Source organism: Equus asinus, chromosome 16 (genome assembly GCF_041296235.1).
Source record: "Equus asinus isolate D_3611 breed Donkey chromosome 16, EquAss-T2T_v2, whole genome shotgun sequence".
NCBI classification, from domain to species: Eukaryota; Metazoa; Chordata; class Mammalia; order Perissodactyla; family Equidae; genus Equus; species Equus asinus.
The window spans coordinates 34,708,174-34,811,380 of NC_091805.1; the positions used below are offsets into that span (position 1 = coordinate 34,708,174).

At 37.9% G+C, this 103,207-nt stretch overlaps 2 protein-coding genes and 1 long non-coding RNA gene across 12 annotated transcripts; 1 reads left to right on the top strand and 2 right to left on the bottom strand.

Moving 5' to 3' along the window:
• Positions 1 to 2,915: 2,915 nt before the first annotated feature.
• Positions 2,916 to 5,371, bottom strand: LOC139040391 (uncharacterized). Its single transcript, XR_011494864.1, has 3 exons — positions 4,842 to 5,371; positions 4,542 to 4,707; positions 2,916 to 3,375 (listed from the first exon to the last, which is right to left on the bottom strand). It is a non-coding gene; the product is annotated as an uncharacterized lncRNA (long non-coding RNA).
• Positions 5,372 to 6,033: 662 nt separating this feature from the next.
• On the bottom strand, positions 6,034 to 48,601 carry DBT (dihydrolipoamide branched chain transacylase E2). 5 transcript variants are annotated; one of them, XM_070486910.1, is made up of 12 exons: positions 48,444 to 48,522; positions 43,007 to 43,130; positions 39,934 to 40,009; positions 39,533 to 39,632; positions 31,096 to 31,277; positions 21,423 to 21,544; positions 18,269 to 18,485; positions 17,458 to 17,624; positions 13,001 to 13,078; positions 11,342 to 11,533; positions 10,871 to 10,942; positions 6,034 to 7,881 (listed from the first exon to the last, which is right to left on the bottom strand). In XM_070486910.1, the coding sequence occupies exons 4-12, from the start codon at positions 39,559 to 39,561 to the stop codon at positions 7,714 to 7,716; spliced, it is 1,227 nt and encodes a 408-aa protein (XP_070343011.1). In that variant the 5' UTR covers positions 39,562 to 39,632; positions 39,934 to 40,009; positions 43,007 to 43,130; positions 48,444 to 48,522; the 3' UTR covers positions 6,034 to 7,713. The 5 variants fall into 5 exon arrangements, with proteins under 5 accessions (XP_070343011.1, XP_070343012.1, XP_014706984.1 ...); XM_070486911.1 differs by lacking the exon at positions 48,444 to 48,522 and adding an exon at positions 44,379 to 44,468; XM_014851498.3 differs by lacking the exon at positions 39,533 to 39,632 and having other exon boundaries at positions 48,444 to 48,601.
• Positions 48,601 to 86,222, top strand: RTCA (RNA 3'-terminal phosphate cyclase). Of its 6 annotated transcripts, none has more exons than XM_014851500.3 (11): positions 48,601 to 48,746; positions 59,150 to 59,250; positions 61,096 to 61,239; positions 63,957 to 64,080; positions 66,803 to 66,861; positions 68,218 to 68,359; positions 68,629 to 68,753; positions 69,801 to 69,859; positions 81,741 to 81,835; positions 82,983 to 83,087; positions 85,844 to 86,222. In XM_014851500.3, exons 3-11 carry the CDS (start codon positions 61,121 to 61,123, stop codon positions 85,943 to 85,945), a joined length of 930 nt encoding a protein of 309 aa, XP_014706986.1. In that variant the 5' UTR covers positions 48,601 to 48,746; positions 59,150 to 59,250; positions 61,096 to 61,120; the 3' UTR covers positions 85,946 to 86,222. The 6 variants fall into 6 exon arrangements, with proteins under 6 accessions (XP_014706986.1, XP_014706988.1, XP_014706987.1 ...); XM_014851502.3 differs by having other exon boundaries at positions 48,620 to 48,746; positions 61,081 to 61,239; XM_014851501.3 differs by having other exon boundaries at positions 48,621 to 48,731.
• Positions 86,223 to 103,207: the final 16,985 nt, after the last annotated feature.

Consider the following 103,207-nt stretch of genomic DNA (forward strand, 5'->3'; position numbering starts at 1 on the left):
GGCTGCCAAGGAGGAGTGTGCAAGCTTAATCACTATGCCACCAGGCTAGCCCCTAAAAGTTTATTTTTTACCTGCAATACATCCAAACCAATCAGGGCTTGGGTGTGTGTTGGGGGAGGAGGCTTTGTGCCACCTAGTCATTTGGAGATATTGGTTCTTTCCGTCTTGTGTGGCCTCCATCTTCAACAGGCAGGCTTCAACTTTCTTGTGAAGAAGAAAGAGGGAGTGTGGAGGACCTCTTGGGAGGTTTTATGGGCCACATCTGGAAATGACCTACATCACTTCTACCTGTATTGTAATGACTAGAAATAAGTCATATGGCCCTACCTAACTGCAGGCTAGCCTGGAAAATCTTTAACTGTGTGGCCAGAAGAAAAAGGAAATGATTCTATGGACACAGCATTATTCTGACACATTTATCGACAATAAAAAATGTTTAAATTTGCAGAGGGTTCCGAATCAGTCTCCAATACCTCCAAACTGAAAATGAATCTTAACTAGCATGCCACGGGAGATTGTAGCCACGGGCCCTCCAGGGTCTGTTCAGTGACCCCATCTCTTATCAACAGAGTGATTAAGAATTGCCTTTCAGAAAATCTGCAAAGTCTCACAGCCAGGGCGTGCGCAAAAGAAGAAACCGTGACCTGAAACAACCTCGGAACCAAAGATGATCCTTCCCATGTAACCCAAGGACCGGGACACAACTGGAACTTGAAAGTCGGACTCTTATCAGAAATGAGGGGTCCCTCGTTCAGGAAGATCCAGTGTTAAAATTCCTTCCCCAGCTCATCAAAGATGTTTAGAACCCTGTCATAAATGTTTAAAACCTTACCATAAATTCTTGAACCCCCCAATCAAAACCAGTGTTTCCATGTGCCAGCCTGTTCTCCTTGACATCTTAAAATTTGCCTCAAACCCTGAATCAGGGAGACAGATCTGAGGGCACACACCCCCTGTCTCCCTGCAGACTGATCTCACAGAATAAAGCTGATCTCTTTTCCCAAAGGCTGATGCTGTAGTTATACTCATAATTATTTATGCTCATTGGGCAGAGAACCCCAATTTTGTGTGGTAACAAGGCCAGCTCTGGATAAGAGGAAGACATTGAAGGATCAAAATAAGGCAAAGGGATTAAACATGGGACAAGGATCAGGAGGAAAAGATGGAATTAATAATGGAGGGTAGAAAGTTGTTTTTTGCTCATGGAGAATGACGTCTTCTTCAGAAAGAGATACGAGGGAAAGAAAAAGTGTAAGAATATAGAGCTTTTAAGATGTAAGGAGAGAAATTAATGATCCTCAGGTTGAACCACCTTGTCTTCTCTGAAAATAGAAGATGAAGTCGTCTGCTTAGTATGACAGGCCTGGGGAGATGTTTGTGTAGGTGCTTAAAATTATCAGAAAAAACTTGGAACGGTTACTGTGAAGAATGGCTGGGGCATTTGCCATAGAAATTGGAAGGAATCTGTTTCAGACTAACCTGTGACCCCAATCTCTTTTAGAATGTGTCAGGTAAATTCAAATGCATAGCTTCTTTTCTCTTGATAAGTATCCCTATGGTAAACCATGGGGTGCTGTTAATCTTCTGTTTAACCATAGAAGTGGACTTTGAAAATTTAGACTTCTTTCTTCTGCCATAATTAATGTGCCAGTATAAGAGTCAAACATCAAAGCTATTGAATAGATTAGCACACGATAATTTTAAGAAAGATTAGATGAGTAGAAAACACTGAAGCTAAGAATTCACATTTTGACAACATCAGTTGAATTGTCAGCACTACACCATTTGAAGTTTGAGAGTGAAATTACTTCTCATTAACATTGAACTAAAACTAGGAAGAAAATGCAAATATTCTTTGTCAGAGAAATTGTAAAATCTTGGAATCATAACAAACAGCCGTGAAATTTAATATTCTCTTCTGTATTTGCCTCTCGCTTCCTACTCTACCTCCTCAGCTTCCTCCCTACCCATACTTTTAGAAAACTTTCTTAGCAAAGATTCATAACTCAATATGAGATGGAGTGGGAAGGCAACATCTCACTTTCTGTAGTTGACTTTTTTTTAATCTACCGTGAAACTCTACGAGATCCCCATTCTTGGTGCACGTGGTAGAAGGGGGCTGACTGAATGCCGGGATTGAAAGGCAACCATAAGATTCAAGCCGGGCCAGCCAGAGTATTGTGTTCTCCTCCCACAGCGATGGGCATCTGAACCAAGCCACACCAATCAAAACTCTCCTTGGGATTTTGACTGGAAACAGAACGTGAGTTCTGAGGAATGTAAGCCTCAGTGCTGGTAGGCATCTTTGTCACCATGTTGGGGGAGCTTGCCTGAGAATGAAGTCAACACAAAGGAGAAAAGATCCAAGAGTAAAGACAGACAGAGAGAAAAACAGAGACTGTCTTGATTGCATTAAGACCCTGGATCCAGCCATACCTGAAATTGATATCCATGAACATTTCAGGTATATCAACTGTGTTCTCTTTGTAGGATAACCCAGTAAGAATTAGGCTTTTGTCACTTAAAAAGGAAAGAGTTCTGACTGTCACACTTTAAAAGTACAGGTTCAGACTGAAGAGGAGAGAAATGTGAACAATGAAAGGCAACGGGTAGTTCCTGCATTTTTACCTCCCTCAAACTTTTGACTTTTTGGCAGTGGTAGTTATGACATTACCACAGAGGACAAGAGCAGAAAAGAAAACAATAAAAATCAAACTGAGCCTTCTCAATTGACGAGAAGGCTTAGAGGAGACCTAAAGAAGGATAAAGGAAAATCTGGCTTCTATGGGCATTTCACTTGCAAGTGTTTCAACCCATCTATTACTCTCTGTTGTTTTTTAGCTTGAGTCAGAAAAGTCGGTCAGAGCAGTTGTGTTGTTTAAGGGGTAATTCAATGTAGTAGTAAGTGGACTTACCTGGGTTGAGTCCCAGCTTGCACCGTAGAGGCTATGTGACATTAAGAAATTACTTTATGTCTTCTGGTCTTTTCTAATCTGACATGGAGAAAATATCTTCTATGGCAGAGACTGGCAATTGTCCCCTAATATCCATTCTCTCCTTCACCCATAGGAACAAAATATTTAGCTAAGCACATGGTCTCTCATTTCCCAGCCTCCCTTGCAATTAGGTGTGGCCATATGAGTGAGTTATAGTCAAAGGGATGTAAGAGGCAGTGTCCACAGCAGCTTCTGGGAATCTTCCTTAAGAGCCAGCTTCCTCCTTTTCCCTCCATCCTGCTGTGTGGAATGTGGATGTGATGGCTGAAGCAATGTCCTGGACGGTGAGGACAGGTTGTGACACCAAAGGGAGGGCAGAACAGAAAGTTGGAAGGAGCCTAGGTCCGCAGGACTGAATGGAGCACAGCCGCCACACCAGCTGAGGACAGTTACGTGAGAGAGAGAGAGAGAATTTTTTGTTGTTATTTACGCCACCATTGGTTTGGGTCCTTGTTAGGTGCAGCCAAACCTAATCCTAACTGATATACTTACTGTGAAGTATTGTCACAAGGATGAAGTGAAACACAGATCATTATTGAGCGCGGTGCCTGGTGCACGGTAGACAATAATATGGGTTTCCCCCTTCCTTTTTTGTACCTAAATAAGGCACAGCAGCCTCCTCATGATCTGCTGTCAGATTTGCTCTTCACTACCAACATTAGAGTGAAATTATAGGAAATTCGTTTTTCTAATAAAAATTGAGACCTGTAGAAAACTTTCTTCCATTTTCCCTTGTCCTTTGCAGCCCAGAAAACAACCAATTTAATGGAACACTTTATCTTAAATACAAATCTTGGGAAGTGTGGAGGGGTGTAAACTTTGGGAGAGACTATATTATACAACATTAACCATGGCGGATTGAGCAGGGGTATGATGCTGTGCTCAAGAGATTGACTGAAGACAGGTCTGCCTGTGTTTCCCGTCTCTGCCACCTACTGTGGGAACTAGGGCAAGTTATTATCCTCTCTAGAGGCTTTGCTTCCTCATCATTAAAATAAAAGAATAACACTATATAAGGTCGTTGTGAGGATTAAATAAAATAATCAATTAAGATGCTTAATTTAAAATGTGTAAAGGTAGCTAAACATCACAATACAACAACAATTATCATCATCGTGTTCAAATGTGCTGATTGTGAATATGGATGCAATTGCTTTCTTAAATTCTTTATGAAAGTGGCGGGGCATTAATCAATAAATCAATGTCAGGAAATTAGGTAGTTTCTACTTTTTAGCATATTAAATGCACCTGTAATGTGGGTAATATTTTCCCATATAAACAGTGTTGTAGAGTTTGGCTGTGTTCTTTCCCACTTAGTGTTAGATAAATCATTGCTTTGTTTAATCATATGTTATAATGGCATAAATGAATCATTTGTAACAAGCATTTTAAAAAGCAAAATGATGATCCAAGTTCTAGAAAATCTAAAATGAGTTTCAAAGCACTAAGCTTGTTGATTAATCATGGAATTCCATGTCCAAATTGACACACTGCACAGAGAAAGTATAACTGTTCTTTGTCAAAAATGGAAAACAAATGTCTTACCGAATATAAGAGTGTTGAGCAGATTGCTTTTCCTTCTCTAGATACTCTTCCTTGCAGCAAGCAAAGCCATTCAGTCAGCCCACAGATGCCAGAGCTGTCTGCTAGCCGTGGGAACTTCACATCACACCATCCTGGGATGTTGGCTGTGCTTCACGCTGCATTAGGACTTCATAAAAAAACAGAATCAAATCAAGGGCGTAGATTTCTTGCTAAGTCAACTGGCACATATGGAGCACCAGGCAACTGAGCTCAGGCTACTGAGGGAGTTCACAGTCCAGCAGCAGAGACAGACGTACTCACCTAGCTCCGTCGCTGCATGAGTCCTGCCCGAGGCGTGGGCCAAGCAGGAGAGAGAGAGAAACAAAAGCATTGATTCAAATGCACGGAGGTGCAGTCAGAGGAGGTCTAAAGAAAACAGCAACTTTTGTTCTGGATTTTCTTCTGGTGGAGTGCGGAGTGGAGGAGCAGGCCCAGCAAAGGCATGGAAGGAGGAAATAAACTGCATGCTGTTTTGAGGGACTGGATGTTACTGAACCTGAAGTGAGTTCGCTCACCCGTTGCGCAGCAAGCCAATTTCTGACACCGGGTGTGGTGGAAGAAAGTAGGAACTTTATTATTGCACAGCGTTGAGCAAGGAGAGAGGGCAGCTAACGCTGAAATCCCAAACTCCCCGAAAAGCTAAAAGGAAGGGTTTTTATTTGGGGTTTAGGTAGGGGAGAGGGAGCATATGGCCTTGCTGGTCGGAGCTTTCCCACCAGCCTGTCTTTGTCCTTGAGACACTTGCAGAGAGGAGGGAGCTCATGACCTTGCTGGTCAGCAGCTTTCCCACCAGCCCGTATCTCTTTGCGGGAGGAGACAGTCCAGGTGCTTGTCCTTGACGGTGTTTGTCTCCATGGAGGATAGTGGATTCTGGAGCCAGGAAGGTCCTACACAGCAGAAACAAATGCTTTGCTGAATTCTCAGTGGCTGAGACTAAAGAGAAGATGGTAATGGCGGGGGGTTGGGCTAGAAAAGACAGCTCAAGGGTTATTTTGGGGACGTAAAGAACATCTCGAGCCAATGATGTTGGACCTTCAGGGAAATATATCAGACACTCATTTCAGGACTCCTGATTGTCCTAGTTTTCACGTTCTTTAAGTGAGAGGGAAATTTTTGCTGATCACGTTGTTCTTCATTTAAAATGCTGCCAATGTCGTCAATAGGGAACTGGTCAAATTGTGGTACATCCATCTCCTGATCCACTCAGACAGACCAGCAACCTCTGCTACATGCTCTCATAGCAACCTGTTTTCTCCTACTGAGACGTGTCATTATATTTTTGTTTTTATGATTATTTAATATCTGTCTCCTCCACTAGACTGTAAGCCCAATGAAGGCAGGGACCACGAGGGCGGGCGCTGTGTGCCTAGTGCTTACCACCATGCTTGGTATACAGTAGATGTTTAATATTTAAATGTATAATAAATACACACAATAGAATATTACACAGCCATTTTAAAGTATGATAGTGTGGTATTGTTTATTGACATGTAAACTTACCCATAATATAATGTTAAATTAAAAACAACAAATTATAAAATAGTAGCTATAGTATGAGCTCATTTTTATAAAAAGAATAGCTATGTATACAGATACATTGATCAAAATATTCATAGTGGTAGGATTATAGAGGATTTTCTTTTCTTTGTAACTCTCCATATTATCTGAACTTTGAAAATCACATTCATTTGATCCATTATTTTCTCATTTAAATACTATTTCCATTTTGAAAACAATCAAGCAGACATTAAAACACTTTTTTTTCTGTCATTAAACTTCACTTGAACATACAGTTTTCAAACAGACAATATTAGAAACAACCTAATTTCCATATGCAAATCAAAATGTTGGAATATATTAATTTTGATACTATTTCTGATTAAAGTGGGCCTCTAACAAAATGATCACGCTGATACCTTCATTTCTGTATAAAATTTATTATTTTATTATAATGTCCATAATTACTGATTAGACTCCTGTCTCTCCTCCTATTTACATTCCAACTTAGGATGTGGAGAATGGAATAGACCTTAATTTTTTCTCCCCTCCTAGTTTTTAGCTTACAGTCTAAAAAGTTAAAAGGCAGTGGATTCCTGAATGTAAGTCAGTGGCTGCTACATTTAAAGTACCTTCCTTACATGAAGCAAGTTTGCAAAGATGAAGTTTTTTTCCCCATCAAGACACTAACATTCTAAAAGTATATCCATTTTAAACAAACACCTTTAATAGCCTTACTGGTTATAAAACTATAATTGGGCATTTTTAAGATCTGCTTATAATTTTCCCCTTTAAAAGATATTAATTTATATAAATAAGACATTTATAGATGATAATCTCTACAGAGCCACATACTCCTGGATATCTTAAAAGGTGAGCGTAATTGCACTTATTTTATACAACAATTAGCGTTATTGTGGGGAAATGGAAAATATTTTTATATATAAATTCCTTTTCCCAACTAAGTGTAATTGAAACGTTTCATTAAGAGTCAATTTAGGGGGCCAGCCCTGTGGCAGACTGGTTAAGTCCACATGCTCTGCTTTGGCGGCCTGGGGTTTGCAGGTTCAGATCCTGGGCACAGACCTACACACTGCTCATCAAGCCATGCTGTGGTGGCATCCCACATAGAAGAACTAGAATGACCTACAACTAGAGTATACAACTATGTACTGAGGCTTTGGTGAGAAAAAAAAAAAAGAAGAAGATCGGCAACAGATGTTAGCTTAGGGCCAATCTTCCTCACCAAAAAGAAAAATGAAAAAAAAGGAAAAAAAGAGTCAATTGAAAAGAAAGAAAGAAAAAAAGAGCAAATACTGTATATGGCTATCTGTCTTTTAGTGATATTAATTTGGTTGTTCTTGCCAGTTTCAATCCTTTGACACAAAGACCTCAGTACCATATTAAGAAGTCAAACTATGACCTATAAAATGTGACAGCCCCAGGAGACCTATCCCACTATTATTCATTTTCAGTAAAAAATCTAACAGATTAGTGATAAATATTGTGCCTTAAAACCTTAATTATACAATACAAATCATTTATAATACAAATTGTAATGGAGGACATGTGCTGGCACAGCTGGTTCCACATATTCTTTGGAAGCTCAAAAAGCTCAAAGATGTCTTATCAATCATCATTTCAGATCTAGTAGCATAAAAGCTGGGTTTTCTAAGTAAGATTTCCACAAATTAGAGAAGCGTGACATTGTAGCACCGTCAATAATTCTGTGATCGGCTGACCAGCTCACATTCATTATCCGTGCCTTATATACTTCTCCTTTCTCATTAAATCGGGGAAGGGCCTAGAAATAAGGAAAAGAACCAAGAGTCAACGTTCACTTGCTTAAAGCATAAGCTCTAGCAACAGCAATGGTGAAAGATTAGGCAAACGCCCCTCCCTGCAACAGAGAGGAGACGGGCACCCCAAATGAATTTTGAAAATGCCAGCTGCTACTTTTCCATCTCTGTGAGTACGTGCCTCAAGCTTTCAGAGTTCCTCCGAGGTGTTTCCTGCCCCCTATACAATTTCCACACGTACAGTAAATTTCACCTCAGATTTCAATTATTTAACAAATGATTATTGATCACCTACTATGTACCAACTATATTCTAGATTTTGGGGATAAAGCAGTGGACAAATAACAATCCTGGCCCTCTTGGAGCTAATATGTTAATGGACAGAGACAGACAATTAAGATCAATAAGTAAAGTGTATAGTGTGTTAGACAGTAAAAAGTGCAAATGAAAAAATGAAGCTGTTAGAAGGCGAAGTAGAGGAGAGGTGGCCTATTTTTGACAGAGTGGGCAGGGAAAGCCTCAGCAAGAAGGCTTCCTCACTGGAAACAAGCCAGATGGACACCGGGAGACAGAGACAGACGGCACATGTGACTGAAGTGCTGGAGGACCGGTAAAGGAGGCAGGGCGGCTGCTGTGGAGGGGCAGGGCTGTGGTGGGAGCTGAGGTCACAGATGGAGCTGGGTGAGGGTGGGGCCCTTTGTTAAGAGCAATAGTTCTCAGTCTGTCTTTGGTAAAGGACCTATTTTTTTAAAAAAATTCTAATCCATTGCAAGCTATTTTTAAAAAATATATTAAAAGTGAATTACTTAAAAAATGAAATTTAAAAAGATACACAAAATACAAGCCCTAACTTCTTCTTATTAGATTCAATAAACATAAAATCACTCTGTCAAACTGCCGTGAAAGTTGGTAAGCCCTACCATCCGCACAGCCCGGATACAACAGTCATGGCCTGACATGGGTCCCCGGTCACACTGAGAGCATCAGCGTAGGACCATGGAGGCCACTGCAGCCACTTTGCCTTTGAACTTGGTCCAGTCTGGAGACATAGACTTGAGAGTCATCAGTGTATAAATGGTATTTAAAGCCATGAGACTGGATCTAATAAAGAATAGGGCCAGAGCGAGTCCTGGGATACCCCAATGTTTAGAGATTGGGAGATGAGGAGGTGCAGGTAGGAGGAAAGCCCGAAAAGTGAGGTCTTCTACAAGTCAAAGTGAAGAGTGTTTTCCAAAGAGGTGGGATTGATCAACTGTCTGAAGTGCAGCTAATAGGTCAAGGAAGACAAGGACTGAGAACTGAGTGACGGGGAGGTTCTAGCGACTTAAACCATTTAGCAACAAGGAGTTTAAAATTTATAGTGAAAACAGAAAATAGCAAAGGAGAGATAACACAAAGGGAGAAAGGAATTAAATACCATTTGTCTTTACCCAACAAAGATTAGTTACATTAAGTCACTATGAAAATTTAAACTCTAAGAACTACGCTTCATGCCTTGAAGAAACCATGGGTAAAATGATTCTGTAAAAGCGCATCTATTGAACAGATATTTGTACACCAATGTTCATAGCAGCATTATTAATAATAGCCAAAAAATGGAAACAACCCAAATATTCATTATAGATGAGCAGATAAACATACGTGGTATGTACAGAGAGTTTCAGTTCAGAGTGATAAAAAAGTTCTGGAGCTGGATGGTGGTGACGGATGCAAACAACGTGAATGTACCCAATGCCTCTGAACTGCACACTTAAAAATGGTTAAAATGGTAAATTTATGTTATATATATTTTACCATGATCATAGACTTATACATACAATTCAGAAGAAAATAAATCTCTTTAGGGAAAAAGAAAAACAAAACTTCATCACACAGGCATGATGGTTTGGAAACTAGAAAGTCAGAATTTTGTGGGAATCGAATGTTGAACTCTGGTTCGGAGGAGAATGAGTGCTAGAGATGCCACCATTCAGAGACACTCCTGGTGGAAGGAACAGCATCCTGCTGTTTTGTTCTTCTCTCCTTATCTCCTCTGTGTGCCAGAAGGAGAAGCAGATCCCAGGAAGAGGGAGTCACTTAGCAGCTAAAGTGCGGTCTGCTGGAGAGTAAATCAATGGCCGAGTGAGAATGTCTGTGGAGGGTTTGGGATGAAAGTAAGAAACTTACAAAAGACATGTGGAAGCATTATAAATGAAGAGAAGAAGAAAGGTTCTTTTGCAAACGTGAAGACCCAAATCAAGGTTAATTTAACAATGGCGGTGTGGAAATGGTTCCAGGACCTTGTTGTTTGAACGCTGGTGATTCTCCACCCTAAGTTAGTAGAGATGCCCAAGCCTCATCCCCCCAAATTCTGATGCAGTTGGTATGTGGTGAGCTTGGACAGTTTTTTCAAGCAACCCAGATGATTCTAATGCACAGCCAGAGTTAAGAATCATTGCAACCCTTATTCCAAGTCACTGTCTCCTAAAACATGGCCACAAATCACCTGTGTTGGAACCACCTGGGTTCTTTGTTTACAAGGGAAGTTCTGGGGTCTCTGTTCCCAAGGCCAGGAAATCTACATTTTAAACTAACACTTCCAGTAATTCTTGAACAGAGTAAAGTGTGAGAAAAAAATGCTCTAAATGGGGTCTCACTGTGTTACAAATAATAATTTGGATTGGCTTACTATTATTCTTTGGTATTCTGAAATAAAGATATTTTGATAGAAGCAAATTGGCTATATTTATGATTATCCATAAAGACTCACACCTTCGCCTGGCATTATCCATAATGATTGATCCACACAGAAACAATCCAGATCAGCACCATTTACTACACATAGAGGGAGCCACTGGAATTGCAGACCTAGTTCTTGGTAAGAAATAATTGGCTTACCGACTCAAATGTCATACTCAAACCTACAAAGCAAGGGGAAAACTCAGAAATGGTTACTCTTTGTGTTTTCTCGCCCAATCTGCTTAAACTCTTTTTTCAATTATTTAATATACACACCTTAATTGATCCAACAGCCCCAATTGCTACTTCAGGCGGCAGTATTATTGGTTTGGCATAGGTACCACCAATCTAAAAAATAAAAAAGGAAGAGTAGAAAGATTAAGCTTCTGAGGGACAAATGAAATTTTATTTTATTTATTTAATTTTTTGAGGAAGATTAGCCCTAAGCTAACATCTGCCGCCAATCCTCCTCTTTTTTTTTTTTGCTAAGGAAGACTGGTCCTGAGCTAACATCCATACCCATCTCCCTCTACTTTATATGTGGGATGCCTGCCACAGCATGGCTTGACAAGTGGTGCCTAGGTCCACACCTGGGATCTGAACCGGCGAACCCCAGGCCCCCAAAGCCAAATGTATGAACTTAACCGCTGCATCACCAGGCTGGCCCCCAAAAGAAATTTTATATTTTTAAATATGAATAGAAATCTTAAGTTATGGTTTATGAATTTGAACATTACTATTACTCACTGATCCAATGTTGGACAGAGTAAACGTTCCTCCTGTGAGATCAGTGGTACCGAGCTGACCCAAAGAGCCCAATTTCTGGAGGCGGTTCAATTCACTGGCAATCTCAAATACGGAACAGATCTGAACGTTTTTCACATTAGGGACGAGCAACCCCTGCTCAGTATCCATTGCTATCCCAATGTTATGAGAAGCCTAAAAAAGACAAACAGTAGGCCTTTTCATAAGCTAATGGGAAAGAAAGGATCAACTGTCACTGTCTTACAAATAGAATTACCAAGAACTATTTCACCAGATTAGTGATGACTTAAATAATGTTTAAAGGATTTTTAAAAGATTTTTTTGAGAAATACAATTTTTTTTGTTGGTAAGAATATAGGGCAACAAGCTATTTCCATACATTGTTAGTGGAAATGTAAGCTGCTATACACTTTCTGGAGAACATTTAACAATAAACATCAATATTTATAAAAATTTGTGCTAAGGAGATAAATACAGAAGTATGTAGAGATACACAGGGATGTTGAATTCAGATTATAGGTTTGAGAAACTGCAAACAATCAAAACGTGTATCAATAGGTCATAGCTAAATAAATAACAAAGCTGTATTTATTGACATGTAATGATGTCCATAATATAGTAAATGAAAAAGAAAAAGGTTAAAAGAAAAATTTTTTATAACATTAAAAGTTAAATAAAATGTATAACTCCATTTTTTTTTTTGAGGAAGACTAGCCCTGAGCTAACATCTGCCACCAATCCTCTTCTTTTTGCTGAGGAAGACTGGCCCTGAGGTAACAGCTGTGCCCATCTTCCTCCACTTTATATGTGGGAAATCTACCACAGCATGGCTTGCCAAGCAGTGCTAGGTCTGCACCCAGGATCTGAACCGGCGAACCCGGGGCCGCCAAAGCAGAACGTGCGAACTTAACCATTGCGCCGTCGGGCCAGCCCCTCATATATTTTTTAAAAATAAAATGCTGAAAGGATGAACATCTCAACATAAACAGTGAGTTATCTTAGGGTCATGGGATTGAAGGTACACATCGTTATTTTCTTGTCTGAATTTTTTGCAACAAGTATATACTTAATCAGAAAAACATATTAATCATATGGGAAGATTTTAGATGCAGCCCCTCAGAATTAGAATATCTAAGCTCACTTTCTGCTTATATATTTCTAGTGAGAAATATAATTAAGGACCAGCATCTCCAAAAGAGTTTTCAGTCTTAACAAACTTTCACTCCAAGAAAAGAGTTCACTCAAATGGAATTCAAACTTTCATTACTCTTCTCATTTAGATTATTCTCGTTTTAAAAACTGCAGGACTTCCTTTTTGAGAGGAGCCATTCTTTTTGAGGGAAGGGTGTGTAGGATGGGTAACACATCCCGTTGCCTCACAGGCATACATTTTTATCATTTTAAGCAGAAAATCAAAAGGGCTTAAAAATGGCAATCTGCATATCCGAACAGTATCATCATTAACCAGTAAAACCAACAATAACGACAAATTATACTTCGGTTTAATGTTTTACTCCATACCTTTAATTCTAGCCTAAAAAAGATCACTATGTGAGGTACAACAGGAGCTTCTCTAACAGACAAGCACATTCGCACCATCTTCTATTTATAACAAGAACATTTTCACAAGATATAGCCAACCTTATATGTTATGTTTTGGCAGCTTTCATCCACAGAGGCATTAAGAATGGGGAACTGTAGTAATCCCAAGGAAGCAGCCTGTTTGACAGAAAGAGAATGCAACTTTAGCACGTCTCCCTCAGAGAGGAGACGGGACTCGAAGCAATAAGAAGAGGCGTAAAGGAGGGAGGGAGAGAACTCTTATTCACGCTGAGTTTAACTTCAAGTCTCCATGTACTTAGGCGCCTTACTCCCGCTGTCACCTCCAGGCAGTGTGGAACTAGGCCACCCTAATCAGTTAAGAATAAAAGATAAAGTAGTCAGATAGCTTGTAAACGTCAAGATTTTCAAAATAACTGGACAGACTGACCAAATTACCAAGAGAATGTCTAAATTCTACGTGACTTCCTCACTTACATGTAGCGTCATAAGATTTCCATGAGAAATAAACCTGTAGTTCAACAAGGCGGTAAGTAAGCTATTTCCCTGTGTGAAAAGAACAAGAGAGAAGGACTTCCAAGTGCGCTGACCATCAGAGGCCGGTGTTCTACCTGGCATCTTGGCCGAGTGAAGGGCAGAGCTGGCGTGAACATTTACTTGAGAGCCCGTCTCCCTGATGGATCACATCTGTCTTCCCGCTCGGCCACCTTCTCCCTTAATCTCTGCTTTTTCCCGTTTTTCTCTTACTAGTACCATTCCTCTTCTGTCCATACTCAGATTTCCCTAAATGTCCCCAAAATGTTCTTTATAGCTGTTTCTCTGCCCATCCAGGATCCAATCAAGGTTCACACATTGCATTCAGTTGTTATGCCTTATATTAAATCTAAGAAAATGGAAAAATAAAAATGCTTAAGATTGTTCTTAAAAAGAATTCCCTCTCCCACTGGCCTCATCTAGTCTAATTAAGAGTTCTTTTTCTTTTTCTTTTTTGATGAAGATTAGCCCTGAGCTAACTGCTGCCAATCCTCCTCTTTCTTCTGAGGAAGACTGGCCCTGAGCTAACATCCATGCCCATCTTTCTCTACTTTATATGTGGGATGCCTACCACAGCATGGCTTTTGCCAAGCGGTGCCATTTCTGCACCTGGGATCCGAACCAGCAAACCCCGGGCCACCGAAGTGGAACGTGTGCACTTAACTGCTGCACCATGGGGCCGGCCCCTTAAGAGGTCTTTATATGAATTGTGTTAAGTGTTATTTTGGTCTGTGGGTTAGTGGCCTTGACAGAAAAAAGAAGTCATATCCTTGAACTAGAGAGTTAGGAAAGTTTTATCAAGCATTTGATTTGATAACTGCAACTTTAATCTTCTTCATATAAAAATCCATAGCTAAGGTTAAAGTGTTACAAATAAAAACACTGTTTTGAGTATAATCCAAATTTTAAGAAAAACAAACAAAAAACAAGGTGTGTGTCCATCGATCACAGGTCATCTTTTTCCCTGTACTACACTTTGTAGTATTTTCCAAATGCTCTGAAACTTACATGGGCAGAAAAAAATGTTACTTTAAAACAAATAAAGCCTACTAAATTTTATTTTCAAAATAAACATCTGATATTTCATTCAGACTGGAACAATGAAGGAAAACAATAATAAGACAAATTCAATATATTAAGAGCTGGTCTATCTTCGCTTTAAACAGATGTCACCAGGTAGCAGTGAGGGAACCCAGTCTGAAACACAGAGATAGTGATCTCCTGCTCAAGGCTAACTTCTCCACCGGGGTCTTCCTCTTGTTCTTCCCCCAACGCCAGGGCCTTGCTCCAACAATTGTTCCCACTCACATATTTCTAACTTTCCACTTTCCAGCTCTTTCCCTCAGCCCACACATCTGCTCAATTTCTCCCTGAGGATGTGCAGGAGGACAGGGGGCAGGTGGAAGCTTCCTCAATCCCCCGCAAACCACCACCTTAACCAGGCCCTGTACCTGCGCCCTGTCTGCCTTTCACCAGATTTTTTTAGTGTCTCCTCTTCTGCAATTTCTATTCATTCCCCAACTAACTGCAACCAAGCTTCTACCTCAACAATACTTTATTCAATCAGTTCCGGCCAAGGCCACTCATGACCTCTTGATTACTAATCTAATAGCCTGTTTCCATCCCTTATCCTAGTCAACCTCTGTGACACAGGACCCTTATCTACTCCCCTCTTAAAGCTTTTTCCTTCTCTCTTGGTGTGAGAGGCTGAATCAACGGCCCCAATCTTTTGTGCCTCTCCGCATCCACGCTCTCAGCAAGCTGACTCTGCGCTTAGTCACGTGACTTGCTTTGGTCAATGAGTTAAGAACAAACTCATGCAGAAGAGCTTGGAAAAAGTACTTAAAATCTGCTTCCTCTCTTCATCCTTACCAGTACTATGAGATCACACATAGGTTGTATACTGGGGAGACAAGTGAGACAAGCAGAAGACAAATGGTCAGCCTTGCCAAGGCCATCCTACATCAGCAGGCCCCTAGTCAACATACTAGCTGTCTGTAGACATGAGCGAGCTCTGGCAAGATCAGCAGACTAGTCTTGTTTCACCTGTAGACTCAAGGTAAGTAATAAGTGGCTGCTCTTTCAAACCATTAAATTTGGGAGTGGTTTGTTGTATCGCAGTAGACATACTTCTAAGTGACTCTTTCCTGGTTCTCCTATGGTCAGACCACTGACCTCACTCACCCTCTTCCATGTCGTTGCCAACTCAGCTTCTACCTACCCCTTAAACATTGATGTAAAACTCTTAGCCTTCTTTTCTTCTCATTCAAACACAATTTGGGTGCTCTCCTCCACGTGTTTCAATTGCTATGTCTCTACAGCTGACTCTCTATAGCCGTAATATAGCCCAGATCTCTCATTTGTTGACGTCTATTACATCTCATGTTTACCATCCATCACCATATGCATGTGTCCCTTCATGCCTTTTGCCCTTCCTCAGCCTCTTTCCCCCTGGTAACCACCAGTCTATTCTCTGTATCTATGTGTTATTGTTTGTTGTTGTTTTTCTACCTTCCACATATGAGTGAAATTATATAGTATTTGGCTTTCTCCATCTGACTTATTTCAATTAGCATAATACTCTCAAGGTCCACCCATGTTGTCACAAATGGCAAGATTTCACCTTTATTATGGCTCAGTAATATTCCACTGTGTATATACCACATCTTCTTTACCCATTCATCTGTTGATGAGCACTGCAGCTGTTTTTAAATCTTGGCTAGTTTGAATAATGCTGCAATGAACATAGGGGTACATGTATCTTTTCAAATTAGTGTTTTCATATTCTTTGGATAAATGCCTAGAAGTGGAACAGCTGGATAATACGGTGGCTCTATTTTTAATTTTTTGAGGAATTTCCATCCTGTTTTCCTCAGTGGCTGTACCAAGTTACATTCCCACCAGCAGTGTAAGAAGGTTCCCTTTTCTCCACACCCTCTCCAACACTTTTTATTTGTTGTCTTGTTAATTATAGCCATTCCTTTCAGGTGTGAGGTGATATCTCATGGTGGTTTGACTTGCATTTCCGTAATAATCAGTAATGTTGAGCATCTTTTCATGTGCCTGTTGGTCATCTACATATCTTCTTTGGAAAAATATCTGTTCAGATCTTCTGCCCATTTTTTGATTGGCTTGTTGTTTTTTTGTTGTTGAGTTATATGAGTTCTTTATCTACTTAGGATATTAGTCCCCTATCAGAGGTATATGATTTGTAAATATCTTCTCCCAATTGGTAAGTTGTTTTTTTTTCTTTTGTTGAGGAAGATTAGCCCTGAGCTAACATCTGCTGCCAATCCTCTTCTTTTTGCTGAGGAAGACTGGCCCTGAGCTAACATCCATGCCCATCTTCCTCTACTTTCTATGTGGGACACCTACCACAGCATGGCTTTTACCAAGTGGTGCCGGCCCCTCTGAGCCATTTCCTTAAACGGAAAGTGGGGATAACAATATTTACATGTCAGGGTTATTCTGAGAATTAAAAGTGATCATGGATGCAGTATGCTTGGTACGGGGTCTGGCACACAGTAGCTGCTTCATAAATAGTGGTTAATGTGAGCTAGACGGTGGGCTGCTCAAGGTCAGCTGATGGTCTTATTCCATTTTACATTCGTTCTAAGGCCTCATACTAGAAATGATTCTCGGAAGCCTCAGTATGGTTGTTGAATAAATGAAAGTAAATACATGTTGGTGACACACAAGATCAATACCAAGTCTCACTTTTGTTGAAATAAGGACTTTGCTGGAGGGGTGCTTTCAGAATTACAGGCTTTACCTAACTGGCAGGAAAATCCTTACCCAGCTTAAAGAGAGAAGTAGATAAAAACATGACACAGAAATTTCAATTTTATAAATTCTTATAAAACAAAGAAAGAGTGTACTTACATATTTTTCTAACTATGTGATATGGTGAGAAGAAACATTTTTATTCAAACCCACAGCTAATACATTGCAGATTTACAAAGCAAAATTTAAGGGTCCTACTCAAGACTTGTCTGAAATCTCACCTTTAAGAAAAATGGCATGAAGGAGAGTTTAACTCCACGAGCAAAAGCAATGGGTTTTAGTTCTTCTCGCAGCTTAACCAGTTCAGTAAGATCAACCTCATCACAATACCCAAAGTGAGGAATCTTCAGGGCTGCAGACATAGTTTTGACCATCGTTTTGTGAAAGCCTGGAAAACATTTAATATATACATATTTTAAAATTCTTAAATCCTTTAATACTCTTTTTTACTAAAATAGAAGTTTCTCTAATGTTGTTTACTCTCAATTAAGCTCTTCCTCTTGGAGCTACCATCTTCATTACATAACTCGAAAGCCACTAATTTCACTGACTGCAGCACACCTCGTATCAAGTGTAATAATACGACAGGTAAGTGCCTTCAATGCTGTGATGCATGAAAACTTCAAAAGGATGCAACCCATGTATTTCCCTAACGGCTGTCTTGCAAAGTCACTCTTCTGGAAGCTAATCATGCTAAGAGTTTATAAATAACAAATGAGAAGTAGCTGTTTTGAAAGCCAACTAAAAATAATGAACATTTAAAATATCCTGAGTGTGTCTCCAAACAGAACAATTATCCATATTCAAGGTTATATTCCAAGAAACCTGCTAACATATTACTCTTCAGAAATTAACAGTATAAGCTGAAGCTTTCCCTGGAAAAACTGATATTTCATCATTAAAAAAATTATACACTGAACATCAACTTTCCCTTCAGTAAGAACTGAAAACACCATATTATATATGTGGCTCTATAGACGTAGCTTTCTCCAAATAAATTACACTGTTACCTTACAATACTGTTATTATTACCTTTTATGGGTTCTGTTCTGTCTTTGCCTGTGAAGACCAGAGGTTTTGATATTGGTATAGGTGTCGTCCTGTCTTTTGGTGTTGGTGGAGGTGGCATAATTTCAGCTTTTGGTGAAGGAGGTAATATAGCTCCTGTCTGCTTTTCCAAATAGTTGAGAATATCTTCTTTAAGTATTCTGCCATCTTTTCCTGAGCCAACAACTTCACTCAGCTTAATCTAAAAAATGACAAATTTTAATGCTAAAAATAAAACTTCCTAAAAATAAAAAAATTCATCATTAAGGTCTCTGAATGGAATTTAATGAATTGAAGGCAAAAAAGTACCTCTACCCAATAAACTAGTATAAGGAAATAATATTTTCATTATCTTAACAGAATGCTATGAACTATAGATACCCTTCATACTTAATCATTGGTTCCTTTTGTACATACTGTTCATTTGCTCCTGTGGTAACAATGCAAAAATCTTTTTTTTTTTTTTGTGCTGAGGAGGATTTGCCCTGAGCTAACATCTGTGCCAATCTTCCTCTATTTTTTAGTATGTGGGCCACCAGCACAGCATGGCTGCTAACCAAGTGGTGTCGGTCCATGCCTAGGAACGGAACCTGGGCCAACGAAGCAGAGCATGCTGAACTTGACCGCTAGGCCACTGGGGCCAGCCCTATTTTTCCTTTTTAAAAATTTACTTAAAAAATATGAAGAGGGCCGAGGGTGGTAGGGAGAAAATGAATTGCTTTCCCCTGAAAAAGGCAGTTTCACAAAGGCTGGAGAGGGATAGAGATTATATATATGTATATAATTTTATGGGTTAACAATACAGTATCTACATTGTAGATAACCCATAGCTACTTATGAAAACTTACATTTTTAAACAGTCAACTATTTTAAAATTTCTTGCATAATTCTTATTTGATTTTTTCTATTTTTGCAGACTACGTAAGAAGACAGAGAACTAAGAGTTTAAAGAAGAGTTAAACACTAACAAATGTAGACCGATGTTTCTGACCCTGGTTACCAGATAGTTAAGATAATCATCATATAAAAGCTCTCTCAAATAAGTTTTTTTCTGATGGTTCTTTTAGAAAGATCAGGACAAAACACTGAAATTAACTTTTCTAAGACATTGTATTTGGAATGTGAGTTCCTCAGCCCAAGGGTCAAATACATAAGTTTTATTATTGCTTTCTACAGAATAAACCATAGATGACATAGTTCCACTTTCCACTAGACACTCATGATAATTTTTGGAAACATATATGATCTGGCTTTATTTAATCATTTTCTATGTTTGGTTACAGAGATCAAATATTCTCACAAAATTTAATTCTACTTAAATAAAAAGACACAAAAGCTTGGATGATATCCTCACACACAGCGTGTACTAGTTAACTTCTCAGGGTTAATTATCTGCTTCCGTTGCATTAGTGCATCTCTAAGGATGACTTCAAAAGAATAAAGGACTTTATCACGTCAGACATTTAGTTTATAACAAATGAACTCTGAGAATTTAAACAAATAATTTTTAAGTAGTTACAAACAACTGTAAGTGGCATTGGTTTTTAATTTCAAACAAACTCAATTCCTAAATATGCAAACTGCAAAAAAAAAAAAGGTGATTTACAATAAGAGATCTACTGCTTAATTTCTAGTAATTATGCAAATAATCTAGTTATTATACACATCCTTAGGAAGTGGTAAAGGAAAGCCAAATCATGTATTTCTACAGGTAGTCCTTCTATAGAACTAAGAAAAAACATTGGTAAAATGCTTTATGGCTTTCAAAGCAATATATGAGATCATTATTTCATCTGATGCCTGTAACAATCTAGTGTTCCATATTAATATTTCTATTTTCTATTATGCTAAATTATCTTCATGTTTAAGCACATTTAATGGCTAATAAATTTTCATTAAGGGTTTATAACATAATTTACCTAAGCATGTCCCTGATGTTGAACACATATGTGCCATCCTGGCTATATAAAACACTTGCAAGAATGGATCCTAAACTATTTATTTCCTTGGGATAGTTCCTCAAAAACAGGATAACCAGCTGAAGGGATATGAACATTTTAATGACTCTTATTGCCTGTTTCCAAAATGTAAACTTTTGTTTTTCCCACTGTAAATTAACTACTTCTCTCAAAAACGGATAAACAAACAAAAAACCTGCTTTGTGAGGCACAGTGGAGAGAACTCAGGCTTTTGGACCAGACAGATTTGTGTTCAAATCCCCAGGTCCTCTACTTACTTGATTTTAGACAACTTAATCAACTTCTCTGCTCTTATTCATCTGCAAAATGGGGAGAATCCAAACTACTTTGCAGGGTTCCCGGGAGGATTTGAGATAATGTGTCTCCGGTGTCTGGTTCATAAGTGCTCAAATAATGGAGGCAATAATTGTTGAGGCAGTATATAATGATTACAAGAGCCGGTTTGTAGAGTCACAGAGACTCACTTCGGAATCCTGGCTCCATCACTGTGTCAGCAGTGTGACCTTGGACCAGTTACTTGAACTCTATAAATCTTAGAATAGCCTCCTTATTTCACAGAGTTTGATGAAATGAGATAATATGTTAACACTTATCACAGTGCTAAGAGGTACCTTTCCCTGGAGGGTAAGCAGCACTGATTGGCTGCTAAAAGGGAATACAAAAGGCTAGGCTCCTTGTTTCCAGTCAGTAAAATTTTATGCTTCTCCTCTCAACCTGGGATCCTTGAGGCCACATCCTTGCCTGGTTCATTTCCCTTCTCTTCCCTTCCCTATATGACCCCCCTCATTCCAAGTAAAGATGTTCACTCTCTCAATCAATCAGTCAATTACATATACCCAAATCAAGCTGTGCTTCTAGGGCACCTGATCTAAGACACTAGTATTCACAAGTGCTCGATAAATGGTAGTCCTGACAATTATTAGGCTCTAAGAAAGAATAATAAAACCACATTCCTCAATTAATATAAGCGATAAGGTCACAATATTCTTCTCATTTCTCATGAGTACTTTTATGCAACTCTCACTTTTCAGTAACAGACATTTTCATGTTCTCTTTAATCCCATCTTGAGCCATCTCATCATGGGACTGTTGGCTAATTTTTCATAGATGCAAACATATACTTTCTATGTGATCTCCTATTTAAATCTTAAGAAACTTACATTGTTTTCCATTGCAAGGCGGCGAACTGCAGGAGTTGCCAGAGTTTTCTGGCCCTTTATCTCTTGGTGTGTGTGTTCATCATGGGGCACAGCAGGAGTTTCAACAACATCTTCTTCTGAATCTGGTAACAAGGTAAAATTTTCTTATTTACTTTAAAATATTTTAAAAACAAATTTAGTGGCTTATAATATATAAACTCAACTTAAAGTTTGTAGTCAAAAAGTATAAGAGCTGGGCTACTTCAGAATGGGAAATCAAATGGGTAGAGTGTGTGTGTGTGTGTCTGGTAGGGGGTGGGTATTGGTACCCAGGACTGGTTAATGATTATTATTACCTGGTGTTCACTCCATTTCTATTAAGATCATGTAGCAATACAAGTCAAAAATGAGAACTTCTTCCATGAGTTTTAAAATATGTTGTATTTTAACCACTTTCTTATTAAATTTCTCATTTATATTTATAAATAGCATGAAATAAGAATCAAATGTGAGGTAATTTATATGAAAGAATCATGTAAAATCTGTGACTATCTTAAACGCTCTCCTAAGATAATGTAGCATTTAATATACAAAGAACTCATACAATTCAGCAACAAAAAACAATCTTATCAAAAAATGGGGAAAGGATATGAACAGACATTTTTCCAAAGATATACAGATGGCAAACAGGCACATGAAAAAATGTTCAACATCACTAATTATTAGGGAAATACCAATCAAAACTATAATGAGATATCACCTTACACCTGTCAGAATGGGTATAACTACCAAGTCAAAAAATAACAAATGTTGGAGAGAATGTGGAGAAAAGGGAACCCTCATGCACTGCTGGTGAGAATGCAAACAGGTGCAGCCACTCTGGAAAACAGTATGGAGATTTCTCAAAAAATTAAAAATAGAACTACCATATGATCCAGCTATCCCACTACTGAGTATTTATCCAAAGAACTTGAAATCAACAATTCAAACTTATGCACCCCTGTTCATTGCAGCATTATTCACAATAGCCAAGATGTGGAAGCAACCCAAGTGACCATCAACTGATGAATGGATAAAGAAGATGTGGTATACATATACAATGGAATACTACTCAGCCATAAAAAAGACAAAACCCTCCCATTTGCAACAACATGGATGGACCTTGAGGGTATCATGTTAAACAAAATAAGCCAGACAGAGAAAGACAAATACCACATGATTTCACTCATATGTGGAAGATAAACAAACACATGGATAAAGAGAACAGATAAGTGGTTACCAGAGGGGAAGAGGTTGAGGGGTGGGTGAAAGGGGTAAAGGGACACATATATATCATGATGGATAAAAATTAGACTATTGGTGATAAGCACAATGCAGTCTATACAGAAACTGATAAATAATAATGTACACCTGAAATTACACAACGTTATAAAGCAAAAAAAAAAAGAATGTAGCATTTAAATTTTTCTCTGCTCTAAATATGGCTTGAGGAATGCTGTGGAAGATTTTATTTTCATGGCTAATGCTAATTTGGTTTTGCTATTCTCTAACTCTAGAGTACTGATATAAGAAAAACTGTCTCAGGGTGTTAGCATGTATTTCTGCAACCAAAAAAAAGTTTTTGAGAGCATTTAATTGTCAAAGTCTGATGCTGGGAAATCAATGCTGCATAGCAGAATCTCTGTGGGAATTAGTGATAGACTAAACTTCTGAAAATCAGCAGGCAACTGAGTTTGCTTTGACATTCAATTCTAAGCAAATAAAAATTTTCCAGTGCTGCAACTATGGAAAGACAGTCTATTCATCTCTCCTTACTACTCTATGAACTGGCCCAGCAGCGCTCTCAAAGTTCCCCTAAGGATGGGGAAGGTAAGAAAAAAACTCATAATGAGCATGAAGGGTAGCAGAATATCCCACCCCAAAATATGACTGTAGGAGTCCAGGACACGCCATCCCAAAATATGCTCCTTTGGTATACTGATTATTTTGAGCCATAGACACTTGAAAAAACAGCAAATGCAGAGAGAAGCTTTCCGTGAACTCCCCCTTATCTGCCTAAAGACAGACTGTCCTAAAGGAACGCAATTGTCATACATCCTTTCCCCAGCAATTTCATCCACCAGGGAAGATCGACACTTATCACAGGAGAGGAGACTAGAAGTCGGCACCACACCTAGATAAACTGTCCCATCTCTTCTTCTAAAGGCCCACGCAGCTTTCCTAAAAGTCACTTACTCTTCTAAGAAGCCTACACTCCCTGCCCCCGCTTCCCTATTAAGATGATATTTAAGCCTGAATTTTAAAGCCACCTCTTTGAGTTACTCATTTTTCCCTGGGTGTCTCCCATGTATACATGAGGCATATATGTTAATAAACTTCTGTTTTTCTTCTGTTAATCGGTCTTCTTTTTACAGGGATCTCAGCTAAGAACTCACAGGGTAGAGGGAAAATTATTTTTACTCCCCCACAAGCACCTAATATATGTGAAATATGCACTACAAATGCAATATCTTAATTTTCACTCCAACTGTGTAAGATAGGTGTTATTATCCCCATTTTATAGATTAAAAAAAGTGAGAGATGAAAGATGAAGGGATTGGCCCAAAGTCACACAACTAATAAAGTGTGAAGAGCTGGGATTCAACCCCAGGGCTGACGCAGTCTGTGCTGTTTCCATTAGTCCACGAGCCTAGTAAGTTTTCTTTCTGGTCAAATAAGCTGGACTATAACTCCTATAGTTCAAGGCATAATCTTGTTGGACTTTGAGAATCCCTCTGTATTGTCCACCTCTGATAAAGTTACGGGAGAAAGTAGTAAGAAGATTAACATTAGGAACTTACTGTCCCAAGGGAAATCAAGGGGATTCAATTGTAGGAATCCCAAATACTAACTTGAATAATGCATAATTGCTGAAATAAGAGAAATGTATAAATGCTCAAATTTATCATATACAAAAGTTATTATATATTTCAAAAAGATCATGTAATTTACTGCTACTCACCTTTCTGGAAAACATTCTGATATAGCACCAAGTAGTACTGTCTTTTAGAATAACTTGTGTGTACATATAAGCGACAAAACAAACTTGTGAGAAGTCATTCATATTATATATCATTTGTAATAGTTACGTGGTTGTTGGAAGAAAGCTCTCTTAATCAAGTACTATAATATCACCTTACCACATAGCACTTTAAATCATTTTCTAAGTGTTTTTAGACATATTTTCTCCCTTGGTGATCACAACAATGTTTAAGAATGCAGGACTAGTTTCTCAATTTCACCAATGTAGAAACAGACACTAAGGGGCATGAAGTTAAGACTAACCTAACATTTTGTAACTCTCCCCAACGGATGTGATTTTCAAGGTTCTAGCACCATACTCTAGTATGTGGGATTTTATTTCTTCAGTAGTGGATTTAGAGTACACAGTTTTAAAAGCACTAATTAAGAACAAAAGAACTCTGTAAGCAAGCACTTTTTTCCGGTGAAGACTGTCAATTTAATGTTGCTGAAATTCCTCATGTGAAACAAATTTACCAAAACACATTATTTCAGCTTAACTAAATAAAAGAGTGATTTGAATTAGTAAAAATATTAAACTATGAAATTGCAATATTCTTAGATATTTCAAAAACTATTTCTAAGAACTACAGTAAGTAGTTAACGACATTAATTCACTCAACTAGGGGAAACTCTTTTGGGGAAAATGTTTTGAAACGCTAAAGCATTCAAGGGTGTTTGAAACAGTTTGTTTTCATAATAAGCTTTAAACTGTCTCCTCGCAAAACTGCTGAGGAAGACCTTTCTTCATAGCACAAATGTAAACTTTAGTTTAGTGCCTGTCCAAATGATCATAAATTGAGAATTAATGACACCCAAACCAAGGAGATTTCACTTCAAATTACTGAAACAGTTAATTCATCCAATTTAATTTACAATTAGCTGTACAAAATTAAGTTTATAGCTACCACTCATTGAGCACTTACTATGCCCGGGCATTGTACTATGAAATTTATATTATTGAGCATAATTTAATTAAATGACATGCCAAATTTTTGGAATGGTTTCATGTCAAAGAGCTTTTCTTTAACTCTGAAACACTGTATTAATCCTGGTAAACATTTTAATGTTATAAACTCTACAGGATACCTAACTTGCATTGTTATAGCCGAATTTTGTAAATTCGCACATGTATAGTGTTAGAAATTCAACCCCAGGGCTGTAGATTCAGAATTGTGCTGATACCCACTATCTCTGAATAGAATTTTCAGTGTAACAAAGTGGTGAGGAAGATGGGCTTTGGAATTAAATAGAGTTGGGGTCAAACTGTAGCTCCACCAAGGCTATGTGACCACAGATAGGCAAGTTATCAAACCTCTGTGAGTTTCAGTGTCACACGTGTCAACTGCAGATAACGATTTAATGAGATAATGTACACACAGCATTAGCACAGAGAAGGCATTCAATCAATGACAGACGTTGACGTTAAAGGGTAAATGCAATATAATAGCAGAATAATCCTAGTTTTACGAAGTATTGTGCTATAGCTTATGTCCCTCCTTCTCTTCCCTTAATACTTCCCCATGGTGGCAAGACTCCTCAATTAGGAGTAATTAGGTATAGTAACTCTCTACTTGTCTGGTGGTCAAAGATTCTAGCAACTTCATCTTGCACATAGCTTCAGGCCCAGAATACCTAAATTGGCTGCCACACAGCTTCAGCATTAAAACCATGCACTTGTTCCAGAAGAAAGGCATTTAGACTCTCAGTCAGATCCTATTTTCTCTTCTTAGCACATACTTGCTAACAAACTTGGTTATCTGTCTTCTCAGAAAGGTAGGAAGGAGAGTGATGGCCTGGCACAATGGCAATGCTAAGAGGTAGGCTGGAAAAAATCAGATGCAGAATTGTACTGTTTACAGTACAATGAACGTTTGTAAAATGTCTTTGCATGATCAAAAAAAGTTTTCAGTTATAATCAATATCTTCACTTTAAGAAGGAGTAAAATGTATAAAGTTTTTTTAAAAATAAAACTAACAATTCCCCTCAGATAAATGGTTTTGAAAACAGTTTTGGTACAAAAAGCTTTAGCTGTTTAGAAAAGCAAAAATCATCTCACTTTGTTAAATAAATAAAGGCTAGAGAAAGGCAGGCTAGCTATAAAGGGAACTCACAGCAATCCACTTAAAACCCTGAGTTTACAGCAGACAACGCACTGAGACATGGAACAGCTTTGATATAATCTTGACATCAAGTAACTGGATTTCAACTTGTATTTTTTAAAACAATACATGCCTTGTAAACGTCACGGATACAAGTTGGCCTAAGTGAGTCCAGTAAGCTCTTTTCAAGTAGAGGTCTGTCTACAGTCAAATCACTCACAGATAGGATGTGGAGGTCTCAAATAGTTTCCCTCATCAAAATTATCATGACACTCCAGCCTTGAAAAGCAGACTGTAACACCGTGTTACAAAAGACAGTGCCACAGAATATCATTTAAGCAAGCATTAGAAGACAGGATTTAAGTTCCACTACCACTATTAAGATGTCTAGTCTTGATCTCTTATACCCTTGATGGTTCTATGCTACAATTATTTTCCACCTATAAAATGGAAATAATGTATCTTATACTTCTAAAAGACTTTTTGTTAAGTAATTTTCTATTTATAGTATAATTGGTTTTACCAACACTAAAACAAGGAACAACATAAGCAAATTCAGTATTACTACAAAATCTTTCCCATTTCCAGAATTAAAAAGAGACATACATAAATTTCTCAGTAAATCAAATCTATAGTTCTATAGGATTGCTTATTTGATATATAGGTTTATGCTTCATGGTTTATTCTTATGGTAAAAAAATTAATAAAAATTACAAGAAAACATAAATATAAAAGCAAAAAGGCAAGCATGCAAAATAAAACTAGCATGCAAGATAATTGTTCAGAATACACTCTGAATGGCAAACAAAATAGAACAGCTAGCAAATGATCACTTCTCTATGAGAAATATTATCAGATAAATAAACTGCATATACATAAAATAGAAAATCTGATAAGCTTTGAAAGATGTATATACCCATAAATCATCACCACAATCAAGATAGTGAACATATCCATCAACCCCGAAAGTTTCGTTTTACCCCTTGGGAAGCCCTCCTTCCCACCCTTCCTTCTGCTCCCTCCCCTCTCACCTGGCAACCACCAATCAATTTTCTGTCATTATAGATTAGTTTGCATTTTCTAAGATTTTATATACTACATGGGATCCTATAGCATGTTCTCTTCTTTGTCTGGCTTCTTTCACTCAGCATAATTTTTTGAGATTCATCCATGTTGTACCAGGAGATTAATTTTTGTGAAAAAACTCTCTAGAAAAAGCATACCCTTCTCCTGAAGAAGTACTATCATTTTATAATTTGCTATATCAAGACTTATTGAGTTGGATCTCACTTGAGACGTCAAAATAAACCCTAAAAACAAAGCCAAACAATAAAAACCCCACAAATCCCAACTGGTTACTTGTTCATGGAAATAATTTGCTTTTTCGGATGACCTGGATTGGTGTCTAATCTGGTCTACAGCGCCTCATTGGATGTCCCAATTTAAATAATAGTGTTCAGCATCTTTGCTTTGTCTCAATTTGTGCCAAAAGCGTAACCCTCTTTCCTTTCTAGGTCGTAACTGAAGCCAAAAAATGTCATTGATCCATCAAAATCATCCTGTGTTTATTTCAGGTAATTTTTAAAGGGGAATTCCTTTTTGTTTTTAATATTTCTAAATAATGACTTTCAATAGAAATCTGGAATCAAGATGATAGGAGGTACTCCTACTACCCTAGATTATGGTCTCTTATCCATTCCACACTAAAAGGAGCAAAATCCCCTGAAGATATAGATAATTCCAGGTCGGAGACAGAAGTACAAGGTGAGTCCCAGAGCATCTTCTTGTGCCAAAAGCAAGAAAGCTTTTAAAAATTAATGGGGTCATGTTAAAAGCGCAGGAGCCACCTTGAAAGGGTCACTACTATTAATGATTTGAGCATCAAAAAGAATGATTACAATAGATTAAACACACTGAGTCAAATGAAATACACATAAAGAGAAAGTTGGAAAAATTAATCTCACCATTTGAAGCAGCTATTAAAGCAACCTTTTACTTGGAGAATTGGTAAAGGGAATGCGCCAAGTGTTTATTTTCTTTCCAGTAGGAACTGCATTCAAGAGAAACCAATAGCTGCAATTGAGGAGGGGAGAGCTCCACTTTACAGAATAATGCCGGCTAATAATGGTAAAGGAATGACAGAGTCCAAAAATTGTCATTCCACAACCACTAAAGCAATTGTTGATTTAGGCAAAGATTTTCAAATGATATTATAAACTGCTTATATGGTGCCAAAGTAACACCACAGAGATCACTTCCAGGTTGCAAAGGGGAAAACATAAGTGCACAATGGAGGGGCAAGGGCATCCCTCCCCTGATTCAGCGTTCAGACTTTGCATCACTACAGCCGGTCATCCAGGTGTTATACGTGTGTCCTGATGTGAAGCAGTATGAATTACATGACATTATCCATGACGTATTCTAGCCAAAAGAGCTAACTTGAATCCAGCCTTTTAAACTTACTTCCAGTTTACAGAAAATATAAGCACTAGAGGAGCAAGTTAAAATACCACCATGAAGATGCAACAGGACAAATCCAAAAGATGTGATATTCTGCAAAACAAATGGTGATGTCTCTTCAACAAGTCAGCGTCATGCAACAAAATGTGGGGGAGGGTGAGCTACGTTAAAAGAGACCAGGGGCAATGCACAGCCCTGTACTGGACCCTGGTTTGAACAAACCAGCTGAAACGTCAAGGACATTTTGGGGGCAACTGCAGAAATTTAAATAGGGTCTCTCAGATAAAATAAAAATGTATTGTGATGAAAAAATGTAAATCATTAACTAAAAAAAGGATTAGAAAGTACCAAGTACAATATATTATTTTGGTAAAAAATACCAAAATGCAAATACATGTGCCCAGAAAAATGTCTACAATGATAAACACTAATGTGTTAGGAGTGGTGGTTTCTGAGTAGTCACAATATGTTTTTATTATCTTATTTTTGGTTTTCTGCATTTTATAACTTTCTGCAATGCACATATTTTGCTTCTATAACAATAGAACTTAAATAATAGCAAGGCCATCTTCCAGCTTTTGGAGGCAACATGTCATAGTGGAAAATATTCTGGACAAGGACTTAAGACATCCGAATTCTAAATTTGGCTCTGTCAATACCATTGAGCAAACCATCCAAACTTTTTAGGTTAGGTTTAGTTTCTTCATCTGTTAAACTGGAATATCTCACCAGTAAGGATAAATAACATAATAGCTATGAAACATTTTTTTTTTCTGCTTTATCTCCCCAAACCCCGCCGTACACGGTTGTACATCTAGTTGCATGTCCTTCTAGTTGTGGGATGTGGGATGCCGCCTCAACGTGGCCCGACAAGCAGTGCCATGTCCGTGCCCAGGATCCGAACCCTGGGCCGCCGCAGCGGAATGCGCAAACTTAACCACTCGGCCACAGAGCTGGCCCCAGAAACATTTTATAAATTGTAAAGTATGATTGTGATATGTTATTATATTATTGTACAGACTGCAAAACTAGGAGTCAGCTAGCCACTGTAACTCATACTCCTTCTAGACTTCTTTTTTTTTTAAGATTTTTTTTTTTTCCTTTTTCTCCCCAAAGCCCCCAGGTACACAGTTGTGTATTCTTAATTGTGGGTCCTTCTAGTTGTGGCATGTGAGACGCTGCTTCAGCGTGGTTTGATGAGCAGTGCCATGTCCGCACCCAGGATTCGAACCAACAAAACCCTGGGCCGCCTGCAGCAGAGTGCGTGAACTTAACCACTTAGCCACGGGGCCGGCCCCACTCCTTCAAGACTTCTGAATTACACTACTGAAGTGCTCAGATGTCTATCTGATAGACTGGTGGCTTAGGGTTGCATTATAGAACTTATGTTCCCCCAGCCCCCGATATCGAAGCCGTTTCCTAGATGGCATAACGTGGTGCATCACAACAATGCCATAAGAAACTTCTGAGGTAGAGAGCCAGCTGTTTGCTACCACTGGGACAGCCTATTGTTTTAGTTTTCCTCTGTAACATCCTCATAATGAATTCCCTTTTGTCAGGCCATCTACTGCTTGTAAGTTCCACAGTTGCTGCTGATTCTGAATGCTAGTCTCTTCCCTTTTCATTCTGATTTCTTCTTTTCTCTTCTACTTCTCTTGGGGAAGTCTGGCTTTCATAACCATCACTAACGAGCGTGCTTTTCGTTTTTGTATCAGTGGCAGAGAAATCCCATTATGTTAGATTTAATCTCTGCATACTCCAACTTTGGTTGTTAGTGACCAGTGTTGAAGGCCTGGTCTTTAATTTCCAAGAGAGCTTGTTGCTTCTTTGCACACTAAGGTTTCCAGAAGGCAGGCCTCAGCTAGGTGAAATGTACATGTTTTTAACATGGTGACTGGTCAAAAGATAATCATGAATCACAGAAGAACTTTTCTATTTTTGTGATTTCAGCTTCTAACCCCCTAATCAAATCCTGTAAGTTATTCAAAGTAAACATCATTTTTATTGGTACCCAATGACAAAAGGACAGAAGTAATCAATTTGGCAAGACAGATGAACACATTTACAGTACCTTTTAAAGCTTCCGTTTCTATGTCTACTAAAGGCTTCCCCACATAGGCAATATCGTCTAGATTATAATACAGTTTTTTAATGACTCCATCATAACGACTAGTGATAGTAACAGAAGCTTTATCACTTTGAACTTCACAGATGCTATCAAACTGAGACACTGTATCTCCTTCTTTTACATACCTAAAAGAAAAAGACATAAGACACTTTTGCATGAACAATCATAAGTACAGATCATCCTAACAATGTAAATGCCACACTGAGTTAGATCAACATATATATATAGCCCAGCATTTAGTCCCAGATGGTGCAGGTAAGAATGTTCCAGAAGAAACTATAATGATTTTCAGAGTCTCTTTGATGTATTTCCAAGAAATACTAAAATTTTAAAAACCATTCATAGATCTATAACTCCAAAATTTAAACTTTTAAGGTTTTTGCCTCACCCATTTCTTGAATAAGTTCTAAAAGTGTACTTTAAAAGTGTTATTTCCTTTTACTGTCTTATATTAGAAAACTTTAAGGGATGCCTATTATTTCTAGAATTAAATTCAAAAATTGACATAAGAGAATACCATGAAAAGCTGTATGTCAAGAAAGTGGATAACCTAGAAGAAAAGGATGAATTCTTAGAATCATACAACCTCTCAAAAGTGAATCAAGACGAAATAGAGAATCTGACTAGACCAATCACAAGTAAAGAGAATGAAACAGTAACCAAAAACCTCTCAGAACAAAAGTCCAGGGCCAGATCCAGTGGCCTAGTGGTTGAGTTTGGTACATTCCACTTTGGCAGCCTGGGTTTGGTTCCCGGGCACAAACCTACACCACTTGTCTGTCAGTGGCCATGCTGTGATGGTGGCTCACACACAAAATAGAGGAAGATTGGCAACAGATGTTAGCTCAGGGAGAATCTTCCTCAGAAAAAAAAAAAAATCCAGGACCAGACAGCTTTTCTGGTGAATTCTATCAAACATTCAAAGAAGATTTAACATCTATCTATCTCTGTCTCTTCCAAAAAATTCAAGAGGATGGGATGGTTCCTGACTCATTTTAAGAGGCCAACATTACCCTGATACCAAAGCCAAATGAGGACAATACACAAAAGGAAAATTACACTCCAATACTGCTGATGAACATAGATGCAGAAATCCTCAACAAAACACCACCAAATCAAATACAACAATGCATTAAAAGAATCATACACCAGGGACCAGCCTGGTGGCACAGTGCTTAGGTTTGAACACTCCACTTTGATAGCCCAGGGTTCATGGGTTCAAATCCTGGGCACAGACCTATATACACACTCATCAAGCCATGTTGTGACAGCATCCCACATATAAAATAGAGGAAGACTGGCACAGATGTTAGCTGAGGGACAAGCTTCTTCGAACAAAAAGAAGAAGATTGGCAACAGACATTAGCTCAGGGCCAATCTTCCTCATCAATAAAAAAAGAGTCATACACCACAATCAAGTGGGATTTATACCAAAGATGCAGGAATGGTTCAACATCCACAAATCAATCAATGTGATACACCAAATTAACAAAGTGAAGAATAAAAATCACATGATCATCTCAATAGACACAGAGAAAGCATTTGACCAAATCCAACATCCATTTATGATAAAAACTCTCAATAAAATGGATACAGAAGGAAAGTACCTCAACATATTAAAGCCCATATACAACAAAGGCACAGCCAACATCATACTCAATGATGAAAAACTGAAAGCTATTTCTCTGAGAACAGGAACAAGACAAGGATGCCCACTCTCTCCACTCTTATTCAGCATAGTACTGGAAGTTTTAGCCAGAGCAATTAGGCAAGAAAAAGAAATAAAAGGGATCCAAATTGGAAAGGAAGAAGTAAAACTGTCACTATTTGCAGATGACATGATTCTATATATAGAAAACCCTAATGAATCCACCAGAAAACTATTATAAATAATCAATGAGTACAGTAAAGTTGCAAGGTACAAATCAACATGCAAAAATCATCTGCATTTTGGGGCCGGCCTGATGGTGCAGTGGTTAAGTTCGCATGTTCCGCTTCAGCAGCCCAGGGTTTGCTGGTTCGGATACCCGGTGCAGACATGGCACTGCTTGGCAAGCCATGCTGTGGTAGGCATCCCACATATAAAGTAGAGGAAGATGGGCATGGATGTTAGCTCAGGGCCAGTCTTCCCCAGCAAAAAGAGGAGGATTGGCAACAGATGTTAGTTCAGGGCTAATCTTCCTCAAAAAATAAAAAAAATCAGCTGCATTTCTATCCACTAATAATGAACTAACAGAAAGAGAAATCAAGAATACAATCCCAGGGGCTGGCCCCATGGCCTAGTGGTTAAGTTCAGTGTGCTCTACTTTGGCAGCCCGGTTGGGTTCCTGGGCACAGACCTACACCACTCATTGGTGGCCATGCTGTGGCAGCAACCTACATATAAAACAGAGGAAGATTGGCATGGATGTTAGCTCAGGGAAAATCTTCCTCAGCAAAAAAAAAAAAAAAAAAAAAAAAATCCTATTTACAATTGCAACAGAAACAATAAAATACCTAGGAATAAATTTAACCAAGGAGGTAAAAGACCTATATGCTGAAAACTATAAGACAGTATTGAAAGAAACTGAGGAAGACATAAGGGAATGAAAAGATATTCCAGGCTCATGGACAGGAAGACTAAATATAGTTAAAATGTCCATATTACCTAAAGCAATCTACAGATTCAATGCAATCCCAATCAGAATCTCAATGACATTCTTCATGGAAATAGAACAAAGAGTCCTAAAATTTACATGGAACAACAAAAGACCACAAATAGCAAAAGCAATCTTGAGAAACTAGAACAAAGTTGGAGGTAAAATCAGGTACATGCTCCCTGAATTTAAAAAATACTACAAAGCTATAGTAATCAAAAAAGCATGGTACTGGTAGAAAAACAGACACACTGATCAAGGGAACGGAACTGAAAGTCCAGAAATAAAACCACACATCTATGGACAGCTTATCTTCGACAAAGGAGCCAAGAACATACAATGGAGAAAGGAAAGTCTCTTCAACAAATGGTGTTGGGAAACCTGGACAGCCACATGCAAAAGAATGAAAGTAGACCATTATCATACACCATCCACAAAAATCAACACAAAATGGATTAAAGACTTGAATGTAAGACCTGAAACCACAAAAATCCTAGAAGAAAACATAGGTAGTATGTTCTTTGACATCAATCTTAGCAGTATCTTTTCGAATACCATGTTTCCTCAGGCAAGGGAAACAAAAGAAAACATAAACAAATGGGACCACATCAGACTAAAAAGCTTCTGCAAGGCAAAGGAAACCATCAACAAAATGAAAAGACAACCCATCAACTGGGAGAAAATATTTGCAAATCATATATCTGACAAGGGGTTAATTTCCAAAATATATAAAGAATCCATACAACTCAACAACAAAAAAATGAACAACCAATCAAAAAATGGGCAGAGGATATGAACAGACATTTTTCCAAAAATGATAGACAGATGGCTAACAAGCCCACGAAAAGATGTTCAACATCACTAGTTATTAGGGAAATGCAAATCAAAACTACAATGAGATATCACCTTACATCTGTCAGAATGGCTATAATTAACAAGAGAAGAAATAACACATGGAGGAGAGGATGTGGAGGGAACCCTCATACACTGCTGGTGGGAATGCAAACTGGTAGAGCCACTATGGAAAATAGTATGGAGAGCTCTCAAACAACTAAAAATAGAAATACCATATAGTCCAGCTATTCTACTACTGGGTATGTATGCAAAGAACATGAAATCAATAGTTCAAAAAGATATATGCACCCCTATGTTCATCACAGCATTATTCACAATAGTCAAGATGTGGAAGCATCCCAAGTGCCTATCAATGGATGAATGGATAAAGAAGGTGTGTTATATATATATACACATAATACATATGTATATATACATTGTATATATACATATATATGTATATATACACACAATGGAATATTATTTAGCCAGAAAAAAGGAAAAAATTCTACCATTTGTGACAACATGGATGGACCTTGAGGGTATTATGCAGAGCAAAATAAGTCAGACAGAGAAAGACAAATACTGTATGATTTCACTCATATCTGGAAGATAAACAAACAAACACATAGGTAAGGAGAACAGATTGGTGGTTACCAGAGGGGAAGGAGGTGAGGGGAGGGCAAAAGGGGTAGAGGGGCACATGTGTGTGGTGACAGATAAAAACTAGACTATTGGTGGTGAACATGATGCAGTCCACATAGAAACTGAAATATAATGTACATCTGAAATTTATACAATGTTATAAGCCAACATGACCTCAATAAGATAATTTTTAAAAATTGATATCACCAAGACACATCCTTTGTAATTTCATGAATTTTGGTTTGAGTTCTCTCCGTCTTTCTTTCTACAATTACTTTAGCCTGTCCTTGTATATCAGTCCCTTTATGCCCTTAATCATTTTAGGTATCCTTTACAAGGCTCTTCTAGATATTCTTAGCAAATGGAACAGGAACAATGGGACCAAATCTAAAATACTACATATAATTTTGATTCTAATATCATTCTTGATGTATCTAGTACATTTCTGATTTATTTCTGATTTATTAATCAATTCTTCATTAAAATATTTGTCCAGTCATTCTTATTGTCTTCCTGTCTTAACCAGTTGTCAGTTCATAATAAAACATCACCCATATACAGAAGACACATATATAGAGGACTTTCACTTCCAGAATGGTGGAATAAGGACCTCTGGAATTCTGCTTCTCCATAAAATCAACAAGCACATTGGCAAAGGTTGTTAAAAAATCAACTTTTTCAGAATAACAAAGCTGGCAACAGCCAAGAAGTATTTATTCAGGAAAAATGGCTGAATGTCATTAATAACAGTGAGTTTCATGGTATTTTAACTTGCTCTATCCTCACCTTCCTTTCCCAGCTCAGCATTAACCTTGAAAATTAGCAGCCTTTAAGCCACAAGAAGGGGCAGACCAAGTTTGTTGTTCCACAAAAGCTACATTCCCGATGTATGACTTGCCTGGCAGCTCCATGGAAAAATCCCTTTCACAGGGCTTGTGTTCATTAGATCTGAATCAGAACTCGCTCAGGGTGTTTGCTGAAAACAATCCAAAGCAATTACTTAAAATCATAGCTGGCTGAGGTAGTAAGAAAAGTTGGGACAGAGGCCAGCTGGGTGGCATAGTGGTTAAGTTTGCGTGCTCTGCTTCAGTAGCCCAGGGTTTGCCAGTTTGGATCCTGGGTGTGGACATACACACTGCTTGTCAAGCCATGCTGTGGTAACATCCCACATAGAAGAACTAGAAGGACTTATGACTATAACAAACAGCTATGTGCTGGGGTTTTGGAGACAAAAGGAGGGGAAAAAAGGAGGAGGATTGGCAACAGATGTTAGCTCAGGGCGAATCTTCCCCACACATACATAAAAAAAACTTGGGGCAAACAAGAGGGTGGCCAAACATCTCAAAAGGAAGATCTGGGGAACGAGATGTCCATACTTCTCATTACAGAGTTGCCACACTATTTTACATAAAATATCCAGTCTTCAGCAAAATATTATAACATACACAATGAAACAGGAAAGTATCGCCCATACACAGGAATAAAAGTAGTCAACAGAAATCATTCCTGAAGATGCCTGGATGTTGGACTTACTAGACAGAGACTTTTAATCAACAATTATAAGTTTAATTAAATTAATGAAATGTTCAAAGAGCTAAAGGAAATCATGTCTAAAGAATTAGAGGGAAGTAGTAGAAAATGATGTCTTACCAAACTGAGAATATCAATAAAGAGAATATTTGAAGAAATATTGCCAAAAACGTCCCAAATTTGACAAAAAACATTAACGTACATATGCAAGAATCTCAACAAACTCCAAGTAGGAGAAACTCAAAATAGCCACACCTAGACACATCATAATCAAACTGTTGAAAGACAAAGACAGAATCTTGAAATCAGCAAAGAAAAACCATTCATCAAGAACAGGAATCTCATAAGATTAACAGATGATTTCCAGTCAGAAACCCTGGAGGCCAGAAGGCAGCTGAATGACACATTCAATGTGCTGAAAGAAAAAGACTGTCAATCAAGAATTTTATATCTAGCAAAACTATCATTCAAAAATGAAGGAGAAATGAATACATTCTCAAATAAATTAAAACAGAGAATTCATTGCTAGCATATCTGCCCTGCAAGAAATATTAAAAGAAGTCCTTCAGGCTAAATGAAAGGACATTAGACAGTAACTCAAATCCACATGAAGAAATAAAGAACACCAGTAAAGGTAACTACATAGGTAAATATAAAAGATAGCATATATGTATTTTGTTTGTAACCCTTTTTTATTCTATCTAAAGTAATACTTAAAAAATTGTGTTGATGGGCTTATAATGTTTAAAGATATAATACGTATGACAATAACAGCACAATAGAGGGGAGAGAGCATGGAGCTATACTGGAACAAAGTTTTTATGTACTATTGAAACTAAGTTGGTATTAATCCAAACTATATTGTTTTAGATTAAGATGTTAACTATAATCCTCAGGGCAACCAGTAAGAAAATAACAAAAAATATATATAGTAAAAGAAACAAGGAAATTAAAATAGCACACTAGAGATATCTATTTAACACAAAAGAAGGCAGTAATGGGGGAATACATGAACAAAAAGCCACATAAAACATATAGAAAACAAATAGCAAAATGGGAGACATGAATCTTACCTTATCTGTAATTACATTAAACGTAAATGGTTTAAACGCTCCAATAAGAAAGCAGAGATTGGCAGAATGGATTAAAAAAAAAGATTCAACTACATGCTGTCCACAAGAGACATATTTTACAGTCAAAGACACAAATAGGTTGGAAGTAAAAGGATGGAAAAAGATATATCTGTTTTGGAAAGTTTCAAAAAAGAATTGGAGTGGCTATACTAGTACCAGACAAAACAGAACACAAACTTTGCTTTAGAACTTTGTCAAAGACCTTTTAAAATTTGAGTATTTTTCTTATTTATCCATACATTTATTCCCACCAATTCTAAGAATACAAATAGTTTTACTGCCCCTTATACAAACACATTACCTTCTGTTAAATTATGCTCCCTTACATATTCAAATTTCTATTCTCAGGTTCTATTCTGTAGGATGGAATTTTGCTTTCTAGCATTTTACAAAGTGTAATACAGTATGTGTTTTTCCTTGAGTTGAGATTTATAGATATTAAATTGGAGAAAAAACACACCGAATTCAAGCAAGCTCTTAATATTTGTTTAAAAACTTCTGAAAAACTTTAATCAAATGATTTGTTTCTCATTTAAAAAACTATTAGATTTTAATGAGGAATGAAATGATCTCCTTTTCCAAGAACAGTAAAACCTTTTATCAAGCATACGGGTCCACAGAATTAGTAAGAGATAGAAATTAAGAAATGTTAAAAAACATCTAAAATCTAAAGAGTAATCTTGGTCTTGGACAGCAGGTATCAGTAACTTTAACGTACATAGTACTTTGCAGATTTTAAAGGCATTTTGTATACATTACATTATTTAAGTCTTTCAATAACTCTTGTGAGATGTCAAAGTACCGTCACCCTCATTTTACATATTAATAGGCAAACGCTCAGTAGAGACCAAGTGAGTCACAGGTAAAACAGCCTATAGTTTCAGAGTCAGGCTCCTCTGAACTGAAGTCCACTGCTCTTTCCTCCATCCCTCAATGCCACTAGAGACATAACTGTAGGGTACATCTATGTTATTACAGTTCTCTTCTAACTTACAAAGTAAGAACAATGTGAACTACAGGGAAAGAATGTTCAGGTGGCAGAATCAGATTCCTAAAAGGGTCTTTAAAAAAAAATCTTTAATAGTATAAAATTATGGTGACAAAGAATCTATCGATCCATCTTAACTGCTACTTGTAGAAACTTTTAAAAATTAGTTCAGTACCCAGAGGTGTTTCTTTTTTTCCAGAAAATGAAAGAAAGAAAAGGGGTAGAAAGATGACTAAGGCAGTAGAGGGCTTTTAATTTTTATTTCAAGCTTTTTTGGATAATTTTTTAACCTTTTTGAAAATTATTTTTTGATTCATGCCTTTTGGTATAATATTTTAATCTTTTCTAAAAATATAGGCAAACTGTTAGGTAATGGTGAGTCAAATGTACTTGCATTCTTAATAAAGTCATTTTCAGCAAAGTAAAGAGAACTTAGACTACAAGATGATTTTAAAATAGTTTGGAAAGAAGTTTTAAGTTCATACATTAAATGCTTTTCAAACCACATGCTCATATTATTTTAACATCTTTTAGAGGTTAATTGCTCTTTTTGAGCTGAAATAAAGGGTGGGCAGTGAAAGGAGTTTTTAAAAGAGGAAAAAATAGGAGCTGGCCTGGTGGTGCAATCGTTAAGTTCACACATTCCGGGGCAGCAGCCGGGGGTTTGGCGCTTCAGATCCTGGGTGCAGACATGGCACCGTTCATCAAGCCATGCTGTGGCAGGCGTCCCACATATAAAGTAGAGGAAGATGGGCATGGATGTTAGCTCAGGGCTGATCTTCCTCAAATAATAATAATAATAATAATAATCCTTAATAAATTACATTGAATAAAATGCAATGATGTATGTTGAACTGTGTCACCAGCATATCAGTAACACAAACTAGTTTTACCTTTTTGCTTTAAAAAAAGCATTTTATGTTATAGAAAGAAGTTTCTCTATTTAAATAGAGTCCTACTTATTTACACTCAAATTATTTTTCCATTTACTAAAATAATTTTCAGAATAACTTACCATTCTTTAACAGTTACTTCTCTAATCCCTTCTCCAATGTCGGAGAGTTTGAACTGAACGATCTGTCCATGTAGAGCTTTAAGAACAAATGAGAAATGATCTCATTAAATATGCAATGTATTGCTAATAGATGCTTTTACATCTAAAATTAGAAAATATTCTCAAGCAGAGACAGTAATTATTCCATTTTACAGATAAAGCATTTTCTAGTTTTTAATAGCATAGCCATCATTCATAACCATCAAAAATTTAAATAAATTATTCAATGACACAGACCTACTGACACTGCCACAGAACTTTTCCAATTTCCAGAATACTGTTCTTTTACAAGGGGATAGAAGGCCCTCTGCCAAATGAGATTTTGATGAATAGAAAATAGAACAAGATATTGTGCAAAGGGATACCCTACTGGATCTCGTTTTATGTTACGAAATTGTAACAACCATTAATGGCCTGCTTTTTGATCTCTTTTGACTTCATATAACTATTGTCATTCTTACTGGCTAAAGATCAGGAAGACCCATATCTAGAAGACTTGATGGGAAATTTTTATTTGCCCAAACTGTGTTCTGCCAACTTAGCATTAAATGTTAGTCTTCTCTTTCCTCTTTCCATTTTATACCCCTTTTCAAATTTCTACCCCCTTTTTATAACACTTAGATGCCAATGATACTTGATGGTGATGAGCCCCAAGAGAGAAAGTATTTCTGGTCAACAGAAAGTATGTATGGATCCTCTCATTTTCCAGGTTAACAAATGGCTCTGAACTGATTCGAGTGCTCCTCTATTTTTAGACTGCTATTCATCAAAATTGCTCATAAAATACACAACATATTTTTGATTCAACAAGTAATTCTAGTTTTAAGATTTTTTCCCCCTGAGGAATTAGAGAGGTACACAAAGATTCGTGCTCAAGAATAGTTATTATGAAGAAGTGCAAACCAACCTAAGAAACCAAAAATGACAAGTAAATACATTATGACACCTCTATACAAACAACATTCTGCAAGGAATAGCAGGTGTATTGGAATATCATGGAAATATGATAGTGTATAGCATAGTTAGGGAATGACAAAGTGTTCTAAAAGGCTGAAGATAGGATATGTGGCAACTAACCAGCCCAGATTTCAAAAGGCTTTGTGTGCCATGCTGAGGTAAAGTGTTTGGAATTTACCCAAAAGGAAATCAAGAGCCAATGGTAAATAAATATGTCATAAATTCTTTGCAGCTGCTTCCATAAGAGATAGAGTCTGTTTCACCAGTACTACTTAAATCTATCTTGGCCCATGACTTGCTTTGACCAGTAGAATAAGCAGAAGTGAAGTTGTGCAACTTTTGAAGCCTAGAGCTCAAAGGACCTCACAGCTTATACCTTCTCCCTGTTGGAATACTGCCTTGAGATCCCCATGTAAGAAAGCTGTCCTAGTTTGGTGGAGGATGAGAGAGGCCATGTGGAGGACAAATGACATGTCCCAGCCCAAAATATGCACCAATTGTTAGACAGGTGAGTGAGAACATCTTGGACCTTCCAGCCCAGGTGATCCTCTAGCCAAATACAGTTACACTAGTGAACCCAGGTGAAACCAGCAGAGCAATGACTCAGCCAACCGCCAGAATCCTGAGAAATAAGAAATCATTGTTGCTTTAAGCCACTAAGGTGTGGGGAGGTTGTTATTTAGCAACAATTAACTGACAGGGAGTCCCATCTGCCATTTCAGATCTGTAACTTGAGATCCATAATTTTAGGAAAAAATCTCTCTGGCAGGAGTGTACTGGATGGGATTGGGGAAGGGGTGGCAGAGAAAGCCGTGAGGAGTCTCCTGCAGGTTCAGAAACTAAAGTATGGAACTTAATATATTTATATATTTTCAAAGCTGTTTGAAAATGAGAAGACAGACTTAAGAAATAAATAAGATGTCAAATTAATAGATCTTGGTAATCAATTTGATGTGAGACAGGAATCAGGATGGCTCCAGGTTTCTAGCTTAACTATTTACTGAGTTAGGGAATCTGGGAAAAGGATGTGTCCCCAGCACCTAGCGCAGTGCCTTGGCACATAGGAGGGGAGTGACAAATATTTATTCTCACAACAATACAACGAGTTAGATACCATGATTACCCTCATTTTCTAGAGGATGACACAGAGAGAAATTAAGCAACCTGCTTAAAGTTACACAGCTAGTTTGGCATACCAACAACCCAAAAGTTCATGATAAGTGTTTAGATACTGGAGCAGGTTGAGTTTCTGCTTGAATGGCCTCTATTTTCTCTGAGAAGAGAAAATATCAACTTCGGAAAATAGAAATCTTAAAAAAAAATGGAAAGATAAGGTTTACATATCTAGGGTGTTGTGGAAGATGACATATAAAAGGTATGGAAGGATCAATTGATGTCAGGGGTTGGATCTGCCAGGAATTCCCCTATTTTTCATTGCTAGCACCGACAAAGCTGCCCAGTATCTGTCAAAAGCTTAATGATGTAATAAAAGTCTTTGGCTCTCTTCCAGGGTTCTAAAGAGACCATCAGAAAAAAAAGTTTTAGTGCCCTTGTCAAACCTAACACTTAAAGCCTCAAGTTCTTTAGAGGGTAGAAAAAGTTGGGGAAAGGTAATTAAATGATAAAGCCAGGAAACTTTCTACTTATGATCACCTCAGGCTAGTTTCATTCCACCATCTTAATATGACAGATTAGGCACCTCATCCATCAACAATACAATGAGTACAAGGAAATAGTTTACTAAGTCAACAATTCACCTTGATTGAGAAAGTCGCATCAATGTTGACTACTGCACTTAAATGAGTCAGATTATAAAGAACAGATGGCCCAAGACAATTCATTCCCCAAATTATGAAGACACAAGTAGTAAGGGAAAGTATGTGAAAAGAGAGTGGGAGTGGGGGAACAAAAAAAAAAAGAAGAAAATGAGAAATGGATAGATGGGAGAGCAAGGAGGGCTGGGTTAGAAATAAAAGGTCAACTTTTTTTTTACCTTGGTAAGTCTTCAATTACTTTTAAAAAAGTATTGAATAAGATATAAAACATTATTTTATATAGGCTTTAAGATCATACTTACCAGCACTTGTTTTCAGCAACTGATGTGGATGACTATACTTGAATGAAGGATAACCAAAGAAACACACATATTTTGGCTTCAAAACATGAACATTATTACATGTCTGAAAGTAGCGAACACAAATCTAGAGATGAGAAACACAAAAGTAAAAGCTTTTATAAAAGATCTTAATGGCTTATCTCTGTAAGTATATTTTGAATTTCAAGTCTACTCTAAAAGTAGAAGAATCATCGTCACAATATGAAATTATCTAGGCTGAAGTCAGAATACTTGGCTTCAGTGCCAATCACGTTTATGAAGGTTGGATATTTCTTAGGTATTTCTGGTCAAGAAATCAAATGAACTCAAACCTTAGAATACGGAGAAAATTTTGTTGTTCTTTTGTTTAGTAAAATTATATCCTTAGAGTAGATCTGTTCATATGCTTATGATCCTTGCCTAAAATTCCTTATGGAAGTAAAGAAATTTTAACAATGTATTTTGTATAAACATATAGGTTTGTAGGTGCACTTGACTCATTAAAGAGTTCTTGAAATAAAACTACTAAATAATTCAGAAGTAACTGTTAGCATCTAAAGACACTGAAAAACACATGCAGTATTGTACCCAAAGGTTTACTTATCGTAATTAATAGATGACTCTTCAGATTTAACTATTTTATGTAACAGTATAATAAAAGATAACATGTTATAGAAATAAGTAGACCTGACTGTATTGATAGATCAAGATATCACTTGATCTATCAAAACCTAAGTGTCTGAAAGGTAGAATATTTTATTTTGAAAGTTAACATTTCAATGTTATTAATACCTAATTAACTACATCACACTTTTAAACATAAAACACAGAAATTTCCAAACTTCTTAGTGTGTCTGAGAATTCCAGTATGTACTCGAAGTTTTTTCATTAATGTAGGAGTTACTTTTACTTAAAACAATTACTATATCATCATGTACTTTATACTTCAGTGGTGATTGGCTCTTAAAATTTAAAAGTTATGTTATAATACATATTATGCTATGCATTATAGTCCTGTTATAATATATATTTATAAATAGGAATTTTGTTCCTCTTTCTTATAGCAAATAATATGAAAACAAATATTTGGTCTACTGACAGGAACAATACATTTAAATTCTTATGTGATTTTTCAGTCTAATTTCCAAGCTGTTACTGATTTCTGAAGGCAAGGACAAGCTGAAGATCCCTTTCCTAAAACACGAACAATCTTAAATCATACATCTCAGCTTGACTTTAAGAGATCATCCTAAAGCAACTAATCTTTATAATATCTATATTTTATTCTTATTAACATTAATATTCTGGCTAGTAACATAAAGCCTAACTAAAATATCTAAAACTGATAACTTACAACTTAGCAGATAGGGAAAGAATTCTCTTTCTCAAACACTCCCATTTTGTTTGTCCTTCCTTTCTCTTTCAATTCCCACCACCCTGGCTCCTAGTCAACAACAGAATCAAAGGAGTAAATCAGACATTATAAAATTTAGGGACAGTAAATGAAAGTTCTGAATTATATACAGTCACTTTTATATAAATACAATAGTCTATATTTTTAAAACCGTTGAAATAAAATAAAACTACTAGAAGGTCCTACCTTCAACAACACAACTTTTATTGAGAAACTATTAATGGGTCAAGGGAGGCACACACTATTGAACTTAACATGTATTAACAGCCTACCATGTGCTGGATACTTTAAAGGTCTTTATACGCATATCATCTTTATGTCCCACAATCACCTTCTGGAATAGGTACATTAGTCTCTTTAACACATGAGAAACTAATGATCAGAAAGGTGAAGTAATTTGTCCAAGGTCACACAGCAAATAAATGGCAAACCTCAGCTTTGAAGCCAAGTGAATTTGACTCCAAAGCCCAGCTCCATCACCATCACATTATTATAGGTAGGAGAAATGATCCCTGCTTTCAAGGACTTTACAACCTAGTAGAAACAATAAACACACACACTCACACTCACATGTGGGCACGTGTGCTCTAATTTTTTGTAGTAAGTTTAGACAATAGGTGTTAAAGGAGTTTGAGAGATTTTTCTCAGGGTTGACCTGAGAACATTTCCCGGAAGAAGATCTGAGCTGGGTCTTGCTTAAGAGGTATTAATAATTAAAGAGCAGAAGTGGACTTTTAACACAGAGGAAACAGTAAGAAGTTGCTTAGCATGTCTACTAGGACAGTGAATAACTTGATTTGGCTTGATCATATCTATAAAAGGGAGCCGTGGAAGTAGCTCAAGGACCAAATTATTGATGACTGTAAATGTCAGGATAAGGAGTATGAATTCATACTTTATGGGTTATTGAAGAAAAAGATTAAGAAATCAATCTAGTTGTAGTTTATTGATGAGATTGCAACAGGTAAGACCAGGAGAGAAAGAAAATAGCTAGGAAACGATTATAGTATTTGAGCCATGAAATGACAGCCAGACAGGCTCTGACTGAGGTGATCAACAGGGGAAAAAGAAAGCCAGCAATATAAGTGCAGCTGGCATTATATGATCAACAGCAAGAGAACGGTCAAGAGAAGGCTACAAACATTAGTAAAGCTGCCGAACGGAAGGCTAAAAAGACAAAAAGAAGGATAAAAAGGTAACAGAAAGGAAGAGAAAAAAACAATTTTTCAAGCTAGGAAGGACATTATTTTTTCTAGAAACAGAACACAAAACAATAGAGGGAGATTTGCATAAGAAGGCAATAAATACTAATTCAACAGGCAGTTGTTGAGCACTCCTAAAGACAGGGACTGTGCTGGGCTCAGGAATTCAAAGCTAAGTGACATATACAATATAGTCCCTGAATTCAGGTTGCTTACACTTCACTACAGGAAGACAGATAATAGAAAAATTCAACATGATATGGTAAGTTAATCAAGAGTCAAATGCATGATGTCATAGATGAGTATAAAACACAACACAATAAGGCCATCTAAATAATTTACTATAGGTGATAAGAGCTCTTGTTGCTCATAAGTTTTTCTAACAGACGAAAAAACAATGTTCTTTACTAAGTTGTTTAACAAATGTTTATTGAGTACCTACTATGTGCCAGGCACTTGGGATTAGAGAACAAAATAGATGCAATTCCTTCCTTTATGGAATATATAGTCCGTACTGTGAAAGATGAAGACAAGTAAACAGGTGACTATAACACAGCATTATAATGGGGGAAATTGAGAGTGTTAAGAGAACACAAGGGAGGGAACCTCTCTGGAAATGGTGAACTTGAAGTAAGACCTACTTCAAGGGATGAGCAGGAGTAACCCAGAGGATGAGGTGTGCTGTAGAAAAGGGCTTAGGGCAGTAAGGCAAGAGCCTTGAAAGCAGAGGAAATACATGTGTAAAGGTCTAGAGTCTGCAGTAAGGGAGAACACAGTGTGGTCAATTAACTGAAGTTGCTTAACATAGTTCTGGTGTAGTTCAGTGTGGGGTAGGGGTGAAGTACGTGTGAGAGTGGTGGTTGGGATGGGTAAGTTTTAGCAAGGAAGGAAGCCTGAGAGACTGGAAATGTCCAGATCATGAAGTGCCTCACAGTCATTTGAATTTTGGACATTTTGCTTAGGGCAGTTTTAAGCAAGGAAATGATATTCTCAAATTTGTGTCTCTTTTATAAGATCACCGTGGCTATATTAATGAAGAATGGGTTGGCGAGATACAAGATTAGAAGCAGAAAGTCCAATTAGGAAGGACCAGGATATCTGTAGTTGGGGGCGGGCTGGAGAATAGTACCTAGATTTTGGAGCGATTTATAGGCGACAATCAAAAGAGAAACAGGGTTGAGGCTTTAGTTCTGGAGCCTTTAAGGCATTATGGCAGACAATGTGAGATGACTAAGCCTAGCTCCTCCAAGCTCCCTTAAGCTGCGGCCATGTAAAACAGTTCTAGCCACTGAGTCTGGCTGTTACCACCTCTTCTTCCTTCCTGCCTTGAACATGAAGTTGGAGAAGCTGTCTTGTGACCCTGAGGAAAAGGCCAAATGAACTCCTGAAATGACAACCCTGACAATGATAGGCCATGGAGTCAACGCCAGCTGTCATCTAACTCTGGGATGCTTTGTATGCACAGTTGCTTAATTTCCTATTTATCGGTTGGGTTTTTACTACTTGCAGCTGAAAAACAACTAAAGCACATGCAATTGGAGATTTCCAGGACAATAAGATATATATGGGTCTGGAGTAGAGCTGGCTTGAAGACAGGGGAACTTTCGGAATCATCAGCATATAGACGGCAACTAAATTCAAAGAAGCGGTTGAGATAACCCAGGAAGTACAAGAAGTGCAGAGGGCCAAAGTCAGGGCCCTTAAAAACAGCAATATTTAAAAGTCAGGCAGGGAAATAGGAGGAGATTGGGAAGATGTGGCCAAAGATATAGGAACAAGAATATCAGGAAGCTGGTGTCACAGAAGCCAAGGGAGAGCTCTCAAAAAAGAGGCCAGTACCTAGTAAGGGGCAAATCTCAAGCTATACAAGATCCTCTAGGCGCTCTTCTCTGACCTCCAAGTCCTGTCCTACCTGTTCCTATACCAATGAATATTTGTCCCATCACAGCACTTCTCATGCTGTGGTGTAACTGTTCATTGCCTAACTTTCTCCTTCACCACAGGGCTGTAATTAATCTCTGAGAGGACAGGGTGGTGTCTCATATTTGCATCCCCAACGCCTAGTATAGTACCTAGTACACAGCAGGCTCTTGAAAAGTTTTGTAAGATGAGGGGTTGACCACTGTTGGAAGATCTGGGCAAGAGGGGACCCAGGAAGAAAAACGCTATGCAAACAGGATGAAGCACTATGATTACTGGGATGTTACCTGTTTGGTGCTAAAAGACTGTGTGCGAAAGAGGGGAATTGCAGGGCAGATGGTGGCGGGTCTTAGCTCTGGTGATTAAAAGGTTGAAAAGATACCGGTGCGGACGTAAGAGGTAAGTACAGGCCCAGAGGATGAAGCTCGAGCCTCTCAGCTCCTCGGAGGCAAGGACCCATGGTGTTATGATTTGCTTTCTAGAGGAAGACTGAGTTCCTTGAGGGCAGGTCCTATTATCAGCGGCTGGCATAAAGTGGGTTCTCAATAGATGCTGAAGGAGTATATATTTCCGTATGCCCAGCGCCCATCACAACGCCCAGACACTAGATGATGCTCAACAAAACGCTAGCTGGCCTGGGTGTAGAACGAGCTGGAAAGCGACAGAGTCGCGGTAGAGGCGCTCCCAGGTAAGGGGAAAGAGTGGGCTTCCAAACCAGCTGGCTCGTCTCCTTCTCTGCCCTTCGTTTTGCATACATCCCTCCACCTCTCCGTCGCGCACGACCTGTACGCGAGGCACTCGGAGGACAAAGTAACACCCCTCTCTCGGATGACTCCGGACAAATCACCCTTTCTCGATCTCAGCTGTGCCCCAAACTGCTTACCAGCCTTCCAGCATTCTGGCTCCAGGTCCTCATTACTCGCACTGCGGCCATTTTACTCCGGATATGACAAATGCTCCGCGGGTGCAGAGTCGCTCGGCAGGGCCACCTATCCGGAGCTGGGAAACGCGCCTCCGCCTGAGCGGCCAATGGAGAGCGCAGGAACGAGCCTCCCACCCACCGGGCGGCGCCCGAGGGAAATCTCAGGGCGTGGAGAGGTGAAGGAGCCCCGGGCTGGGGCAAAAGGTGGGGAGGAGAGCAGCCGAAATTTAATTTCAGGGACAAAGTTGGGTAAGGTACTGCTGTGTAAGTATTTGTGCGCTAACGATCACCTTTTTAGTCCATGTAATGGGGGAAATAGAGAGTGTTAAGAGACAAAGGGCGCTTACCTGGAGAAAGTTATGTTGAAGTATTTTCTTCAGTTTGTATTGTAACCGCCTGGATTACAGGTTACAGGACACTTGTATACTTTGTAGCAAGGCTCTGTACCACTAGTTGTGTTACAAGGCTTTACTGGAATGCTTCTCAATGACTGGCATTTCTTACTCCCGTTGAGTTGTCTTAATTACCCAAATTGGCTTTTCAGTTGTTTTGCTTTGTTTTGTTTTCCTGCAAGGTGAACTAGGTTGCCCTAATGTCTAAAATAAACATGTCATCAACATGATCCTTCCTTCTCTGGGAATGTTGTCAGAAGCAGCTGCCCAGCACATGCAATATATGTCACAGATATATAACCTGGGTTAATATCCTTGACTTACTTGTCTCTTGGAGAAATGTAAAATTTAGGTCAAGAGGAACCAGTAGAGAAAAGATCAGAGCTTTAATAGTCAGTCTTCCTCAAAGCAACTAGGAAACCAATTTCTAGAAATGTCCAGAATGACATTTCTCTGTTCTTGCCTTTCACGTGGGAATGAAAATCTGCTCAAATGTCTAAAGAATCACAGAGGGGGAAAGAACACACGCCCACACAAGGAACAAAGGCAACATTATAAATTCTCAACATTGAAGATTAGTGGCTGTAAAACAAACTCTCAGGTGTTTCATAAGTTCAGTCTAGTATTACCCAAACTCACACTTTTCTTCTTTTTTGCCTTATTTGCCTTTCAGTGTATTTCACACACACAAACTACCGTAAGCAATACATCTAAATCCTTACCTTCATAAGAAAATCTGAGATAGTCAAAAGGACTTTCATTTTTTTTAACTTTCCCACTAACAGAACATTTTATAGGCACTATTAGTATACTTGGTAATACCACATGCATGTGTTTGTATAAACAGATAAAATAGCAGTGTCTTTGAAATGAATATTTTTCTTCCCAGGGCCTTTATACCATGTTCTTCCTCTTAACTTTGACTTTAACTCTGCCTTCTCCCAAGAAAATATCTAGTTTCTTTTCTTTTACCCTCTTCATACCTCAGTGGGTTACCGCTTCCAAATTCAGTATTATGTTCCCTTGTCTATCCTTCCAACATCAAGAGGTATGCCACCTATCCACTAGTGAAACCTTTCACTTGAGCTCAACAGAACCAAGGAACTCATTTCTTCTCTTTTTTACTTTATTTTTTATTTTTTTTAATTGGCTAAATAATTTTTTTGAGGTAACATTGGTTTATCTTCTTGTTTAAATTCATAAAATGACTAATTAGGACCCAGCAATTCCATTCCTAGGTATCTAACCAAAAGAAATGAAACATATGTCTGCACAAAGACTAATACCAGAATGATCATAACAGCATTATTCATAATAGCCAAAAATTGGAATCAGCCCAAATGTCCTTAAAACAGGTGGATGGATAAACAAAATGTGGTATATCCATTTAATGGAATATTATTCATCCTTAACAATGACTGATGTAATGACACATGCTTTAACATGAATGAACCTCAAAAATATAATGCTAGGGGCTGGCCCTGTGGCCTAGTGGTTAAGTTTGGCATGCTCCACTTTAGCAGGCTGGGTTCATGGGTTTGGACCCCAGGTGTGGACCTACCCCATTTGTCAGCCATGCTGTGGTGGTGACCCACATACAAAAGATTGGCACAGATGTTAGCTCAGGGCAAATCTTCCTCAGAAAAAAAAATTATGCTAAGTAAAAGAAGCCAGATCCAAAAGGAGACATATTGCATAATTCTGTTTATATGAAGCATCATTCCAGAGAAGGCAAATCTATGGAGATAAAAAAACACTTTAGTGGTTGCCTGGGTCTGGAGGTCGGGTGGGGAATGATTGCAAAAGGGCAGTAGAAAGTGTTTCGTGGCGATGGAAATTTGCTGTTACCACATTATGGCGATGGTTGCATAACTCTGTAAATTTACTAAAAATCATTGAGTTGTACACTTGAAACAGGTGAAATTTATGGTATGCATACTGCAGTAAAGTTATTTAAAAATGTGTTATATACATACAAAAAAATAATGTAACATATAGGTAAGTCACACATAATAATGAAAACCTTGAGCCCACCACCCAATTTAAGAAATAGAACCTTTTCTATGCTGGCGAAGGTCACCATCTGCTCCTCCTCTTAAACTTCCCTCTCTTTCTGAGACAACCATTATCTTGAATTGTGTGTTTATTATTCCTTTGTTTCCTTTAGAATTTACTACATACGTGGATCCCTAACAACACATTGTTTACTTTTGCTTGTTTTGAGTCTTATAAAAATGGTGTCGAATGGTATCTTTCTGCAACTAGCTTTTATGATGATACCACAATTTATTTATCCATCACTATTCAGTGAACAATTGTGTTGTTTCCCATTCTTTGCTATTACCATTAGCGCTGCCATGAACATTCTTGATCATTTCTCCTGGTGTACATGCAAGAGTTTCTTTAGGGTAGTGCTTTTCAGAGTGTAATGAGCATTCATATCAATTGGGGGATCTTACTAAAACACAGATTCCAATTCCATAGATCTGGGTGGGGCCTGAGATTCTGCATTTTTAACAAGCTCTAGGTGATACAGATGCTATTGGTTAGCCAATTACACTTTGACTAGTAAGGGATAGATATATACTATACTTAAAAATGGAATCGTTGTGGGTCCAGCCTGGTGGTGCAGTGGTTAATTTCACACATTCATTTCAGCGGCCGGGGGTTCGCTGGTTTAGATCCTGGGTGCTGACATGGCACTGCTTGGCAAGCCATCTTGTGGCAGGCATCCCACAAATAAACTAGAGGAAGATGGGCACGGCTGTTAGCTCAGGGCCAGTCTTCCTCCGCAAAAAGAGGATTGGCAGCAGATGTTAGCTCGGGGCTAATCTTCCTCAAAAAAAAAAACAATGGAATTGTTGAGACATGAGTTATATTTATCTTTAATTTTACCCAAGATAATGCTAGATTGTTTTCCAACACAATTGCACAAAATACACAGCAGCTGTTAAGGGAGTACCTATCACTCCTCATTTAATATTGTCACACTTAAACAGTTAATGTTTTCCCAATTTAGTAGTTATAAAATGGTATTATGGTCTTAATTTGAATTTCTCTGATTATTAATAAGGTTGAACATATTTTCATATGTTTATTAACCATTCTTGAAGTGCCTGCTCATGCTTTTAGGCTATTTTTTCCCTATTGTGTATGCATCCTTTTCTTGTTGATTTGTGTAGGAATTGTTTATATATTCTAGACTCTTATGCTTTTTTATTTATATGTGTTGCTATCTTCTTCTAGTTTCTGACTAGAATTTGCTTTTTTGAAAGTGTCTTTTGATGCACAGAGTTCTTCATTTTAATGTAGTTGAATGTATCAAAATTTTAAAAATTGAGATCATTCTCATACCATAAAATTCACCCTTTTAAAGTGAACAATTCAGTGATTTTTAGTATATTCACAAAATTGTACAACCATTACCACTATCTAATTCCGGAACATTTTCCTCACCCCCAAAAAGAAATCCCATACCTGTTAGCAATCACTTCCCATTCTGGGACTCCCCGCCAGCCCCCAAGCCTCTGACAACCACAAATCTGCTTTCTGACTCTATAAATTTGCCTATTCTGGGCATTTTATATAAATAGAATCATACAATATGTGGTCTTTTATGACTAGCTTCTTAGCATAATTTTCTCAAGGTTCAGCTGTAAGACACATGTATCAGTATTTTATTCCCTTTTTTGGCTGAATAGTATTTCCTTGTGTGGATATACTACATTTTTGTTTATCCACTCATCAGTTGATAGACATTTGGGTTGTTTCTACTTTTGGACTATTTGAATAATGCTGTTATGAACATTTGTGTACGAGTTTTTGTGTGGACATAAGGTTTCATTTTTCTTGAGTATATACCTGGAGTGGAATTGCTGGGTTGCATGATAACCCTATGTTTAACTTTTTGAGGAACTTCCAGACTGTTTTCAAAAGTGGCTACACCATTTTACATTCCCACTAGTAGTGTGTGAAGGTCCTGCTTTCTTCATGTCCTCATCAACTCTTGTTATTGTCTGTCTTTTTTATTATAGCCATGCTAGTGGGTAGGGTATGATTTACAAAATTTTCTCCCATGTTGTGCTTTGTTTTTTCACTTTCTTGATAGTAACCCTTAAAAGCACAAAAGTTTTTAATTTTTAGTAAATTTAAGTCCAATTTATCTATTTTTTTCTTTTATTGTTTGTGCTTTTAGTGTCATATCTCAGAAACCATTTACCAATCCAAGGTCATCAAGATTTACGTCTATGTTTACTTGTAAGAGTTTTATAGTTTTAGCTATTACATTTAGGGTTTTGATCCATTTTGAGTTAATTTCATATATAGTGTGGGATATTTAAGTCTTTAAACCATCTTGAAATGATTTTTGTGTATGGTGTGAGATAGAAATCCAATTTGATGTTTTCCTAACGGTTAACCCGTTGTTCCAGCACCGTAAACTGAAGCGTGACTCTTTTCCCACTGCTCTACCATCCCATCTGTCATAGAAATCTGTTTCTGTGCTCTAAATAGTCTATTTGTCTATCATTGTGCCAATTTCACATTATCTTAATTACTTTAGCTTCATATTAACCCTGGATTTTGAAAAGATGAGTACTCTCCACCTCATTCTTTGTCAGTTATTCCTGCCCTTTTGTTCTTTCATAAAATTCTAGAATCAGCATGTCAGGCTCCTTAAAAAAGTCCTTGTGGGTATTTGATTGGAATTTCATTGAAATTATATTTTCATAACATATCTAAAGATTCTTTGGGGTTTTCCATGTAGGTAGTCATAGAATCTGTGAATGAGGATGGGGTTGTTTTTGCCTATCCAATCTTTTGTCCTTTTTCCCTTTCTTGTAGAATCTGGATAGACTTCCATCATCTGTTGAAAAGAAGGCACATTCATGGGCATTCTTATCTTCTTACTGATTTTAAAAGAAAGATGCCTAATATTTTACTATTATTTATTTTACTAAGAATGAAATTTGCTGTAGGGTTTTCCAGATGTCCTTAATCAAGTGAAGGGAGTTTATATTTATTCCTAGTTTTGTTTGATCTTTGTTTATGAATAGATCTTGACTTTTTTCAAATGCTGTTTCTTCATCTACTGACATGATTTTAGGTTTTTGATACATCATCATAACGTTTTCCTAATGTTAAACTGATCTTCAATCCTAAGTTGGTCATAATGCATAGTATTTTAAAAACATCATTGGATTTATTTGATAATACTTTGATACTGGTGCATCTAAATTTATAAATAAAGTTGCCTTATAATTTTTCTTCTCCATGTCATCCCTGTCCGGTTTTATGATCAAAGTCATACTAGCCTTATAAAAGGAATTGAGGGGTCTTGCTTCCTTTTCGTATTACCTGGGACAGTTCATATCAATTCGTGGTCTGTTCCCAGAAAATTTGGTACATCTTGCCAGTAGAATGCTCTGGACTGCCTTTCCCATCCCACCCCTCTCTTAACTATTAGTTCAGTTAAATTTCTTCAATGGTTATAGCATAAATTGAGCTTTACATTACTCCCCCACCTACTCCTTCTTTTTCATCATACATATTTTCAATTCTCTCATTTATATGATAAGTCCTCCATTTTTTACGATTTGAATCAAGATTCAGATAACTACTATTATTTTTTTTCATGAAATCTACTTGTTGAACAAAATGTATTTATTTCTTCTGGAGCCAGTTTGAGTAAGTTATATCTCTCTAGGAATTTGTCTATGTCATCTAAGTTTTCAAATTAATTGGCAAAAAGTTGATCGGACTATTCTCCTGCTTTTTAAAAAATCTCTATTGTATCTACAGTTATGTGCTCTCTTTTCTTTTCTAATATTATTTATTTATACTTTTGTTTCCTCGATCAGTCTTGTCAGAGGTTTGTCAATTTTATCAGTTCTTTTAAAGACCCAACTTTGTTTTAAAATTTATTAATTTCTGCTTTTATCTTTATTAGCTCCTTTCTACTTTCTCTGGATTTATTTTCTAGTTCTTTTCCTTACTCCTTAAGTCACTTTTCAGCCTTTTCCATTTCTAATAGTAATACTTAATGGTAAAAATTTCTTTTGAAGTACTGGTTTCATTGCATTCCTTAGATTTTGATATGCAGAACTTACATTTTTGTTCACCTTTAAATACTTTTAAAATTTTCTATTAACACCTCTTCTTTTATTCCATAAATTACTAGAAGTGTTTATAAATTTTCAAATATATGTGTTTTTATGGTTGTCTTTTTTGGAATGAATTTGTAACATAATTGCATTTTGGTCAGAGAATGTCACCTGTGTGATACAAATTCTTTGGACGTTGCTTAGACTTGCTTTACAGTTTAGTCATCTTTTATAAATGGTTTATGAGTTCTTGAGGAAAATATGTAATCGATAATAATTGATTGAAGGCCAAAAATTGCCATTAGATGAAGCTTATTAGTTGTTTTGTCCAAATCCCCTTTATCTTTCCTAAATTATGATATATTTGATCTACCAATAATTGAGAGCCATGATAAAATTTCACAACATGGTAGTGGATTTGTCAATTTCTTGTGTTCTAACAATTTATGACATATATTTGGAAGATATTTTATTAAGTGCAGACAAGGTCTAGAATAGTTATGTTTCCTGGTGAAGTCAACCTTTTATTATTTTGTAGTGACTCTTTTCTTTTGTCAATGATAATGCTTTAATACATAAAGTCTAATTTGTAATTAATATAGCTATACCAGCTTTATTTTAGTTGGTGTTTATCTGGTGCATCTTTTCCATCTTTTTATTTTCAACTTTTCATGATCCTTAATGTTTTAGGTGCCTCTTTATTTTTTTAAATTTTATTGCAGTAACATTGGATTATAACATTATATAGCTTTCAGATGTACATCGTACTATATTTCCAATTCTGTGTAGATTACATCATGTTCACCACCCAAAAACTAACTATAGTCCATCCCCTCACATGTAAGCCTATTCACCCCTTTTGCCCTCCCCCCTCCCCCTTCCCCCATGGTAACCACCAATCCAATCTCCGTTGCTATGTGTTTGTTTGTCGTTGTTTTTATCTTCTACTTATGAGTGAGATCCTACAGTATTTGACTTTCTCCCTCTGACTTATTTCACTTGGCTTAATACCCTCAAGGTCCATCCATGTTATCACAAATGGCTGTATTTCATCACTTCTTATGGCTGAGTACTATTCCATTGTGTATATATACCACATCTTCTTTACCCATTCATCCCTTGATGGGCAGCTAGGTTGCTTCCAAGTCTTGGCTATTGTGAATAATGCTGCAATGAACATAGGGGTGCATGTATCTTTATGCATTTGTGTTTTCAAGTTCATTGGATAAATACCCAGCAGTGGGATAGCTGGATGATATGGTAGATCTATTCTTAATTTTCTAAGGATACTCTCTACTGCTTTCCATAGTGATTAGGTGCCTCTCTTATAAATGATATATATATTTTTAAGCCATCTCTGACTTTCAACCAGAAAGGTTACTTTATTTACTTTCACTTTTATTAGATATATATATGTATTTCTACTTTTTACTTTAGTGCTTTCTTTTCATCCTGTTTTTATATGCTGATTAAGGTGTGCAGTTTTTCTCTTTTTTAAAAAATTAAAGTGTATTTTCCCTTTAGTCCATTTCTTCCTTCTGCTGGTTGAGAAGCTATACACACTGTTACTTTAGTGATCACCTTTAAAATTTTAGCTTGCATACCTATCTTAAAGTCTTAAATTAATTTATGTCTTAACTCTATGCCCAAAGGAGACCTTAGAATTCTTTAACTTTAGTCATCCCTCCCTTGGCTTACATACTTTTGTTGTCTGGTGTTATTTTATATAACGTTTCTTTGGATTCACCTACATGTTTACAATTTCTTTGCTCCTCATTTCTTCTTACATCTCAGACTTTCCTTGGGATAATTTTTCTTTCTGAAGTACAGCCTTTGGAAAGTCTACATAGATCTTAAACTCAGTTTCTGTGTATTTAGAAATTATTTTATTTCATCCTCATTCTTGAAAGATAGTTTTATTGGGGCCTCAATTCTATGTTGATGGTTCCTTTCTGTCAGCATTCTGAAGCTATGAATCCATTGTTTTTCTTTACTTCCATTTTCTGTTGAGGAATTTGTTGTCTGCCTAACTGTTCCTACTTTGTAGATAATTGAAAAGACCCAGGATCTAACCCAACTCTACCACTTAACTTGTTATGTCATCTTGGCGTGTCACTTCAATTCCCTAGGCCTCAGTCCTTTATTGGCCAAATGGAGACAATAACACCAACCTCATAGCTTTGTTGTGAACATTAACTCAGAAAATGTATGTGAAGTACTATACAAATGCTTACTATTATTTACTCTTGCCTGGCTACTCTGCCATTATATTACTATCTTGTTCACTTCTCCCTACCACTGGAAGTAGTTGGAATGAGGCAAATGGATCAAACCCAGGATCTTATAGCCAAAGTGAGAAATGAAGAAGGCCAAGGATTCTTCTGAGAAGGTTAAGTTTCTGTACTAGGATCTAAGATGTCAGATAGTAAAAGAGCTTTCCTATTCCATCCCCACTGCCACTGCCTTGCTTCAACTTCTTATCATCTCTCGCCTGGATTAGTGCATCACTGGTACTTTTCTCTTTAGCCTAGTAGGCCCTTTTTCACATACTGCCAAAGCCTTCATTCTAAAATGCAAATATGATTACTTCCATGATGAATAGCTTATGGCAAGTCCCAGATATTGCAATGTCCCAGGTTGGGTTAAATATATAGTGGATGTGTTCCCAGAACAGTCTGTGTCACAAAAGTGGTAGAACATTAGGATTAGGAGACAATGGTGTTCACATCAAACTACCCAGGATCATATCCCAGTTTTCTAGTTAATAACTGTGTGCCTTGTAGCAAACTGTTTAACATATGCAGCTGTAAAACAGAGGTAAAAGTAGTACGTACTTCAACAGGTTGTGAAAGCTTGCAGTGCATGGCACCTAAGTGCTCAATAAATGTTGACTGTTATTGATATGGTTTGTCATATTCTAATTGCTGGTCCCCCTTACTTAATTGTAAGATAAGTACATGTTAATTATTATTTTTATTATTATTGTGGATGACATTATAACTGATTACTTCTCAGTGTCTCCAATATACCTCCAGTAATTTTGGGATAGAAATTGTCTTACTCTTCTTTGCTTACCTAGAAGCTTGCTTAGTGTTTGGTACTCAGTTATTATAGGAATTGAGCCACAAGCAGAAACAGGAACTGGCTGTGTTTCTGCCCCGGTCTGAGGTGAATGATGTTACCTACACCGTTCACTGGAGTCAAGAGCTCACACTCAACTCTCCGACACGGTGGCATAACTTTGGCTTTTTAGAGCATTGTAGTACTGATTCTGATTCTGCCCTTTCCCACCTATCCCCAAATAAATCGTGTCTCGTAAGAGAAAAAGAGATAATACTTTACACACACACACACACACACACACACACACACGCCAGCACGGAACGAGAGGCTCAGGGGCATCAGTGCACCAGGGCACACACATCTCAAGGGACAGGCTGCAGAGAAGGCAAACCCAACGAGAGAGAAGGTGGTCGGTGCACTGCAAGGTCCGGACCTTTCCTACATTTTTAGCTATAAGAGCCTCCAGCTCTGAGTATGGCAAGATCCTCGAGAAAACAGAGAAACACAGATGTCTGCAAGAGCCTGCGAGACAATGGAGGATCCAACTAGAGCTGAAACGGAGGCTTTCTGAAACCTGCAGGTTTTGCTATATTCGCAGCACAAGCCTTCAGGGGACACCCTACTACCGTGTGCCACAGCACCTTCCGGCCCTCCCCTCATCTCTGGGGCGCTTCCGCTTTGCCGGAATTTTCTCGGCGCTGTCTCTTTAAGCTCGGTGCAGCGCGCACGCGCCCTGGCTGCTGGGCGGGGCGGACCGGGCCTAGGGCGCCGAGGGGCGGGGCTCAGGCTGCGGCAGCCGGTTATCCGCCGGCCGGTGTTCCCTCCGCCTTTCCGCGAGGTCCCCGCAGCCCCGGGCGAGGCCCGCGGTTTGGGAGCTGCAGGGTGGAGACCTGCGTCTCCTCTGCCTCCGGCTCGGGCGGCGGCTCGGCTGCTGTGGGCCTGGCCCCCGGGCGCCCACCATGGCGGGGCCGCGGGTGGAGGTGGACGGCGGCATCATGGAGGGGGTGAGTGCGGGGCCAGGGCCGCGGGGCGGCTGCCGCGCGGACTGGCCAGGAGAGCGTTCATACTGACAGGCTTCTCGCTCTTCTCTCTGCACCCGCGCTCTTGGCAGGGCGGCCAGATCCTGAGGGTCTCCACGGCCCTGAGCTGTGTCCTGGGCCTCCCCCTGCGGGTGCAGAAGATCCGCGCGGGCCGCAGCACGCCTGGCCTCCGGTAAGCCGGGCCGCCGGGCTGTGGGGCTGCAGCAGGGCGGCTGGGGCGGGCCCGCACCGGGGGATGCGGGGCCGGGGGTTGAGGGTCAGGGGACAGCCCGGGAGGCTGGAGGGGCGGGCTGGGCCGCGGGGCTGGGCCATCCGGAGCCCGGGCAGTGATGCTGAGAAGATCCCCGCACCAGGCTTGAGGAATCTGAAGCCGGGCCGCAGGCTCCTGGGGGACGGTGCTGCACCCTGGGGCGGGCGGTCTTGGAAGCTTCGAGGGGCAAGTTTAGAAAATAGACGCACGTCTTCTCTATTTGGCTAGAGTTGTCTCTTGTCCTAATGAGTTAATCTTATAAAATGTTTCCCCACTTCTTCGGGCCTTCCAAGTACCCGGAGAGGTCGTAGCAGCGGGCAAGATGGATCAGGGCACAACAGCCTCTACGGCCAACCGAAACCCTACTTTTAAACCAGGGCGTGCGCTCTCTGCTGCCGCACATTTTAGAATCATAGAACAGGAAGGGCCCCTGAGATGTGTGATTCCAGCTGTCATCCAGACCTCTAGGAAGCTGTGAATACAACCAGAATTACCGGTTGTGGAGCGGGACAACGTTGACACGACCTTGCTGCTTCTGTCCAGGAAGCTGGGCATGCCACTAGATAAATTTCAGGAAATATGGACCTGTTAGAAGACGACCCAGGTTGAAGCCAAACTGATTCCTTAGTATGTATTTTGAGTACAGTCTCTTAGGTTTTTTTTTTTTTATCTGAAGTCCATTTTGAAGTTATTAAAAGGAAGTTATTGATATGTGTGTTCATTAATTCCCTTTGTCACAGCAGTTGTTTGCAGCAATCCATTTCACCAATAGGGAAATCCAGTTCATTAAGGCCGTGTTAGGTACTTTATTCGTTTGCTAGGGCTGCCATAACAAAATATCACGAACTGGGTGGCTGAAACAACAGAATTTTATTTTTTCCCAGGTCTAGAGGCTAGAAGTCCAAGATCAAGTGCTGGCAGGGTTGGTTTCCTCTGAGGGCGGTGAGGGAAGATTCTGTTCCAGGCCTCTCTCCCTGGCTTGGAGGTGGCTCTTGGTGTCTCTCTGTATGGCCTGATCTCCTCTTTTTTTTTTTTAAAGATTTTATTTTTTTCCTTTTTCTCCCCAAAGCCTCCTGGTACGTAGTTGTATATTCCTCGTTGTGGGTACTTCTAGTTGTGGCATGTGGAACGCTGCCTCAGCGTGGTTTGATGAGCAGTGCCATGTCCGCGCCCAGGATTGGAACTGACGAAACACTGGCCGCCTACAGTGGAGCACGTTAACTTAACCACTCCGCCACGGGGCCAGCCCCTGATCGCCTCTTTTTAGAAGGACATCAGTGAGAATGGATTAGGGCTTGCTCTAACTGCCTGTTTTTAACTGAGTCACCTCTTTAAAGGCCCTATCTCCAAATACAGTCACATTCTGAGGTCCTGGGGATTAGGGCTTAACCGTAGGAATGTTGGGGGAACACAGTTCAGGTTATAACAGCTACCATAAATTGTTTAGTGAAGTGCAAGTGAGACTGGTGGCGCTTAGCAGTTGTGTTAGTTTTCCTCTTTTGCACATTTCTGATTTGCAACAGTGTATCAGCGTATATGTTTATAAATAAAATAACTAGTCTAGAAGGAACCCTTAAAATGATGCCTACTTGCAGGTAGTCTTGGTGCATAAAAACCCAAAAGGAGACTCTGACACTGAAGATACGGCACTTATTGTGGTTAGACCTTGCTGTTTTCTCACCATTGCAGTTTTATAAATGTGTCATAAAATGTGGGGATATAGGCAGTCTGAATGCACACGTTTTGATGCAGTCTTATGACCTGAAGGCCTCAACATTTATCTGGACTGGAAATGATTCGCGATTTGTGTGATGGGCAACTGGAGGGGGCAGAAATCGGCTCAACAGAAATAATATTTACACCCGAGAAGATTAAAGGTGGCCTCCACACGGCGGATACCAAGACAGCAGGGTATGTGTCTCTTACATTCCACGTAAGTATGGGTTCTGCAGTCAGACCTGCATTCAGATGCAGGGACTACCACTTACGGGACAAGTTCCTTCACCTTTTGGAGCTTTAGTTCCCTCACTTTTCAAATGGAGATAAAACACATACCTTTCAGAGTTAGAGACTGTATAAAGTTTTGGGTACCTAATTGCTTATTAATTGTTGCTATTATTAAATCTAGAATTTTCTCATTGTATAGTATAGCATATTTGTCTATTTTTTATTATTTAGAAATTGAATATTTGAAAATGACTAAATTTTCATGCCCTGTAGTAATAATGGTCTTTACCTTGTAGCATATTTATTTCTTGGTTTACAGCTAATTACGAACCATATTCTCCTACTTTTAGGCTAGGTATTTTTGTGTCTTACGCATCCCTATTTAGGAAGTTTTAGAAATGATCTTGGGTTTTCTTTCCACATTGGGAAATGGGTATTTAACAAATTGAGTCTTTAACCTATTCCAAGAGTCCCTCCTTTTTTTGCTGAAACATGGAGAGCAGTTTTTGTGTTTTCCGTGTTATTTGGCTAATTGCTATTGTAAGCAGCATCCTTGTACCAAAATCCTATCCCTTTGCTAGGAAGTTCAATAAAATAAGAAATAGGACTGTAAATCTGATGCCGATTTGTTTCCGAAATGACTATTTTAATAGATTAAGATTTTTTTTAGTTTAAGAAATGGTTAGTGATCATTGAGATTTGAGTTATGATGTGACTAGACCTCTATGAAAAGGAACTTGCTGCTGGGCCCAAAGTGAGGTTTGCCAAGTGAGAACTTTCTGAAAGATACTAAAGAATTTTGAGGTGTCATTATAGTCAGCATATTATTTCCGGCATTCTCCTATACAAAAAGGGGAAAAAAAGTTAGAGGTAACCAACTATCTAAAAGTTTACTAAAACAGAATCATAGAATTTTAAAACTGCAAGAGGGAAAATAGAAACTGTGTATTCCAACCCTTCCTCCGTTTGTTTTTTTTTTTTTAAGATTGGCATGTGAACTAACAACTGTTACCAATCTTCTTTTTTTTTTCCTTGCTTTTTCTCCCCAACCCCCCCCCCCCCGACCCCAGTACATAGTTGTATATTTTAGTTGTGGGTCCTTCTAGTTGTGGCATATGGGATGCTGCCTCACCATGACCTGATGAGCGGTACCATGTCCGTGTCCAGGATCCGAACCAGCAAAACCCTGGGCCACTGAAGCGGAGTGTGTGAACTTAACCACTCGGCCACAGGCCGGCCCCTCCTTCCTCCGTTTTGTGAATGAGAAAATGAAGACCCTCTGGTGTAAAGTGGCTTACCTCAGGTCATAGAGTCAGGGTCAGAACTAGGATTAGAATCTAGACCTTCTGGCATCTAATCCACTAGAATTTATGGGAAATGAATTTAAAGTTGATAATCTAGTTGCATTCAGGAGACTAAAACAAGCTTATTCCTAGTAAGAAACACATCTTACTTATTCACATTCTAACATTTTTGTCCCTAATTGCGATGACAGTATCATGTGTTTTCTCCAGAGTCTGCCTTTGTCTTTGCAGTTCCTTACTCTCCTAAAATTCAGATTTTCTGTGCTATTCTTAGAATCTGATTTTATCAGGGGGAAGAGAAACACTTTATGTGTTGGGTTCCTCAGAGAGAATAAACAACGAGAAGTTCAGGAATAAACCGATGGTTTATAGTAAATGAAACATTGCCAAGTCTTTTTCACTTACTTCTACGCTTAACTCCTTGAGAACAGGGATTATAGTGCATACATTTTCTCTTAAAATGCCTAACATATTATGTAGTCAATAAATATTTACTGAATTAATGAAATGCATTCTCATTTATAGAGGCTGACTAGTTCAGTACGCATGCATCGTTGCTATAAGAAAGTTAAGTAAAGGTCTGTCTTTTGGTGTGTAGAAGCTATGTCCAACTGCCTTTCAGACTACAATCTACAGAGAAATATGATTGCTTTCCCTTGACTTTGGAGAAGGGAGATAACAGCTCATTTAGAAAATCTGACCAAGTGTTTCATTTTATAAAATACTTCATATACTATAATTATTTATTATGATTTCTTGTATTACTTGACTATAAGGACCAAAGAGAGGTGAGTTATAGCAAGGATTATTTCCTTAAAACTTTTTTCCATGTAAAATATTCAGCTAACAGTCTTTGTAAAATATTCTATTGTATCATGAACTCCACGATGGTAGGAATGATGTCTTAACTTGATATTTGGAACAGGGCCTTGTGCGTGGCAGAGATTCAGGTATAATCATTTGAATATTTCTAGACCTTGACTGTTTTGAATGCCTTTTTATAGACTGCTGGCTTGAAGAATCCTTTTATAGAAACGTTGTAAAGATGGTTTTATTAAAAAATTTTTTTTTACTTCTTTGTACTATAAAGTGCTAGAAACTTACCTAAGAGCACGCATCTAATGTGTTTAGTATTGGATTCAAACCCAGATTTGCTTATCAGTTAAGGCCAGTTCCTTCTACTGTGAAATACTGTCTTTTTTTTTAAGCTTCTAGGTTGTATCATTCAGTTACTAAAGTGTTTTTCAACTTTACACTTGAAGGCATGTACCCGCCTTCCCAGTTTCTGTGCTTCGGTTAATGGTGATGTGTAGTAACATTGCTTTCTTGAGACTTTAAAAAGAAAACGCAGCTAAGCCTGTTCTGCCTTTTCCTTAGGAGCGTATGCCTCTTGATGCAGGTCTCAATGCCCTGTGTTCTCTTTGCTGCTTCTCCATCAGAACTTCGCTTGAAAGGTGGAACTAATGCAGAAATGGCACCACAGATTGATTACACAGAGATGGTAAGGGCTTTGGTTGTTGTTCACAAACTAAGATGATCTCATATATTCTTCTGAACCTCCATTCTCTGTTTAAATATATCCTGAATGTTTTTGTGTACATACCTGTTTATTTCTTCATGGTGTCTAGTTCTGCTGTGGGAGAGGCTAAGGGATTGTGTTTACTTTAGATTTTTTGTTGTATCTTAGAACAGTATTTGTAGCAAACTCTTTAAAAACCTCGAGTGTAATTATTATGTAAATTATATCACTTATTACATAAATCAGTTATTTTATAAATATAGGAATTATGATTTGAAAGAAAAAACTCAAAACAACAGTTAAGTACTATATTTGACAAGAGTTGATGAGGATGTGGAGAAATTGGAACCTTTGCTCACTGTTAGTGGGAATACAAAATGATGTAGCCACTATGGAAAATAGTATAAGGGTTCCTCAAAAAATAAAAAATAAAACTACCATATAATCCAACAATCCAGCCTCTGGCTATTTATGCAAAAGAGTTGAAATCAGGATCTCAAAGAGATTCCCATGTTCCTTGCAGCACTATTCATAATAGCCAAGATGTGGGAACAACCTAAATGTCCATGGATGGGTGAATGAATAAAGAAAATGTGGTACAGACATACAATGGAGTATTATACAGCCTTAAAAAAAATTGTAGAATTTGTGACAACATGGATGAATCTTTTTTTTTTTTTTAAGATTTTATTTTTCTTTTTATTCCCCAAAGCCCCCTGGTACATAGTTGTGTATTTTCAGTTGTGGGTCCCTCTAGTTGTGGCATGTGGGATGCCACCTCAACATGGCCCAATGAGTGGTGCCATGTCTCCGCCCAGAATTCAAACAGGTGAAACCCTGGGCCACCGAAGCAGAGTGCGTGAACTTAACCACTCGGCCACGGGGCCAGCCCCAACATGGATGAATCTTGAGGACATTATGCTAAGTGAAATAAGCCAGTCACATAAAGACAAATAAAGATTCCACTTATATGAGATATCTAAAGTAGTCACATTTATAGAATCAAACAGTGGAATGGTGGAGAAAGGAAGTTACTAATCAATGGGCATACAATTTTGTTATGATGGATAAGCTCTAGAGATGCTGTACAACATTGTACCTATAGTCAACAACAATGTATACCGAAAAATTTGTTAAGAGGGTAGATCTCATGTTATGTTTTTACCACAATAAAATAAAATTTTAAAAAAAGAATTAAATACCATATTTTGACTATAAATTTTTAAAGTGATAAAACTCAATATTGGCATACTCATAAAACTAATGGGAGAGAAAAGTGGTATCCTTTTTTTTCTCCATGTTTATTGAGTTGTAATTATTTATAGTAAAATTCACCTTTGCTAGTATAGAGTTCTGTGATTTTTGACATATGGTTGTAAGCCAGCCCCCACAATCAAGATGCAGAATTACTGTAAAAAATTCCCTCATACCCGTTTGTAGGCAGCCCTACCCTCCCTGGCAACCACTGATCTGTTTTCTGTCATAGTTTTGCTGATGGTTCAGAATGTCGTATAAAGGAATAATATGGTATATAGCCTTTTGAGTCTGATTTTTCCACTTACCATAATACATTTGGGATTCATCCATGATCCTTTATCAGCAGTAGAAGCTAGGTAGTGTTCTATTATGTGGATATACTAGTTTATTTATCCATTTGTCTGTTGAAGGACATTTGGCATATTTCCAGTTTTGGGCAATCAGGAATAAATCACTATAACACTTATGTACAGGTGTTTTGTGTGAACATAAGTTTTCATGTCTCTTGGGTAAGTAACTAGGAGAGGGAGTGCTGGGTATAATAGTAAATATACATCTGACTTTATGAGAAATTGCCAAATAGTTTTGGCATCCAAAGTGGCTGCACTGTTTTGCATTTTCACCAATGCTGTATGAGAGTTTCAGCTGTTCTGCATTCTCCCCAGCACCTGATATTCTCAGACTTAAAAATTTTTTTTGCCATTTTAATAGATGGCATAATCTTTTTAAATTCAGTTTCATAGAATGTATAGTGAAAGTTAAAGTGTATCTCTCTTTACCTATTAATTCCACTTCAAAAAAATGACCCTCATTAAATATTACAAAATGCAGCAAAAGTTAAATGTTAAAGGTATTTGAGCAGAGCGTTATATCCTATAATTATCATTATATAGTATATATAATTATGTAATAATGAAAACTTGGAGAATGGTTAAGTAAGTTATGCTAGAATGCCATGCAGTCATTCAAATTTGTTTAGGAAGAATTTTATGATGTTGGGAAAATAGGTTTTTTTATGATGTTGAATGGAAAAAATAAGGATAAACATTGTATGTGCAGTGGGATTTCAACTGTATAAAAAAATTGAGAAGCAGAATGGAATGCTGTTCACCAATACCCCCTAATTTCTTAGAGTGCATTATATTGAGAAGAGTTAGGAAACATTGGCCTCGAGTAAAATAACCACTGGGATCAAGTATCCTGAGTTCTGATAATTTTTTCCATTAGATAGACTTGCACAGCCCTGATTAATTAAAAGTTAAACTTTTAATTTTAGCTACATGTCATTTATTTTATTTGAAAAATAGAGCTAGCTGACACATTTTTATATCACTGTTTATCTGTAGTGCCTCATTAGTAGCTCAGTGCAGAGCACTTTTGTTTAATAAATATACTTGTTAAATTAATGAATAATGGTGGTTAAAGTAATAATAAACTGATTTTTCAGGTTTTCAAGCCAATTGTTGAAAAATTTGGCTTCAAATTTAATTGTGACATTAAAATGAGGTAAGTTACTTATTTCTTAGCCCTCTGACCCCTACTTGTGCTAAAAATAGTTGAAAAGTTAGACCTTAGAGAACTATCATTCTGGAACCCACTTAATAGATTACATTTCTTGTAAGAAATAATTGTACTTTGTGGCTTAAAAACAATAAACAGCAGGAACACGGGGGCTTGAAGGTAGCTCCAAACGCTTGTTTCTTGGGAGAAATATTTTCAAGGGAGTTGCTGCACTGAGGCACCTTCGTATCTAGCATTATCCGTGCTCAGCACAGACTGAGTGCGCGCTGTGTGACAGCTGGACTAAAAGCGCTATGTGACAGCTGGACTAGGCACTGCAGGGTCATAAAAGGGATTTGCTTCCACAGTGCAATCAGAGTTATTTCCCTAAGAAACACATTGGGCGTTAAGGTTATTTCTCTTTAAGGTTTCCCTTCTGCCACATAATAACAAGGCCAGATTTCTTGGTGTGGCATTTAAGTGCTTTGCAGTCTTGTTCCAATTTCCCTTACCTTCATTTTCCCTCCACTCCTTTCAACATGCTTTGTATTCTAACTACACGATGCTTGCTGTTCTGTAAACGTACTCTGTGCCTTCAGACTTTCATGTCTTTGTTCATGTTTTTCCTCCCCTGCTCTTCTTAAAAATTGCAAATCCTGTTTTTTCAAAATGAAATTGTAATTTCTGTGTGAATTGTCCTTGAGCGTGCCTCAGTTGGAATTCACATTTGCACCTCTGTTGTAGTCCTCCTTACATCCTGACTTGTGTTCCAGTAGATTGTATGTGGAGCCATCTCCCTACCAGGTGGCGAGCTCCTTGTGGATAGAACTGTCGTTCTCATCCGTGTGTTCTCAGCATCTTCTGTAGAATAAATTACACTAAATATTTGAGTTAAAATTGTATTAGTATTCAACTACTTAAATATTCATCCTATATTCAGTGAGCACCTACTATGTGCCAGACATTGTTTTAGGCAGGGAATCTAGCAGGAACAAAGTAGACAAAGGTCCTGCCATTAAGGACCTTGTATTCTAAACCAGCACTGTTAGACAGAACTTTCTGCATTGAAGGAAATGTTCCCCATTTGTCAGATATGCTAGTCACTAGCCACATAGAGCTATTAAGCGCTTGAAATGTGGCTAGTGCAACTGGGGAGCTGAGTTTTGAGTTTTTATTTAATTTAAATTTAAATAGTAACTTGTAGTTTGAGGCTACTGTATTGGACAGCACAGATCTAAAATATTTGGAAATTTCAATCAATTATATGGTTGGATATCATTTGCGTGTTATTTTATTGTAAGTATTGGGATTTATTTTTGTCATGTGATTAGTTTATGTGAATGTTTGTTGTACTTTTCATAGGGGCTACTACCCAAAAGGGGGTGGTGAAGTGATTGTCCGAATGTCACCAGTTAAACAGTTGAACCCCATCAATTTAACTGACCGTGGCTCTGTGACTAAGATATATGGAAGAGCTTTTGTTGCTGGTGTTTTGCCATTTAAAGTAAGTTGTCTAAATGTTCTTAGAAGTCTATGTAGGTCTTGATAAGTATTATCAAGTTTTGAAATTATTGAAAGAACTTAGTTTTTTAATAAATCTTTTCATTAAAAATTTTTCTTAAAATCCTGTGCTCTCTGTTCTTGAAAATGAAGTTTGTATATAATGCTTATAAAAGTTATTGATTATTTTATATGTCTTTGAAGGCTTGAAAACAATTGTCAAAATAATCATTAATTTATATTTTATTCTATTTTTCTGTCTTGCCAAAATAGGTGGCAAAAGATATGGCAGCAGCGGCCGTGCGATGCATCAGAAAGGAGATTAGGGATCTGTATGTTAACATCCAGCCTGTTCAGGAACCTAAGGACCAAGCTTTTGGCAATGGAAATGGAATAATGTGAGACAGTGTACTTTTTTCTAGACATTGGTTGAGAGCCCTGAAATAAATATCCTACTTAAAGATTTGTAGTTTTCTTGTTTAAATTTGTAGTTTTAAGGAGACATATTTTTAAGGGCCTTCCTACCTAAAACAGTAGTATGATGAATTAAGATGATTGTTTTATTCTGAGTTTTTTTTGAAGATGGTTTTCCTTTTATTACATTATAAGAGCCTTTTCATTTATGTAGTGAACTTAAATGTTTAAGATAATTGGAAGTTAGCTCTTGAAGCTAATCCAAAGAGAAATATCTCTAGTTGCTTTTCTGTACCTCAAATGTGAAGTCAGTTTACAAGAAAGATTCGATACAACAGAGATCTATTTAGAAAAAAAATTTATTAATACAATTAGGAGTTATTAATTTATTATAAAAATGCTTTAATTGATATTTTTGAAGTATAAGAGTTTCTTTTGTGGATATTTACATTTTGAAGTCTCTTTTTCAGTTTCTATTTAAGAGTTTAAAGTAAATGCGTGCCCTACATATGATAATACTATCTAAAAACTGTAAAACCCAAACATCTCTATAGAAAGACCTTTTCTTTCTTTCTTTTTTTAAAGGTTGGCACCTGAGCTAACAGCTGTTGCCAATCTGTTTTTTACTTTTTACCTTCTTCTCCCAAAAGTGCCCCAATACATAGTTCTGTATTCTAGTTGTAGGTCCTCCTAGTTATGCTTGAAAGGCCTTTTTAGTTAAGATAGTCAGAAAATATTTTGTAGTATAGTTTGACTGAAATGGTACCATTTTGTGCCGATGACAGAAATTCCTTACCTGTGAGTGGATTAGAATCTAGGGTGACTTGTAGAAGTGCTGAAGGATACTAATGCCCTGATGACGATGGAGAATGCTGGTCATGTTGCTGTCTGTATGAAGAATTTTACTTTTGCAATTTACTAGCCAGATCTAATTCTGCATATTTAACAGTCACTGTTCTCCTGTGTTGTATTTGTGTGTAAGTTTAGAGTATTTATAGCATAAGTAATAATACTTTTTTTTTCTTATATAGCATTATTGCTGAGACATCCACAGGCTGTTTATTTGCTGGATCATCGCTTGGTAAACGAGGTATAGATAAAGTAAAGGGTCCACAGTTCCCAATGCTAGTGTAAAATTCTTTAGTTGTCTGTTAGGGTTAGAATGTTATAGAATGATGGATGACGAGTTTAAAAGGATATGGTTAACTGATGGTGTTTTAGAGTCAATTAAATTTTCAGTCTTTCTCCCAACTTTATACTTTGAAAAATTTCAAACCTATGGAAAAGTTGAATGACTAGTGAACATCCATACACTATCCTCCTAGGTTCACTAGTACATTTAGCTACAAGTGAACATTTAGCTACAAGTTGTGTGTGTAACCATTTCAATGTAGGTTGCAGGTGCCATGTCTCACCTGAATACTGCAGCATGTATGTCCAAAGAATAATATCTGCGTAATCACAATACCATTTTTACAGGCAAAGAATTTGTCTGTTATAGTCAGACATAACTAGTTGTCTCTAAAATATTCTTTAGAGCAATATGGGATTTGTTTGGTTTTTTTTTTTTTATTGAGTTATTGATAGGTTACAATCTTGTGAAATTTCAGTTGTACATTAACGTTTGTCAGTCATGTTGTAGGTGCAACATTTCACCCTTTGTGCCCACCCCCCACCCCACCTTTCCCCTGGTATCCACTAAACTGTTCTTAGTCCATAATTTTAAATTCCTCATATGAGTGGAGTCATACACACATTATCCTTCTCTCACTGGCTTATTTCACTTAACATAATTCTCTCAAGGTCCATCCATGTTATTGCAAATGGAATGATTTTGTTCTGTTTTGCAGCTGAGTAGTATTCCATTGTATATATGTACCACATCTTCTTTATCCATTCGTCTGTTGCTGGACACTTAGGTTGCTTCCACGTCTTGGCTATTGTAAACAGTGCTGCAATAAACATTGGGGTGCATAGGACTTTTGGGATTGCTGACTTCAAGCTCTTTGGATAAATACCCAGTAGTGGGATGGCTGGATCGTATGGTAGTTCTATTTTTAATTTTTGAGGAATCTCCATACTGTTTTCCATAGTGGCTGCACCAGTTTGCATTCCCACCAGCAGTGTATGAGGGTTCCTTTTTCTCCGCAACCTCTCCAACATTTGTTGCTATTAGTTTTAGATTTTTGTCATTCTAACAGGTGTAAGGTGATATCTTAGTGTAGTTTTGATTTGCATTTCCCTGATGATCAGCGATGATGAGCATCTTTTCATGTGCCTGTTGGCCATCAGTATATCTTTGGAGAAATGTCTGTTCATGTCTCCAGCCCATTTTTTGATTGGGTTGTTTGATGTTTTGTTGTTGAGTTGCGAGAGTTCTTTATATATTATAGATATTAAGCCTTTGTCAGGTATATGACTTGCAAATATTTTTTCCCAGTTAGTGGGTTGTTTTTTTGTTTCAATCCTGTTTTCATTTGCCTTGAAGAAGCTCTTTAATCTGACGAAGTCCCATTTGTTTATTCTTTCTATTGTTTCCCTTCTCTGAGAAGGCATGATGTCCAAAAAGATCCTTTTAATACTGATGTCAAAGAGTGTACTGCCTACGTTTTCTTCCAGAAGCCTTATGGTTTCAGGTCTCACCTTTAGGTCTTTAATCCATTTTGAGTTTATTTTGGTGAATGGTGAAAAAGAATGGTCAATTTTCATTCTTTTACATGTGGCTTTCCAGTTTTCCCAGCACCATTTGTTGAAAAGACTTTCTTTTCTCCATTGTATGCCCTCAGCTCCTTTGTCAAAGATAAGCTGTCCATAGATGTGTGGTTTTATTTCTGGGCTTTCAATTTTGTTCCATTGATCTGTGCACCTGTTTTTGTACCAGTACCATGCTGTTTTGATTACTGTAGCTTTGTAGTGTGTTTTGAAGTCAGGGATTGTGATGCCTCCCGTTTTGTTCTTTTTTCTCAGGATTGCTTTAGCAATTCGGGGTCTTTTGTTGCCCCATGTGAATTTTAGGATTCTTTGTTCTAATTCTGTAAAGAATGTCATTGGGATTCTGATTGGGATGGCGTTGAATCTGTAGATTGCTTTAGGTAGAATAGACATTTTAACTATGTTTATTCTTCCAATCCATGTACATGGAATGTCTTTCCATCTCCTTATGTCGTCATCCAATTCTCTCAGAAAGGCCTTGTAATTTTCATTATATAAGTCCTTCACTTCCTTAGTTAAATTTACCCCAAGGTATTTTATTCTTTTTGTTGCGATTGTGAATGGTATTGTATTCTTGAGTTCTTTTTCTGTTGGTTCATTACTGGAGTATAGAAATGCTACTGATTTATGCAAATTGATTTTATACCCTGCAACTTTGCTGTAGTTGTTGATTACTTCTAACAGTTTTCCAATGGATTCTTTGGGGTTTTCTATATATAAGATCATGTCGTCTGCAAACAGCGAGAGTTTCACTTCTTCCTTCCCTATTTGGATTCCTTTTATTCCTTTTTCTTGCCTGATTGCTCTGGCCAGGACCTCCAGTACTATGTTAAATAAGAGTGGTGATAGAGGGCATCCTTGTCTTGTTCCTGTTTTCAGGGGGATGGGGTTCAGTTTTTGCCCATTGAGTATGATGTTGGCTATGGGTTTGTCGTATATGGCCTTTATTATGTTGAGGTAGTTTCCTTCTCTGCCCATTTTGTTCAGAGTTTTTATCATAAATGGCTGTTGGATCTTGTCAAATGCCTTCTCTGCATCTATTGAGATGATCATGTGGTTTTTATTCCTCAGTTTGTTGATGTGGTGTATCACGTTGATTGATTTGCGGATGTTGAAACATCCCTGTGTCCCTGGTATGAATCCCACCTGATCCTGATGTATGATTCTTTTGATGAATTGCTGAATTCTGGTTGCCAAAATTTTGTTTAGAATTTTTGCATCTATGTTCATCAGTGTTATTGGCCTGTAGTTCTCTTTTTTCGTGGTGTCTTGTCAGGTTTTGGTATCAGCGTGATGCTGGCCTCATAGAATGTGTTAGGAAGTGTTCCATCTTCCCTAATTTTTTGGAATAGCTTGAAAAGGATAGGTATTAAATCCTCTCTGAAAGTTTGGTAGAATTCCCCAGGAAAGCCATCTGGTCCTGGGGTTTTATTCTTTGGGATGTTTTTGATTGCTGTTTCAATCTCTTTCCTTGTGATTGGTCTGTTCAAATTGTCTGCCTCTTCTTGAGTGAGCTTTGGGAGATTGTAGGAGTCCAGGAATTTATCCATTTCCTCTAGGTTATCCATTCTGTTGGCATATAGTTTTTTGTAGTATTCTCTTATAATCTGTTGTATTTCTGCAGAGTCTGTTGTTATTTCTCCTCGCTCATTTCTGATTTTGTTTATTTGAGCTTTCTCCCTTTTTTTCTTTGTAAGTCTGGCTAGTGGTTTGTCAATTTTATTTATCTTCTCAAAAAACCAGCTCTTTGTCTCATTGATCCTTTCTACTGCCTTTTTCGTTTCAATAGTATTTATTTCTGCTCTGATTTTTATTATTTCTCTCTTTCTGCTGACTTTGGGCTTCATTTGTTCTTTTTTCTCTAGTTCAGTTAGGTGTGCTTGAAGGTTGCTTATTTGGGATTTTTCTTGTTTGTTAAGATGTGCCTGTATTGCGATGAATTTTCCTCTTAATACAGCTTTTGCTGTATCCCATATGAGTTGGTATGGCATGCTATCATTTTCGTTTGTTTCCAGGTATTTTTTTATTTCTTCTTTAATTTCTTCAATGATCCATTGCTTGTTCAGTAGTGTGTTGTTTAGTCTCCACATCTTTGTGCCTTTCTCAGCTTTTTTCTTGTAATTAATTTCTAGCCTTATAGCACTATGATCTGAGAAGATGCTTGTTATTATTTCAATTTTTTTAAATTTGTAGAGGCTTGCCTTGTTTCCCAACATATGGTCTATCCTAGAGAATGTTCCGTGTGCACTTGAGAAGAATGTGTATTCAGCTCCTTCAGGGTGGAGTGATCTATATATGTCTATTAAGTCCAATTGTTTTAGTTTTTCATTCAGCTCCACTATTTCCTTGTTGATTTTCTGTCTGGATGATCTGTCCATTGATGTGAGTGGGGTGTTGAGGTCCCCTACTATTATTGTGTTGTTTTTAACATCTTCCTTTAGGTCTGTTAATAGTTGCTTTATGAATCTTGGTGCTCCTGTGTTGGGTGCATAGATATTTATAAGCGTTATTTCTTCTTGATGAAGTGTCCCTTTGATCATTATATATTGTCCCTCTGTGTCTCTCTTTACCTGTCTTATTTTGAAATCCACTTGGTCTGATATGAGAATTGCAACACCTGCCTTTTTTTCCTTGCTATTAGCTTGAAGTATTGTCCTCCACCCCTTCACCCTGAGTCTGTGTTTGTCCTTGGGGCTGAGGTGTGTTTCCTGGAGGCAACAAATTGTTGGATCTTGTTCTTTAATCCATTTTGCCACTCTGTGTCTTTTTATTGGAGAGTTCAATCCGTTCACATTGAGAGTGATTATTGGTGCATGTGGACTTAATGCTGTCAATCTGTCGCTCATTATCTTGTTTTCCTGTGTTTCTTTTCCTGTGCGCTTTAGACTACCCATTTAATACTGCAATTTCTTATGCTGGGTTTCTTAGATTTTTCCTTATCTATGATTTGTGACTCTGTTCTGTACTTTATTTTAGTGTCTACCTTGAAGTTTGTATTTAGAATCTCGTGTATAATATAGTCTATTCTCTGGTGGTCTCTTACTTACTCGACCAATACTGATTTAGACCCTTTGCTCTTCCCCTCCTAAATAATTATTTTCATTTTTTATTCCAACTCGTCTTATTAATTTGTAGTTAGAGTGCTAAGATCGTCCTTGTTTTGGTAGTTTTCTTAATTTTACCCTAATGCTATAGTTGAATATTTGCTATCCTGTTCTGGTTCTATCCATCGGTCTCCCTAGTCTGTGGCTTGTGTCCCCTTTCTCCCTTTTTTCATTTTTCAAGTATGAGAGCCTTCTTGAGGATTTCTTGTAATGGAGGGTTTTTAGTTACAAATTCCCTTAACTTTTGTTTGTCTGCAAAAGATTTAATTTCTCCCTCATATCTGAAGGAAATTTTTGCTGGATAGAGTATTCTTGGCTGAAGGTTTTTATCCTTTAAAGCTTTGAATATATCACTCCATTCTCTCCTAGCTTGTAGGGTTTCTGTAGAGAAATCCGCTGACAGTCTGATAGAGGCTCCTTTATAGGTTATTCTCTTTTTTTTTCTTACTTCCCTGAGTATTCTTTCCTTATCATTCCTATTTGCCAACTTTACTATTATGTGCCTTGTGGTGGGTCTTTTTACATTGACAAATCTAGGAGATCTAAATCCCTCCTCTACACACATTTCTCCGTTGATCCCTAGATTTGGGAAATTCTCTTCAATAATTTCATTAAGCACACTTTCTGCTCCATTTTCCTTTTCCATATTCTCAGGAATTCCTATGATCCTTATGTTCTTACTCCTCATTGAATCCATTATCTCTCAGAGATTTTCCTCATTTTTTTTAATTCTTAGTTCTCTTTCTTCCTCTGTCTGGCGCCATTCAGCCTGCCTGTCCTCGATTATGCTGATTTGCTCCTCCAGGTTGTCTACACAGGCATTCAGGGAATCCATATTCTGTTTTATCTGGTCCATTGTGTTTTTCATCTCAAGTAATTCTGTTTGATTCTTCTTTATGATTTCAATCTCTTTTGTGAAGTAACTCTAGAACTCGGCTTGTTTCTCTATGTTTCTCTCTACCTCATTGAGTTTTTTGGTTATAGCTGCTCTGAACTCATTATCACTTAGTTTAGCTAATTCCACGTCCTCAGGACTTAATTCTATGTTTTTATTGTTTTCCTTCTGGTCTGGGGCTTTTATAAATTGCTGGATGGTAGAGGAGCGGTTTTTTCTCATGGTGGTAGAATTCAGTTGCAGTTACAGCCTGTCACCACGAGATGGGGGTTGAGAGCCGCGTGTTATGAGCTCTCCGCCTTGGGGCAAGATGGCTGCGCCCACTGGCTTTGCTGAGGGGGAGGGGCTGTTACTCACACGTGCCTGTCTGGGTTCAGATCAGTTCTGTTCTCTGGTCTCCCAAGGCCCTTGATTTATGGGGTCCCCGGCGGAGGGAAGCTTTCCCCCGTCAGCGGGTCTCCACTGAATCAGCGGCAGGAGTCCTGGATGATCCCCCGGTCGCGCGGCCCCTCCCCCGCTCCTTCCCGACCTGCACCGCAGCGATCGCAGACTCTAAGGGAGGGAACGATGTTCTCTCCTACCGTTCCAGCGCCTCCGAAGGTATAAAGCTAGGTTTATGATCTCCACCTTCTTGGTATTGTAGGTCTCTAACGAGCTGGCATTATGTTTATTCTCTGAAATTCAGTTCTTCCAATCTTTTGTTGTATTTTGGAGGGGAGGGAATCCTGGGTCAGCTCACCCCGCCATTTTGCTCCGCCCCCTTCCCTATTATTGTTCTGGGTTTTTTTTGGTTTTTTTTTTTTTAGCACATATAACATTTGGTTATCATGTCTGTTTAGTTTCTTTTTTACTTTTCACCTTTTTTTCCTCTCATGATATTGACATTTTGAAAAGTCCAGGCCATTTTCTCATAACATTTCCCACAATTTGGATTCGTCTGATTGTCTCATGATTAGATATATTCAGGTTAAACATTTTTAGTAGGAATATTGCATAGGTTATTTTGTGTACATTCCATTGTATCGCAACAGGGTATGCATGTCAGTTTGTCCTTTATTAGTAAAACTGGCTGAGCACTTGGTTAAGGTGGTGTCCTCCAGGTCTATCTACTATAAAGTTTCCTTTTTCCTTTATAATTAATGAGTAATCTGGGATAATACTTGGAGACCATATGATTATTCTATTCCCATCTAGCTTTCATCCAGTGGTTTTAATGTCCATTGATGATTCTTTCCTCCGTCAATTATAATACTGAATATTTTTGTGAAAGGGAAATTTGTTTAAGATTTGGCGTATTTGGGAGAGGAGATATATGTGTGCATCTGTTTCTTAATATTTAAAATTGCTTTGCCTTTGAGGCAATTTGTAGTTTAACTTCTCATTGTTGGTGTGGTAGTTGATTGCCTTATTCCTACTTTGTAGATCTTTAAAAGATCCTTACTCTCACTGTGCTGTTTAACCACATTATTACTGCTCAATACAGAAAATTTCAGTTAATCTTAGTCTCCTCACTTGGTAGATCTGGATACTAGTTGGGTATCAAATCTAATTAGCATAATAGAATAAGTAAAATCAACATCTGCATTTGACCTAACTTACATGAATTCTCTTTAAAACTGCCATTCAAAGTGTGGTTGGTGAACAGGCAGTGTATCAATATGACCTGGGAGTTTGTTAGAAATACAAATTTTGGGGTCTACCCCATACCTGTCAAATTAGAATCTCTGGGAGTAGGGCTCAGGGATCTGCTTTAACAAGCTCTCCAGGTACTTCTAAGGTATAATGAAGTTTGAGAAGTGGTGATCAAAAATACGTAGTATATACTAAATACTTGTTAGGTGCGGTGGGGAGTCAGTGGATAGTGAGCCACTGCATGCAATATCTACAACAGTCTTGAGAAGACAGAGATAACACAAAATATAAAACAGAGACTAGGAGCCCATATGTCACGAGTAATAAGTGCTTGTCAGGCGTTGGGTGGAATATGAGTTCTGTTTGTTGGTATTATCTTTGGGTACCAAGATGTTCCAGGTACTGTGTACTAGGTATTCAGAAATGAGTGCCACCGTCCTGCCTCCTTGCTTAGTCTGGCAGAGGAGACAGACCAGTACTATGATTGTGGTATCCCTTGGCTACCATGGGAACACAGAGGAAGAACAGCTAATTCTTCTTTGGGGCCTAATTGACCCGAAATCTGGCTTCTGTCATTTACTGATCCTCCAGGGGGTGTTCTGTAGATAAGTAGAAGTTAGCCAGATAGAAAAATGAGAGCTAAGGAGAGAGAACAAAGGAAAGTACTGACATAAAAGAGTGTTGTTCAGTGTTTGGGCAACTACAGCTACAGTCATGCAATGCTTAGTGACGGGGATACATTCTGAGAAATGTGTCGAATGATTTCTTCATGTGCAAACATCATATAGTATACTTACACAAACCTAGACGGTATAGCCTACTACACACCTAGGCCATATGCCACTAATCTTACGGGACCGTTATCGTATGTGCGATCGTCGTTGACTGAGACGTCGTTATGTGGTACATAACTATATATGATGAGTATAGGATCTGGGTTGGGGAGTGAAGATGAGGTTAGAGAGGTCAACAGAGGCCAGATTTTGAATGGCTTTATAGACCATATAAAGGACTTTGGGCTTCATCCTGTAAACATAAAGATTTTAAGAAGCAATGTAAGATCAGATCTTTGGAAAGGTAATTCTATTAGCTATGTGGAGGATTAGAGGAAAACCATTTTGAAGGCAAGAAGACAGGGGTTATAACCATTTAGGTGAGCAATGGTGAGGGCCTATACCAAGGAATGCAGTGCCTGGAGTTAGAGAGGTGAGTATTAGTATAAGGGTATTTAGGAGGGTGAACAGACAATTTGGTGACCAGTTGCATATGGGAGGTGAGGAAGGCAAGGTGAAGAATGACCTTCTAGATTTCTAGCTTAGGTAACTGGATATTTACAACTTGTGAATATAGGAGGGAGAGTTAGTTTGCCAGGGTAGGTGATAGTTTTAGATGTGTTGCATTGAGATTGTAAAGGGCCCCTTACTCTGTTATCAGGAATACTTGGAATTAACTTTGTTGGCCAGCCCTGAAAAAATTTCTAATGTTCCATTAATATTTTTTTCTCACTTTGTCACATAAGGCAATTTTTACTTTGAAGTTGTTTTTGGACAATATGCTTGTAGAATACACAGAATTCATTTTGATTTATAGTGGTAGGAGGGAATAGAGGTTAGGGCAACATACGGGCTCAGATTGACTGGCTCCTGCTGGTACCCTCCCTTGTTTGCTGTCAGGCATATAAGTCAAGTGAGATGTCGTTAGCAAAGTCAGCTTGGGGTCTTCTCTCTTAGTCTGGGTAGTCTATATGTTAAGGATCTCAGAGAGAATGCCATGGTTCCCATTGTCCAGATCCCTTTTCATTCTTTTTTTTTTTTTTTGAAGGAAGATTAGCCCTGACCTAACATCTGCTACCAATCCTCCTCTTTTTGCTGAGGAAGACTGGCCCTGAGCTAACATCCATGCCTATCTTCTGTTTTATATGTGGGATGCCTGCCACAGCATGCCTTGCCAAGCGGTACATAGAAGTATCCAAAATATCAAAAGATTATTTGTCAGTTAGAAAAGGATTAAAATTTGAGAAGAAATTAGAATTTTGCTGTTTTGTTTAGAGCATAATACTAATAAGCAAAATTCTCATATTTACCTCATTTTGTTCATTTGCCACAGATTGCTAGTACAGCTGGTAGTGATGTAGATCCGTTTATACCATTACTTGCTCTCAAGGCAGCTGAGTAGGAAGGAATGTGAATGGCTCTGAGAAATACTTTGTCATTTGGCAGAGTAACTTAGTACATCTACTGCTGTATAATACTACAAAGCCAGGAATTCTTTCCTTCTCCCTCACATCCTCCACGCAAATGTTAGCCATTCTTCAAGGACTCAAGTCCTTCATGCTCCGTGAAACCTTCTTAAATTGTTCTAGAACCTATAATCTTTTCCTTTTCTGAACTTTCATTGAGTATATAGTTTATGCCATAGAGCTTAGTACTTACTTATCCTCTAATTCTCTAATATATGAACATTTTTTGTTGTCTTCTTAACAAAGGATCCAGTTCCTGTTACTTGGTATGGGACATACATAGTACTCAGTATTAACTATTATTAATAATAGCTTGTTGTGAAGCAGTAGTGGTAATAAATGCTTTATAAATACTATGTTTAATTTCTATAACAACTTTGCAACTTAAGTGTTGTCATCTCTATTTCCATCTAGAAGAGGAAATGAAAGAGGCTAAGTAGCTTACCCAAGAAGTCAGGCTTCATGCCACATATTCCCACCATTTCATTCAGCCATGTAAATACTTGACTGACTGTTGTTTAAAGATAGTAAATTTATTCTATTATTATAATAACTGCTATAAGGAAAAGGTTAAAATTCTGAAAATTCCACTTTTCTAGGAAATTTTTTCAAGGGGCAAGGCTTATATATAATCAAATGAATTTCCAAATATAAAATAGAAACAAAAATTAACCACATTTTCATTTTTTAAAAGACTTTCATTTGTATCCAAAAACTTCTTTTAGTTTAAAATGAATATTTTAAAAGAATCATTTGATATTCCACCTCTTCTGACAGACTTATTTGGTAAGCGTTGTACCAAAGATTTGGAGTACGTGTGGAGAAGCAAGGAGTAGGGCATGGGGATAAATATTCTGACTTATTTTCAAAATAAGATAATACCTGTTCAAATCTTAAAGGAATAAAATGTTATGGCATTTGATCAGAGAAATTTTTTTTGTTGGGGTCATAATAGTTTATAACATTGTGAAATTTCAATTGTACGTTATTATTTGTCCATGACTATGTATATGTGCCCCGTTACCCCTTATGTCCACCCCCTAAACCCCTTCCCCTCTGGTAACCACTAGTTTGATCTCTTTGTCCATGTATTTGATTATCTTCCACATATGAGTGAAATCATGCAGTGTTTGTCTTTTTCTGTCTGGCTTATCTTGCTTAACACAATACCCTCAAGTTCCATCCATGTTATTGCAAATGGGATGATTTTGTCTTTTTTTATGGCTGAGTAGTATTCTATTGTACATATATATACACTGCATCTTCTTTATCCATTCATCAGTCAGTGGGCCCTTGGGTTGCATCCATGTCTTGGCTATTGTGAATAATGCTGCAGTGAACATAAGAGTGCATAAATCTCTTTGAATTGTTGATTTCAAGTTCTTTGGATAAATACCCAGTAGTGGAATAGCTGGACTGTATGGTATTTCAATTTTTAATTTTTTTGAGAAATTTCCATACTGTTTTCCATAGTGGCTGTATCAGTTTGCATTCCCACCAGCAGTGTATGAGGGTTCCCTCTTTGGATCCTCTCCAACATTTGTTGTTTTTTGTCTTGGTGATTGTAGCCATTCTGACAGGTGTAAGGTGATATTTCATTGTAGTTTTGATTTGCATTTCCCTGATGATTAGTGATGTTGAACATCTTTTCATGTACCTATTGGCCATCTGTGTATCTTCTTTGGGAAAATGTCTGTTCATATCCTCTGCCCATTATTTGATTGGGTTGTATTTTTGTTGTTGTTGAATTATATGAGTTCTTTATGTATTTTGGAAATTAACCCCTTGTCGGATATATGATTTGCAAATGTTTTCTCCCATTTGGTGGGTTGTCTTTTTGTTTTGTTCCTGGTTTCCTTTGCCTTGCAGAAGCTCTTTAGTCTGATGAAGTCCCATTTGTTCATTTTTTGTTTCCCTTGCCTGAGTAGACGTGGTATTCAAAAAGATCCAAGACGGATGTGACCAGAGAATTTTTATCTGTTCTTCCTTAGATGAAACTTAATTAGTTCTCTGATTTTTAAAAAATCCTTTAATTCTAATGGAATTGCCTACAGACTAATTGTAACATGTAAATCCTAAGTTTTAAATTTTGAAATTGAGGCATAGCATTATAGAATCATAACTAGTTATAAATTAGTTTTATAATTAGTACTTTTAAAACAGGGCTGAAGCAGCCTGTTTTTACCTCTACTGGTGCACTTAAAGGTAAAGTATTTGCATACACTAAGATCTCAGAAGATTAAGTATGCATAAAGATCTTATCCCAAAAGGTGCATTGGGTTAAGTTCGGAGGCCTAAACAATGTATACTAGTGCTAAATGGGATATATTAATTAACTTTTTTTGCCTTGTAGTAATTGATTTATTTTTTTACATGGTGCCTGTTATAGGTGTAAATGCAGACAAAGTTGGAATTGAAGCTGCTGAAATGCTGTTAGCAAATCTTAGACATGGTGGTGCTGTGGACGAGTATCTACAAGACCAGGTAATGACACTTTTAGGAGAAAAAGCTTTGAGCCTATTAGCCAAATATTTAGTAATTAGGTTGGATATAAATCTTAATGATTGACTTTCAGACACTGATTAGCATGTCCTAGTTCAATCAGTTTTTAAGTATTATTCTATAATATATGTTCCTTAAATTTCAGTCATCTTACGGACCTGGCTACAGCATTTGCTGCAGTTAATCACCCCTTCTTTCTTGAAATAATTTCTTTACTTGCTTTATGAAGTGCTGTTATCTTTCTGTCTCACTGGCCATATATTTTAGTCTCTTTGCTAGTTTATTATTGTTGCTGTGGTCATCTTCTCAACTTCTGAATTTTGGAGTGCCCCTATGCTCAGGCTCACGCTTCTTTATGTATTCACTCCTTCAGTTATTTTGTGTAGTCTCGTGGCTTAAGTACCATCTGTATTCTGACAACTCCCAAATTTATATCACTAGCCTAGACCTTTTTCCTTAATTAATTCCATACTCCTTATATTCCTTATGCCTGTCAGCATCTCCACTTGGATGTGTCATAGACCTCTCAGACCTAACATAGCTACTGACATTGAGAAATGTTAGTGAATATTTTCAAATAAGATCTTCTTATGGACCACTGTCTTGATAGATTTTCCTTTCTACCACATTTTTCTCTTTGATCTCAATCAGCAAGTCTACATGTAGAACTGGATTCTTCAAGATTTCTTAACCAGTTTCTTAAGGCAGTTTTCCTTATTTCTAGTCTTCTTCCTTCTTGCCCAGGTCTTCTCCTCACTCCCAGTTATTCTGTATGTATTTACCTGTTAAAGTGTTGTAATTTTAGAGAGTGGAATAAGCTTGTCATATTATATATGCCAGCTTTTGGGCGATACTTGGTCTGATTAAATATGACTTTCAACTATATATTTTATCTTAAACGTTAATTTTAAAAAAGTCTATATTAAGAACTGCTGCTAAGCATTTCTGTAACACCACAGACTGGGAGACATAGGTTTTCCATCATCTTCTTAAAACTTCTGGAAAACTAAAGAAATAGAAATTCTTTTAGCTATATTGATTTCTAGTAGTATTTTTGTATGGAAAGCAGTAGAATTTTATCTCCAAATATTAGTGAATGTGTGAGATTTTCCTTCGTTTTTTTCAATAGCTGATCATTTTCATGGCATTAGCCAGTGGCGTTTCCAGAGTAAAAACAGGACCAGTTACTCTCCATACACAAACGGCTATTCATTTTGCTGAACAACTATCGAAGGTGAGTAGTCCATCAGAAGAGTAATTGATTTTTATTGTAGCCAATTTTGAGTCAAATTTTAGTAAAAAGAAAACTTAATAGTAGTCATAATTGCTGTCACTCACTGAGTACTTCCTATGTGGCAGACGCTGAGCTAACTCAGCAATTTATCTGAATCATCTTACTCTGCATAACCATTTTAGGTGGCTATTTATTATTATTCACATTTACATATGAGTAAAGTGAGGCAGAGGGATTACTTTCTCAAGAACACATAGTTTCTTTTTTTTGTTGAGGAAGATTAGCCCTGAGCTAACATCTGCTGCCAATCCTCCTCTTTTTGCTGCGGAAGGCTGGCCCTGAGCTAACATCCATGCCCGTCTTCCTCCACTTTATATGTGGGACGCCTACCACAGCATGGCTTGGCAAGCGGTGCCATGTCCACACTCAGGATCTGAACCCGTGAACCCGAGGCCACCAAAGTGGAACATGCACACTTAACCGCTGTGCCACCAGGCCAGCCCCAAGACCACATAGTTTCTTAATGGCAGAGCTAGTCTTTGAGCAAACCCAGGAAAGCATGTATCTGAGCCCATGTGTGGCACTGCCTTACAGAGTAAGTGAAGATGTTTTGATGGGAACTTTGAAATCAAATCACAAGGGATTTGTAGTTGGCTGTAAACTTGAATATTTACATAAAATTTTAAGTGTTTTATTTTCTTATGATTCTATTGGTAGAATAGAATATTTGCTAAAATTCTAATATTTACCAGTCTTCTTAACTTTAGAAGAATAGATTTACAATTTTTTGTGAAAAGGGATTTAACATTGTATAAGCTCATATTTATACCTTTTCTATAGGATTCTTAATTTTTTAAAAGTGGTTAACATGTATATGTCATCTGAAACTAATATAATTTCCTTATAGAAAATTTGGAAAATAGAGGAAAAAGATCTGCCCATAATTCCACCTTACCAGTAAAACCATTGTTAACATTTAGATATTTTTCTCCTCTCTTAAAATTGTCTTTGCATTTTTTTACAGTTAATGCGTATGGGTTCGTTTCTTGCCTTTTTCAGGAACATGGAGCATATTTCCATTTTGTTATAGTGTTTATAATGTAATATAAAATTTATAACAGACTTTTATGAAGGAAGATGCTGACCTTAAGCATTTTTAAAAATTATAAAAGTGATGCCCCTTAGTTAAAAAAATATTAAGTATTACAGAAGTGTACGAAGCACAAAACCACTGTGGCCCTACTCCTGACAGTTTATTTGTATGATTCTTAATAATAAATACTTTTTTTGTTATTAGAAAGCATAGGTAGATTTTGGTTAAATTATAGGAAAAGTCTGATAGGAATTGAAATAAAATTATATTTGATATCAAGAGATAGTTAACTGTATTTTTTATTATTCTACTGGTGCTCTATTTGTGACTATTACTTGTCTGTCTTCCCTTGTAGACTGTGAGCTCCTTGATAGCAGGGACCACGTTATATTCATCATAGTCTTCACTTTTTACAGTACTTTGCACGTAGTAGACACTCAGGTGTTATTTGGAGTGAATACCTAGTGGAAAGTGCTGTGGACTGGAATCTATAGCTCTGGTTTCTTGTTCAGCTTTGTTGTGTTTTACCTGAGTGACTTGGGGCAAGCTGCTTAATTAGTCTCTCTGTGCCTCAGTGCAGATAGCTTGTCTGTAAAATCAGAGACTGGTGCTATAGGCCCTTAAGGCTCCTTCTAACTAAATTTTTGTAGTTTTCAGTAGGTTTATATATAGGCTAGAAATGATTTCCATAACTGTTACCTGTGTTTCACATTTATATAATGCTTTTAATTTGAAAGCATGTACATTTAACAACCTAAGTAATTTGGCTGTCTAGCTGAGAATTCAGTGTTGATTCATTCAGCAGTAATTTTCAGTGTCCACTGTGTGTCAGCACACTGCCACAAAATACTGAAACTGGAATAATTTGTGGATATTACTGTTCAACAGGGCCCCAGAGTGATGGTTTTCAAATTGTATTTCAAAGACTCCTAAGGTTTTAAGCATATTTGAAATCTCTTTGCCATAAATTCAGTCAACCTACTCAGTTGTTTTGATTTTAATACAGTTCTGTTAGAATGAAAACATTTGCTTTTTTAAAAAATCATGTTTCCAGACTACAGTGATAGAGATCAAATCTTTCAAAGCCAAACTTGAATTAGTTAACAAGTGAAAAATACAAGGTTAAGCCCACTAAAGACGAAGGAAGATGTTAATCATCACTTCCTCCTCCCTTCTTTGAATTATGTCTTTTTGAATAGTATATTTAGTGAATTAAATTGGCAAGAAAATTTGAGGGAAATTAAAGGATAATTTGATACTTGACAAGATAAAGAAAGTATAAATGCTTCAGTGCCATGTTTTAGAAAAATTTTAGGAAGTAGTGGCGGTGCATTGTAATTAACGATTGAGATTTTAAAATGGATATTTGCCTGGGTTGCACTCCTGGGGGTTCTGATTCAGTGGGTATGGAGTAGGGCCCAGGCTGTATATTGGGACAAAAATTCACAGGTATGTATACGTGTGAACAGGACTATGGTTCTGAAACAAAATATTTTATATCTAAGCTATTGAATTTCTCATGACTCATTTGATCTTTGTGTCTCTAGCTTCTTCAATAAAATGAGTTTGAGGTTAACTACGTGCCTATTTAAGCTGGAGTTATGGGCTCTTCCCTCTATCCCTTTTCATGTTACTTATATACTAAATACTCTTCTGGTTTCAGGCTAAATTTACTGTGAAGAAATCAGAAGACGGAGAAGATGCCTCTAAAGACGCTTATATTATTGAGTGCCAAGGAATTGGGATGACAAATCCAAATCTGTAGGGTAATTGCCTTTTAAATGATACCTCAATGATGTATTGCACTAATCCACTTCATAAATACTACAAAACAGTGAATAAGAAGTAACTTATTAAAGGACTTGACTTAAATTTGGAGATGAAGTACAGAGTGTTCTACATTTGCTGAGAATACTTCATCAAATTAATCTCGCTTTGAATATCTTCTGAAATATGAACAATGAAATATAACAGTTGGTGGATGTGTATGATAGCTGATTTCAATATTAATTTATTGAAATAAAATATTCTTTTCACTTGAAGTGTGTTCTTTATGTAATAAGTAAAGGATGTAGATTTCATCTGTAATTTGTGTATATTTCTAATCACTTTGCTGAATCTTGTGTAAAGTATAATGAGACGACGTTATGCAGATGTACTTGCTATGTCAACAATAACATTTAATAAGCATTGTCTCATTCTAACTGTGTACCTTCTAGGGGGTACTTGGTAAATACTCATTTTGAATCTCTTGAATATATTGTGAAAACCAAACAATGAGAATTGTAAAATTTCAACCCTAGTAGATTTGGCCAAATTCAGCCCCAGATGTGTGTTTTGCTTGCAGTATTAAAAAATAATTGAGTGCCTTTAGAACAGAATGTGCTTTTCATCATTCCCTATTATCTTACACCTAGCCTGCTTCCACATTTAGATCACTTCTTGGTCCCTGTAGGTAGTTGAGGTTGTGACTCAAATGAAACTGCTTTGGTCTGTCAGTTAAATATGCTCTCCTGCAATATATTGAGGAAGTCATTAAAACTTGGTTCTGTCTTGGACTTTGTTCAGTGATGCTTAAAATATAGTCCAAGACACAGATCCAGAAGATGATATTATAATAGATACAGAAAGTGCTGAATTAGTTGGTATAGAACAGTATAATGAAAAAAATTACTCCATGTACGTAATCATCATTCTTGTCAGTGATTTCTGTGGCCTTGGACAGTTGGGTTCAGTTTGCTTTGACGACGACAATGATAGTGTTGCCTGCTGTTTATATTTTCACGAAGTAGATAAATTTTATAAGTTCATTTCTATAACAAGTGAGATGTGAAATATCTTTCTATTTTAGAGTAAAACTACAGTTGTAATATCGTTTTTGGAGAGGTGGTCATAAATTTGGGGTTCCTCAGACTAATGTGATCCTGGCTGCTTCTGACAGGTGGGCAGCAGTGTTGGAGAGGTAGGCGAGAAGACAGAGATTGGGCATTTTGGCATCAGAGACTTAAGGTCAGCAGTGTACATGAGGAGTTTGTGAGTAATCTTGGCTTGGGTTTGTTCTCAGCTTAGGTAAAATGAAGGTGGGACTACTGCAGAGAAATTTTTGGTAAACCCTAGAAGTGATTTGTATTTCTATTTGTTTTGCCCAAACAAAATTATATTTCTATTTCTACTTCAATTTGTAAAATTCTATTTCAATATGTTTCTTTCTTCTATTTTTTTAAGACCACCTACTACAAGTAATTCTCTTGATTCAACACTGTATGTACAATGTCTTTAAGAATATTCTTTAAACCAATAACCTTCAAACAGGAGTATTCATGCACGAGTTTCACAAAGCTTTCCCATGAATTTCAAGTTTGCAGCTGTCAGTAGTTTTTAGAGAATTTATTTCTCTACTTAAATATGTACTTCCTCCTAAAATTGAGTTGCCTACTGTCAAGGTAGGACTTTGCAGGTGCTCCTTTTTAGTTTAAAACTCTTTCACAATCACCATTCTTCCTCTTTACAAAAGAAAAGTTTATTTTTCATTCATCCTGTTTTAACAATGGTGCATTCCTCCAGATAAGAAAATCTTCAAGGCACCAAATAAAGGGACAATTTGCAATATTAGTCTCTGAAAAGCCTACTCAAACTAAGGTATAAGTAAAGCTGTATCTTATTTTATATATTTGCATGATTTTAAGTAGGGAGGTGAAAGCTTCAGAGTTTATTTTCCACAGATCAACATTATGTCTTCAAATAAATTTTTTTTTCCAGATTATTGGGAGAAACATTTTCATTAGCTTTGCCAAAAGGCTACTAGAAAGTGTAAATCTTTTTTTTTTTTCACTTTGGGAGTTTACTGATTAGTAAGAATTATGACTGACTTCTTTGCTCTCTATTCATCCTTACAATGTAGATTGTGTTTAGCTTCTATAATCTGTATTATTAATATTCTGTAAATATGTACACAATTATCAATATATGTTTTTAAGCCTCACACTTGCTCAGTAACCTTTTTGCTATTGATTTCCACTAAGCTCTGTCTAATCCCAGTAATTAACCACATTCATCTGTATATTTATGATCTAATTTTTTAAAAAAGAGCGTCAATCTCACTAAGATATGTTTCCATAAAATTTTACTTTTATATTTAATAATATTTCAAAATATGTATTTGTTATGCTCAATTGTGTAGTAATACTAATTGTAATTAATCAAGCCAGGAGAAATTTAAAACATTTTTAAGAGTCTTGTTCACTGAGAATTTTAAAATTTAATGCAAATTAATAGGCATATTTTTATTGCAGAGACATATGACAAGGTGAACTTTTAAGCATAAAAATGTGGTAAAATTGGGTGACAGGAATGGAATGTTGTTTTTTTTTTAAATTTGTTTTTGAGGAAGACTAGCCCTGAGCTAACATCTGCCACCAATACTCTTCTTTTTGCTGAGGAAGACTGGCCCTGAGCTAACTTCTGTGCCCATCTTCCTCTGCTTTATATGTGGGATGCCTGCCACAGCATGGCTTGACAAGCAGTGCATACGTCTGCACCTGGGATCTGAACTGGCGAACCCCGGGCCATCAAAGTGGAGTGTGTGAACTTAATGGCTGTGTCACTGGGCTGGCCCCTATTGTTTTTTTAAATAGAGATGGTGGCTGTCAAACAGCTATGGTATTTAGAGTCCAGTGGATAAATTTAAGAGAGATGGAATAATCTTATTTGAAAATGACAATATTTATAGCATTGAAATGAGATTCTTTGTTCTAACTGTTGAAACTTACGATAGAAAAATTTTCATTCCCAAATATCTGGCTAAACAGTATTTCTTTTGTCTGTCTGTACGGGTGTTTCCAGAAGAGATCAGCATGTGAATTGATGAACTGAGTAAAGCAAATGGCCCTCCCCAGTGTGGGTGGGCCTCATCCAATTATTTGAGGGCCTGAATAAAACAAAAAGGTGGAGGAAGGTTGAATTTACTCTCTGCCTGACTGCTTGACCTGAAACATCAGTCTTCTGCCCTGGGTGCTCCTGGTTCTGCAGGCTTTCGGACCCAGGCTGGCATCTACACCATTGGCTCTCCAGCTCCCAGGCCTTGGAACTATACCACTGGCCTTCCTGGGTCCCCACCTTGCAGATGGCAGATGGTGGGACTTCTCAGCCTCCATAATCACATGAGGCAATAGTTTATAATAAATCTCACTCTCTCTCTCTCTCAATATGTATATTGAGTATATATATATAATCTATTGGTTCTGTTTCTCTGGTGAACTCTGATTAATACAAATGGTGTTACCAGAACCTATGAATTTAAAGGGTGGGGTTCTCTGGGACTGATGTTGCGATCTGTCAAGAAGGGGTATATTTATATTTTAGCTGGTGATCAGACCACAGGAGCATTGCAGCTGGTACTCAGACTTTTAAGGGAGAAGGATGCAACCTGGCAGGTGCTTGGATGGTTCAGATGGCATGGGCCAGCAGGTGAGGGAGCACAGTGAGGCTAATATTCCTACTGCCAGGGGGGCACAGGAGGGTATGTGGCAGCACAAGTTGAAAGAAGCTCAGAGCCATAGTCTGCTGCTGCTGGAGCACTCCTCAAGGGAACTGGAAGCAGGAAGAGCCCTTTCTCCCTCTTTCCAAGCTCCATCCAGGGCTTCCCTTTTGCAGAACCTAATCAGAAGCCAGTTGACAAGGAAGTCTGGAAATTATAATTTACACACCCAAACATCATGGAACAGAGTTTTGAAAGGTGTGCTTGGAGCTGAAAGACAGTAAATAGCCAGCAGAATCTATCTTTTTTGGTCATTCAACATTCATTTACATGTTTCTATCCTACAACAATAGCAGCTTTTTGCTTTTGCCTAACAAGATACAGCTATACTTTTTTCAAACTGATATTTTCATCCTCTTCCTCAAAAGAGAGGCCCAAAGTCCCTGCAGTCACCATAACCATCTCTGGGTGATGTTATTGTCTGTTTTACTCAATCCCACTGAATATTCCATAACATATAGACTAAATTGTTAAGTTAATTAGCAATAACAGTCTTTACATAAAATAAAGAGGGATAATGAAGGGGAGGAGAAAAGTGAGTAAATATTTATCAATATATACATAACAAGCAAGCAAATTTGCATAACTACCACAATCCTGTTTACTCATATTAGCAAATGCTGTACACTATATTCCCTTTACCCTCACCTGGCACGACAGCCAGTCAGGGTTCTTTTCCTAGTGGAGGTAATTCAAACCTTCACTCCCAAAGGGTGTAAATCTTAGTGGTCTGTCTTTTAATGTGTTGCTGTAGTTTGCTTAACTTTTACTACTGGATTTGAGAGTACTCAGAGATACCTCAGAGAATGCCTTGGGCTCTAGACATAGTCCTTCCTGCCTCCATTGTTAGAGCGCCACTCAGCTTACCCTTAGTAATTGGGAGCAATTGCTCTAGCAAAAACAATGATCCCTTCTTTGTTATTTCAATATCATGAGAAGCTCAACATGGCCAGTGGTAGTGTAATCTTCCAATTCATTGGAGCCATTCTTGTTGTGACATCTGGTGGAAGCATTCCTCTTTTGGGAATTAAAAACCTCTAAACCAACAGCAATCAAAGTTGCAGGATGGGGAACAAAATTTTGGGAGATGTAATTAACTGTAATAGTGGAGGAGCCACTCCCACTTCTACTTCTTGATCCATGTATTCTGGTGATGGAAGAGAGTACCCTATATTAGTCTCTGGTCCCAAGAAGAGTTCACATCCTATAGGATAGTGCCCTAACCTTTCAGAGTGTTATTTCCCGACTGGCACTGTAACTGAATCTTCAGTAGGCAGTCTTATCAGCTCTGCTGCTTCTGAAGGATGTCATACCTAGCAAGACCAGTAAACTCTATGGGCGTGAACTCACTGGCACACTTCTTTAGCTGAGAAATGAGTTCCTTGATCAGAAACAGTGTTGTATAGAACAACCATAAGGCCACAGATCGTCTTTATATTTATCTGTTGCTGCATAACAAGTTGCTTCAAAATTTATAGCAGCTTAAGACAATAAACACTTCCTGTTTGTCAGTTTCTGTTGGTCAGGCATACAGGACCGGTTTAGCTGGGTGGTTCTGGCTCCTGGCATCTCATGAGGTTGCAATCAAGCCAAGCTGCTGGGTGAGCTACAGTCATCTCAACACTTGAATGGCGTTGAAGGATCCACTTCTGATCTCACTCTTGGTTGTTGGCAGTCTTCAGTTCCTCCCAGGCTGATAAGCTGTGGACTTTTCCGTAGGGCTTCTCACAGCAAGGCAGCTTGCTTTCCCCAGTGTGAGTGAACTGAGAGAGAGCCCCCAAAATGAAAGACAGTCTTTTTATAACCTAATCTCAGAAGTGATATCCCGTCATTTCTGCCATATTCTATTAATTAGAATCAAGTTACTAGTCCAGCTCATACCCAAGAGGATGGGATTACTCAATGGCATGAATAGCTGGATGTGGGGATCACTGGGGGCCATTTTAGAGGCTGCCTACAACAGTCGTACTAGCAGAAACACAGACCATAGGGTTTGGGAATAAATAACTATTCTTTTCAGAAACATCTCTTGGTTTGCTACTGGGCCCTGGTAGAGACTGAACTTCTGATCTGGGACATCTAGAGACTGTATGACCCAAGCTTCCCAGGATGAACTGCATGTTTTCTGACTCACTAAGATACAAGGTGTTGAAGGCATCAGCAATCCAACATCAAGTGGAAATGATATAAATGAGATTAGGTGCAGATAGCTCCTAAAGACAGAAGCATGAGTCTCCTGTAGCACCTAGACCTGCTACGTTACCACCTCTCTGCCAACCGATGGCCCCGTGGAGAAGTTCCCACTCACCAGTTGACTGAGGAAGAAAAAGCTAAGGCCTAGTTTACAGATGGTTTTGTACAATGTGTTGGCGTCAACTGGAAGAGATGCTACAGCATTACAACCCCATTTGGGGATAGCCCAGCAAGACAGTGATGATGGAAAATCCTCCCAGTGGGCAGAACTTTGACCAATACATTTGGTTGTCCACTTTGTCTCGCTTGAGAGCTGATCAGAAGTACAAATATACTGATTCATGGACAGTGACTGGTGGTTTGTCTGAAATGTTGGGGATTCAGAAAAAAATTTTTGGCAGATTGGTAACAAAGAGGATGGGGGCAGAGGTATGTGGATGAAACTTTTCAGAATGAGTATAGGGTGTGAAAAAAATGTGTGTCCCACATGAATGTTCAGCAAAGGGCATCCATGTAGAGGAGACTTTCAATAACCAAGTGGACAAAATGCCCCACTCTGACTGGCAGCCAGCCTCTCTCTGCAGTTACCTTAGTGCTCGCTCAGCAGCCACAGTGGTGGGGATAAAGGTTATGTGTGGGCCCAGCAACATGGACTTCCCTCACCACGGTTGGGCTGGCCCTCGTTGCTGAGTGCCTAACCTGAGCAGAGACTAATGCTGAACCCTCCTCGCAGCATCTTTCCTTGGGAAAGACCAGAAAACTACCTCATGGCAGGTTGATCACAATGGAGGACGCAGCAATTTGTCCCCACTGGAAAGAACTTACGCAGGATATGGATTTGCCTTCCCTGACCCAGTGCTTCTGCTAGTATGACTAGCCTTGTAGTAACGGAGGTTTGACACAATAGTGCTTCTGATCAAGGAGCTTATTTCTAAGTCATCCTTATGTTCGGAAAAAGCAGCTTTCTTAGAAAAGGGAGGAAGGTAATACATCAAAATGTTAAAAGTAGCTGTCTAATGGGAATTAGGGTAATATGTATATATTGCTGTTTCTTTCCATTTTTCCTTATTTTCCAAATTATCCTGTATCTGGAATAATACATGATATTATAAAGGCAATTGAAGATAGTTTCTAAACTGCACTCCTGAGACAGTCCAGTTTCCTGATAGGAAAGGATTGCTTGGAGGGTGCTCTATTGTGCTCAGGATTTCAGTTCTGTTCTTTTCAATCCCCTCAGGCACAGACCATTGTGGTCTCAGTCAGTGGCATTTCTCTGTAATCTCAGAGATTCTCAAACTTCGGTGTACACAGCATCTCAGGGGGCTTATAAAGATGCGGACTCCCACTTCTCCCCTCCCTCAGAAATTCTGGCTGGGTAACTCTGGGTGGGAGCCAGGAAGCTGTATGTTTTTAAAAGGACCTCCAGGTGAGTGACTCTTGTTTAGATTGTCCACGTAACACCCTTTGAGGAACACTGCTCTAGATTTACAGGAGGCTCCAAGGTTGGGGAAAAGCTAGGAAGAATTCAAGTTAGACTTGGGAAGCAACAGGAGCAAGTTGTCTTTCTGGTGTCAGTAGGATCAGATTCCAGAAACACAAGTAGAAAGACAACTCAAAATCTTTTTTGCCTTTGCTTAGCTTTAATTCAAAATGTAGCGTGTTACTGCACGCACATTACCAGTCTGGGGAGGCAGAAGAGTTCTCTCTGCATGAGGAAGGCTGCACAACGTAATGGGTGCTGGGATCAGATGGCTCTTTCAAGAGCGTATCACACCTGGCTCCAGAGCCAGTGGGGACAAACAGATGTAAGCGTTAATACTAGCTTCGCCACTTACTAGTTGTCAACTTTAGGTGAATTAAGTTCTCGGAACATTGGATCTTTTATGGAAATAATATTTTCGATCTATTACCGAAGTATGACTTGACTTGAAATAATCATTGTAGACCTTAGTTCTTTCATAAAATAAAGAGGACTAGAAACTCTGATATTCTTTGCAGCTCTAATATTTTCGTATATTTTACTAGGGACCTATTTCTTTTATAAACTAAGTGAAAACATTCAGATAACTGCAGAAGACATAAAGTCACAATGTTTGAGATAAAAGCCATTAAAATAATTCTGCTTTCTTGGGCAGAAAATTTTTTAATAATCACTATGTTCCTAATTTGAGTAATGATGGATAAGGCAGTGATTACTTCAAGTGAAATGAGACTACATAGTGAAGCTGTAGGGCAATCTTTGGACCTGCTCCCTAAGGGTGCCTTGTCAGACAAATCCTGTGAACATCCTCAGTGGACTGTCTGTCATGGAAACAGAGTGTCCGGTGATGAGAAACTGGAGTTCCATCACACTGACCCTGAAGTTAACAGCTCCAAAGTGGGGTGTATGGAGAGTGAATGGGGGTCAGCCCCATGGCCGAGTGGTTAAGTTTGCACACTGCTTCAGCGGCCCAGGGTTCGCTGGTTCAGATCCTGGATGCAGACCTTCTACTTATCATCCCATGCATGCTATGGTGGCATCCCGCACAGAACTAGAATGACCTACAACTGGATGTACAACTATGTACTGGGTCTTTGGGGAGGAAAAAAAAAAGAGGACGATTGGCAACAGATGTTAGCTCAGGGCCAATCTTCCTCACCAATAAAAAAGAGTGAATGATGCCAAATTCTTAAGGAGCCTTTGAGCTAAAATAGGGCATGGCAACTCATCTCACTCCAGATGTGTCTCAGATTTCCCCCCTCTCTGTCATCAGCAGAGAATACAAAGGGCAAAGATTTTCCTGTCAAAGACCAGGAGCCTGGAATCCTGCCTTTTCCCACTTTCTCTCACTTTTCTGGCACCCACCTGTGCACTTCAACACACATTGTTTAGGTTTATGTAGACAACTGACTTTCATTGCACAGCAGGGATTCAGAGGCACAAACACTACACAGTTGAGGTTTTTTCTCGAGTGTGCTTCATATCATTCGGTGGGCTTTACATAGTTATTGAATCTCCCAGTTATGCATACTTGCCAAATGGACTTGCTGGTTTAAAGTACTACTCTTCTTGGCATTGCACTTAGCTCTCAGGTCTCTTAAGGACCTCACCCTTGGAAGTATAATTATTCTGGTGGCCCTTTCCCCCTTTCCATGTGGGCCTTTCTGTTCCCTCGAGGGCTTTCCCTCACCCCAAGAGGTGGCAGGTGGCATCACTGAGTCAAACAGAAACAGAATAAATAAACCAGGCTCAAGAAAGCCAGGTTCGATGAAGCACAGAAAACGGAAGGGGCTACTCGAGTCTCCCAGTGGGAAAAAATTCGTGAGAGTCTGGGGTTGTGGAGAAGTTACAAGACAAACCAGGAGAGCACTCAGGAAACCAGAAGCAGATACCGAGATCACAGACGAGAAGACCTCAAAACTGAGCTGAAGTCTGCTGCAGAAAGGAAGCACCGTATGCTGTTCTCTTTGTGCTGTTTTGCTGAATTCTCGTTTTATGAGTGACCCGGGTTACTTCCTTTCCCAGACAGGCTAGTCCACTGCAGGGCCTAAAACTCACCTTGTCTCCTCTGAAAGAACATGATTCTGTCCTGTTTGTAATCCAATCCAGATCTATACTCGGGCCGTTGGTCAAAGCTGCCCTGATTTTTCCTCATTAATTTGGCTTGCGTATCTTCTCTGTTCCTGCCCTAGAGATGCTGTTTTTTCTGTCACTCCTGTGTTATCCATAAAGATCCTGGATAATCTATTGTTCCCTATCTCCTTATTTTTGTTTTTTCTATCAGACAGTGATATTTGGGTTTCTCTCTATTCTGTCTACTTACCTCCTTTGTAATTGATCTTCTGTCACACTCACTTTTCTACCCTCTGCTTTTTCTAGCAGGTGTTTTGGTTATTCTCTTAGAGTTTCCCCCCCTTTCTCTTGCAGGTATTTTTTTAGCTCATCACAACTTCACTTCCTGTTTCTCCTTCATTATCTATCATCTTAGATAAAGTAGGGTTTATTTCTCAGGAATTCTCTTGGCTCACATATATCTCATGCCTTTTCACTGTGGCTACCACCTTGATAAAATTTTACTGTCTTGCATTGGAACAGTGTATATCAAACTGCATTTTTTATACAAGAATTTTAAAAATTTTGTTTTTCCAATTCCATTATTATTTTAAAAATTAATATAAGCATATTCAGGATCATCTGGGTGCCTATTTTATGGCCAAATACTATCATAAAATTTCAGTATTCCCAGTTACACATATAATTGCATAAGTACCAAAGAGAACATGGTTAGACTTAGCATATAAGTGACACATTTGAACAAAGTGGAGTCTGAATGACATCGTGGTGCATTGTACAGATGAATGTTTTTCAGTGATGCAAATGCAGAGAACTAATGGGAGAAATGAGTCGCCACAGGCAAACTGAAACAAACCTGTACTGGAGCAGTTAATACCATGCCTAGTTTAAACCAAATCGTATCGTCAGTCAGCTTAATGTATTAATTAAATTAATGTTATTAATTTAAATGAATGTTCATTTTTGGATTTGATTATAATTAATTTATAAAAATTTAAAGCTTTTTTAGTTGTATAAGAGTTGTATATATGAAAGGTCTGTAACTTTTTTATTTGAGAATATTTATATAACATTATAATAAAAATTTGTCAGGCTTCTGTTTCCAGCCAAGATAGAGTAACAGGGACTATTCTTCTGCCTGAGACAGCTTAAAAAGTGAACAAAATATATAAAGCAATAATTTTCAAGATATTAAACATCAGACAATGAAAGATAGTGTTTTCTGAGTGATAGAGAACAAACACAGTGAGCCCTGTAATTGCCCCAGCTGACTTCCAGGAGGACATTTCCAGGCCATGACACAGGGAAGGGAAACCAAGGAAGAGCCTGGTAAACTCTCTGAGTTGAGGATGTTGACTGAGAACTTGAGAGCTTGATGAGTGGGGTTTGCTGGACAGAGTACTGGAGATGGGAGAGAGAGCATCACAGACAAAGAAGTCCAGAGCCTACAGAGGGTTCCCCTCAGATGCTCAGCAGAGTCCTGAAGAGTGCATGCATATCAGGAAACTACCTGAGGCTGTGAATCACCTAAGAGGATTAGAGGGAACAGGTACTTGGTGCTCACACAGGGCTAGGAAAAGTACCTGTCCACTGCCCATCCCCACCCCCAACCAAATTAGAAACCCAGCCAAATTAGAAAATTCACGGCACGTTGTGTAGAACACTCTGAGCAGTCATGCCTCAGAAGTGGAAAATAATTAGCCCTAGAATAAATGCTGAATTGATCCCACCTAACAAAAGACAGATGTAAAAGGGCCAAACTGTCTCCTACTAACTTAAGTGCGGCCTGGAACCAACCTCAAGGATATTTACAAGAATACAAAAATATCCAGCCTCCAACAAGGTAAAAAACACAATGTCTGGCATCCAATCGAAATTACCAGGCAATCAATGCTGCAGGAAAATTTGACACGTGATTATAAGAAAAATAAATCAATAGAAATTCATCCAGAATTGGCAAAGATGTAATCATCAGACAACATTAAAATATTATGACTATATCCCATATGTTCAAAAACCTATGAATGTGTTAATTAGAGACATGGAAGATATTAAAAAAGACCCATTTAGAACTTGAAGAGTTGAAAACTATGATATCTGAGATGAAAAATTCATTGATAGAATTAAAGGCAGATTAGGCATTGCAGAAGAATAGATTAGTAAACTTGAAGACATAGCAATAGAAACAGTCCAAAATGAAACATACAGAGAAAAATGAGTTTTAAAAGGTGAACAGAGTATCAGTAAGCTGTGGGACAACTTCAGGCAGTTTAAAATATATGAATTGGATCCATGAAGGAGGGGGGATAGAAAAGTATTTGAAGAATTGATGGCAAAATTTTTCCACATTTGATGAAATTATAAGCCCACAGTTGTAAGAAGCTCAACAAACCCCAAGCACAAGATGCGTGAAGAAAACTACGCCAAGGTCCGTCATAATCAAATTGCCCAAAACCAGTGATAAAAAGATAATCTTAAAAGCAGCCAGAAAAAAAAGACACTTTACATACAGAGAAAAAGATAAGGATGACCACAGATTTCTCTCAGAATCAATGGAAGCAAGACAACTGTGGAGCAGTATCTTTAAAGGGCTGAAAGAAAATAATCATAGGCAAAATTATCTTTTAACAGCAAAGTGAAAGTACTTTTTTTGGGCCTACAAAAGCTGAAAGAATTAACCATCAATAGATCTAAACTACAAGAAATGTTAATGAAGTCCTTCAAGCAGAAGGAAAATGATACCAGAGAAACCTAGGAGTACACAAGGGAGTGAAGAGCATCAGAAATGGTAACTCTAGAGGGGGGAGGGCAAAAGGGGTGAATAGGTTCACATGTGAGGGGACGGACTATAATTAGGTTTTGGGTGAACATGATGTAATCTACACAGAATTCTGTTACGATGTACATCTGAAAGCTATATAATGTTATAATCCAATGTTACTGCAATTAAAAAAATTTTTAAAAAAGAAAGAAATGGTAACTTCATGAATAAATGTATGCTTTTGTTCTTATTTCTTAGAGCTCTTTAAAAGAGAATGGACTGTTAAAGCAAAAATAATTTTTTGTGGGGTTTATAATATATAGCAGTAAACTATGTGACAACCGTAGCACAAAAGCTGTGAGGCGAGAAATAAGAATATACTTTTTTAAGTTTCTTATGCTACGTGTGAAGTAATATAATTGGTTCTGCTTCTGTGATTGTGCCCTAAATGATTCAGGCCCCGTGAAAAATGTGTTGGGATTTTTAATGGAATTACATGCAATCTACAGATCCGTTTGGAGTCTTTCTGTTCATAAACATGGTATGTCTCTCTGTTAATTTATGTCTTCTTTAAAGTCTTCTAATAAAGTATTACCATTTTTTTCCATAAAGGAAGTATACTTCTTTTGCTATACCTAGCTACTTTATATATTTGTTGCTATTTGACTTTTTTAAAATAGACTTTCTTTTTTTGGAGCAGTTTTAGGTTCATAGCAAAATTGAGCAGAAGGTACAAAACTTTCCCACCTCCTGCCCCAGGTACACACAGCCTCTGACACTATGAACGATGCATACCGGAGTGGTACATTTGTTATAACTGGTAAACCTAAAAGGACGCATCATTATCGCTGAAAGTCTATTATTTACATTAGGGTTCACTCTTTGTGTTATACATTCTGTGGGTTTGGACAAATGTATAACAACATGTTTCTATCATTATAGTATCATACAGAATAGTTGCACTGCCCTAAAATTCCTCTGTGCTCCACTGACTTTTCCTTTCTTCCTCCCAACCCCTGGCGACCACTGATCCTTTTACTGTCTCCATAGTTTTGTCTTTTCCAGAATGGGATATAGTTGGAATCATATGGTATATAACCTTTTCAGATTGACTACTTTCATTTAGTAATATATATTTACGTTTTCTACATGTCTTTCATATGGCACGACAGCACGCTTCTTTATAGCACTGAATAATGTTCCATTGTCTGGATGTACCACAGTTTATTTATCCATTCACCTACTGAAAGGCATCTTGGTTGCTTCCAACTTTTGGCAATTATTGAATAAAGCTGCTATAAACGTCTGTGTGCAGGTTTTTGTGTAGACTAAGTTTTCAGCTCCTTCGAGTAAATACCAAGGAATGAGATTTCTGAATCATATGGTAAGAGTATGTTTAGTTCTGTAAGAAACTGCCAAACTGTCTTCTTAAGTGGTTTTACCATTTTATATTCTCACCAGCAATGAGTGAGAGTTCCTGTTGCTCCACATCCTCGTCAGCATTTGATGTTGTCAATGTTTTAGATTTTGGTCATTCTAATAGCTGTATAGTGACTGAATATGTCTTCTTAAAATGCCAATTTTCTATCTGCTTGTTGCTATTGTATATTGATTTTTTAGATTGATCTTTAAATCAGCAAATTTGCCATACTGTCTTATTCTAATAATGCGTCTGTAGAGTCTTCTGTGTCCTCTATTTAGGGCATCGTATCATTTGTGAGTGATGGCAGTTTATTTCTTCTTTCTAATCCTTATTACCATTATGTTTTAAGAAAATATCTGTTGAAAAAGAGAATTTTCAGCCATAACCTGAAGGAATCTGGCCATAATATGAATAATATAAAACTTGAGACTCTGTTATAAGGCTCCATCAATCTAGACAACTGTTTTTATTGCTCACATTTACCAAGATGGAGATCTTGAATGGTTGTAAACTTATAGCCAAAGAGCTTCTTTAACAATTACTCTAAAGTTCTCAAAAACTGTAAGCTCTGATTCTCTGAACTTTCTTTGATATTATTAAGGCAAATCTAACAGCAGGAATGACAAACAACAAATTTCCCATAAAGGGAATCAGGACCCTTTTTTACTTAGGGCCAAAGTCTTAGAGATATGGTTTAACTATGTTTGCGTTTTCTTTCCCCCCAAGTAGCTGCTGAAGTAGAGCCTAAGCCTCAGCCCTACCTAAACTAAGCAGAGTATTTTGACACATTAAGTACCTTCTCCCCATCAAACAGGCGTCCTGTTCTTTGCCTCCGCCAAATGAGCGTCCGCGTCTGTCAGACAGGACGAGGGAGGAGTTAGAGGAGCAGAGAAGCAGGCTGGGGCAGCAGGGGGTAACGTAGCCTCCGAGTTGTGGTAAAGACTGAGAGGAAGCAAACAGTAAAGAGGCTTACTTTTCCAAAAAACATTAAATTTGGGGGGAAAAGCTAAGTATTAAAAAATATAAAAATACAGTCCTCCATGGTTCAACCACCATTGGGACTTAAATATGAGCATAAAAGTAGAGTTGGATGAGTAGAAATTTTAAAGAATAAAATTGGGATCATAGTCAATATAGTTGTTTTTCCCCTTTATAGATCATGAACATTTCCTCATGTAAGTATGAATTCTTCAAAAATGCTGTTTTTAAATCCAACAATTCAGAAGAGAAGCAGAGTTCACTGGTCAAGACCAATGTGACATCTAGGCCCCAGAAGAATCAAATTCTCTTGGGGTAAGCAGGACTAGACGACAGCAGAGCAGCAGAGATGAAGGCTATATTGAGTCTCCCCAGGACCCACCCCAGATGCTGTGAGAAACCAGAGTCGCTCCTTGAAAGGAGACTTTGTGTCCTCATTTGTGCTCTGGGTTTACTCGTCTCTGAAAGTCGCAGACCTGAGGCAAAGTCACAGCTCCTCAGGTAAGGAAAGAGGGCACAGGAACTCTCCTAAGAGAGGAAAAGAGTAAAGTGAAGTTGAGAGCAAAGAGAAGAAAAGAAAGAACAAACCCAGAAGAGACAGTGAAGTCTGCCCTGTATAATTTTTGTTTATTTTCTTGTCTGTTTGTTGTAAAAGAAGTAGATGGCATGAGAATCTTGATAACACTCAACTGGGAGTCAGGGAACCTGGGGGTTTTTGCTAGCTGTGATTTTGTTGTGGGGTCTCCCATAAAAACATGAACAGTAAAAAAAAAAAAAAACATGAACAGTAAAAGTCATCCTTACTCCATGGAGATGGGAGGTAGCATAAGTCCTTGAGCGGTAACTTCATTTAATGATTCCCACAGCCTATATTCAACTCTGCCTTCTTTTCAAAGGAATGTTCCTGTATTTTCAGTCATCAGCTTCACATTTTTATCTTATTATTTCACTTCAAATTCAATTTGAATAAAACTAAACTCATTGCCCTACTTCCACCACCCATCCAAGTTCATCTTCCCTGTTTTCTATTTTTAATTTTTTTTTCACTTTAAAAAACATGTATTAAGCATCTGCAATGTGGCTAGATGCTGTGCTAGGTACCATGCTAAGGCTAACCCTCTCTGGGCTTTAGGGGATTTACAGCACAATTGGTGGGGGCATGGAGGGTGACTGGTGAGACGCCTTATAAGTCAGTTTACTAAAGTGTGATTATGCTAAGGACCAGAAAATATCCTTAAATTCTAAATGTAATCAACCAATTAGCCCCTTCCTCTCCATTTCTCAGTCGATACCCTAGACTGAGCTCTGATCACTTTATGCCTGATATATGATAACAACATGGTGAGCATGGAGAAAGGCCCTGGGTCCAAGAAAGAGCCAAGGTTAAGTGAAAGATACTCATGGGGCTTCCTGGCAATTGGTTGCTTCCTTCTATCGGAATTGATATTCTAATTGGAGTGTTTCAGTAATTTTTTACAACAGACATGTCATCAACTATATTTCTAAAATTCTAGTTATTTCTACAAAATAACAATTCCACAAATAACAAATAAACAATTCCACAAAATACAGAAAGCTGGTAGGTGATTGTCAGGATGTTCTGTCAGAAGTTAAGCCTTGTTTTTTCTTCTCTAAGGAGAAAATTGACAGAGAATTGCTTTGGAACTCAGAAGGAATGTGCCATGCCCCCACCAGAAGGTCAAGGTGGGATCCTTTACCTTGGAATCTCTGGAGAGGCTCCCTTAGGTGGTGCCAATGGACCAGAATCATTGAGGGAAGCTTCTCTGGGAATGGTGGATGCAGGTGGAAGAGCCCTCATTGTCCTGAGAGAGAAGAGAAAAGAGGCACCACCTGGGAGAGAAATTTTAGAATGCTGGATAATTGGGATTTTTTGAAGGCTGAAGAGAAGTCGATACAAATAGTGAGATTAAAGATTCAAGAGAGAATTAACAAGGTCTTACACTAGCAAAGGGAAAGGATGGAATCAAGGACTGTAGTTGAAGGATTAGCCTAGGGATAGAGGAGGAATATTTCCTTCTCTCAAATTTGTGGGAATAAATAAATGGTAGTTAGAGATGCAGGGAAATATTGAGGTGACTGGATAAAAGTTAGTCATGACATTTGGATTATGGCAGAGTCTTCAGAAAGACATGGTTTAAATGCAAATGCCACCTTGGAGGGGACTCATAAACCACCTAGGAAAGCAGAAGAAAATGGGAAGGCTAAAGGCTGTCTCTAGACAAAATTATGAGATAGGAGAAGTTAATTTTCTTCCTCTTCTCACTTCTCCTTTCAGCATCCTTATTGCGTGTTAAATTCTACTTAATCCTGTGTTCCCCTTTTCTTCAGAAGCTATGCTGATGCTCTTCCCCAAGGATTTCACTTTAAGGTAGATGTCAGCCAAAATGATGTTTAACTGCAACCTTCATCTTTGTGTTTCTGAGGTTCAAAGTGCCTTTAAGAACCATGTAACTGACTATAGAAAGGACCTAGAAGAGGGTGGAAACTTAAAATGTGTTTTCTTCAACTGATTTCACCCAATTACTAGAGAATACACATTCTTTTCAAGTAAACATGGATGTA

What these genes read in the sequence shown, in the direction of transcription:
- DBT (XM_014851498.3), bottom strand. Translation starts at nt 48,494, where the DNA reads ATGGCCGCAGTGCGAGTAATGAGGACCTGGAGCCAGAATGCTGGAAGG. An exon ending in GCCAGAATGCTGGAAGGCTG is followed by an intron (nt 43,131 to 48,443) that starts GTAAGCAGTTTG and finishes TCTCATCTCTAG; the next exon opens with ATTTGTGTTCGCTACTTTCA. An exon ending in GTTGCTGAAAACAAGTGCTG is followed by an intron (nt 40,010 to 43,006) that starts GTAAGTATGATC and finishes TTGTTCTTAAAG; the next exon opens with CTCTACATGGACAGATCGTT.
- RTCA (XM_014851499.3), top strand. Translation starts at nt 58,998, where the DNA reads ATGGCGGGGCCGCGGGTGGAGGTGGACGGCGGCATCATGGAGGGG. An exon ending in ACGGCGGCATCATGGAGGGG is followed by an intron (nt 59,043 to 59,149) that starts GTGAGTGCGGGG and finishes CGCTCTTGGCAG; the next exon opens with GGCGGCCAGATCCTGAGGGT. An exon ending in ATCATCGCTTGGTAAACGAG is followed by an intron (nt 69,860 to 81,740) that starts GTATAGATAAAG and finishes TGCCTGTTATAG; the next exon opens with GTGTAAATGCAGACAAAGTT.